Source organism: Mastigoproctus giganteus, chromosome 5 (assembly GCF_048544385.1).
Source record: "Mastigoproctus giganteus isolate SK-2022 chromosome 5, ASM4854438v1, whole genome shotgun sequence".
NCBI lineage: Eukaryota > Metazoa > Arthropoda > Arachnida > Uropygi > Thelyphonidae > Mastigoproctus > Mastigoproctus giganteus.
Genome location: NC_143579.1, coordinates 50,318,634 through 50,462,812, shown reverse-complemented (window position 1 = coordinate 50,462,812; position 144,179 = coordinate 50,318,634). Strand labels below are relative to the sequence as shown.

The 144,179-nt window shown below is 37.6% G+C and overlaps 2 protein-coding genes across 2 annotated transcripts; both read left to right on the top strand.

Moving 5' to 3' along the window:
- The first annotated feature begins 24,458 nt into the window (after positions 1-24,458).
- On the top strand, positions 24,459-43,397 carry LOC150085383 (echinoderm microtubule-associated protein-like CG42247). Its single transcript, XM_090374549.1, has 4 exons — positions 24,459-25,313; positions 38,349-38,517; positions 41,075-41,164; positions 43,255-43,397. The coding sequence occupies exons 1-4, from the start codon at positions 24,459-24,461 to the stop codon at positions 43,272-43,274; spliced, it is 1,134 nt and encodes a 377-aa protein (XP_090230675.1). The 3' UTR covers positions 43,275-43,397.
- Positions 43,398-62,707: 19,310 nt separating this feature from the next.
- On the top strand, positions 62,708-132,681 carry LOC150085382 (uncharacterized). Its single transcript, XM_090374547.1, has 5 exons — positions 62,708-62,810; positions 67,132-67,190; positions 125,272-125,371; positions 132,155-132,213; positions 132,532-132,681. The coding sequence occupies exons 1-5, from the start codon at positions 62,798-62,800 to the stop codon at positions 132,679-132,681; spliced, it is 381 nt and encodes a 126-aa protein (XP_090230673.1). The 5' UTR covers positions 62,708-62,797.
- The last annotated feature ends 11,498 nt before the right edge of the window (positions 132,682-144,179 follow it).

Genomic DNA, 144,179 nt, shown 5'->3' with positions numbered 1-144,179 from the left:
GCATGGATTGAAGGTTGAGAAAATGAAAGAAGATACTTATTGACATTAGACTTGAATTTCTATAGGTTGTAATTTTCAGGAAATAGTATGAAGGGAGGTTGTTCCAAAAAACGGAAGTTGAAGGAATAAATGAAGAAGAAAAGTTGGTTCTGTGAGTTTGAAGTTGGACAGTAAAGGAATGCTGACTAGTTGTAGCACGTGTTCGGACTGGTTTGGAAGAGAATGTGAATAACAGAAGCCAATTCAGAAGAACATTACCCATGGAAGTATCTATAGTAAAGGTATGCAGCAGAAACAGAGCGTCTATGAAAGAGAGAGACTGTTAGAAATGAGTCATTAATTAGCCTAACTGCCTTCTTTTGAATGGAATATAGAAACCTGAGAGAGAGTTTTGGGGGAACACCACCCCAGATGTGGGAGTAATAGTCCATAGTAGGGTAGATTTCCGATTTGTACAGAGTGAACAGCTGTTTGGAAGAAAAGTATCGTCGAGAGCGAAAGAGAACCCCCAGTTTTTTAGATGCAGAGGAAGCAATATTTGTGATGTGCTTATGCGCAGGAAAATTAGAAGTCAGAGTAATCCCCAATAGAGATATCTAATCTTGTCTAGAAATCAGTGTCATTGAAGATAAGCATAGGAGCAGAAGAATCCTTTTTGCGAGATATAAGACAGGACTGGATTTTAGAAGGATTGAAAATAATTAAGTTATCTTTGCCCCACTGGAGAATTACTTGAAGATCAGCATTTAAGGAACTGGTAGTTGATTTGAATTAAGGTTGTTTTATTGTTTTGTCATACTTGTCCTGCTGCTTTGTTGTTATTTATGTAGCGCATTAGGATCTAAAGCATGTTGCTTTTACGCATATTTGCATATTGTACTTGTTAAAAATCCCTAATAATTCACGAGGGAACTCTACAGAGAATGGCTAACTATAGTTCCGACTAAAGAAATCTTTACAATTTTTTTAGTCTCCGACAGTTTTATTTATTTATATATAGACTTCCCACACACAGGGCACACAGACCCTAAATAATGGTGAAAACGCCGAAAGTAACAGAATCAGTACAAAACAGTAATAACCCTTTAACATATCAGTACTTGCAATTTGAGAGTTTCCAGTATAATAATCAGTAAGGACGGAGGGTCTAACACGATTCAAGCGAAATCAATACAAAACTAGAATTAAAATATATACAAAATTTAGGTTAATAAAACAGAGCAAGGAGCAAATTTTATACATAGATGGATTTCAAATGTAAAATCAATGTTGCAATTATTCAATACCTGAAGGAAAGAAACAGAGGACTACCAAGTAAGTGTTCCGTACGAAGAACAGGCAGTGAGAAATTTGTTTTATAACGAGAATTCAAACGGAGTACAGTGAAAAGTATTTGTTCAAGAAGAGATGGAGAATCAATATCAGAGTTTATGAATTGTAAAGACCCATGGAGTTGTCGTCTAGGGTGAAGAGGAACGATTCTGAAGCGACCCAAAGTGCTCCATAATTTCGAGGGTGAAAGGCAAGGCGATTTCGTTAGCATAAGAATTTAATGATTTTAATTTGAATTCTCTTTTAAGTCTGTGAGAAAAATATTCCTGTTGTGAGGACCAAATAATATTACAATAATCAAAAATAGGAAGTATAAGCTGCTTGTAGAGAAGATTTATAACTCTGTCACTCTTGAAACTAGAAGAAGAACGCTTGATTAATCCAAGAATTTTAGAAGTCTGAGATATTAAGTGATCAACGTGGGAAAAGGGATGAAAGTCAGATGGAAACAGGACACCCAAGGCCTTTAACATGTCAGTACTTGCAATTAGAGAGTTTCCAGTATAATAATCAGTAAGTAAGGAGGGTCTAACTGTACGATTCGAGCGAAAGCGACTTGATTTACATTTTAACGGGTTTAGAAACAAGTTAATGTTATTGAGCCAGTGTGAGAAGGAATCAAGACAGAATTGGAGTTCATCGCTGTGAGTTGGAGAACAAATAACTTTCTAAAGTTTAATATCATCTGCATAGACATACAAAAGAGTTTCCACTCAACATTAACGGACTGAAATAAGTTTGACTGATAATTAATATAAACAATAAAGAAAAACGGACTCAATGGTTGATCCTTCAAGGAACACCTTGCGAAACAGTAAACGGAGTTGATGAAATACCATCAATTTTTACGGATAGTTTACGATTTATAAGCAGTGAATCAAGCACTAGTAAAAGGGATCGTAAATCATAAGATAGAAGCTTGAACATCAGAAGATCGATGTGGACAGAGAATCGAATGCATGTGAAATATCAAAGAAAATCGAATCAATTTGATTTCCTCTATCCAAATTGGCTTGTAGGAAATGAGAGAACAAGGCAATATTTGAAACAGTTGATTTCCTGCGAATAAAAGCATACTGATGATTATTGATAAAAGGGTGAAAGTAGGAACTAAGATATTCATAAAGTAGGAGTTCAAAAATTTTCGCAATTGTATTCGGTATAGTAATAGGTCGGTAGTTACAGTATTAGGCCTAGCTTTATCACCCTGTTTTTTATAAATCGGGATGATATAGGCCTCTTTGAACGCTGAAGGGTAACAGCCATGAAGAAGACAGTAATTGAAGAGATTTGTAAGAAGTGGAGCTAAAGATGAACTACTTTTCTTGAAGAAAAGAGCAGGGAGGGTATCAGGAGCAGTGAAATCATTAAGCCGAGAAATGGCTGACTGGACGTCATCAGTATTGAGAACTAATCTATTAGTATCATATTCAAAGTATTATTAGAATGTCATTAGTATTATATTCAAACGGATAATAGGGAATAGAACGTTGCTGTTGGTGAGAATCAAGTTTCGAAAAATGGGTAGCAAAAAGATTAGCAATGTCAAGAGGACAGTCTATAGAGATATTTGAAGCGTTAATTAACATAGGAATTCTAGAATATCTCGATATTCTAGAATTTCTAACAAGGAAAAGTAGCCAGAGGTAGTTTTGAGTTTTAAATACCTTTTGTGGAGGTAATTTTTGCGACGAATTAAATACACAAGCTTGTTCGACATCCAGTAACGGGAAACGTTTTTAACGTTTCCCGTTACTGCAAATAAGTGACTAGAAGGGAAACTACTATACCACTGCGGAAAACTTGTATGCCTTTAAAGATATTCCTTCTAGTTCGACCATCAGCCTCTGAAATATTCTTGATAGCAATGACTACTCATTGTTTCATCATCAGGGTTTCGGTAACGAACATATATTAAATTACATTCTGGTGGGCTCCTATTTAGATGTATTCATAAATGTTAGCCCGAGAGTTCTATTTTCCCTGGAATCATAACCTTCCTTTACTAAACCGCAGCTGTCAATATTGTAACAGAGGAACATCGGGCCTGAGTTGTGAAATCGTTAGGAACATATTGCCAGTTGAAAGAATGAAGAGAATTTTTCAGGGTGTAGCTAGGTGAATTTTGTGTCCCAGGGAACGTGAAAACCTCTCGCTCTAACTAGCTTCTTTCCCCATATCTAGTGAAAAGCAAGATAAAACTTCCCCGAAAACTATTATAGTACCCGGGCTAAAGGCCAGTACCTCCACAACATATATCGAACGTGGGATACAGAGAACCAGAGAGAATGATATCTAGGGTTACATCTGGAGTTCCATCAAATCTACAATGAAAGAATGTAGGGGGGTCAGGCCCTCTTCGCCAACCGCGTTACCCAAAAGATTTTACGACCGGGATAACGGACGGAAATCGTAGGAGGATGGCAAGGAGGGAAACCGGCGTGAGAATGTAAGTGGGCGCCCATTTAATTTATTAATGTATCTAACACCACGGCGTCCAAATAAGTTAACCAGACACAGAGACAGAGGGGCCTTTTTGGAAGCATAAGTCATCCCTGGTCCGTCTTGAGCAGGAAACTCGTGACTTCCACTGGCCAATGAGAGAATTTTACTCTTCAAGACAAAGGAGAGCACAGTGTATAAAATGGGCCCATATGAGACCAAAGGGTTGTCTCCGTCGCCACCGCCGAAGGCTCTACTGAGTTCTGGTCAACCTCGTTCCTGTGCTCCTCGAAGATTCCTCACTAGCATCAACGGAGTCGCCCGCAGTCCACCGGCGACACCAAAGTCGCCTCCGCTTCTCATCCGAGCTCCCTCAGTAGCCGCCTGCATCACCCTTCGCCTAAGAAAGATAGAATTGCGAGGACCAGAGAGGACCGCTGCCAGCGCCTCCACAGAAGGAAGCCTTGCAACAAGCCTGGGTAAATTGGTAAGCGAAACATGTCCTAGTATTATTAAAAGGAAGGGACAGGATTTGTGTGGAGAGTTATTAAAAGGAAGGGACAGGATTTGTGTGGAGAGTTAAAATATACATTCCTATTGAAATCGCGAGACCGTTGATTCTTATTTCATAACTAAAATTACGTCTTTCTGTTTGCCAATGGTTGCGCGTAGAATTGAGGCATGTTATATTCATTGTATGATTATGGTGTGAAAGCTAATTGTATACATGACCTTTTGTTTAGGCGCCTCCGTAGCCAGGTGGGAAGGAGCAGCAGTGCGTAGCACACGCTTCTTGATTAGCCCGGGGTTCGAGCCTGTCACCACCAAATACGGAGGATGCGGAAAGGTCAGGGAATGACCACCGCATATCCCGGAGCAATATGGCCTTAGTTGCTAATGCTCCTAAAAACAAACAAACAAACACCTTTTGTTTGTAATAAATATTGTTAAGTGTTAATTGAAGTATCGCATTCTCACTGCCAACACCTTAAGCCACGCCAGGGTAAACAAACTAAGAAAATGTAATTTGCGGGATGGAAGGATGCTAAGCGAGCTTTCCATTAAAAAAACCCCAGATTTCTAAGGGCTCGAGTTATTGCCCTAGCTGATCGCCAGAGGATAGCCGACATAGGCAGACCCTCTCCAAAGAGAAGAAGAGAGATAAGAGAGATTGTGGGGTCCTACATAAATACAAATAAGTTGCTTGCATTTTGTTTGAAAAAAAAAAAATTAACTTCTAACACCCTCAGAACGAGAAATATATTTATTTAAATGCTGTTGAAATCAGCAAAAACTCAAATGTCAAAAATATAAGTCCCGACCCTATTTTGTCCGACAAAACTTCAATTTCATTATTAGCTTAACAATATTCAATACATAATTTCTTCCGCTCACTGGGGTTCTTTTTCAGCACGCGACAAATAGAATCAAATTTTCATCGGACTCTTACAACCTCTGCTGGTTCTATAGAAAAGCTTAAATTTGTTTCTTTCAAAAGTAATGATAAGAAAGATAAGGTGTCAAAACCCGATGATGCAAGTATCTTTAAGGGAAACTGTTAAGTGCAAAGGATGAAAGGACTGCACATCACCTGCTGTTTTTCACTTAACGTTTCGCAACTTTTGATATTAACATTTCAAAAGTAAAATTTGCTTTCCCCTTCTCCCCACCAAAAAAAAGAAGTTTCCTATTAGTTACTGACTTACACCTTTCCCAAAATGCATGTCACTGAATTTGTTCGCAACAAAATATTAACCTGAAAAACATTCAAGAAAGTTATTTACTTATGCTACAAAATAGAAAATAGCTACTATTTTTGTGTAAAATATTAAATTTAAACTACAGGTTTATTGTTCACTCTTCTGTTCTTCAGGACGATTTATCGAATGAATAGATGGTGGTTAATAACAACCATTTACCGTATAAACTCTTTGACTGATGGCGGATGATGTTGCCGTGTGTGGGCGGAACGAGGAAGTTGCTAGTGTGGCACATTTTAGATGAGAATACAATTTTCTGACAGCACGAATCAGCGTTATTTGGTTAATTAGTTTCAGTGACAGTTTCCTCATATGCCACATCACAATTCATTAGGATTTGTAAATGAAGCTTAGGTTTCATTGTTCATAAACAGCCATTTTGCGCATGTACTCTGAAAACATTCCAATGAAAACTTCATTAAGCTCATTTGGATTGTACGGTGAATTGGAATAATCATCTGGTAAATACGAAATTCTCTTATCATTTGCGTTTGATTATAAAAGTAAATGTCGCTTTTAGTTAAAGTGGTCAATAATTTATAACTAGTCCTTTGGTAATGAGTTTTAGAATTAACTGGAAAAAATTTCTTATCACATATTTCTATGATCAAAGAATAATAAATAATCAGATCACTAGTATGGTTGCGGAATTAATTTATAGGGATCAGTTCATCTAATATGGCTTTAGTTTTGTCGGAGGAACTAGAGTATTTCAGTACAACAGAAGGGTATACCACATGGTAACATTCATTTAAAAACTTAATTCTGCTACCATAGTAGCTGTCCAACCGATCCCCATCCAGTTTTCTTAAACCTACCTTTGTTTGTTAATCCATTATCCACGATTCATCGGATAGATGTTTATCAGACTGTTATTCATTCTTTACTCAACAAATGTCGTTTTGTCATCCATTTTCTACCAATGAAGATTCTCCGTCCATTGTCCAGATTTTCGGTAATGCATTTAGCGAACTCATAATGGTATTTACCTGATTAATTGCAATACATTTAATGCATTCCCGACCTGGCCTTTAATGGGCAAGGTCGAGAATGTATAGATTGATTTTTATTCATATTATATTACTCATCCACTATACTGTATATTAACAACAACCTCGAATGGCACTTTACATATGAATTCCACACCAAAAAAAAGAGGTTATGCAACAATAAATTGCACCAGCTAACTCAGGGATCATCACCCACGACTGCGTAGTTGTTTCGCCACTAAAGCTTTGCAGTCTATATAACGTGCAAATCAGCCCATGCATCTCCACTTGTACAGATATAATACAATTGAATGCCAAGTTTTCCGAAACATTTTGGACCGAGGGTATTTCGGATTGTCAATTGTTCGGATATCGATTCTAAACATAAAAAGGGAAATAATTTTAATTTATTACTTACACATTATATACTGTATATGCATATACAGTATATAATGCTTGAAAGACGTCAGTCGTTTTTTCTTCTGTAAGTCCGATTTAATCACACACATGAATTGGTTCCCATTCAATTCTTCTTGCGATGCGGCCGATCCAGTAGAGCCCTGAAGGGCGTTAAATAATAATAATTATTATTTTTTTTTTTACCGACTATATAACACTGTCAGTTTTCCTAACATATCTTACACTTTATTTTCAGTTTTTTGCCTGTTTTGGATTAGTATTTAATAGTATATAGTGTGTTTGTGTCTAACGGCACCAGGATTTCCCCCCATCTCCTCGTTGTTTTCATTGTAGGTGTAACAGTTCACTGTAAAGGCCAGAGATTTTAAAGTGTATGGATTTTGTAAGCGTAGTGTTGTGTATCGTTGTTCTTCTGGCCATTTAGCCGCTGGACTCCTGCTGGAACCCAACGTTGTCCACACTATGCCTCGTGGAGGCAGACCAGGTACCAAGTAATTTTAAGTTTTCACTCTGGCAGGTCATGTCACCTAATTTCCTGAGATTTCGGTGGCAAGGACCTAAAAAAAAGAAAAAAAAAAAAAAATATATATATATATATATATATATATATATTTTATTAATACTATTAGTATTTAATAGTGAAACTGCTTCTTCGTTTTTATGAGAAGTGTGCATTGCTGTTAAAATGTCCAAAGACTATATTTTAGAGTTCATCGAAAACCTTCGCTTATGAAAATTTAAAGGGAAATACAGAAATAAAAATTTAAAGAGGGCATTATCAGAAAAACTAAGATCAGTATATTTGTGAAAAACTTCAGGAGACAGGGTAGATTATCTGTGCCACTTCTATGTAAATAGATAGATCAATATCAGTTTGTTGGTCAACTAGCTACACGCACACACAAAGGGCGGGAAAATGAGTAACGAACTATAAGCGTAACATCTTTATTATTTAAGATATTGTAACGATGTTTCGCATGCATAAAGCACAATCCTTGAACTTTGTGAAAATGTCATTCCGTTTAAGAACCACCACATTCGCTACATTTTCTCCAGCGTTTTAGGTAATAAATTTAGGTAGTAAATTTACTACCTTTCCAGGTAGTAAATTTGGTAAAAATCAGGTTTACACCAATGTTTAATGTCAGAAATAAGTTCCATATCACTCTCAAACACCTTTCCACGCAGGTATGCTTTCAAAAAAAAAAAAAAAAAAAAAAATCAAATTATTATATTAAGGTTACCCTGAAATGATTACATAAACCCGTATTTGTGTCAACTGTAAAAGGGCCAGAAATGTGTTGGTGTAGGTTTGTGTGTGTTCTGTTGTTCTGTTCTGGCCGTTTGGCTACCCAAAAGCATCAGTCACCTGGAGAGAGAATTCTGGGTACTTGTCCACACCATGGGAAGATCGGCCAGTCCCAGTAAAGCACGTACTGTCTCAAAAGAGACTCTGACCCACCTGGTGTTACCAGCAGGTGAGCCAGGATACTCTGGAGGCCTATTCCAGAGGGACAAACAAACACAGAGGAGAGAGAGAGAAAAACCACCCGTGGTGCAGGTTATGAAATAATAATAATAATAATAATAATAATAATAATAAATTTTAAAAAATATATGATATAATAAAAATTTCCTGTTCTAGAGTGGCTGGCTGTAAACAGAACGCGAGGAAAAAAATTTTACGAGAGAGAGAGAGAGAAAATATTGGCATAGGTACACTAGAGAGAGAAAAGGAAAAAAAAAAAAAAATAAATAAATTAGCATAGATACACTTTAGAGGAAGGAAAAAAAAGAAAAATAAAGGAAGAAGAAGAAAAAAAAAAAAAAACTTCTATCTAATCCACTTCAGGCCCAATGCCAGGAGGGTTGACCACTCTATATGATCTCCTCCTTCGAGCAGAGACTTCCATAGCGTAGTTGTGAAGAGCAGATAAACGTTCAGGGGTTAGGGGTAACTGGTCTAATTGATTTTCAGGTATTGAGATGATGTTCACTAAATCTTGCCTTAGATCTTTGTACAGACTACAGTAAAAAAAAAAGAGAGGTGCCTCCAGTTTTCCTTGACTCCGCAGTAGCACAGGTCAGTCGCGCAGAGGTCTAGTTGGTGCAGATTTTCATTAACAGAGCCGTGTCCTGTAACCAGGAAGGAAGTCTCCAGGGTGCGGGAAAGCCAGGATCGGACAGACAGAGGATGTAAAGTGACGTCAGGAAGGAATCTTCTGGTAACTCGCTGAGATACGTCCCATCCTGGGACGTATCTCAGCGAGTCTGGCAGATGTTCACTAACTCATTGTAGCAGCTGGCTTTTTCGATTTTTGAGTCGGCGTCAAGATCAAGCTCGATGTCAAGGAACTTAGTTGGGATGTTATTTTTAATTCTAAATACTAGTCCTCTGTAGGCGGCATATAGATCCAGAGGAACAGTTCCAGCTATGACCTGGATGGCCGCTCTAGACACTGTTCTGCAAACTCTAAGGGTTGCCAGTAGCATTATATGTTGAATGGAACTCAATCTATCTCTCATCTTGACCAAGCCCATCTGGTGAAATCAGTCGCCGGCCGCATATGTGATAATCGGCAGGAAGACTGCTTTTTAGTAGAGATGTAGCGTCCTCTTGGAAAGACCCCAGTCATTCCTAGAGATATGAATAATCAAGCAAGTATGACTTCAGTCTACCAAACAAAATATGTGATAGGGGAGGTCAGGACCGTAGCGTGGGTCCCGCCGATTTACCTCAGGTCTTTTGGTTTTTCAGAGTTCGATTAAGCTTTTCCAGGAACAAGTAGTACCGTATCTTTCTTTGTTGGTGGTTGTTCCACTTTCCAAGAAATAGATAAAAATTATGTAATTTTGATTCCAGAAGAAGGTGGCCATAAGTTTTGTCAATGGTTTTGTCGGTTGTGCCCATTTCATGGATTGTCGTTTGGCTTGTGGGTCATAATGGAAGCGTCTACCACCATCTGAAACTTATTTTCGAAATGAACTAGTTTCCGCAAGGCGTTCATGTATTCTCTGAAAGGTATTCTTATTTGGCACATGACAATTAGGGAAATTTTCTGCATTCAGCTATCTTGCCTGGGCTATTGCATCTGGCAAATCCACACACGAGATGCATGTCTGCCATCTCTCAATATGAATAAGCCACCATTATCACAGCAAGTACACAGTATCAAAATGTTAATAACAAGCTCCAAATGTAGTGTCCCCTGTCAGGAGAACTAACTGAAATCACTCAAGGAACACTATGGGATCTTGTTTACTTAACTATCAGCAAGACCCTCTATAAAAAATCGAGCATTGCGTGTAAACATTTGAATGGAGTGAACTATGCTAAATCAGTTTGCGTAAAGAACTTCTGGAACACAAAAATGGCTGTAACTCGGAAACAAGACGAAATCAGACCAATGTTTACATGAACTTTTTTTTATTGATTTTTAGGTCCTATATCCATCCCGGAAGTGGGTCCCACATAATATGATACATCCTGTATATGCACATATACAATTTTTAGTAAATAATACAGGGATTACCTTGGTCTCTTTATAGGAAGGCTTCTTATCCAATTCTCCTAGTCCATCACATAAATTAATTAAAATACAATAAATTTAATAAACTACATTTTAATGTGCTCCATAACGATAGCTACGACCGATTTAACAACCCTGAATCACCGTCGAGGCCCCAACCTAACATCAAAACTATTAACCGTGACGACGCAACCATCAGTATAAGAAAACATTATGTCAAATTTACTCATAGTAGAACAACTAAATAAGAAATACCTGAATACAGATTTCTTCCTCCTTAAGTTACACGGAAACTTTTCGATATTTCGTGTTCACAGGACGAAATGAAACTAAAAAAAATGCGTCAGTATTTAAAAGAAATTTTTTCTTTTAAATGCCTGAATATTGTATTCAGGCCCTATACCTGAATACAATATTTCACGGGGGAAAGCAGCAGTATTCCGTATAAACAAGGTAACATACATGCCATATTGTTGTTATTTTGAGGAGCATTAGCAACCAAGGCCATATGCTCGGGGATATGCGGTGGTCATTCCCTGACCTTTCCGCATTCGGTGGTGACGGGCTCGAACCCCGGTCTAATCAAGAAGCGTGTGCTACGCACTGCTGCTCCTTCCCACCTGGCTACGGAGGCGCCATGCATGCCGTAATTATTTACTAAGTTTATAGTTGTATATGAGGAAAAAATCTATCCAGAGATTTTATTCAGTTCTGCAAGGGATATAAAACACATTAGACACTGAGCATACTTAGATCTGATGTTTTTAGTTGGAATTCTGAGGCCAGTTTTATCCCATGTGGATAGAAAAAGAATAATTGAAAAGTACATTTTAGCAAAAGTTTTAAGGGATTCAGTTACTAAGAGACTGGAGATAGGAATATAGTCTAGGTTTTTGGACATCTGTGATCTCGATGTTAGCACATTTAAGAAGCCGATCAAATTACGGAACCATATAGCATAACAGGATGAAAATGAGTTTTAATATATTTTACTATCGTAAAAGAGTCATAGATATGCACCTTAAATTCTACGCACATTTAAAGATTTAGTCTTGGAATTTTGTTTGTTTTAAATGGAAGTTTAGAATCAAAGTTCCAAGATACTTGGGACTTGCTTTTTGAAAAACATAATTTCCTATAACAGGAATAAATTGACATGGGATAGGTCGCTTCGTGATTGAAATATGAGCAGATTTTTGTAGGTTCAGGGCAATGCCAAAAAAGAGAGCGAAATTCAAGGTCATTTGTAGAAAACCATTAATATAGTTATTGTTTTCACTGTTTATTCAGCAGAATGAGATATGGCCCATACTTTCAAGTGTCTGCATTAGTTGTTATGGAAAGTTTACACTCGAAAAGTGGATGAATCGAACAGAAAATTAGTATGTTGTTGTTATTTGGTTTTTAGGAGCATTAGCAACTAAGGCCATATTGCTCCGGGGATATGCGGTGGTCATTCCCTGACCTTTCCTCATCCTCCGTATGTGGTGGAGGTCACGGGCTCGAACCCCGGTCTAATCAAGAAGCGTATGCTACGCACTGCTGCTCCTGCCCACCTGGCTACGGAAGCGCCTAGGAAATTAGTAGATATTTATAATAACATAAATTACCACCTTCATGGTTATCAGTAGAAATGTGACTAAAATCTTTCCCCAAAATGTATAAACATTATAACATGTGCCATACTTATTTACTAAGTTTATATAGATTAAATATTTAGATTGAATTAATTTTTTATTGAAAACGAAATTTAAGGAAGTTAACAAATGACCAGTGATGGAATGGTGTTCTTCGAGAAAGAGAATTAGAGTTAATAGCTTGGGTCTGTAGAAAATTGATACGGATGAGTTTTTTTTGTGATAGTAGGGAACCGCTTTTTACCATAATGAAGCTGGTTTGAATTAGCTGACAAGATTTGTGACGTTAAACTAAGTAGAGGAATTTTTTGTAGTATTTCAGAATGGAAGAGGAGGTAGAGATGGTCTCCATCTTTAAGTTGATCCGGATTCTGCATTGTTTTTAACAGGAAGGATAGAATATAAGGCCTTGATGGATTGAGCAAGCTCAATGCCGATGGGATTCTTCCTCTTGCTTAGATTACGCATCTGAGAGGGCATAAATTCAGACTGAGGAAAGACAGTTGTAGAATAGATGTGCGGAAATTTGTCTTTAGCCAGCGGTGGTTGATTGCTGGAACAAACTTCCATCTGTCGTTGTGGAAGTTTACAGCTTAAATAAATTCAAGGCAGAAATAGACTTAACTTTTGGAGTCAATGTATGGGTGAAATGGTAAGGGTTTTTTTTTTTTAGGCTGATACTGTATAAGCTGTAATAATGATTTTTGTCATTAGCTATAATAATGATAAATGATTGGAAGTTAAGAGAAGAACAAATTTTGGATAGCATTCAGGAAATATAGTCACATATTGAGGAGCAATATCCCAATTTGTCTGAAACATAAAATAATGAACCAATATATACTCCCCACCGTGACTTATGGAAGTGAAACTTGGGCACTCACCAAAAGAATGGAAGAGAAGCTGAGAACTACACAGCGAAGAATGGAACGAATTATATTGGGAATCAAACTGTTAGATAAAAAAAGAAGCACATGGATTAGGCAGCAAACTCAAGTAAAGGACATTCTTATTAAAACTAAAGAACTAAAATGGTCTTGTGCAGGACACATAGCTCGAAGACATGATGACATATGGACTAAGAAAATAACAGAATGGTACCCAAGAGGAGCTAGAAGAAAACCTGGAAGACACCATCGGAGATGGACAGACGAAATTCATGAGTTTGTGGGTAGTAAATGGATGGCCATTGCACAAAACGGAATGAACTGGAAAGTTGTTGGAGAGGCCTTCATCCTGCAGTGGATTGAAAATGGCTGATGATGATGACTGTATTCCTTGCATCGTATGCCTCCACTAATGCTATTCTCTCCGGTTGTCAGGAAAGTAATTTTGACACAGACATTTGCAGAAGATTTTATAAAGACGTTCGTAGATAAAAGGGCGGGCAAATTTAACGATAAAAATATTAATCGTGTCTGTACCTGAAATGTTACTCGAAGAAGGGCTATCAATTGCGTCCCTAACTGTTTCAGGCTGATAACGACCAGTGAGAGGTCATTATATACATAATCTTCTATAGCGGGAGGAGAGATGTTTTGTTGCCAAACCGTGGTACTACTTTCACACTCTCCTCACACCTACAGAAGAAATAAAACCAATCCTCAAGATTTTCAGGAAATGAAGATTTAAGTTTATTTGTAAGGCAGAATCTTTTTATATTTAAGAACACTTCCGCTCAAGTAATCTACAATATATATTTTTTTTAATTTTATAAAATTATCTGTGGCTTTACATAATTTTCTGTAGTTTGTTGAATTAGAAGTCTTTTGTACTAAACCATAAAACAAATCATCTGGTTGCATTAAACAAATCATCTGTTTAGGCGCAATATGGCCAAAGTAGCTCTCGCGCCAAAAAAAAAAAAAAAAAAACCAACAACAACGTTTCTGTTTAATTTAAAGGTGTCATTCAATTCTTCATTCCAGCATTATTTAGAGATAGGTGAAATTTATAATACTTTAGAGAAGATGTTTTTTTTTTGAAAAAAGATGCGCTTCCTTTGGCATTCGCCAAATGTAAACGCTACCTGATATGTAAAAAAGTGTGAATGATGATTCATCTGCAAATATGACATGTTTCCATTCATCGAGTATATCCAGTTTTTGTGCTCTTATACCGTTGCATTCTCTTTCTAGCATTGCCATCAGTAACGAGTGGCTTGGCAATAGCGGCTCTACCATAAATTTCAGCTTTATAAAAGTTCTCTCCGAACTGTTTTGCTAGAATCTGGATTGCTGAGACTGATTAAGTTCTGCAATTATTTTTGAGGCAGTAGTTTCATGTTTTCGGCCCACAATCCTTTTCAGTGCCCGACAGTCTCTTTCAGTCAGCTTCAATTTCCTGCCGAAATTCAACCTATCAGATTTTGTTTCTCCCTGCTTGGTGAATGAAGACATCACTTTCGATACATTTTCGCTGGTTGCATTAAACAAATCATCAGTTTTAATCACCGATGTTCCTGCTATAAACGTGCACCAAAAATTCGACCTCTTGGAATTCAGACAGGTCTGTCATTGTATCTTTTTATATCATTTCTAAATAAACGCCAGTTTTTATCGTACTTTCATGCAGGTAGTAGCTTTACATTACTAGCTGCAAGAAACAAAAAAAATATTAATCACTGTATGTTTCCAATATATTTTGTCCATCCCCTGTAGTTTATCCATAATATTTTCCCCTAGTATCATACTGATACTACTAGGAAAAATCAATGACTTGTTTGGATTCAACACAAAATACATGTACGAAACGATGAAATATAAAATGGAAATGTTTTTGTTGAGTAATGTAACAAGTTTTAAAGCCACCACTGATGGAAGATCATGTTTTCGACTGAAATCTTAGGCAAAATGTGGATTTACAGTACATGGTAGAATGTAGATTTTTTCCAATACGATATTTCCAAGCTCGTATATGCATCAAAAAAGGCCACTTTTTCCTTTGGCGTTTCTGAACATTATCTCGTATCAGTTTACATAACGTTAGGAACACTTGCAGTAAATTTTTTATGAAGCGAAAAATTTCCTAGTGACCTATGTATATAAAATATATATTTTTCATAATGTAATTTAATAATGTGGTTAATATAATAATGTGGTTTAATTATTCTCAATTTCTCTGAAGTCCATGCCAGGCAACTGTCCGTGTCCATCCCTGCCACTCATCACGTGATCTGGAAATATGTGCACCTTCTTATATAGATCGCATTGTGTGAATTCAGTATGATGAAACTGAATAGCTCATTCACTCTCATCATACGTTTTATCCTTTTTAAAAATAAATTGAGGAAAACCGATATGAAAGTATTATTACCATTATATATTCTTCAAATTCTCGCACTTTTGTAAAAACCCTTTTAGAAAACTAATTTATACAGTACATACGTTTTATGATTCAAAGTTCATTATCAGAATTTGCCTACATTTTATCATTTTTATCATACTTTCCACGTTTTCCATTTTGTTGTCCTTTCATAGAATGCTATTTGGACAATATTTGGTCGAAAATAATAGTTTGTTATTATAGGCTGGTACTTGCTGATGATGAAGTAGAACAAGTGCTGATTTAATTTCGTCCTGAAATTTTTTATCATTTATCTAGTGATGATAGCTAAAGTCTTCCTTGGAAGTTTAATGCTGTTGGAGCAAATTTTTATGGTATTATTTCTACTAGCAGCGCTACTACATTTTTCTAGTCTTGATCAAATCTTAAAGTAGAATGGAGTCACGAGAGAGAGAGAGAGAGAGAGAGAGAGAGAGAGAGAGAGAGAGAGAGAGAGAGAGAGAGAGAGAGAGATGGTTGGGTACTGGCTGTTGCATATCTGCCACGTGGCAGAGAACTTATAATATTATAATATAATAAGAAATTAAAAACAGGTGGACTCTACTTTCACTGGATGAGAAAAAAGGTAATTAGTCCATTGTTTTCTTTGTTACCTACAGTTGCAGTTGTGGGTAACCCAGTTGGTATCAATCGTCCTTCTCACACCGGGTGGAAAATACCTGAGTTAGGATCCCGTCAATGACGGGAGGAATTGTTATAGGGCTTTCTCACAACATAACTGAGTTAGTCGGTCTGAGGCGTGGGTAGCATGGGCTATGTTTCAATATAGCCCATCATTATTAGCCAGCAAATTGTTTCTATAATTTCATTATGTTTGAATTTAGAGAATTTTGACTGTTATCATGTTTTTTTTTTCCAGCATGTGATTCTACAGAACTATTTATTCATTGCCAAAATAATTTTCGTTATTACTTAATTCATTTTCACCGTGTTTTCCAAAATAAAACAAGAAGGTTTAAAAGTTGGGCGACTTCATTTCTGTTTATACTCTCTAACATTAAATACGCAAGAGAGGTATTAACTAACTTCATCGTTCGGTAACCACATACTGTGCTCAGATAACAATGAGCAGGGTATTTTTTGACATCGTGCGTTTTTTCACATGAAGTGTGCACAACTTCGAACCAGCGCGCAACTACATTGCCATTGGCTGGCTTGCTGATATGATATAACAGGCGACTTAAACACGGGCAAAGTAGGCGGGCACTTGTAAGCTCGCACTTTTGGACTGGCACCTCGCCATCAGAAATATCAAGCAGGGAGATATTTTTTAGCCAGTGGCATCACAACAGCTAAAGTTGCCAGTACTATCTTGGAAAGGTTTAAAATGACACTGCACTCGATGCATTATTGCCTCATTTGCAGATGTGCAATTAAGCGTCGGAGCAACTGGTCACCCACTGCATAAACAAATTAAAGAACATACTGATTTAGAAGATATTTATTCTAAAAGAGCTTTTAGTGTAACAAATCATTTACTGTACTTACGAATAAGTATTTCCAATTTCTATATTTCTTACATTAATTTAAAAATGTACTTCACCTGTTGGCCCCATGGAGTTAGCATCTTGTTGGCATTTTTTAATTTGATCGAACTTCCGAGATCTCTAAGAACGTCCTCAAAAGGCTGAGGTGTTTTAAGGTTTAACAAGACTCGACTTTTCAATCCTTGCTCACCCCTGTTGATCACTGTAATGATTCTGCTTTCTCTAGAGACGGGTAACGAATTTCGACCTAAAACTTGAGAGGGAAGAAAAGACTGAGAAACTGTTGGCTTTTTTATACGTGGAGAAACTGGTCGCAACAGCTTTAAATCCTCTTCTCTTAAAGGGGCGGCTTGGGGGCGTTTCGCTGTGAAAGCAGTCCTCATGCGTTCTGCTTGGCCATATCCCATCACTTGAAATTGTTTGGTACTTGACACCACGTATGACTTACCATCTTCGAAGCTCTCGAGACCCTTGACCAGTTCTCCGTCCATCGTAAAAATAAACCTAACTCCTTGTGGAAGTTTCGTCCTTTGAGTTAAAAAGTCACACAAATTGTCTAAAGCATGAAAATCCTTACCAGGTTTTATAGAAACTTTTGTTCCAGAATAAAAGAGGTCTCCGTTCTTATAAAAAGTCACCATCTTTGCTTTCTGACCAATAGTCTGACTCTTTGATCTTGGAATCCTCGGCAGGTGACTTAGTTGAGAGCTACGGAAATCCAAATCATCAAGAGATTTATAAGAATGCGAAGTCTTCCCCGTCCTCTTCATTCGGAACTAATTGCTAAATCGGAAATTCTGTACACGTAGAAGAATGAACTGAGACGAACCATCCCTTCAGCGCATCATTTCCAATATCGGTATTATCCACTGAGTCTTATTAACTCGCTACACTACATTGGTCATGGCTTAGCCCCTATATCCGTCGCTCGGACGACACGTTTTCCTGTTTGTTATCTACAATAAAAAAAAAAAGAAAAGAAAAATATATCGACTCATGACGTGACCACTGGTTGTACCAGTTGCATGTTTGCTAGAAACTGCACTCCTGTTGTGGTTTCTATAACAACGGGCCATTGCACTAGTGCAGTTATTTTATTATAAACAGTATGGCTTTATTTTCTATTTCCTCTGAAAACTATCTATATTCTGTGAAGTACAAAGCGAAAAATAGTGTCGCATCAAATAAATAAGCAGTATGCTTAATGTTATCTGTTTATTGACGGGTAGTATCCTGTTTCACGATGTTCTTGTTAATTATTAACAACCGCAAAATATCTGACAGTATGTTAATAATGATATTCCGATTATATTCAAGCCATTTCTTATCGATAAAGGCATTTGTGTGAGCTGGCGCACAATGTCTAGTTTCATTTTTAATACTGTAGTTCAAATACTTTTTAATATTTACGAAATTATAATGAACTTTGCTCTTCGTTCTTTTTAATCAAGATATGCCGCTTCAAGAGAAACTAGATAAATTATTCAGCTTGTCTGAAAAATAGCAGTTAAAGTACAAGGGAAATGTGAGCTTCAACAAGAAATGTATAGATAATTTACTTGGGAAGCTATAATGAACTTAAGGTTCTTGATATTGAGAACAAGACATGAAGTTCTCTGAGCAGTATAGACAGGCTGCCAGTACCACACATGTTGTTTTATCTATGATGTACAGAAAAATTTTGCTAGCGGAGTCAGAGGGGTTATTGTTCCAGTTAAGCCGCATCTTTAGTATTGTAGTCTTGAAATCCCTTTCATAAAGGAGATGGATCTACTGAAAAAGGTGCAGAGAAGAGTATCAGTAATAATTATTGATAAGAAGCATTCTTTTATCCGAAGGGCCATTAACCGTTGGAGCAAATTACTACTTAAATTTATAGAACTATTGAATTTGTATAAAATTAAGGAAGGGTTGGACTGATACATGGATAAAATCAGGTGACTTTTAAGGTTGATATTAAATAAGGCTAGCTTCAACTTCCCTTTGTTTATACGAATACTGATACCAAATTATTGATGAGTACAAGACTATCTTTATAATATCATATACAAGTAAGAGGGATACCTCATAATAATACATGAAACTTCATTTTTTTCCGATTTGGCTAAGTGGATGAACATTACTTTTGGTGAAATCGGATGAAATAAAACGTAGGATATATATATAAAGTCGAATTTAATTATATACAGAATGTTATTTTATATATAAATAAATTTTTATGAAATGGTTGTATTCGAATAAAAATGGAATACAAAGAGTTAATATCAAATAGAACCTAATTAATGCGATTTTTTGAACAATGAATTTTAATGTCTTAAACGTTAATAACTATAAATTTAATGTGAGGGCGTTCCCTATTGAATCCTGTTGTTGTTTTTTGGAGAAATCGGAAATTTTCTAGTACAGTGCTATATTACCGCTTCGTTTTTCATGTTTTCATTTACATTTTAATATTTCTATTTGGATAATTTTATTTCTTATACAAAGTGATTATAAAACCATTCTGAAAGAAATTCGGAATTGCGTAATATTCTCACTAGGAACTATCCTCGTTCTGCATAAATAAAATACATTTATGTATTTTATTTAAGAAGGCAGTCCTAACAGTATCGGGTCCGATTTAGTGAGGTTTTATTGCAAATATGTCCACTTTTGTACCATGATGCACACAAAGCGAAACATAAACATGAGAAAATTCCGTTCCTTTCACGGAAAGATGTAAATGTATCTTAAGTAATCATCAACTGTGGGATTAACCATCTTATTTTTTTTTTTTTTTTTTAAGATAAGACAGATACATTCAGAGAACTATCACAGATAGACGCTACTACAATGCGAAGCAAATTTTGTTTAGGATACGACGATTTTATTTCTCTTGCCTCTTCTTGAGCTATTCTTGATTTTTCAGGCCTCACGACATAGAAATCGGCCCACTAGCGCACAGCGAAAAAAAACTTTATAAATATTTGGTTCCTTCTCTGTGTATCGAACTGGAAATTGTTCGAACAAACGATAATGCAGTTATTTCTAGAAGCTCACAATACTTCAAAAGTGATTCCTTTGTGCGTTGTAAATGGAGGAAGAGCGAGAAAATTGAACATAAACTCAGCGTTTTGTTAGACGAGATTGGCTGACAGAAGAAGAGGATTAATGCCCTTGAATAAAGTAAATCAGGGAGATTCATGTGGCGCTCAGGTGCCAAACTCAGTACATACTGTAGCTTTCTCTTGTTCATTTAGCTACAAGAGCGGAATAACATGGACAATAGGCTCTAGTCCCAGAAGAAGTGGGCGACTCATTGTCGGAGAAATGGAATATATTCTGAAATATCGTCAGGTAACATCGGACCAGGGTAAGTCTGTCAGGGGATTCAAAGTTAATGATATCGCAGAACAGGTATCTTTTGAGGGATAAAACAGTGATATTGTTATACATGTAGGTATTAACGGTTAGATGGCTTAGCTCGAAACTATGAGGCGATATTTAAAAAATCACTACTTAGCACTTAATGCAAGAGTGTTTGGAATTTTACCCAAGCATGGTAGGAGGGTGTTTATATCCTGAGCTTTATCAGTCAACTGTAACTTGGAGAGATTGTACTGGACTCATGGAATAAATTTTTTCTCATCATAACCTTCACTTGTTATCAAAGAGTTTGCTTTTCTGAAGACGAGATACACCTTGAATAGAAAAAGAGATGCATGAATGTTTGCTGATGACATAGGCAGATTTGTGTATTTCAGAAAACTGTTAACTAGGAGAACCACACATTATTGCGGTTAAGGGCAGAATTAGACTAGATTCTTGGAATACTTCGAACGTATATTGGAACGTATTCCTATTTAAATTTAAAAAAGTAGTATAGAGCCTGCTGTGGGTGCTTATTCGTATAGCATACTAATGCAGCGAGAATTGGTTGTAAGACTATGGGAATGTGAGAAAGCGACAGGGATTATTTAACATTTGTGCAAAGAATGCAAACTAGCCAATATATACGATTCCCGAAAATAGTACTACTGTAAGCAACGCTGGATATGCGGACACATAACTAGTAATATTAGAACCATGTTATCATTCTAATATACTGGATGTAGTATTTGAATATGGTAAATACAATTGCACAAGAATAATAGGAGAGGGGTTATGCTTTTAATTATCGGCATATAGATTTAAGACGCGCCTATCCAGCTACTACTAGATGCGTCTGAAAATTTTCCTTTTAATGGGCGATTTATTGTTGGAATTTGAAATAAACTCCAACCTGGATTGGACAAAATACTTGATAAGAATGAATGCATGAAATTATAGAAGGTGAGATTGTTTTTTTTTTTTTTTTTTTTTTTTTCCACACACCATAACCCGAGTTTGCCAGTTTCGGGAGAGGATTGAAGGTTTATTCACTTGTAAACTTGAGTTTTTCATCCAGAAAAACATACAAGCCAATTATAGAAGAATTTACGAAATTTTCGGACAACATGTTGACTCCTCATGGCCTTAGTTGCCTCTGCCCAAATTCTGAGAGCAGCCCAACACGAAAACCATTACTGTTTATTAGTGAGCAAAACGAATATTTCAGATGAATTAAAATTGTTTTACTGAAGAGGATGTCAACTGTGTTGCCTATCATTCTCGTTCGCTTACAAGCTTTCTTTCTAGAGAGACTTTCTGCTCCGCCTTTGAAGGATGAGCTGTCGCTAAAAAGAAATCCCACTTGACGCCTACACTGGCTCGTGATGTCAACTCTTAAGATTACTACCGCTTACCAAAGACTAGAAGACGTTTTCGATTTTTTCATTAAAAACAAAACTTTCCTGGACACTGATCAATAACGAAGATATTTAAAGTTTCGAACATAATTTCTTTACTGAAGGTTCTTACATTCTTCCGGAATTCTGAGCAGTAGTTGATGGCAAACCAAAAGGTTGACTGAAGTGTTTTCAGCATAATGACAAAGAATTTTATAAATTGGTAGTATGGCTTTAAGGTGCAATCAGAATACTTGGAAATTAGTTTAAGGTGCAATCAGAATACTTGGAAGTGAGTTTAAGGTTCAATCAGAATACTTGTAAATGAGGTACTTTGTTTTAAGGATCATAAATAGTACTCTAATGATAAAGCAGTAATATAAAAATACTCTTAATGAAAACCGAAGCCTTTTACAAAACAGGATTATGTCTTATGTAAAATTAAAGAATGATAAATAAAACGACGAAAATATATTAAAGTCTCCTCCACAGTACATTAAAACGAACAAAACAGAGTGCTGTTCCAATTTTTTTAATGTAAATATACAAAATACCTAAGGCTTAAAGAAAAACATGAACCGAATGGTTCGTAAATAAACATCTACAATTGACATACCAAGGGATTAAGCCTACCTATAAAACCTAAACAAATGAGACCAACTCCTAAGAAATAAATCCATTCAGAAAATAACAAACCTCCCAGTTGATGATGTAGGGTCCAAGTGCATTAATGATAAATCAAGGAGTCTGGTTCCATACAAGGGTAGGTTGTATGAAACCAGCTAAGCCTCATGCCAAACCTGGAAAATATCAGTAAACAAGCTACAAGTAGATGTATGTCAATTGAAGTTGCTGCGATAATTCATAAAATAATAATAATAAAAAAAGCCTAATATAACCTACAAGGAGAAGTTAACACCTGTCCACCCAACAACCTGCATCTAGGACTGGGGGTGGGGGGAAGAAAGGGATTTCATAACAAGCCTTGCATACATTCAATTTCATTCAAACAGCTTATCAAGCAAAGGCACACTGTAAATAATATTTCCTTATAATGAATTTATTTTTCGTACTTAAGCGACATTTTATGACACTAGACACCATTGTAGCCATCCCCTTTTCTTTTCCCCAGTACAGCGTCAACTAGACACCTTATCTTCGCAACGAACAACAAATATTGCAACATTACCTATCTAAGCATTCTCCAAGAAGGAGTTCAGGTATTCCATTTTAGATCATCTTCTTCAGCTTTCCTTCAAACCGATCCAAAGATAGCATATGGTGGTGGTTTAATGGTATTTTTGTTGTCTTCAAAATCCATCATCGATATCCAAAATATTTATCGATAATCTAAGACATTATAGCAAAAGCACCATGTGCATTTGCGAGACCTTCTGAAAATGTTATCAACTACAGCGCTTCATAGATGTGAGTGGAATCTGCTTTAGCTAAGTTTGCTTTGCATATAATTTTCGTTGAATTAGTTCTTTCGAAGCTAGCAGATAGCTACAAATCCGTAGAATGCTTTAGCTACAAATGTTATAAAATGATATTATCATTTATTTTACAATCCTTTTATCGTAACAGTTTTGTGATGAAGATTTTTTTTTTTTTTTTTTTTTTTTGTTCATTTGCTTTTAATAGCATAATGTACTTGAGAGATCGCATAATAAGTGAATATGATGAAGACTGTAATGTTCAACGAAATACAGTCCAAAAACTTGCTTTGACTTGTGTTGCCTGCACAAATGTTCCCACTGAATATTAAATTTCGTTTGAGCTTGTCCTCAAATTCTACATATAGTGATCCTCTAGAACTTGCAGATTTTAATTACCTATGTACAAAAGGATCTATAGTAATCTGGACTGAGCCAGCCAAGTTAAAAATACAACAAATATTCAAAAGATGTTTGTTTTGTTTTGCATGCTTAAAGAAAAGTGAAACGAGAAGAACAAAGATATTTTAAATAGCCGAAAACAACCTTCGACCACAAATAACCATAAAAGGTTAAAAAAAGATTGCGTGTAGTTACTATTGAGATAGCAACATGCAATGTTTCTTATACCCCTATATTCTGAAGTACAGTTTTCTCTTAAACAAGTCCTGGAAACAAGGTCTTGTTTAAGAGAGTATGTGTATCTTCCAAACATGCACGTGACGTTTATGTGGATGTGAAGGAGTTTGAGAGAGTATTAATATGATTGATTAATATCATGGTATTCTTGCTTATGTGTGTGGCTCATGTAGACGTGCATCTATACACCTCCTGAGTACATTTTAAATGTTACTTCATTCCTCTCTCTCGATCTTTCTCTCTCTCTCACTCACACACATCGCCACTAGTTTAAACCTGATCAAGTAGTTGCCTGTCACTATAACCATTTGCCTGCCTTTGGTCGATGAGACAGGAACATTTTGTTACTGTATCCATGGAGATGTAAACAGAGCGAAAATAGTCGATCGTAAGCATAAAGGAATAAAAAATACCGATTAGTGAGCTATCGCTATAAGGGATATTATTGCTGTGTGAACAGGGTGCTATAAGGAAGCATGATTAGTGTTTGCGGAAGGTAAAAGAAATGAGATGTGTCGCGGGTACTCCTACAAGTCAATGTTTACCGTTTCACAGCTACGCTCATAGTGACAAGCAGTTAACGCCGGTAAAGTGGGAACTGAATATTTCAAGCAGTGAGTTCACTTTAGATGTATTAATCTGCCAGCTTAGAAACAAAGTTGTTGCTAGGTTTCTGTATTAATTCTTCATAAATCCATGGTGTCCAGCCCTCTCTTAAGTGATAGACTTAGCATAACGAGTGATCGTAGTCGGAGACGATGTCAAAGCGAAGACAGTCGCTATATGAGCTTCCGATCCAAATCCCAAGATATGCAGAGGAGCGTTCATTCTAACTCCCTTGAAGCCTTGAATGACAAGAAGGCGTACGATACTCGAATTGGGTATAATTTCATGAAGAAGCGGCTGAAACCTCTCGAAATACCACCTCAGAAGGCTCGGGTTATGACCTTTTTCCGGAATGGCGATCCGTTTTATAACGGCACTCGTGTATCCGTACAACCTGGAAAAGACTTCAAGACACTGTCTAGATTATGTGATCTTCTCAGCGATCGTACAAAAATTCCACAGGGAGTTCGTTTCATTTTTACCTTAGAAGGCCAACAGATCAATCATTTGGAAGAACTTCAGGATGGCCATTCATACGTAGCTTCAGGAACTAAGCAATTCCAACCTGCGATGTACGGAAATGCTAATAGGATGCGCTCAGCTCATACTTCTAAGCGACCCAATCCTTCAACCTTAAGGGAAGATGACATGAAGTTATACAGACCTCTTTCCGCTCTCTCTCCAGTGATACCTTTACGAAAGAACAAATCTTCCTTTCGTGATAAGAATGTCCTAAAAAAGCCTAGTGGGAGTCGTGGAGAATCCCTTCCAGGATCACGCGACAGTTGTGTTATAACCGTTGTAAATAATGGTGATCATTCGGTCCAAAGTCGTGTTCTCCTAAACCTCCGCACATCTCAGTCCTTCGAAGAAGTCTTGAGTGATCTTGGACAAGCAGTAAAAGTGAAGAAAGCTCAGAACATGTTCACCCCGTGGGGCGAAAAGGTAACACTTTTTTCCAGTTTGTTCGTTTATTGTATTTGTTAGTGTCAGTGATAATATTGTATAATATTGCAAACAAGCGCATGCCAAAATCCTTTGACCATCAAGGATTTTGGCATGCGCTTATTCTTACTCATTTTCACTCTACACTTTATTACAATAACGCATTAATGCCCAGATTTTGATAGTACATCGTTATAGCTAAGTATTACTTTAGCAAAACAACCTACTGTACTCATCAAACATAACTGCAGTTTAGCATATTTTTTCATTAATTTATTTTTGTTAATATGTTCGCTGCAAGAAATATTTCCCTTTCTTTTGACCTTTTACTGGATAATTATTCAAAAAAAGTTATATAGGTTGAATTCAGAATTTGCTGTCAAATTCTGCAACACGACAGAAGGAATGCACAAAATGCTGTTATCTCAAAACTTGCATTTCATACTGTATTGGATATACCTCAACTGTCAGACCTGTTAATCACTTCAGGAACACCATTAGCCGAGTGGTCAGGAGCGGGGGTGCAATAGCACACGCTCCTTGAGTAGGCCGGGGTTTAAGCCCCTGACTGCTGAATACGGTCGATCTGCCAACCCGCACAGGACCAGCGTGGCAGATTAAGGTCCCTTTCCCTCAGCATGAATTGTTGAGGAGGCTTCCATCCTGTAGTGGGTTGGTAATGGCTGCACTTTTTTTTTTTTTTTACAGTATTAACATATGAAAACGAATGCCACTTAATAAAGCTTTTTCGGCAATTGTTGTCACCTTTTCAGTGAAGAGCTAGGCTTTGGTTTCATTATGAGGTTTTATATTTCGGTATTCAATTTATTAGCTTAACTTTTTGAGGTTTTTTGCCTCCCATTCCTTTCTTATATTAATATAGATATCCAGTTTACCCTAAGTCGAAACGGTTGTGCCCAGTTTGGATAAAAAGACGTTGTCTATGATTGTCTTCACTTTGTTTTTCTATTCACCCCTAGCTCTTTACTGATGAGGTGATACTGAAAAACTAAATAAAAATAGATTATAATAGACTGATGACGGGTGATAAAATGCTAATAGTAGCATTTTTTCTGATTGGCAGAACATAGAGGGTAGCTCTGGACACTCGAAATTTAGTTATTTTAAATCTTTTCTTTTGGTAATACAGAAATTCCAATGATAATAAATATCACGTGGTTTACCATCAGCACATTCTTCACGAGACCATCAAATACAAATGCAGCATTGGATCCTGTTTTCTGCAAAAAAATTTCCAGAAATCCTGCACGCTGTCTCATTTTCTGTAACTGCTACGAATTCAGAGAAAGGAATGGGGCCTGCTTCTGCTTCTTTACATTAAATGAAGATTTTTTTTTCTGCTTTATTAAATAAAAAGATCCACAGTTTTTCTTGTAAGAAGTAAAAATGAGGATTATAAAGCTTTTCTTTTTCTAGCCATGCACTTTCTATCGTTAGCTTCGGACAGTAGTGATCAATTCTTTAATATTTCTTCAGTACAATTTTTTCTAGGCCTATCAACATTTTTTTTTTTAAGTTTGTGATTATAGGTCTCTTAAGTAAAATAGAATATAAAACGTCATATTATGTATTTTTCATGGATTCTTCACTCCAGAAATAACCCCTATTGGTTGACCTCTTGAATTTAGGCATAACTGATCTTTCTATTTAATATGATAAATAAAACGTTTAATTAATAATACGTCAAAGTTTTCCCTCCTGTCCGAGGCCATCCCACGTTGAGCTGTACGACACATTCTAATACCGTTAACATAAAGTTTTAAATAAAATTATTTACGCTTATATTATGAAACATTCGCAATGGTAAAAACACGCTTCGTAAAATGTCATGCACTCTGTAATTTCACTTACTAGAGTTGATCTGCTGCTGCTGTACATCGGTACAATCTGCTGCTGCTGCTGCTGTACATCGGTACGTCAAATCTGGTAAGCGAAATTGCAGCGTTCCCCTCGATCCCTCCAACAGGGAAAACCACTGACTTGGGGCAGGAAACGCCATCTGTGGAGCCAAAGTCATGATTAATTCTTGAAACTGATTCTCGACATTTTCCCTTCCTTAGTGAATATGGAAGACTCTACCATCCCTCGAAAATCGCTGAAAGGGCTTGGCGGTTGTTTGATGCCTGGAGAGGTATCGTGATCATGGTGACAATATCTTTCAGGAACTTTAACTGCTCAGAGGTATGTGAGTCTTTTCAGAGGTTCCATTGGCTCTGAATTTATTTTCACGAACATAATACTCTTTCACATTGCGCTAGCAGGTCGAGAATTCCTTAGAGAAAAAGGAAAATTCCTTCTTCGGATGGAGAGTCAGCAAGATCTTTGGATCTGAATACGGCTGAGCACATCTGGAATATTTCAGGAAGACGATTTGTCGATGTCCGTCCCAGAGTTGTCTGTACTAATAACGAAACTATAAATTCTTCCTCCCTTTCTGCTCTTCGACAGTTATACCAAACGAACCGTTTCTTCTCCCTTACCCTTGCGGCCCCCAGACCTGGAGGTATGGTAGTTTCTCCACAGCTCAATCTGCTGCTGCTGTAGAAGAGCCGGATTTATTAGCACAAGATCTTATCACCAGCGTTGTAAAAAGCATGAGAGTTCACTGTGAGGGCCGTTTGGCTGTTGTGAATGATTATATTCTATTAAGCACCTGCATTTTTCAGGACTGTTCTATGCATTTTGACTGCTATAAGATGTGACAGAAAATAAGAATTGGAGGGGAAAGGCGTGCCCGGTGAGACCATCCCTTCTGGGATCCGTGGTGGCTCATAACATCCATAGGCATGCATTCATGATGATGATTCATGAAAATAAAGACATTATTCAGTAAGAATTGAGTCCTACGTTGAAGCTCTTCCACAAAAGATCTAACTTTAACACGTACTGTACATATTTCCTTATGTCTAATTTTATGGTTCTGACGTAAATTTTGGACATCAGTGTATTTTTTGCAGGATACTTACTTCGGAAAGTACTTCATAAACCAGTTGCAAGGAATATTTTACAGTTACAAAGAATAGCAAAGGCAAACGACAGGGTTTAGTAATTTTCGGAACTGCAACCCGACCGGGGTTTTCACATACGACTGTATTTCGAGTATATAGCGATTGATACAATAACCAAATAGCAGCATCCGGCCAACGACAATCCTTTGATTGGAAACATTTCAATGCGAGAGGCCAGTGGTTTGTGCAGGGTGCGAGAAAGGTTATATTCGGTCAAATAACCCATTACAACAGTGATAACCAAAGAAGCATTTCAGAATTCTACCTTGTCGCGGATAGGGCATCGCAGCCTTTGTCCTAATCGGGTTACACTCCTGTCGGTAAAAAAACAAGAAAATACTGTTATAGTAAGCGCACTAACATCGAATTGTGGAGGATAGGAAAAACGTTGCGATCCAATTTGCAACAACTGTGGGAAGCGCTTGAGTCAACATGGACCAGTATCCACGTGTAACGCTTTCGACGATTTCGAGTCCATGCCACGACGAAGGGCTGCTCACTGTTATGTTGGCGAACCTAATAAAGTGCTCACTCAGTGTATACACACCTTTGACATAAAAAATATTGTTCTTTGGTATTAGCACAAAGAGAGAGGCGTCAATCTATTATGTCTGTGAACTCTTTGTATTCTGTGGTCGTTCACTCTGTTTTGCTAGTTGGAAAACCCGAGTTTCCAGGATATAATGCCTTGAGCACAGCTTTTGCCAAGACTGAGTAATTCGATACAGTGTAAAAAAAGTCGCAGAAAAAAAAATCCCTACCCCCACCACGTCTTTAGGAGATTCAACTACCTGCGAAGCATGAAAAATACAAGGATGTTACATGAACTCTAAAAGTAATATGTTATATTGCGACTAGATGGCATTAGTAGTCTATATCGTCTTGATAAATTAGATGCTCATTTTTAGTGTTGTTTTTCTCGATAGTTAGCGTTCCCTTCTTAATTAAAATGATGGAAATTTGTTTTACGCGAAATTATTGGTTCATAAGTATTACTAGAAAACAAATAATATGCAGGAGAAATGGTATGGACTTTCACACAATCCCTGTAACGTGTCTGAAAGTGCTTATCCTGCAAAGCGAAGACCATAGATACCGAGACTATCGCATGTCACGAATTTAGTTGATAGGGATCGTTGGCTTGAATTTTACGAGTCATTTTTACGCATGTGTATTTAAACTGAATATTAAATCAAAGAAAAGGAACACATGTGGTATTATCGCAAATTGATTAAATTAAGATGAAATACTTTTTTTTTTAGTCACAAGAACGTATTCCTATAACAACAAGTGTTTTGTTTGCAAGAAATTACTGTAATCTGTATAAAAGTAAAAACATAATTAACCACTGGAAATTTAAAATTATTTTAAAAATATATATAATAATAATAATAGAATAAATTTTTAAAAAACTGGGGATCCGCTTTCTTTTCTTTTCTGTTTTTTTTTTGTTAATTTTTAAATTCCAAACTTTAACCATACTTTACTTATTTATTATTTTTTTATTATTATCTTTTTGTCTGTGTTTAAATAACAGCAAACAAAAATACTTTCTGTAGTTTCATCTGTGCAAAAAAATGTATAATCTCCATTTAATCATTTGGAAATTGAATATTTTCCAGATTTCATTCCTTTACCTTAGTGAGACTTCCTTCAAACTGTATGGGACTGTCAGTTGGAACAACAGTGCGTACTGGGCCCAAGAAAATTCATATTTAACAATGAAAAATGCACCGGCACTTCTTACAAAAACATGGAGATTCTTTTAAAAAACCTTCTATATATCTGTAAGAAAGAGAATATTATGCCATCCATTGCATACTAATAAAAAGTGTCATCAAATTGAAGAGCCATCACGTTACCAAAGAACAGTGCGGAGTATACATCTCAATTCCGTGACCTCACTACTAGGCTTTTACCTGTGGGAATAAAATAAAGCAAAACTTTCCAAAATGAGCATCGTGACACCTTGGTGTGTCGTATCTCAAAGTGTATCGTCAGATTGATTTTGACTTAATTTCAGCATTGTTTCACTCTGATTTCCTTTCACTGTAGATATCTAACTGATTGATTATAATTACATTTACTGAATAATACATCAAATTATACATTTGTTGTTTCACTTGCTTCATTCAAGGCGATCGGTGAGATCTGGACACGTCCCAGAGCATCTTTATTTACATGTTTCTAGCTCTAAATAAAGGAAGTTACGTAACGTTGAATTTACCATAATCTTAAAGATAAAGAACAAAAAGTATAGGGTGTCGGATTATTTTTGGCACGTTCGCGGTGTGTTGGCATCAAAAATGTTTGGAAAATACAGTAAAGAATTCTATGTATGCTAGGAAAACTGGTAGGGCTGAGGCGTGGGACTTAACTGTCTTTCTCTCCCCCCCCCCCTCAATAGGAAGATGGCAACAACTGTCCCGATTTGTTGCTGTATTTCTGTTTTTGAAAAGGCAACTAAGACAGAGGCAGTATATTGTGTTTCTAAATTTGCGCACGCAACGGTAGGTTTGTCTGTTTTACTTTAAAAAAAATAAATAAATAAAAATCACCGAACTTCTAGCAGAAAACCATGCACCCCGCCGGATACTTCAAAATCCCTTGTGCATTATCAATAATGCATTTTTGCTGAAGTTAAATATTTGCAACATTCAATTTAAATTTCACCAGTGGACTAAGTTTGCATATTTTGATGTTAAGGAAGTAAAGTGAAGTAAAGTGTAAAGTGTGTTTGGGGTCAAAGGTCACTAGGGATTTCCCTCATCTCCGCATAGTTTTCATTGTCATGTGATACAATACGCTGTAAAGCCCAGAGATTTAAAAGTACGTGGATCTTGTGGTGTATAACATCATGTACCGTTGTTCTTCTGGCCTATTAGCCGCTGGGACCCTGATGGGGCCCAACGTTGCCCACACTAAACCTCGTGGAGGTTGACCAGGTACATCCGCTGTTGGTTTAGATAGAGTAGGGGGAGACTGAACACTGGGGAAAGACAGAAATATGGGGGCAATAGAGAAGGCACCCCAAGGAGGTCAGTGGATTGTACAGTGTGTTTAGTGTCAAACGGCACCAGGGATTTCCCCCATCTCCGCGTGCATTGACAGTATTCTGTGAAACAGAACACTGTCAATGCTAGAGGTTTAAAAGTGTATGGATTTTTTATAGTGTCGTGTATCGTTGTTCCTCTGGTCATTTAGCCGCTGGGCCCCTAATGGGACCCAACGTTGCCCCACTCTGCCCCAGGTACACCAGTATCATAGTTATTTATTCTGGCAGGTCCTGCCACCTAATTTCCTGAGATTTCAGTGGCTAGGATCTAAAAAAAAAAAAATAAAAACGCTATAGACAGGGGTCAGCCAAAACAAAAGGATTACTAGTTGGGCGATTTGATATTATTAAATTTTTGGGTGTAGGGCTCAAGCAGTTTGGAGTTGATTCGGACACTGGTTGTAAGTTAGAGAAGGGGAGGGAAACTGAAGGCTGGGGGGAAAAAGATAGAGATACGGAGTCCATAGAGAAGATGACCCCAAATCAGTGGAGCGGGCCCATGCCCCACCAGGAAAAGAAAAAGGAAGCGACGAGGAGGGGACGAGACGGAAAAAGCCGCCCATCCCCCCCGGGGAGAGGGAAAGAAAGAGACCAGAAAAGGCGCTCGGCCCAGATCGCCAAAATGGCGTGTAGGCAGCAAGCTGCAGAAGGTCTTGTAGAGGTTGATCAAATCCAGAGAAGTCACAGATAAGGTGTCTCAGTTTAGGTTGAAAGTGGTCACGCATGGGAGCGGGGACCCATCCAGGGTTGCATCCAAACCAGTTAAGTCCACAGTAATTAGTATGGTCGTGTCGTTTCTCAATCGGTGGAAAGTCGGTCACGTTGTACAGAGGTGGTCATTCATCAAACAGTTCAGACTGCTGTCCGGTCCGGGGTAAGGTTCAGATGTTATCATTGGAGTCCTGTTGCACTAGGATCGAGACTGTTCCACAAAGGTAGTAGGTCAAACGATCAGTTCTCTTGGTTTATGCAGGTGGTATATTCGTTCCATAGTTCTGATGTCTATGATTCTTAAGGGAGTGGAAGGGTTCTCTGCTTTGCGAAGACATCCTTTGCAAATTGAGTAAATGCACAATAGTGGTTATCATTCTGTATAATCTGATGTTCTTGGTTTCTCGGCAAGAAGTGTATTTTCATAATTAATATGCGTTGCAGATCCTCATGTAAGGGACAGTCGTGAGTAAGGTGGTCCCAAGTTTCATCCTGTCCACAGGAACATCGCGGAATCTCAGAGATGCCGAAATCGCAGAGCTTTCTTCTGAAGGAGCCATGTCCAGTGAGGAGAAACGTCGTATGGAGGCAGATGAAAACCAGGCTGGAGAGCGTGGGTAGACTTGTTAAATTTCAAGGAAGAATTTCCATGTCACTGTCCCTTTTGTCGATGCCGACCATCTGTCTTGCCATGTTTGTTGGAGGTATGTGGTAAGCCATTGTGTCTCAGAGTTACTGGTGTTCGCAGGGTCGCTTGTGAAGCCAATGCAGGTAGCAACCCTTCCTTTTGATAAACAGTAGAGCAGCCCACAGCGCACAATTTCCAGATCCAGGGTAAGACAGCCCACAAGGACCTGGAGTGCATGGGTGTTGACCGTATGGCATGCTCTTGAGATTGTTAGTGAGATGGAATGCTGGATGGTATCCAATTTACGCTTGTTCACTGCTGTTGTTGTTGTTGTTGCTTTCTTATACCAAACACCAGCGGCATAGAATAAAGCCGGGATGAAGATGGTCTTGTAGAAGAGGACTAGTGTCCTTTTCTTCAGGCCCCAATCTCCCCCTGGTAACCCTGGCTATTGATGCAGAGTAATTCCTGATCTTTGTTCTAAGGTAGCAGAGGGGTGAGGTGAAGGGGAGATTTTTATCCAGGATAAGTCCTAGGTATTTGAATTCGGTTGCTAGTTTGACTGTGGTTCCCTCAATTTTAATTTGCAGAAGTCTTCTCAGATCCAGGAAGCCCTTTAGGTGGATGGAGCTTGTTTTTGTAGGCGAAATTTTGATGCAGTTCTTCCCAGCCAAATCCAGGAGGGTGGATATGGCTTAGTTACCCATAAGTTCCATTTGCGCCCAGTTGTCAGATTCTATAATTATAATCAGATCATCTACATAAGCTTGCGTTTTGACGCCATCGAGATCGAGGTTGAGGAAATCATCCAGGACCAGGATCCACAGAAGAGGTTCCAGGATTGAACCTTGTGGGCATCCCCTAAGGACCGGCCGAGAAACGTACCAGTACGGTACGCTGACTTTGATTATCCTGTGGGTTAGGTAGGTCTACCCCTTGAGTCTTGTACAATCTCTCCAGGGCCGAATTGATTGGCAAGGCTCTCATCACATACTCCTCCTATCGTGTCTGGGCAGAATTGCAGACATGCAAATTCAACTCTAACTCACGACGATGAGTATGGTTATTATTGGGTTGTTGTAGTGGTGGTGGCAGTGGTTGCTGTTCTGTGTGAATACCTATGGTTGGTTATTAGGATTTTTATGGCGCATCAGCAACTGAGGCCATAGTGCGCCATGAATCCCTATGTAGTGAATAGTTCTGCTGTGTACTACGGAGTGTCTGCGTGGGTAGCACAGTGGTATCGTCACCGTCCTCACCACACCGGGTGGAAAAGGCCCGGGTTCGAATCCCGTCGATGACGCGAGGAACTTTAATGGCTTTTTTTCACTCCGTGGCTGAGTTAGTCGGTCTCAGGCGTAGATGGCAAGGTTCCCCCCCCCAGAAACTGGGTTTTTTTTCGTGAGAGAACACATGCAATTTACAAACAAAATAAATATATGTGTAGATGTAATTATTTCCAGGAGACCCTACAGTGACGTAGCTACCATGTAGGCAGGCAAGGCAATTGCCTGCAGGCCCGGGTTCTTTAGGAGCCCGACGTCTTTGGCTGTCTCCTGTTTTTGCACTTTTCATTAATTAAGTAGGGGCCCGAACATGTTCTTTGCCTCCGGGCCCGAAAAATGGTAGCTACGCTACTGGGACCCTAATATCATAATTTGTTTTGTTACTTTTGCACTACAGTGGCTGTTTTAGTAGTATGTGGGGAAGGGAAAGAAGTCTGAGTATTCATAGTAAGAAAGTGTTGAAAAGAGTAAAGTGAAATTGAACCTCTCTTGACCAGTTACTACCTAAGCAGTAACGTTATGGAGAAAAGTCAAGGGAAAGCTTAAACTAACTGTACTCGGGCATATTCCTGTGATAGAGGATCCATAACCCAAGTAACAGGCTATTCAGATAGCGCCCCTGATTTCTACTTCTGCTGTGATAATTATCCCAGAACTGTCTACAAAATAAGACGGCACCGGTCGAGATATACGGAAGACTCCCTCTAGCAGGACTTAATCGCGCTCAGTAAAAGTGAAGGAACCACACCATGAAAAAAGGAACTTGAGTCCTCAGAACTGTTGATTTCAGTTTAGGCATTGTAAGAAAGCTAAGACAGAACAGAAAATTAACGCTTGATTAACGCAAGGTAATTGAAAGCTACCACATATGTATTTTCATGAATTTAGGATAAAGATTAAATCTAGGTGTTGTGCAAGATTATGCTATTACGAGTAATGCATCCGACGAGAGAGAAAGCGAAAATTTAAATGTGGATTAGAAGTGTGGTTTAAGATATTTCGTAGAAAGAGATCCATTGGCAAAAAATAGTGATACTAAAGTGTTTTAAAGGGTGGTTAAAGTTCATGTTACACAATTGATCGATTTGGCTGTTGAGTAATGAGGAAGATTAATGTTGATTAAGCAAGGTTATAATGTAATGATAGTGAAAGGAACGTTACAGTTAAGTAATGGAGGAAGTTAACTGAAGTGAATACCATTCTGTATGATGTGGTCACAAAGGAACTGGATGCAAAGGATAATTTTGATATCATATATTTGAATCATAGAAAGGCTTTTGATACTGCTGCACATGGAAGACTGCTGTACAAATTGGAGCAGTGTGGCATTGGAGGCAAATTGCTGCTATGGATAAAGGGATGGTTGGGTGGGAGAATACAGAGAGTGGTAATCAATGGATGCTGCTCTTCGTGGACTAATTGTATTAGTGGAATCCCTCAGGATTCGGTGTTGGGTCCATTGTTGTTTTCTGTATTTATTAATGATATTGATGATGGTATATCAAGCTTAATGTCGAAGTTTGCAGACGATACGAATGTCGGCAGGGTTGTTAATGACGCTACTGACAGTACGCTGCTGTAACAGGATCTAGAAAAGTTGAGTAGATGGGCTGAGAGGTGGCAACTGAAGTTTAACATTGACAAACGTAAAGTACTGCATATGGAAAGCAGTAACCCCAGAGTAAAGTATCAACTAAGTGATACTACACTGACAGTGATAGAGAACGAAAAGGATCTGGGGGTAATTGTGCAGGCAGATATGAAGTTTTCTGAGCAGTGCAGACGGTCTGTAAGAGTAGCTCCTGGTGTCTTGTCAATGATATACAAGAATTTTTCTAGCAGGGATAAGGAGGTGATTATCTCCTTGTATAAGGCAATGGTCTGGCCCACACCTTGAGTACTGTATACAGGGTCTGGAGGCCTCATTTTAAGAAGAATGTAAAGCTGCTGGAACGAGTACAGAGAAGGGCAACAAGATTAGTGAATGGAACAAAGTGTTGCTCTCTCGAAGAAAGGCTTAAGTTTTGTAAATTACAGTGCCTGGAGACTAGGCACCTGCAAGGTGGTCTGAGTGACATGTATAAAGCCTTGAATGGTTTGAGCATACTTAATGCTGATGGAATTTTTCCTCTTGCTCAGAATAATTGCTTAAGAGAGCATAAATTCAAATTGAGGAAAGACAGTAGTAGGATAGATGTGCGGAACTCGCCTTTAGCCAGCGGGTGGTTGATTGCTGGAACAAACTTCCATCTGTCGTTGTAGAAGTTGATAGCTTAAATAGATTCAAGGCAAAACTAGTCAAACATTTGTGCATGGGTGAAATGAGAAGGTTTTTTTTTTTTTTTGTTGTTTTTTTTTTATGGCTGATGCTATATAAGCTTGCTTTCTTTCTTCCATCATGTGCCTCTACTAATGCTAATGCTGTTTGCCTACAATTTTACACATCCCCGTCTTATTAATCATAATTAGACCCAATCACGTATTTGAATTCTCACTTCGCTCTTCCCATATGTTAGTATTTTAAATCATGTTAATTTTCTAATATTATCTCAATTTTGTGGTTTTCCCATCCCCAAAACATTCTCAACGTTTACAGAATGACTACCTGTAGATCGCGCCTTTTGAAAACGGACAACCTAAATCGTAACGCCTGGTTTTGGCTTCTTAAAAGTGTCAGTATATTGCGGATTAAACTGTTCCGCTAATTACTTTCTCTTGTGAGCTTTCCTAATTTCGCCCTTTCTTTCTGCATATAATTACTTATTAAGTACCCCTTTCTTAAGAGCTCAAAGTAGCGCCCCTACTTTGTCGATTGTTTGTTTAATTCTGAACATTAGGTTTACCTTTGGTCGTTTCTACTTATTGAAGTGCCTAACTGACAGGCCTACTCCACTAATGGAAACATTTTGCAAGATTGTTTGTCTTCCTAAATATGGTGATCTCGTTTGTTCCTTAAGTGTATGCTTCCTACTCACTCTTACTAATAAGTAGTAATAAATAATAATAAGTAGTAATAAATCCTTACATTCCATCAGCATCAAGATTACAAAAGGTCTCCGACTTTTATTTGTTTTCTCACCTGTCCATACCGGTGTTTCTCTAATCCTTTAAGTGCATTTCTCAACCTGCTTTCCTAACAGAAATACATTTTTGTCTTACAAGTTGATTTAATAATTTTATTCCCATAATGGTGAGTTTCCCTCCAAATTTCTCCAATCGGTAACGGAAAGATTGAAATCTCCCATAATAAGACACTCTCACTTACTCACCTTTATAATTAAATCATGAAATACAATTTTGATAATTAAATTATTATAGAAGCCTCTAGCTTTAATAGTAATTTATTTCTATAATAGCAGTTTAGTGATATTTTAAGTAAATTATAAATTAAGTTATATTGAGATTTTCTTACTTCATTTGGCTCCTATGATGAATCGGTATTTATAACCAGGGCCATGTTGGTCTTATCCTAAAAGTATAGAGAGTAAATTTGATTTTTAATCTGTGTTTTACAGTAATTTCAATGGAAGCAAACGTTCGTCACATAAGATTTCTTTCCTCTGCTGACGAACTCGGAAACGTGTTCTTGCAGTTTTCGCCGTGTGGAAAAGTTCTGAGTTAGATCTTCCATCTGACGGAAGGTAAATTCAGAACGGAAAGTCGACACTGAGAAATCCTCTCCCCTCAGGATGAGCGGAACTTTCATGGATTTAGTTGGTCTCGGTCAGGTTTCATGGTTGCCCCTTTTAGAAACTTGGGTTTGTGACTCCGAAAAATGACATCCATTAAACAGATTATAGAATACAGGGTGTACTGACGCCTCATGGCCTTCATTGCCTCTACATATATTCTAAACAGCCTAATCCTTACATCAGTATATGTCAGATTCTAATCTTTTATTTACATGAAATATTCTATCTGATTTTTAAAAAAACAAAGTTGTGAATAGCTGACGAAATAGAACTTTTACTGTTGTTATTATGGTCTTGTTAAACCCATTAAATTGGTAGCTTTAAGAGCCGGCGTTAGGTCGCACTTTCATTTGGCCTTATATAATGAAATTTATATTCCCCGTGAATTTGTTTTCACTAAAACGAAATAGATTAAGCAAGGATTTTGTAGAACTTCGCAACCTTCGCAGGATTTTAGGAACCCTCTGAGTACCTAAATAGAATATATAAATTAATTTCAAGTTTTTTAAAGCTTTTATATAAACACACAAGTTCTAATTCTGTACGTTTTGATATACAAAGTAGAACTTGCCTGTCTTTCTGTCTGTTCTACCAAGGTGTATGTATATTTGAATACAAATACCATTTGTTTCAGGTGCGGAGTTTCTCACAGCTGAAGAATGAATTTCAAGACGTCGAACTTTTCTATCTGGATGAGAATAACGCTAATTTGTTATCAAACGACACTACCCCACCAGTGAAGTTCTTGAAGAAACCAAGAAACTATAAATACCAACGATCTAACAGCCTCTCAAAAATAAACGGTAAGCATGGTTCGTCAAAGTATCATTGTGCTTCTTAGCGTATAAATTATTTTAATACTTTATAAAATAATATAAATTATTTTACATTTAAAGGAGCTCCAGAATATACTATTTAATACTCTTACAGGACCTCTTTAAGGTTTTTGCAAGCTAGGGAGGGCCAAAATCGGAACTCCTCTGAGTTAGAGCTATAGTGAAAAGTGTGCAAGTAAGACAATCTGTATCCCGATCAGTGGGATGCCTTAATAGTCATTTTTATTAGTAATTTAATCATCACTATTTGAACGATAACCCGCTAGTCAACACTGAACCGAATATTTTTGATTACTGTACAAAATACGAATTTCCTTGAAAAAAATACGCAAAATGTTTAATATGAAGGAGTTGGTGGTTGTTGTTGAGCTTTAGGCGCATCAATATGTCCGTAAATTGCGTGTGTTCTTGGTCGACTTGCTGTTGCTTGACGAAAACCCGAGTTTCCGGATGAAAAACCATGTGACCCTCGCCTGAGACCGACTAACTCAGCCACTTTGTGAAAAAGAACCCATAAAAATTCATTTCATTATTGACGGAGTTCGAACTCGGGTCTTTTCCACCTGGCGTTGAGAGGACGGTCATTATACCAATTGTACTACCCACTAGAGCAGGGGTGGGCAACTTTTTTCGTCAGCGGGCCGAATGAAATTTTCGTATCATGATGCGAGCCGAATGAAATTTTCGCATCATGATGCGGGCCGGAATAGATTGAACGATTTAATAAAAAAAATCAGAACCTAAAAAATGTTATATTACTTGAATTACCAAATTATTAATGTATTTTTAAAAAAAGTAAATACAATATTTAAATTTGTCAGAGCTCTATCTGTTTTGACAAAATTTTCAAAGTATTTTGTTGCTTACGCAAACCACATTTTAAATTTTCTGCTTCAATTTTCATTTGTTCCGGTGAAAATAGCTTATATTTTACGAAATGTTTTTTTGAAAAATGCCTTTTTAGATTATATTCTTTAAAAACGGAAATAGTTTCGTTACAAACCAAACAAACAGCTTTATCGTCTATATTTGCAATTAAATATCTGAATGTCCAATTATCATTGAAAATGCGGCATTCGGCATCAATTTTTCTTTTTTTTTTTAATTGGCTCATTTTATGGGCTATAAATTATATTAAATTAAAAATTGTAATAATTAGAAAAGGCATAAAACATAAAATATCTCGCACCAATATTATTTTTTTCAATAAGAAGTCAAACCCAAAGGAACTTCGTCGATCGATGCTACAATAATAATTATGAAATAACTCTTTGACGCTGCGTAGAATCACTTGGTTATGTTGTACTGGCCGCGATTCCCGATTGAACCGAATTAAGCCGAACGTTTACGGCGGTGTAGTCAGGTATGGATTTTCTATATTTATGCATTTACCTAGGGGGCCGGATTCAACATCGTCGCGGGCCGTATGTGGCCCGCAGGCCGGCTGTTGCCCACCCCTGCACTAGAGCAACATACGGGTAGACGGATGCATGCTATATTGAGCTCTTTCATCGGTTTCTGAATTGACAACCTGGGGCTGCCATAATTGCTTTTTTCTCTACATATTTTCTCCCACTCTGTTCTCTAATTTTGATATATATTGCATCATCCCATGACGGATACTGCTATGTGATATTTCATTTTATTATACAATATAATGTTGAAAATCATATTTAAAATTTAGTTGATTCTATGTTGCGTTAAAATACTTAATATGTGCAGGTTGAGGGAAAAGTCCTTGTGCACTTTTATTTCCATTGTACTGAAAGTAGGAAAGTACGCACGCCTTAGGCGGGGTATGTGACTACTGGCACATAGTCCCAACTCCTCTCCTGTTCTCCAGTATCCTTCAACCAGTCGTGCTAAACAGTGAGCTGCTTGGAATCGTGAAAGTGTTGTGAAATTTGCGTTATCAATTAACGTTCACTATTACTACTTCGAACAAGCTCACAGGGACTTTTCGCTATAGGTTAGATTAGATACTGTATTTATCGTGTAGTATGTTTTAGTACACTGTACACAGTGGCGTAACTATTCCAATGCGGTACATTGGGGCCCACGATCGAAAGGGGGCCGACTTCCCTCATGTCCGAAATAGAAAAAAAAATTAATTGATTAAAAATGTAAGTTTTTTGTTATGTTTATGATTAAATTTACTATGTCTAAGAACAATAATTTTTTTTCACATGAAGCATGTTTATGGTTAGCAAGCTGCACAGCACAGGCGAAACTGCATTGAATAGAGGTGAAATGGTATTAGCATAGGTGCTGCTTCCAGGGAAATTTTTAGTGAGTTTTTATTTTTACCAAAACAAATATTTTCAGTGAGTGGCCCACACTACACTTTGCCTTGGGGTCCACTTTTTATAGTTACGACACTGACTGTACATAAGATAATCAATATAATTATAAAATGAAACTGGAGACATTTAAAATTTCGTAATTTACTTACTGTAAACTAATAAATATTCAGTTATAGTCTTCGTTTTTCGATAAAATTTTATCTTACTGTTTGCATTTTTAGTCAACAAATGGACCACTGATGAAAAACATTCCGAAGGTGTGCCAGTGAACGAATTAGCGAAATCTGAGCACAACGATAACGACTTTTTCGGTACGTATACGTGTGTATTCGCCGAGTTTTGTCTTCGTTGCCTTCTGATAGTAAAGTAGTAAAGAGAAGTTGGGACACAGATAAAATATTTTTACATGGTAGCCTTCCGTTTCTTAACTATAGCGTATATATTGGATCGTTGTGTGTGTGTGTGTGTGTGTGTGTGTGTGTGTGTGTGTGTGTGTGTGTGTGTGTGTGTGTGTGTGTGTGTGTGTCCTTTTCTCCACACTGCATGCACCTAGCATACTATCGGATCATAAACTATCTGGTGAATTTTAGACATTTTCCAGGAAAAAAAACTGCTCCTTATGGTCTTCAAAATACGGAATTTCATGTAGTTGACGCCAGAACACTCAATACAGGGAGTCCCAAAAGTCACTATCTATTAGGCTAAATAAGGCGAATCACGAAAATTGAAGTCTTAAAAACAGCAGAATGAAAACGTGAATTGTTGAACCTAGTGAAGAGAAGGAAAACTGCCTACCAAATTTCAAAAAAAAATGTTTTAAAGGCAATATTATATGTATATTTGGGTCTGGAAAGAAAAAAAAATAATAATTAATAAATTATGAAAAGTTGAAGAACAATGTAAATACCCATATTTTGTTGGAAAAATATGTGTACAATCATGTCATCTGAAAATTTTTATGAAATTCATCTTATTTAGCCAAATATATAGTGACTTTTGGGACACGCTGTATAACTTGTACAAATATTGCACTGCTTTTTGTTCTGCCCAATAACGTCCCATATTGCTTCTTTATCGTATATTTACTTTCTGTATATTTTGATAAAGTACTGCTTTATTGCACAACAAAAAAAAAAAAAAAAAAAAAAGCATTCTACGGTGCTGCCCTTATAGTGTATCTTAAGTATGTATTGCTATTCACAACACAATAAAGATAAGACTAATAAAACTAATTATAAGCGAGAAAAAAAAAAGTAACAGAATTAGCTGCTCTGTTTTAGAAATAAATAATTTTTCCTCGAAAAAAAATTATTTCATCCAAATATTTTATTTTTAGATTTCTGAATTTTTAACATCAATTTTGTCGTAATTACCAAAGGTATACGCAGTGTTTACGCCAATGATATATAGAACGAGTAGTTATTTGTTTCTCAGCAGTGCAGTCATTTTACTCCCTCGAGAAACGCTAAAAATGAAAATGCGTGCTGTTCTCATAGAAACAGTGCTCGTTTTCATATCTATAAAAGACTGACAAGGACTCCAAAGTTTTGTAGCGAGTCTCTAGGTAGATTTGTTGCTGAGAGACTTATTTTTGTTTGTATGCTTTGCATGTAGTACATGCAAAAAAAAAAAAAAAAAAAAAAACATCGCATGCCTGTTTCGTGATTGAAATGCTCTTGTCTTGCGTTCGTGCGATCTGTATAATTCCTAGACAATTTATTTATACTAACACGCATATTTAATTAAAAATAGAATACCTGAGCCTTAGGACTATTATATAAGACTTTTGTGTTATTTTGTATTGTTCATTAGTAAACAAACATTTGAATCCGTTTGTTTACTAGTGAACTTCGCTTTATCAATAGTGATATTTGGTATCATTCGGAACACTGTTAAAAAATGACTGAAACAACAAATACAATAGTTTTATTTCTGTTAGATAATGCGAGTTGCACTTCTGTCTGCATTTGGCCATTTAATATTTGAATATATTGATTTCTTTAATTATTTTTAGTGAACGAAGAAATTACTTTTCTTCGTTTGTAGGCCAAGGAACATTAATTAAAAAAGGTTAAATAATATGCATACCTAGATTTTTGCTGTTTGCGCGATAAGTACTAGAGAATGCTGAAATTTTAAAAGTGGGAAATCAAAGAAAATAATTCTCTTGATATCTATTGCGGGTTTCGGCTTTGTGGATAGAGTAGAAATTATGGAATTGATTTGTTGTAATTTTAATCGGATCAGTTTGATCCACTGGGACCAGTTACTGGTTTGGAGGTCATTTTCACTTTTCAGAATTTGTAAATCCGTTAATTTGTTTGCTATACTATAGATGAGAATTGAGAGTTACTTAAAATTTAATATTGCTCCAATTAATTTTATGTTGTTTTCTTCCCAGGAAATTATCATAGTGAATAACTGAAAATATGCACATCCTGGATTTGGAATAACGCTGAGTAGATGTGTCAAGTGAGATGTTTTGCAATTCTCGTATCAGATCATGAAGTAAATACGTCGCAGAAACAACAGATGTTGAAAAGAATTAGCCTGCATAAACAAATCCGAGATGGAGTCCTCAACAAATCCTACTATTTATTCTTAGACAAATTCAGAAGACTTCATTAATCAACGGTTATTTTATTATTTTGCTTTTTTATATATTTATACTCCGCCATATATCTTCGATCCACTTTATTTCAGAGTATTTAATTAATTCAACAAGTGCCGTTGCTTTTAATTTACTTATTACCATTTTATGTTTTTAACACAAAATGTTATTACGTGATGTATATAGTGGTAATTTAATCACTCTTTACATGTGCACACTGAATATTTTCTATGCGCTAATAATGTAAAGTAAGAGAAAATACACAAGTCAGCTAGAGAATATGGGGATTTTTCCCTATATTGGCGATACTTTGGTAACTTTGGTAATGAAAAAATGAGTATTTCGATTTATTAGTTGTTTGTATAACACACAATACACAAATTGTTGTTTTTGATGTCATGAGCTCCAGATGGCTGAGATTGTATTTCTGAGTAATCCTACAACTTTGTGGATTACAACGATAGCAACGTTCAAAATATCACTCTTACAGTTAATTATGAATTGGCTTTTCCTGTTCCGCATACCATAAATTAACTTAGCGGAAATTCTTTCTTATATATATATAAGTATTTGAATCAATCAACCTTATATATATATATATATATATATATATATATATATATATATATAAGACTGATGCTATATATATATATATATATATAGCATCAGTCGAGATTCTATATTCTAACCCCCAGGCGAAAAATACGATATCCAGATCTGCCACCGACATTATTATTATAAATCCTTGAAAGATGCGTCCAAAGCTCTTTGTCTTGCTAACATATGCGAGTGCTGTCTATTAATGAAATGTATTATTATCAATAAATTACATTTAGTGTTTTTTTTTTTTTTTTTAACGCTTGTCATGACTTTCGTAACCGTCAACTGGTTCAAAATGCATGGATAAAATAAAATCGAAACTTCTAAACAAGATTATATTTTGTTGATTCCTTATTGAGGGAGTCATAAATTCAATAAATCTGGCAACCAGACAATGAGATTACGTTCAGTTTGTTACGATCAATAAATACGAGGAGAATACAATAGAACCTCAAATGAAAAATACTCTGGACAACTCAGATACCTAAAACAACAAGTTGATCTAAACTTTTCGCGCACATAATTGATATATTAATAAAATATTGTAATTACATTTGAATAACAAAATAGATGCACAGAACAATATTTTGTAAATAGGAAGTGTGCCACTTTATACTTCCTGAGAATTAATTATAGAAAATGTATTACAATAAAAACTACTTATTTTGTGAAGAATATTTTTATTCAAAACTTTAATGCATATTTATATAAGGTCGTCGTATATCAGATTACAGTACTTCAGAGTTATACCAGTCTTTTTCAGTGTGACCTGAAAGCCTCTTGTTTCAAAGATTTTTCGCATTTTTAGTATTACCCCACAATGATTTTCTGTGATATTAGCAAATTGCAGTATTTCCTCTCTCTAATCAGTCAGTTCAGTAGTAAACTTAATATATAGTTCTTTCCTACAGGTTTATACGTAAATTAATGAACCTTTTCACTTTAATGATTTTTAGAGAATTGCTTGGATTTTTTCTTATAATCCATGGATTGAGTATATTGCTGTGAGGAATTATAAAGTAACCAATTTACTTATATTTTCCGAATTGATTTCCTGATTATAATAAAACTAACCTAATACATAATGAATACGTAAATTAGTTTTCAATATAAACATCAACATTGTTCAGACTTGTTACAGCTTAATGGAAAACCATTTATGACTTAGTAATTGAAGAGTGTGTTTTGCGATGTAAACCAGTCTTTGACGACTGACAGCGCTGGGCTGGTGAGTCAGGATTTCCTATTTGAAATCTCTAGAAAGGTTTTTCGCGGACCACATAGCATCGAAACCTACGTTCTGTTCCTGCATACCGAGACCTTTTACTTTTCGGTGATGTGCAGTTATATGTGAAGTTTACATATAACTGCACATCACCGAAAAGCAGTTATATGTGAAGTTTACTGCTGTATCCAACGTTGGGAAGACAGGTCAACGTGTCATAAGATTACTGCATCTTAATTTCTTGCGACATGAGAAAGCTTCCATCTATTCTTAAAAACAACAGATATTAAATAACTACCTTTTTTATATAATGGAGCATGTGTGTATAAATAGAAATTAGGTGAAAAGAAATACATGAAAAGTACTAATGCCAGAGAATAGTAATTATGTTTATAGATTCACTACTCTTTTCCTGGTACTAGTTGTCACCCCTCTTTTGCTCTATTTAAACGAATCCATTTTATAGTAAATTACAGTGAGAATTTGCATGTGTGCATTCTTTTTCCTTTATTTAGCCATTCGCCAGTTGAAGAGGCCCCATAGGTTAGTCTGTAGTCTCTAGGCTAGTCTGCGTAGACCTCCCCAATGTTAACAACCTCAGAAAAAAATAAGCATAAAGATCGGGCATCCTACTGAGAATGACCGTAAGCATAGGAGAATTTTTCATGGTGTAAGGAAAAACTGCACAGCGACCATCTGATCCCTACTGACAAAACAGGAAACCGCGCGATAACACCCAACGCTTCCATTGTCTACTGTAGAGCAGTTGAATACAAACTATCAGAACTCTTTCACGTCCTTACTTTAGAGTTCCGGTAGCCATCTTCCACCCAGTGAGTCAAGCAGAAAGTTCTTGATAAACGTGATTTCTCTCCACCTGTGGAGCTTCATTTCCGGAAGGCAGTTGACTCAATTGCCCATCATCTTCAGCAGTACGTCGTGGAGGCAGCTCCAGGCTCCATACCAGACACCCCCCCCCCTCTGTTCCGGGCCGGACATCTGGCTTGGAGACAGAGCTTGTTCGCATGTAGGTCAATGCTCAGTCGGTCGCTACGCGTTCGAATCAGCAACCTGCTTAATTCCGAGAGCTGCAGGAGAATAAACTCAGAAAAAACTTTGTAAGCACCGTTTCTTCTTGCTAGTTTGTTAAAAGATAATAAAAATATTCGGATTTCGCCAAGAATTCACCCCTTTCGAGTCTACATTATTTAATCCAAACGAACAGTGGACTGTGGCAATATCAAATATCAGCAGTTTTGATAGAAATTAGCAACTTTGGACTCTGATGACCTACACACGTTTTCATAATGCAAATGCAAAAAAAAAAAAAAAAAAAATTGCAACTGATTTTCCTTGTCCTTAAATTGTTTATCGAAGAACGACAAGCTCCTTCATTGGAATCAGTTCCTTGAAATCGAAATTGATTCCCGTTTCGATTATTCCAAAGTACTGACTGCTGTATGCAGAAAATATTTACAGCTGCAGTCTTCTCTAATTTCAGGTGCCCTTGCAGCTCATTTATACTGTTGTTTTTATAAGTGAAACTGCTTATGAAAAAACTTAACCTTGAACGTGACTACCCGATCATTAAAAAAAAAAACAAAAAAAACAAAAAAAAAAACGGTATAATAGACTGCACAGGCACCTGAAATTAGAGAAGACTGCAGCTTTAAACATTCTCTGCATACAGAAATCAGTATGTAAAAAAATCCGAAGCAGCATATACAGTATGCTTGTTATTACAAAGTGAGTGAATGAGCTTATTTTTACGTTATAACTCGCATCTGAGATTTTCATTAAAAAGATTAAATTGGTTGATCGTTTTCGCTGAAAAGATGAAAATCATCTTTTCAGTGAAAGCACAGTTTCCATGTAGTGAGTAGAGACTCTTTAAAATTAACACTTTCTTGCATTTTCCATGTTTATTGGAAAAGGTACGAAAGCTTAAATTTTAGTCCAATAGAAAGAACAATCCTTTTCCGTTTTAACGTGATGAATGCGTACGGTGCAAATAAAAAGTCGGAGAAGAATGTTAAAAATTAACCGTACTGCAAGAGAGGAATTTTTACAAAATGTAAACGAAAAACCCCTGTAACGAATTCCACATATTTATTTACCCCAGTAGTTGCGGTTAATCTGCAACTACTTGTAGATTAACTGCCTTCCAAAATCGAGAGCGATGTACTGTAAATACACAAACGATTGTAACCTTCTGAAGAAGTAAAAAATTTGGCTAACCGCACTTGCTTCAGAATGGTTAAGTTGATTTTAAGCTTGTCCCTGGGAGAATGCTTGTTATTATTTATTATTATTATCTGTTTATTTCCATAAGGAAACCACCCCGGGACGGCAAAGTGCCAGGAGGGTGCTAAGTACATATCAGGATACGAGATACTACGTGCAGTGGGTTACATATACTGAACACGTAGTCTCGTCCCGAAATATTATATACACATTTTATGTTTAATATATACGGTATTTACACATTAATGATTCTGTACATACATTATACAACTCATATATTTACAATTCACTAATAATTCCATCTATAACTTACATATTAACATAACTGTTACAGAAGGTATATTTTTACAGTCAACAAATTATTATTGTTCTTAAAGCAGAAAGCTTCACTTTTATTCACAATTCTTTGGTACTTTGCAGCCGATTCATATTTCGGTAAGTCTGTACGAATCCTGGAAGATCTCTTTCCGGTATGTTGCATCCTCACACAGTTTTTCGGCATCTATGTGTAATGAGTTAAATATTTTCGCTGCATTTGATGGGAAGAATCTTTGCAGGCTACTAAGATTGTTCAGGACTGAACGCAGTGGATTATTTAGTTCTCTGCAACGTCTAGCAGTGGCACGCGGTTTAACTAGAATATTATCCAGGACTGGAGCATCTACTCTGCCTGTGAGATTTGTGCGAGAGTGTATGTTCCTGTTAATTGTCCGCTGCATCCAGGGTGTGATGTTAAGGTTTGAGTAGAGAATGGCCCTTGAGATAGTAAAAGGGTGGCCAGCAACTCTGTTAAGCCATCCCAAGAACCAGTACTCGATCCCAAGGACGGACTTATAATGTGAATCTGGAGCTGAAGACCAGATTTGCGAGGCATACATTGCAATTGGCAGGACACACATTAAAATGTACTTGGTCGCTAGCTGAGGATCCCTAATTCCTACCAGTTCCTGTCTAGTAGCCCATAAAGCGGCGAATATTTTTGTCTTCATATGGGCGAAGTGTTGAGCAAAGGTGAGTCTGTCATCCCACTTAAGACCCAGGTCCAGGTGAGAGTGCACTTTTTCCACACTAGACCCGTTCACAGAGATCGAGATGTCATTTTTTTTCTGCTTGTAAGTTATGGTCATTTGGGCAGACTTCTGTGCATTAATACGGAGCCCGATGCAATCCAGGTAGCTCTCAAATTCTCGAATTGTGCTATTTGCCATCTGACAAATACCTTCTGCTGATTCATGGTCTTTGGAAGTGATAAAGAATTTTACATCGTCAGCATATGTTATAAAATTGTAGTACCGTGCAAGAAACGGCTCCAGGGCGGCCGCGAAGAGAGTAGCCGAAAGAACTCCCCCTTGTGGCACTCCTTGCGAGATGGTAAAGCAAGTAAAGCAGGCTGGTTATTATAGTTAACAAATTTCCTCTTACATTAAAATAATTCTTTAAAATCGCAATGAGCGCTGGAATTGAGACGTTGTCGTAGGCTGCCGAGATATCCAAATAATATCAATTTGCTTTTTCTCATTTAGTGCTTTCTGCACGCGAAAAAGGGTTTCCAGTAAGTTGGTTATTGTTGGTCTACCCGAAATAACTGAGTGCAAATGTGGGGGTCTATGGCTGAAGCAGTGTTGATTGATGGTGGGAAGCAGTGCTTTTTCGAATACCTTCTGTAGGGTGCAACTAACAGAAATTGGTCTGTAATTCTTAGCCAATTTTGGGTGTTTAATCTTTGGTATTGGGGTTACAATGTAATTTTTCCAGGCTTGCGGGAAAGCTCCTGACCTAATGATTTCCTGATAGATGTGCTAATAATGTGCTAATTGTGCTAATAATGTGCTAATAGATGTGCTAATTGTGCTAATAAAATAAGGAGAGAGACAACAGAGCACAATGCAGGTTCGATGATACAAGAAATTATCGTTCTGAAAGTAACCATCAGCAGGAAAGATAAGAGAATCACATGCCGAAATGCACCTGGTCTGCAACGACGTGTAATTAAGTTCCGTCATCGAGGTGTTAGTCCATTAGTCCACAGGTATGAGAAACATCGTCTCAAAAAATAAAATGGCCCGCTTATAACATTTACTACCAGTTTGCAGCAATGTCTCAACAAAAAATGGTGAAACACTTTGTGTGCGTGTGTGTAGAATGTTAAAATTAACTATGCAGTAAGAAAGTTAAAAAGAATGTTTAACGCAAAACAGCCGAGAACGCGCCCTTATTTTCTGTCTGTAACGGCATTTCTTCAGGTTTTCCTGTTTACTGGACGAAAACCCCAACTTTCCTGGAGAATGAATCATTAAACTCTCTGCTGAGACTGGTGAATAACTCGGCCACTTTATGAATAAAAGCCGATAAAAACGCCTTCCAATCGGAACGGGATTCAAACTTGGGCCCTTTCCGCGTGGTGCGGAAGGTCAGCGATCGTAAACATTGTGCTAGCAGCGAGGACATGACATGACACCCACTACAGTCCACCGCTCTGCCAACTGAGCTATCGACGGATATTGACATGACATGACATGGAGGAAGCATGACTTGCCGACCGGGTTAGCCGGGTGGGTAAAGTACCTGTCTGGCAACCCAAAGGTCGCGGGTTAGAATCCCGCCTTGGATCAGATAGTGCAAAAAACTTTGGGAGGTGCATTATGGCCACAGAAGCCGATGCGCCAACAACTAACAAAAAAAAAAAAAAAAAAAAGAAAAGAAAAAGACGCATGATTTTATACTATATTCTCTCCTATAGTCTGGCATGATGTAGCTGAAGCTGTGATTTTTCATCAAGTGCCATTCATTGGTTCGCTGGAAGCATTCTGCCAAATTCGATTCTATTATGCGCTTTCTGACTGTATGCAGTACACAATTGTAGACATAAGACGCGTAGCGATACATGAACATCACTTCCCTCAAAAGGCGCCTCCGTAGCCAGGTGGGAAGGAGCAGCAATGCGTAGCACACGCTTCTCTATTAGACTCGGGGTTCGAGCCCGTCACCACCAAATACGGAGGATGCGGAAAGGTCAGGGAATGACCACCGCATATTCCCGGAGCAATATGGCCTTAGTTGCTAATGCTCCTAAAAACCAAATAGCAAACAAACTTCCCTCAAAAAATATGTCAAACATTGATGTACGTATGTGCATATGATAAGCTTATCTTGAAAACAGTCACGATAGTGTCACCGAATGCACGGACAACTTGCTTTGAGAGAACTGAAAAAAGGCGATTTAAGAAAAGGCTTGAATTATGTGGGTTACAGGGCTTGACAACCAGGCATCTTAGAGGGTACCTGATTGAGGTTCAGCAGGATCTGAGAGGGGACAGTAAAATGAATGATGAAATTTTCACTGTTATGATGCCAGAACTAGGAATCACAAGAATTTAGGACTCGTAGTTCTGAAAAACTATGGGAGAACATATTTAGTCTGGCGTACAGAAAGTTTTCTTTTAGCGAGCGAATTGTTGAATAGTTGGACAAGTTATCTTCGAATGTAGTTGAGCTGACAACTTGTAAAAATTGAAAGATCACTGGATAGTTAACTATAGACCCTAAACACACTATACATTATACATATATGAGGGGGAAAACACAGTTAATCTGTTTTCTTATCTACGTTTTTATATATTTTAATTTTATAGTAATTTTTGATTTATTATTATTATTATTATTATGTTTATTTTTATTTTATTATTACCATTATTATTATGTTTATTTTTATTTTATTATTACCATCATTATTGTTATTATGTTTATTTTTATTTTATTACTACCATTATTATTATTATTATTATTATTATTATTATTATTATTATTACACGACGTACTGGTACCAAGTTCACAAGGTGGTTGTTATGTCCGGATATTACCGTTGGTGGAGGACTAACGGTAATATCCGGTAATGGGAGGCCCATTGCTTCTAGGCTCGTTTTTAGGGTAGTTGGCACCATGCCGGTGGTTGACATGGTGATCGGGATGGTCGCTACTTGTTACCTATGCCACATCTCTTTGACTTCCTATTATAAGTCTGTGTACTTCTTGGTCTTTTCCTCGTACGTTTTCCGAGGTTGTTGGCGTTGAGCACCGCTATGTCTATCACGTAGGTAACCTTTTCCTTTTTGTCAATGAGAGTTATATACAGTCTGTTGTAATGGGATCGTCTTGTCCGTTATTATGGCACGGTCCCAGTACCGCTTGTGGATTGGGATCTCTAGTACGGCCTGGGATTTATACTTGTAATACGGTACACTTTATTTTGTCAACTGATATTTCCTCGCTAGCTTCTGATGTGTTATCCTGCGGTCTGATCGTGTCCTCCGTCTGGGTGATTACTCTGCACCCTGCGTTGATGTGCTGGATCATTTCTGAGGCCAGGTGGCATCGTTGAAACGTGTTATTTGTCACTCCGAGTTCCTTGGTGATGTATTTTCGATTGTTCCTGGTGTTGATTACCTGGTGTTGGATGGCGAGCATGAATCCGTCAGTTTGGGGGAAGATCGTCCTGCTCGTGAGGCATGCACTGGAAGCCATTTTATCTCTCTGGGTTTGATTGGGTCATGGTAGTATCTGAAAAGGACTATCTTCTTTGCCCATTTTTCTACCTTCGTTTTTTCCGTCTGGGCAGTAGGGGTCTCCTCGCTTAGGTTGAGTGGGATATGCCACTTTTCTATTTTCCTTATGGCCTGGTAGAGTGGCACTGTGTTTTACTGGAAGTAATCCTTCAGGTTCTTAATCGCTTTCTTCTGTTGCTCGATGAGGTCTATCAAGCCCTTTCCTCCTTTCCGAGCAATTGTCAGTCTCTCCGCGGCCGACTTCGGGTGACGGCGACGGCTCTTGTTATCATTGTCCTTGTCTTTCTCATCTTCCAGCTCAGTGTTAGGCCATTCTGTGATCCCAAAGGAGTATGTTAGCACTGGGACTAACATACTAAAAAAAAAAAAAAAAAGCACTGGGACTGCGTCTGCGCGGGTAGCACAATAATATCGTCAGCGTCCTCCCCACACCGGGTGGAAAAGGCCTGGGTTCGAATCCCTTTGATGACGCGAGGAACTTTAATGGGTTTTTTTCACTCCGTGGCTGAGTTAGTCGATCTCAGGCGTAGATGGCAAGGTTTTTTCCCGAAAAACTGAGGTTTTTCGTCCAGAAAACGGACAAATCGACCATAGAACACACGCAATTAATAGACATAACACACAGCACGGCAGATGAATTTAATTATCGGGTGGCCTAAATATAATAGTGTTTTTTTTTTTTTTTTTTTTAAGCACTGGGACTACGTAGTTGTTTATGGCTTTAACTGTGTTCCCTCCGTTAAGCTTTGCTTTGAGCAGGCTTCTGAGTCTCTGATGGTATTTTTCGGTCAGGCAGGCCTTGATCTTGTACTCTAACTGCTGGGCTCCTGCATCATCCTAAAGTATTTGCAGGTCTCTTCCCCCCCCCCCCCGTCATGGCTTCGATCTCTTCACCAGCCTGCAGCTAGTAGTTTATTTATTTAAAAAATATGCTAATCCTTATACTGCGGTAGGCACTTACTGACGCCTCAGCGGTGGGGAACTAAGCACTGTGAATGAATTACCTGGCCAACCATTGATGAGAAATATCCACAGTTGTTTGTTTTAGTAGGGTTTTAGGGGCTGTTGATGTTGTGGGATTTTAGGGGCATCAGCCACAAAGGCAATATCGCTCCGTGTATATTGTCTGTAAATTGCATGTGTTCTGTGGTCGATTTTCTGATTGCTGGAAGAAAAACTCGAGTTTCCGGGAGAAAAACCACGCTATCCTCGCCTGAGACCGACTACCTCAGCCACGTTGTGGAAATGGCTAATTAAAATTCCTCACATCATTGACTGGACTCGAACTCGAGTCTTTTCTACCCGGTGTGGTGAGAACGGCGATTCCATCCACAGTGCTACACACGAGGGCAATATTAACCATGTGTGTGAGATAATGTTTTATAGCTCCTATAAGTTTTTTCCCCTAATTTTTTAAGCTTTTAAAACTTCTACACTACCAAGCATTTTACGTATTGTGAATATTTCTCATCACTAGGTCTTCGAATTGTTCACTTATGCCTATTACTCCACCAATAACATCCCAAAAAGCCTTGAAGCCGGGTTAAAGCTTGGTAAATGTGATGTTAAATGGAGTTCATAAGGTTCGTCGTTAATGGAACTTAGAGTATGGTTCCTTTTTTGCCCAATCCCCTTTAGTTTTGTACTTTTTTTTTTTTTTTTTTTTTTCCGAACTGTTCTGTTTGGGAGCCTCGTAGAATGAAATGAGATGTTTCGTGTATTAACTATATAAGGATTGGAATCGCAATATGGGGAATGGCATACGTTTTAAGTAAATGGCAGTATATGTCTTGATTGGAGCACAGCTTTTTATCTAAAGATGGGTACTACAATACCAAGTGCAAATTCGTGATGAATTCCTTGACAAAATGAGATTGATGCCCTTAGTAGCAAACTTATTTTTAATACCACTGCTTGCAAACTGAAGCTGTGTGAAATGAAATTATGTGTGGGAAATAGAATTTCCTTTCTTTATTTTTCATATTCTAACCAGGAATTAATGCAAATATTGTTTTCCAGGGTCAGAAGAAAAGACTTCTATGCCCACGAAGAATACATAAGAATTTAGAAGATATATGATTATAATATTGTTTTCAACTTTAAATTGCTTCCCCTTCTTACTGTCGTTCTATTATAAAGTGAATTTATAAAGGTAATAAAATCATCCTCCTACCGTACATCACTTCTTTATCGGATTAGTAATACTAGACTATCATCTACAGTTTTTTTTTACTTTGTCCTCGCCTTTTCCCATTTTTATATGGGGTCAGCGTTTTTATTGTTTTGGCATGCAATTTTTACGGCCAGATGGCCTTCCTGACGCCAACCCTCACCCTTTATCCGGGCTGGGAATATGCGGTGGTCATTCGCTGACCTACCGCATCCTCCGTATTTGGTGGGTACGGGCTCGAACCCCGGTCTAATCAAGAAGCGTGTGTTATGCACTACTGCTCCTGCCCACCTGGCTACGGAGGCGCCACTGTCATCTACAGTACAGTATTCAAAATATAATGTATGATAATATACTGTGGATTAGCATATTGGTTGGTTTGAGTTTACACTATAAATTTGGGTACTAGTTTAATCATTCGAAAAATACAGAGACACTTTAAGGTCCTCTCATAAATCAGCAATGAAAGCTTATTCTAGTGTACAGAGTGCTTTATCCAAAAAGTTTCTTAACCACCTCCATTCCCAAAAACAACCCTTATTGCAAGACAGCTCCGTAATCATTGAGGGATATTCCTTAGGAAATGGCAGTAGAAATTCAGTACAGGACCACCAATTTTCTCAGTTCTACAGCTTATTAAAGCCTAGATAGAGAAGGAGCATTACATTCCCTTAGTCATGGCTAGAGTGATACTGCTGATAAAAGGTAAGGTATTAATATTAAACAGGGAAGTCTACCACAATAAATCCACAGATTATTTACAAGACAGGAATGCGTATAAGTTGACCCATCTTAGTTCAGTGATGAATTGGGGGGGGGGGCAGAAACACTATATTAGGGTCACTCGAGAAATAAATTTACTCCGGTATTATTTCTGTAAATTGCGTATGTTGTTTTGTCGGATTGCCTGTTTTGTTGGGCGAAAAACACGAATTCCCGGCCGTCTTCGCCTGAGCCCCCCATAATTCAGCTATGGAATGAAAAAAGCCCATAAAAGTTCGTTGTGTCATCGACAGGATTTGAAATCGGGCTTTTTCTAACGGCTATGGGCAGAACGGTAATTATAATTACGGTATTGTGCTACCTACAAAGACAGGTGGATTTGAAAATACGGTGAATACTTTACTCCATGAAGAGCCAGTTATACTCTCCACCTACTCAGGGGCTCACATCTGGTGAGTATGGGCTTGGCACACCCAGGGTCCTGAGCTGGATATCATCATTCTCTTTCTTGGCGATTCCCTTCTACTTTTCTCTCTCTCTCTCTCTCTCTCTCTTAGGGTAACTTGGGAATTTTTTTTTTTTTTTTTGGCTGGTGCAGCATAAGCCTCAGGCTTCCTTGCACCATATAGCTAATAATAATAATAATAATAATAATAATAATAATAATCAGCGGTTTCTCGAGATGACATAATCCAAAAATTCTCAGATGCTCGAAGAGAAAAAAATATAAATAAATAAAATAATGTTACAGGAGCGGCGCTAAAGACCAAACTTCGCTCGAGGCGCCATTTTAATTCGAGCTAGCACTGACCCAACAGATATAAAGAATGATGTTTATTGGAAATGACATTCCACTAATTGCCAGCTAGGCCAATTTTATGAACTCCCCATGATTACAAATCTGGGATTCAAAGGCACTTTATCACTTCACATATTGGAACCTCTATATGTAAATTAGCCAAGTATATTTCTTGCACTATCAGGTACCCTGCTATATGGTATATACTGTTAAAGCCAGCTCTATCTTTGTACAGCAAACACAAGAACTTGTAATCCAGGATGATGATGCTATATCTCTGTAGATCTGTATTTCCATCCATTATGCGCCATTAGTGTTTAAGAAACTGTTTAGGCAATACCCTGGACACTGACCAAATTGTAATGCCGATTTATGTGGGGAGACAATAATTTGTGAATGATTAATACTACCTTTATAAGGCCATTCTGTTTAAACAACTTCGGACTTACCAAGGAATTACCAATCAGTGTGAGTATTACGAATTTGTTAATGGAACCATTGAGGAAATCGCATTATTGCTTAAATAATTTCGCCTACTGTGTGGAAGAAATACACTGAGTGATCACTGAATTATGACCACCTAATTAATACTTCGTATATCCTTTGGCCCTCGGTACAGCAGCTATCCGACGTGGCATTGATTCAACAAGATGTCGGGAGGTATGGCCAACCAAGCTATGCGTAATGCGGTCACAATGCAGGTATGGATCTGATTGGTGTATCCAGAGGCCTGAAATGCCTTTCCATTGTGTCCCACAAGTGCTCTATATATCTATAGGATTGATATCGGAGAAGTTTGGAGGCCAATCGATGTGCTGGAAGTCAGAGCTGTATTCCTCAAACCATTCCTGCACAAGTGCCTGATGGCTCGGTACATTGTCATCTTGGAAGTCACCATCGCCATTCGGGAAAAAGTGTAACATAGCGGGGTGTACACAGTCAGCACGCAGTTGACGATAGCGGAAACCACTGATACGTTATCCACATGCACCAGGGGGTCCAAGTTCCTGTCATTGTAACATGCCCTACGAGTTGTCGGACCCGGCGCTCACCTCTAACATCAACCTTTCGCTGACCTTTGCAGTTTTGCCGTCGGGTCGTTGTTTGACCATTTTGACACCAGTCCTGGTACGCTTTAACTACGGCAGCTCTCGAACACCCCACCAGTTCAGCCGTTTGGGAAATCGAGGAACCAGCTTGTCGAGCACCCGCAATCTGTCCTTTTATCAAAGTCCAATAAATCCTTCCTTTTCCCCATAACGCTCTGAATTTTACTACCTATTGCACAATTGAAACCTTATCTATGCTACATAAGTCGACTAACTCCTCACCCTCGTACCTCACGTAGTCAACGATTCGCATTCCGCTTTCATAGAGGTGGTCATAATTCAGTGATCCCTCAGTGCATATAGATGATTTCTTCGCCATTACCGTATGATAGGGAGCAGGAACGCTGCGTATAATATTGCACTTTCATTTATAAAATTCACTGCTGAGGTTGAGAGAAACTGGATTCTGTTTTGTCACATTGGTGTAGAGAAAGCCAGTGTATGCTGGTGAGTTTACTAATTTCAGCACCTGTTAACTTGCCCAACCCACAGAGACTGGCCTCTGGACACAGGACAGAAAAAGTGATTAGAGTAAAAACATGGTTTATGTCTTCCATGGCATGTACTTGGTATGGAATTTCAGTGAAGGAATGAATGAAAGAAAACCACTTAACGTCTCCCCTTTTTCAAGAATAGCTGGCATTCAATTCCATCCAGACTGGTGCTCTCTATGGCTAGGATCCTCTGAAAGTATAATAATGAATATAGCTCCAGCGCACGAAACTGCAACCAATAATTATCCAAGGTAAAAAAGGGCCATCCAAGATGCGATAAGAGGAATGATATGTAGGACATGATGTGTGGACTGCGACACATGATGGTTGGAAGAAGGTTCGAGATGGTTAAAAGATTGTCTTTGGTTACCTAGGACGGCAGTTTCATCAAAGCTGCAGTCCATAATGTGAAGTTAGTATGTTTTAAAAAGGAGAATAATGCAAGGAAGATTACTTTTCTGCATTATACATAAAATAAAATAATAAAAAAAAAGACCAGTATCAAAGAGGGAAGCGAATTAAATTCTGAAGTATTGAGTGAATGCTGAAAATGTTCAGGACTAGGTTATTAATTTTGTTATTTTGTATTTTTAGTTAATATTCAAGTCTCCTGATTAACTGAATTGGAAAAGTAAATGTTTCAAAACATCTGCTGATCTCTGTTTTGACGTGGTAATACCAATATTTTACCTGTTATGATTCAGATGGAGAGTTCATTCTGAGATTAATTTTTAAAGACTCGGGGTCTGTAATAAACACTAGTTGGCCGTCTTTCGACTTTAACTTTTGAAAAATGATCTTAGAAAAATTATCCATTTTAAAACTTAGTTGCTTTAGTTTTAAACTACACCTTAGTAACGAAACAAGCGATCTCCATAAACAAAAGTGCCTTAAATGGTAAATTTTTAGAATGATTCAGGAAGTTTGAATTATCTGTCATATGTACAATAAGCAATGTAACACCGAATATGGGCTTGCGTATTGCATATAAGAGAAAGGCCGTTTTGTACCAACAACAAACAAGCAAAAAACTATTAAAACGTGGGAGCGTTCTGGAAGCCATCTGCAGTTGATCTCAGCACATCCGAGAGCGAATCTTTTCCAAACGGAAAAGATTCTCTATCAGATGTGCTTGGAAAAGACTCGCTATCAGATGATATTCAATTACAAAGTATCTCCAAAACGGAACTCGCCGGAGCTCTCTATGTTAAAGGATTTGGTGGGTTTGAAATCCCGCCCTCAAAGGAATCTCCAGCTAATGCATCCCCAGATGGGAATTCTCTCGGAAATATCTCTGTACAAACAGCCATTCCTGCTTACCAGTGATTTTGTTTTTATACTATTCTGGCTGATCACAAATCTATGCATGATATTCTAATACGTATATCATATTAAAAAAAAAAAAAAAAACCCCAAACGTCCTCGTGGGTAGGAGAGTTGGTATAATCACCGTCCTCCCCACATCGGGTGGAAAAGACATATTCTAATCCCTTCAATGACGCAAGGAATTTTTATGGATCTTTTTTCACAACGTAGCTGAGTTAGTCTCTCAGGTGAGGATAATCTGGTTTTTCTCCCGGAAACTTGGGTTTTTCGTCCAACAAACAGCAACTCCACAACGGAACACACGATTTACAGACAATTTATATACAGCGCAATATAGCCTAAGTTGTTGATGCTCCTAAAACTACAATAATCAACTAGAAAAAAAAAAAAAAAAAAAAAAAGTCTGATATCTTTCCAGAAGAAAGATGTCTGACACCACACATAGTCATAACCATCAAAAAAACTTCTAGTCCTTCAGGTAATTCATATGATCCATCAAGCCATAATATTTAGGGTTAATTGAATGCTTGCTTTTCCTTTCAATATTTCTTCTTATTTGGCTATTTTAATGTGTCTTTCTTCAGTCCTTAGAGATGGAAATTTCCTTGGAAACCGAAGGATAGGTATCGGAACATATATCGTCTTTACGAATATATTAGTTGTTCCATTAGTCTAATAAGGCATAGCAATTACCCATACAGTCAGTTTAACATGGACCTACTTGAGATACCACTGTGTCCTCCAATTACTGGTACATCCACAAACGCAATAATTCGGGAAATATCTAACACCAGACATTCCATAAAATTAATTTCGAAATAAAATCTCTTCCATAAAATCAATTTTTGTCTCCACACCTGAAAACCAAACTGGAAGAGAAAAGAACAGTACATTGAGATTAAATTATAGATCAAATCTAGAGGGAAGAAAGTAATTTCTAAGAAGATCCGATGCAGCAACATGACTAACCATCTGGTGAAGGATCACTGCTACATTCTTGGTGCTATTCTCAGAATTCCACCCACAAATCACAAAAGCTTTAAAGACAGCCTGTCTCAAAACTTGTAAGTCTGGCCCAATGTGTAAGTATGATGACGTAAAATGTACGGTATGCAAATGTAAATTCAGATGGTGCGATTAGAGGTTTCTTCGTATCAGATAAATACTGTACGCTTCCCCGGACTTTTTAGTCAATTCAATCATGAGAAAAGACTGGTGATCTTTTCGATTTTCAGAAAGGTGTTATTATTGTTTCACATTTATCAGCAGACACAATTGAGAAAACCAAGAAAATCATTAGAGAGCCGAAAGTAAGCATTATTCAATGTCCTATGAGTGAAAAACGGAAGGAGAATGCAGTTTTTTAAAAAGAAGAAATTCGGCTCCAAGAACGAGACAAATTAAAATCAACTGTGCGTCAGAATAGAATGTCTAGTCTGCAGCAAATGACGGAAAATCCAACAAGCTTGTTGGACAATGGAGAATGGGAATTGCGTGTGCTGGTCGGATAAGTTACAAATTACTAGTACAACACGCTGCCGGACGCCTTCGTGTGTGACGCTGGAAACACTAGTTCGTGGGCCCATCATACATGGTACCCACTGTCCAGGCAGGTGGCGGTGTTGCTTAATATCGGGCGTGCTTTTCTGGCAAGAACTACGATCCCAAGTGCTTACCTAGTTGCTAGGACCAATGTTTCACTGGTGAGTTTACCGTCTGCTCAGGTAGCACAGTGGTATCGTGACCGTCTTAGCCACACCAGGTGCAAAAGGCCCGGATTCGAATCCCGTCGATGAAGCGAGGAACTTTAATGGTCTCTTTTCATTCCGTGGCTGAGTTAGTCGGTCTCAGGCGTACATAGCAAGGTTTTTCCGCCCAGAAAAACAGACGAATCGAACACGAAATTAACAGACATAAGACATACTGCATAGCAGATGAATTTAATTATTCCGGTGGCCTAAAAATAATTGGTGAGGGCTACCGCCTTCGCAGGGAGCACAGTGGTATCGTCACTGTCCTACCCACACCAGGTGCAAAAGGCCCGGTTTCGAATATCGTCGATGACGCGAGGAACTTGAATGGGTTTTTTTCACTCTGTGGCTGAGTCAGTCTGTCTCAGGCGTAGATAGCAAGGTTTCTTTCCAGAAGACCGGAGAACATTTTTTTGATTTTTTTTTTTTTTTTTTTGTGAGGTCTACTGTCTGTGCTGGTGGCACAGTAGTATCGCCACCATCCTTTCCACACCGGGTGGAAAAGGCCCGAGTTCAAATCCTGTCGATGAGGCGAGGAACTTTATGGGCTCTTTTACTCTGTGGCTGAGTAAGTCGGTCTCAGGCGTAGATAACAAGGTTTTTCTCTCCAAAAACTGCGTTTTTCATCCAGTAAAACAGGCAAATCGACCACAGAACACACGCAATTTGCAGCCACAACACATATTGGTGTTTGTAATAACTTACAGGGTGACTCTGGTGCAATTGTTGCATTTTTATTTTATTTATTTATTTATTTATTTTTTTTTCTGGACAGAAACGGGATCTTACAATCCGATAATGCGCCTTGTCATCAGGACTGCACTGTGCATGAGTTGTTCAAAGAACACAGTGAAGTTATCACCTATCTTGATTGGCCTCTAAATTCGCCTGACCGCAATCCATTTGAAATTTTCACGCCTCACTTCTTGTTTCAAAACATTCCATCTGGAATGTTTTGAAACAAGAAGTGAGGCGTATGGACATGCAACTCTAATCTATTCGGATACGGTGAAAAGCTTTGCAGGTAGCATGGCTAGAGATCTCTACAGCTGTCTTCAGACATCTAGGTGAATTTATGGCTTGGAGAACAGCGGGTGTTATCCGTGTGAACGGCGTTAGGTAAGTGGTCATAATTGAGTGATGACGGTGGATGTATGTGCTATGTTGTTTCTTCTTCTTTACTGAGATGTCTGCGCGTGTAGCCAGTGGCGGATTTCCGCACAGGCGCACGATGCTCGCGCCTGGGGCCTCTTAAATAGAGGGGGCCTCAAATTTCAGGTCTAAAAAAAAATGAAATTGTTTCATTTTTAATTTTTACACTCATCATTATTACCGTTACTGAATAAAACTATAATTTAACATGAGAAGTTAATAAACTCTTATGCGAATATCCCTACATATTATATGAAATATCTATGCAAACTAAGTGAATCTGAAGTAGAATACGTATTATCATTAATGCTTAGTTGTGCCATTTTTTTCATTTAAACATTAATTAAAATATATATGAAAGAATTGTCCAACCAAAATGATTAAAACCGCAACACCAAAATCTAGGGCGCGTGCTATAGTAAAAACGTGCGCGTAGAATGCACACTGGTAACGAAAATATTTAGAAGGGGGGGCCTCAAAATTGAATTGCGCCTGAGGCCTCTCAAGTGCTAAATCCGCCACTGCGTGTAGCACAGTGCTGTCGTCACCGACATCCCTACAGCGGCTGAAAAGGGCCGGGTTTGAATCTCGTCAATGACACGGGTAACTTTATTGGGCTTTTTTCACTCCGTGCCTGAGTTATTCGATCTGAGGTGTAGATAGTAAGGTGTTTTTCCCCCCGAAACTGGGGTTTTTTCGTCTAGCAAAACAGGCAGATCTGCCAGAGATCACGCCGATTTACAGACACAAATACGAGTATATGTAAGAAATTACCGAGTTACTCTAATATAATAGTTTTTTTTTTTTTCTCTCATTACTGATGTAAACAACTTTTTCAGTGACCCTTATATTAACTTTCGTGATTTTCCGTATACTAATAACCTTTAATAATATGCATTTACAGACTATAATTAAAATTATTATAAATTTTATAATTAGCTATTATGTTATTCTGAATTGATATGGATTGTGCACATTTAGATGGAATTTAATTAACAAAGATATTTTTATTTTTCTTGTCATATTTTTAATGACAAGTGAAGATTTCTAAGGAAAGGTAGTGCTGAATTCAATGTTTTGAAGCAGACGACAACATATCTGTTTATCAGCAGCGAAAGACGCGGGACTCTCGCCATGGTTTAACTTCGAGTAGAGAAAATTTTCGTTGTTTATTAATTATGGAGAAACCTGGTAAGTTGTTTAGAACTGAATCTTATTTTTAAATATATATTTTTTAAGGATGGATTCAGTTTTCTCACTTTAGATACATGTGGACTTTATTATTATATTATAATTTTGCTTAACGTTTGCTAAAAATTTGTAGATATTTTATGTGAACTAATGAATTCTCCTGATTTATTCTAATTAAAATTTCTGCTTTTTCACCACCGTCTCCTCTTGTTTCTCTTTATAAACATAATGCCTTTTCCCCCCGTCACTCATGGTCCCAATCTGGTTTGGCATGCATTTATTTTTATGTTTATTCACGGTTGCCCCGTGGGATTCATATTTTACTGCACCGCCTATGCATAATTATTTATTATTTAAAAGCAAAACAGCCTTTCTAATTATGAAAAGCTTTAGGTAAAAGGTGCATCACAGATAAGTATATAAATTACTGATAGCTTATTATTATTCGTGCCTATCTATATATTTCTTGCTGTATAATTGAAGATAAATTCAATCCGAAAACTTTTTTTTTTCCAGTGGGTATTATAATCAAGATGCACGTTGAAGGTGATTTTTCGTTTTTAATTATATAATCCTTTAGGGAAATTCATTATTTTCACCAGTAATGTTACTGGTTAAATAATTTTTCCACATAGTTGTTGTTGGAAAGCGGACATTGGCCCAAAAGCAGAAATATTATAAATATCAGTTTACATAATATTTTTAACCTTATTAGTAAGTTACTTAATTCATGGGAATTTAGAATATTGTAAACATCTGGAGTAGTATTAGTAAAATAATGCAGGAAAGCAAAGCATCTTTGCATATTTTGTATTCTTTGACTTTTCCAATTGAAAAGATCCATTTTTTTTAAAGATTTGTTTAATCACTTAAAAACTTGTTTTTTCCCCTCATTCCTTTGATTGACCATTTCAATATGTATTTTTTATGAAGTGATATATTGACATATTTTTATATTGTTAATAATTTATTTCTTCATACTTTAAATTTACAGTACACTGAAAGGAAATTAATATTACAAGGTGGGGAGGGACTAAGAATAGATTTTGGATACCCATTCCTGTGTGCAAAATAATTGTACTATAATCAGTACCATATTTTGCAGTGCCACATTATTATTTTTGTATATAATTTTGGCACCTGTTCTAATAGCTTCTTAGAAATACTGTATTTCTCCATGTATAAGATGCACATTTTTTCAAAAAATTTCGGATCTAAAAACTGGGTGCGTCTTATACAGTGGTTGTAGATTTTTTTTACTTGCATTTCCCGCTTTTTCGCGCTTGTTGTCTTTGCACTCATTGTCTCCCACTTGTTACCAGTATATTAGGTTACGTTTTGCCACATTCTGCCCAGAAATGGCTCAGAAAAGATTTCGTACAGTTCTGAATTCAAGTTAAAAGTGATCACAGTTTGCAAAAGTGAATGGAAATCATGCTGCTGAATGTAAGTTTGGTCCTCCTCCAACTGAGAAAACAATCCGAGACTGGCTATGGGAAGAAGAAACCCTACTGAAAACGCCACGGCAGAAGGAGGCCATGAGAGGCAAGTCAGCGAAATGGCCTGATTTAGAGAGGGAATTGAAGGTATGGATTGAGGAGCAAAGGGCAATTGGAATTCCTGTGAAAAAAAAGATGGTTCAGCACGAGGCAAGAAGAATTGCTGATGAAAAAGAAGTTACTGATTTCAAAGGAGGACATAATTGGTGCTTCAAGTTCATGAAACGGAATAGACTAAGCATGCGTACACGCACCAGACTTGCCCAAAAGATGCCTGAAAGCTATGAGCAGAAGGTCCTTGAATTTCATCGTTTTGTCATTCAATGTCAGAAGACACATCAGTTTTGAGTTGGGAACAGATTGCAAATATGGACAAAGTCCCCCTTCAATTTTATGTCCCAAGTAACAGAACTGTTGATAAGAAAGGGGTGAAAACTGTAACTGTGAAGACAAGTGGACATGAAAAGAGCCATTATACAGTTGTTCTAGCTTGTTGTGCCGACGGAACCAAGCTGCCTCCTATGCTGATTTTCAAATGCAAAACAAAACCAAAAGTTTCAAATGCCAAAAGAAGACATTCCTCGAGGAGTGATTGCTCAAGTTCATGACAAGGGTTGGATGGATCAGGATTGGATGAAGATCTGGTTTGAGAAAATTTGGAGTAGGAGACCAGGTGGGCTCTTACGCAAACCTGTCCTATTGGTGCTTGATCAGTTCAGGGCACACATAACAAAAAATACAAAGAAGATTGTTGCAGAACAAAAAACAAAACTTTCTGTCATACCTGGAGGCTTGACATCCCAGCTCCAACCACTTGATGTCAGCATTAACAAACCCTTCAAAGCTGCCATGAGAGACAAATGGAACCAATGGATGAAGTCTTCTGGGAACAATTTGACACCAGCAGGAAGAGTGAAGAAACCAACTATAGGAGAAGTTTGTACCTGGGTGAAAAGTTCCTGGGATAATATCAAGATTGAGATTGTTGTCAAGTCATTTAAGAAGTGTGGCATTTCAAATGCCATAGATGGAACTGAGGACGAGGCAATATATGAAGACAGTGATTCGTCATCAGACACAGATGAGGACAAGCTAATGGATGGGAGTTTTGACAGTGAGGAGTTGTATGAATTTTGTGATGAATAAAACTTGAGTTCAATAACTTTATGTAATACATTTTTTTTTCAAATTTCAGGCCCCAGAATTAAGGTGCGTCTTATACATGGGGAAATACGGTATATGAATTTTGAAGGTTGTTGTATACAGGTATAAAATTAATTTAATGTTATGAGAGTTAAAAAAAAAAAAAAAAAGAAGTTTACTCACAGTAGAAAAATCCAGATGCATTTCTGTTAAAAACTAATTCTGTAACAAAAAAAAATAAATAAAAATAACGCAAGAACCAATCTTTTCTTTAGCCCCCATTTGAGTTCATAACTTCATAGTACATATGTGATTACTTCAATTTTTATTGAGTAGAGATGTAAGGATCCGTAATTAAGTAACAGTATAGTGCCCATAAGTTTTCTGTATACTAATTTTATTTTTTTATTATGAAATATTTGGGTGGTACTCTTCCATACCATGAGTCTAGATGATTAAGATATTGCCACTGCTTGTTCTCAAGTCAGCCCTGCTCCTAAAATTTGTGGATGGAGTGTTGACTTGGTCCAAGAATTTATTTCAAATTTCTCCCTAAATATTTCTGTCAACATTAGAGATTAAGAACATTGTATTCAGTACTAGAATGAGTTTTATTACTATTCAGTGACAGGGGTGGTATTATTGTCTGGAAAAATAAGTCGTCCTCCATCAGTTGGTTCCTATGGCTGCCCTTTCTCAATTTGAGCAATCTGAGCAGGAGGAAAGATGTCATTAGCATTGAGCTTACTCAACCCTTTCAAAGCCTTAAACACCTCAGTCAGATCTGCAGATGCTGCAATTTTCAGAACTGAGCCTTTCTTAGAAAGAGTACCCTTTTGTTCCCCTCACTTATCTTAATTCTCTTTTGTGCACCCATTCCAACAACTCCATATCCTTCCTTTATATTTAGGTCTTAACTTTGTTCCCAAGAGAAATTGAATTTAGTTTTTATGTAAGCCTAGTACAGCTTATGGTTGTTGTTATTTCTGTTAAAGATATATTGATAAACAGGTAATCAGAGTTTAAATCTCTCTCAGTTAAGGGAATTTTCAATCTTTGGTGAGAAAAATCTTTGAACTGTTAAATTATTTGAAAACTTTGACTGATGAATTAAGTTAAGGTTTCTTATGAAATAGCAGTTAGTTTGGCTCTCTATATAAATTTATTTAAAATTGCTTAATTTGAATTTATGAGAGAGAGAGAGAGAGAGAGACAGATAGAGAGATAGAGATAGAGAGATAATCTTTATTACCCTTCACGGCCATAAAGCGGGGCTTAGTTTCCCAAACTTCCGGGAAAATTGAACATTATTTACAAAAAGGTAATTTTACAAAGAAAACATATCATAATACAAAGGAGAGAACCTCTTACGAGAGTTAAGATTACTTGTATATTACTTTTTTGGTGATTTCATTTGGAATTATTTTAATTAATATGGTTTTAATTCTTTTTATTTTTAGTTTCTAAACTTTAAAAAGAAATTCTGAACAGAATTTAAAACTTAGCCTTTCTTTGGGAATGTTTATCTGATTAACTGTAATTCTTGTTTGTAGCTTAGAATTACTTAAGTTCCAATAAACTGTAAATTTTTGTTTATAAAAATGGAGTTATGTGTCTTTTATTTGTTAGCTCTCACATGATATCCTTTAGTAAAAATTCTTTGGCTTTCATTTATGTAGGATCAGAAGAACTTTCTGACACAGAGCAGAGTGAAAAGGGGTCTACTGAAGAACTTGAAGTAAGCATGTTTAACATTAATATCTTCTACAGTGAAACCTGCTTTAAGCAACCTTAAGTGTTAGATTTTTATTGGTCCCATACTAAATCTCTCTCTCTCTTATAAATACCCTCTAAGTTCCAATCTGCCTAGGGCACCTCCATAGACAGGTGGGAAGGAGCAGCAGTGTGTAGCACACGCTTCTTGATTAGACCGGGGTTTGAGTCCGTCACCACCAAATACGGAGGATGCGGAAAGGTCAGGGAATGACCGCATATTCCCGGAGCAATATGGCCTTAGTTGCTAATGCTCCTAAAAAACCAAATGACAACAACAACCAATCTGCCTAAGATGAACAACAAGCAGTGCAATACTGTAATAGTTTATAATACTAAACTCTAAATTGGTTTCTCTGCAAACTCCTTAATTTGGAAGCATAGATTCATTATAAGCAAGTGACAGTTGAGAATTTTTAAAAAATTTTACTACTTTTATATCAGTCAACTATAATTAGGTTTAAGATTTAATGACAATTGCATTGTTTTTATGTAATTTTAAAAATGAATACTTTAACATGAAAATATTAATCAGCAATACTGTATGTACTAAAAAATAAACTTTCAAAATTGTGAATTTCTTATAAACAACACAGGATTCCAAATTAAGCATTATTTACGGAGAACCAATTTGTAGTGTAGTGCTGTAAACAAGCACTAGCTTGGCTCCATAATCAAGGCCTCAAATGTACACATGTAACATCAGTAAGAGTGATATCTTGTATCATTAGCATTAGTTGAGGCATGTAATGCAAGAAAGCAAGCTTATACATCATTAGCCAAAAAAAAAAACCCTTCCTATTTCAACCATCCATTTGCTCCAAAAGTTTGTCCACTTCTTCCTTGAATTTATGTAAGCTATCAACTTCCACAATGACAGATGGACGTTTGTTCCAGCAATCAACTACCTGCTGGCTAAAGGCAAATTTCCGTGCATCTATTCGACAACTGTCTTTCCTCAATTTCAGTTTATGCCCCCTTAGTTTTGTAATCTGAGCAAGAGGAAGAATCCCATCAGCATTGAACCTGCTCAATCCATTCAAGGCCTTATACACCTCGATCACATCACCTTGCAGTGTCACGTTTCTTCCATGAGCTTCTTTGTACGAGTACATTATTTTGTATATAATGTACTGTGCAGTGCTATTAAAATTGCTGCAACTTAAAGTTTTAATTTTGAGATAAAGAATGGGATAATTGAATTAAAAGTAAACTGATTGTAATTTAAAATATTCTTTACAATGTTTAAAAATATTAAAAGAATTTTCTGCTTTCGGAGGTTATAACAAACTTTTTTTTTTCAGCCAGCAAATTTTACTTAACCGTATCCCTATCTCCTCGGTTTGGTGGACCCGGTTCAAAGGTCAACTAATAAATTCTATAATTTTTACTCTATGGACACAGCTGAAATTCGCTATACGTGAAGCCAGAACTGTTTTCTTCGATTTTCCCATTTCAATTTTCAAAAATTTCTATTGAATTTCGCGCAAATGAGAAAAATGTGACATCAAGTGTGTATTTTTTTAGGCCTTTTTCTGTTATTTTTCTAACCCCACCCGAATTAACCTATGGCTTATGAAACCCGATATCTGATTCGTTTGTTTGTTTTGGAGCGGGAGTTTCTGTTTACAGAGCGAAATTGTTTTCGTGGCGCGAGGTGTGAGAATGAAGCTGGCGGTTACGTCACCTATCCTCGATACAGCTACATCGAGAGAGGGTCAAACGCGTTTTATGTCTCCGCGCGGCTACCAGACGCTAAGAAAATAAACAAAACACGGGCGAGCTACTGTTAGTCGATAAAGCGAAACAGTAGCAACAACTATTTATTTATTGAAGGGCGAACAGATCGTATTTCCTTTCTTCAACGTGTATTACTCTTACGAACAGAAATTCATGTTGGAAACGGGACAAACTAGGGTAAAACTGATAAGCATTAGATAAAAAAAAAAGTTTGCTTTATTGTAATTGATTTCAGTAAACAATATCGGAACAGCAATTTCCTGGGTTTGATCTTCTAACGAAATTTCGAGAAAATATTTCTATTTATAGCTGCGTTATGAACTTCGAAAACTGGTGCATCGAAGGAAAGAAAAAGAACTCATATGCTACGAATAACGGGTTATTTCTTGAAATATGTATTCTTCACAAAAATGCAAGATTTCAAACAACACAAAACCAACAGATTGCGGCTAACGGATGCTCAAAAAGTATTGTTAGAAAATATTTGCTTGTTACGCTTTGTGATGTCATCGCAAAGGGAGAAATTCTGTTTTAGTACAGAAGCTGAATAAATCCACGGTCATCTGCTGTTCAGAGCTGTAATAAAAAGAAAAACCCCGCTGAAAAATAGATTTTCTCCCCATCACTTCTCTTGTTTTGCTATGGTTTATGACGAGCAATTTCACACAATCAAATCCGTGACTGCTAAATGCGGTGCGGTTTCTTGTATTCTCTCTCTCTATTTCGGGATCTCATGACCAAGTGGTCATCCCGGAGTATAAACAGAAATTTGTTCATCAGAATGCTGCCCACCAATGGCACCAATTATCAACTCTTTTACTGCCCTTCTAATTTTCAATATATGCAGAAAATCGACTTGGGCAAAATTCGAAAGTGCTACTTCAATTAGGAGCAAAAACGGTTTCCCCCAACAAAACGAATTACTTTCAGAACAATAAAAGGACAGCTACTGATAAGTTCCTGACTGGAAGGAAGGAACTTCGGCATCTTTGATGAAACATTCATTGCGACTTCAGCATCTGTGATGAAACTAATTAGAAAAGTTGCCAAAATTATTATGTCCTTGAGAATTCATAATATATTTTTTTTAAATTCAAACTATGAAAATATCATGATACAAATAAAAATAATTATTTGAACTTCCTTTGGCTTTACTGGGTTAAAAATATGACAACCGAAATTTACTTTTTTTTTTTTTTTCTTATTTGCATAAAATATCAAAAAATTACAGCTGTTATAAACAAGAGACAAATTGAGTACTACAATAAAAAAGTGAACACAACCAGATCTTGGAAAGCCTTGCTTTTTTCAGTTCAAACTCAGTAAGGCGAAACAGGAAACAACCAAACCTGCAGAACAAGACTTTCACTTGCAATATCGAAATTCAATTGCACAGGACAAGAATACACTGCATACAAACCTTATTCGTGAAAGATTATTTATTGATAAATTGCTTGGATATCATAATAATATAATATATTGTTTACTTAGAAATAATAATTACACAAGATCAGGATTTCATTCATAATAACATTGCCAAGTTAGGGACTGTAACCACTTCAAAGTAGTTACAGCTCTGGACCTTTGACAATCTACCCTAAGGGTTTTTTTTCCAAAAGTGAATGAAAGGAACTGGAAATTTCAGGAAAATGAACCCTGTTTTCCTTCTTTTGGCAAACAGCTACTCTGTCAGCGCAAGAGAAGTGAAATTACATTTGCAACTCAGAATGAAATTCAGGCATCCAAACACATGACACTTTATGGTGAATTTTTCCCGGCGTGTGTGTGATAATGAAAATTCAATTTTTCCCTCGAAATTTTTTGATGGTATCAAATGCATATCAAGGAAATATCGAAGTATTCAATAACAATTACTTACAATTTCCTAACACGTTACTACGAGACGAGTAACGGATTGTGAAAACAATGCGTTATTCGTAGCGTATTTTTTTTTGTTTGCAGACCAGGTAAGATGCATGCGAAGTTCCTTCGACATCAGTTTAAAAGTTTATAACGCAGCTATGAATAGAAAATTTTTTTGAAATTTCGTAAGAAGATCAAATATACATCCATGAAATTGCTGTTCTGATTTAGTCCTCTAAAAACAATTACAATAAAGCGAACTTCTTTTTTTATGAAATGCGCATTGTGGTGATCAGTTTTACGACAGTTTCTTTTTTCCTTCCGTTTCCAGTGTAGCTTCCAATAGATGAATTTCCTTGATTTTTTGTTAGTAGATACAATACATACTGAAGAAAAGAAAGAAGGCATTTTTGTTCTTCAAAACCAATTCGTTGCAATTCTTTCGTACAGCAATTACGAAAAGCAGTAAAGCAACTGTTGTGAGAGAGCCATGCAAATTAGTGGTCGCAAGTAATGATGCTCAACTGTTTGTTTTCCATGAAAATTGTTTACAGTTTTATTTTCTCCTTGGATCACCTTGGTAACGCTAATGACGTAAGCTTGACCAGTCAATTATCTCTCTGCGTGCGTTGATTCGTTTTAGCCAGAGGCGCCGAGCTGACGCGCGAATTTTTGAACTAATGCTGTAACACGTTTTATTTTCAAAGCTTGGATCTTGTTTTGCCGACATCAAAATTTAATAAATTGAAATGTGATCGTACATTTTTGCTGTTTTAGAGTGAATTAATAGTTTTTGCTGAGCGCTAAAGGTAGGAAATCAAAGAATATACTTCTGTTTATGTATATTGAGAGTTTCAATTTTGTAAATTGAGTAGAAATTATGGAAATTATTAGTTTCTCTCGGTGGGGGGGCAATTTTCAAGTGAGATTAAAAATTAGGGTTATGGGGGAGGCGAGTGGAACAGGGTTAACTTACTTAACTAATAGCATAACCCCTCCTCATTTCCTATCCTTCCTGTACAAATTGTACTCCCCAAATTCCAGTTCTGCATTCCTTATATCTGTGTGACACTGCGCCTCTGATATGCCAACAATATCTGACCAAGACCTCAAATTCATCAAATTTATTTACCAAACTCCTGGCATTGGTGTACACTCAAGTATATGTGCCTGTTCCTATTCTTAACTACCCTAACACAGCCCATGTATTTACTTGTTCCACAATGACTTCAGCAGTCTCTGAAATCCCCTGCACATTGTTTTCCAGGCTGCTGTTCATTTCAATAGAAGTAGTGCAAGAATCACTTTCACCTCTGCCAGCAGCTACTGTTAATCTATTAGTCTGCATGCTAGCATGCAGACTAATCCCCCCCCCCCAAGCTACCAGTTTTCTGACCACCTAACACTACCTCGATAGCATCAGCAAATATTCTTGCATCCTTTCTATTTAGGTGTGTCCCATTCCCGTAGAAGCAGTCTCTCATGCTAACGAGCACAGACCAGGCCGAGAAACATTCTACCCCTTGAGCCTTGCACAGCCTTTCCAGGGCTGAATTGATCGACAAGCCTCTCATCATATACTCCCTCTTATTGTGTCTCAGCAGAATTGCAGACTCCTTCAAATTCAACCCTAACTCACGGCTTTTTTTCAGCTTTGACCTGTACCTGTTAAGTAATTCCCCCAGTCTCCTACTCTTAATATCATTAGTGCAAACGTCTACAACAATATCACCTTTTGTGCCCTTAAAAGATGATATCTGCTCTACGTCATCAACCTTTGCCCCTTGCAGACACCCTGGTCCTGTTCCACCTATCCTTTTTGCACAATACATTCCCTGTTTCCCTGACAATGGAGTCACTGACAACATCTTGTTCCTGTGGGACCAGCGCATTCTGCCTTGGGGGTTGCTGCTGTGTTGTGTGATGTTCAAGTGCAAGCTCGGGCGTTGATGTTGGCAGCTGAGAGCTTGATGGGTGCCCCCCAATTTAAATCCTTCGAGGACATCCACCCTGTCCTTCAAGCTCTCGTATAGGCCTATAACAATGCTGAGTTGGCGCCTGATTTCCTAACACTCCTTACATCACACATACACAAAGACATTCCCCTTGGCAATATCATGTCCTCTTCCTGTTCTACAGGCGTCTCCGTAGCCAGGTGGGAAGGAGCAGCAGTGCGTACCACACGCTTCTTGATTAGACCGGGGTTCGAGCCCGTCACCACCAAATATGGAGGATGCGGAAAGGTCAGGGAATGACCACCGCATATTCCAGAGCAATATGGCCTTAGTTGCTAATGCTCCTAAAAACCAAAACAACAACATCCTGTTCTACAAACCTCAAACAAGCAGTACATTTCAAAAGACTGTGACTCAGAGGTTGTTTGTTATTTGGTTTTTAGTTGTATTAGCAACTAAGGCCATATTGCTCCGGGGATATGCGGTGGTCATTTCTTGACATTTCCGCATCCTCCGTATTTGTTGGTCACGGGCTCAAACCTCGGTCTAATCAAGAAGCGTGTGCTATGCAGTGCTGCTCCTGCCCACCTGGCTATGGAGGTGCCCTATGACTCAGAGGACAACTCCCCCCCCTTCTCCTCTGAGCCGCAGCACTCCCATTAGCTTGAGCCTTTTACTTTGCTGCTCTGGTGAGTCATGATTTCTATTCAATTTCAAATAAAATTTTAAATTCAATACAAAAATTTAGCCCTAAACTTATATCCTGATGCAGTTAGAACACTATATAAAGTCATTTCCAGTTATTTGGGACTAGTGCATTTTGGCCCGATTAAGGGGCTACCCAAATTATGCAGAGTTGAAAATACAGAGAATCCCCGCTTTACAATTGGTTCACAATACAATCAAATCACATTACAGTGAACTCACCATAGTACAGTACTGTTCACTATCCGATGTATAGTAAGCGCCGGTCATTGTGATCATGTTTGTGAATTGAATTTTAATTCTATTAAACAACAACTCTAATTAGTAAAAATAGGAGGAATATTATCCACAAGCTATAAAAGTAAAGATATATTAAACACAAATTTACCCTTTATTACCTTACCAATTAAAAATTAAATGATACGTGAAAATCGAAAGAATATATGTTGTAATCGGAATAATTAATACGTACTGTAATATGTACATACTAACTAGTTGACATTTCTGTTCACTGACATTTGTTGGTGGGGGTTAAAATTTAAAACAGTAAAAAGATAAGCAATCAATAACAAAGAACATGGCACACACAAATTGAAAGTAACACGATACGTGCAAGTGAGAACTGAGTAACAAGTTACGAAGCTTTAAAAATAGGAATGAAGCGAAGATTATGAAAATTAATTTTTTTATATGATTGTAGATTTCATGGAAGTGTAAACTCATTTCACCAGAATAACCCACAGAATTCCAGCTGTCTGTATTATTGCAAATTCAGTAAGATCGAGTTTACTATCCCTTTATGATAGATTGCGCTAGCAGAAAAGACCAATAAACAGGTGACTACTAATTGTTTTTTGGTTGTGACCTCCAGAAATCCAACCAAACCACATGGTACGGTTGGAGACAATTGTAGGGTAATTTCCAGTGCTGCGGTCTCCTGCCCCGATTAAACAGCATGTTGTCCGAATTAAGCGAAGTAAACCCTGGCTATTTTCTCGATTGAGTTTTGTTCTTTAAGATTTGTCCCAAATAACCAGCTAAACTAACCTTGGCCCAAATAACCGGAATCCATTGTGTATATATATATATATATATTTCAGTATTGAGTATTATCTCCGAATTACATTATATTCTTCTGCTCTATAGGATTCTTCTGCTCCTGTGCTTATCTTTAGTGACACTCCGATTTCTAGGCAAAATGATATATCTCTTTTGGGGATTACCCTGACTTCTAATCTCTCTCTATTGGCACAAGCCCATTACAAATATTCCTTCCTCTGCATCTAAAACACTTGTTTTTCTCTTTCTCTCTCGGCGTTACTTTTCTTCCAAACAGCTGCTTACTCTGTATAAATCGCAAATCCGCCCTGCCATGGAATATTGTTCCCACATCTGGGGTGGTGCCCCCAAAACCTCTCTCAGGCTTCTTGATTCCATTCAGAAGAGGGCAGTTAGGTTAATTAATGATTCATCTCTAACAGTCTCTCCACTCGCTCTCTCATAGATGTACTGTTTCTGCTGCATGCCTCTTCTACAGATACTTCCATGGGCACTGTTCTTCTGAATTGTCTTCTATGATTCCCGCTCTCTCTTTCAAAACAGTCCGAACACATACCGCCACCAGCCAACATCCATTTACTGTCCAACTTCAAACTCACAGAACCAACTTTTCATCTTCCTCGTTTATTCATTCAACTACCGTTTTCTGGAACAACCTTCCTTCATATGTATTTCCTGAAAATTACAATCTACAGAAGTTCAAGTCCAATGTCAACAAATATCTTCTTTCGTCTTCTCAACCTCCAACCCAAGCACGGTACTAAGTACTATAGGTTCTAATACCTCTCGTGTTTGGGATTTACATTAAAAAAAATAATAATAATAAAAAAAAAAAAATGACTTTCATATCTCCTATCAAGTTATATGTATTAATTTTTAATGTTACGTTTGTAAAATCTAGGTTGTAATATGTATTTAGTGAAAAAAGTATAATTTTATTGACAATGAAATTTAATAATATTAATAAATTTAACTAATTAATTGATAATACTATACTATACTAAGCTAACAGATTTCTAATACAGTGCTACGTGTTTCGTTATTTAGTTTTAGTTAAACCTTATGCTATCTAGTTCGTGATATACATTGTATCGTATAACAATGGCAGCAAGTTACGAACAGTAAATCTACGGACACTTTAAGTATTAATTAACTTTCAGAATTGCTATATAAATTCAAAATAAACTAAGGAGATTGACTAATTCTATAAGCTACTTATAGAAAATAATTTAATATAACAATTAAGTCAATAAAATGGCTAAATATAATAAAAAACTTAGTGTTTGCCAGAGCTACAAAATCTTGTTCGTGGATTGGATCATTAAAAACAATACAAAACTAAGAGATACAAAAACAGTAATGCCACACTAATCCATAATAGTAATCATACACTAATTATTTGACAGCAGTACAATCTGTGATATTTTAGATTGCATTATATTATGTGATAGTTATGTTATAAAATCACATTTATATTGCTATAAATTTATAGTTTATAGGCCTTACAAAACACCTCTGATATTGACTACTGCTACAAAACTACATAGAAAACTCCCAAAAAATGCCTGTATTAATGCTTTATACAATGGCAGTAGAATTTGAACATTCTTATATCAATATAATGGCAGCAGAAGTTAAGTGTAGTTTTTTAAATAACTTCAAAGGCCAAGTAGTGAACAAATTCACCAACTTAATCAGAGAAACAAAAAATAAATGAAAAGTTTAAAAGTCTAATTTTAAATGAAAAGTTAAAAAGCATTAATTTTTAAGCAGTAAAGAAAGTTTCCCTTAGCAGCTCCCAAAAAAAAAAGTCTTCTGCTACTTAACCATCCCTTTATCCATAGCAGTAATTTGCCCATTAGTGCCGTTTTGCTCTAATATTTTCAAGAGGCTTTCATGTGGGACAGTGTAAAAAGGCTTACTGAAATCTAATGTCAAAATATTTTTTGTATCCAGTTCCTTTGTTATCTTGTCATACTAGATAATCATATTGGTCAGATAAGATCCCTCTCCTCGAACAAATCTGTGTTATTATTTCTGTATAACTGTGTTACTCTCAAGATTAGCCTACAATACTTCTTTGACCACTGACTATATTTTTTTCCTAGCAACAGAAGTCAAGCTTACAGGTCTGTAATTACTCACTTTTCCATTTGTGAATAGGAGCAAAATTTGTATACTTCAAAACTTTCGATACCACCCCTAAATTCAAGGACGCTGGGGATTTCAAGGACTGCTGGGAGTCCTCATGGAACAAGTAAATATGTGGGGTGTGTTATGGTAACTAAGAGTAAGAATAGGTGCATATATACTTGCACATACACCAATGCTAGGAGTATAGTAAAAATTTGATTAATCGAATTTGATGTTCTGGTTAGGACATCAAAGGCAGATATTGTTGGGATGGGCACCTCTGTAGCCAGGTGGGCAGGAGCAGCAGTGCGTAGTACACACTTCTTGATTAGACCGGGGTTCGAGCCCATGGCCACCAAATACGGAGTATGCGGAAAGGTCAGGGAATGACCACCACATATCCCCGGAGCAATATGGCCTTAGTTGCTAATGCTCCTAAAAACTAAATAACAAGCAACAAACAATTATTGGGATATCAGAGACGTGGTGTCACGCAGATATAAGAAATGCAGAATTGGAATTTGGGAAGTACAATGTGTACAGAAAAGATAGACAGGATAAAAAGGGAGATGGGGTCATGCTGTTAAATAAGAAATACATAAAATCTAAGGAAGCGCATCCAGTTGACACGGATGGACAGTGTAGTATTGAGTCAGTTTGATGTGACATAAACAATGGGAAAGCAAAAATGAGAGTAGGAGTGTGTTATATTCCTAATAATTCTGATGAGTGCAACGAACAAATGCACACAGAAATACAGTGGGCGAGTAATAGGTGGTAGATAACTTTCATCAACCGGTGAAATACCACCACTTTGCTTATTGGAGGCTTGAAGTGGTGAAATCCATGTTTAGTCTCTAGAGCAAAGTTTCCGGCATCCCCCTCCCCCATACTTCTCCTTCAACCCATGCACGGTACTAAGTACTATAGGTTTTGATACCTTTCGTGTTTGGGGTTTTCATAAAAAAAAAAAAAAAAAAAAAAAAAATCAGATTAACTTATACAGCCACTCCCCGACTTACGTAATACTCAACTTATGGAAATTTGATTTACGTAAGTTTTTGCCAGTCGGTGCAAACTTAAAAAAAATCATGGAAACGTATTTTGCATCCTGTAGGAATAAGTGGAGGTATCATGAAAATATTGTAATGTGAACCCAATAATAAATTGTTTTTTTTTTTTTTTTTTTTTTTTTGGTAATTCGTTCCAAGACCTCAGAAGATGAAATTTTTGTTATATAACTAAGCTATTTATCTCTCTGAAAGATCATTTTTGTAATGGAAATTGCACTACACTTTCATTGTTATCATATGTTCCGTTATAAGAATCAATTTTAAATTCTCTTGTTGATATTTTTCTAAAGAACATTTCTGGGGGTCAGAACCATAAAACATTAAAGACTGGAACTTGTGATTGGTCACTCACACGCTAGTAAGACTTTTGTGGATTTATTGGATGATTGTTTTCTGCAGCAGCATGTTCGAGAGGCAACCAGAGAGGGTAATACTCTTGATCTGGTTATCAGCAGTGATCATTCGTATGTTAAAAATTTGCAGATAAAGGAACTACTAGGTGGCAGTGATCACAATGTACTGATGTGGGATTTACTTAAAGATATAATTATCATCAGGAGTAAAGGAAAGGGTTTTTGCTTCTGTAAAGGTGACTACAGTGGTCTCAGGCAGTTTTTAAATTCTGCACAGTGGGATCAACTGATGATGTTACTAACAGCAAATTCTAAGTGGGAAGCACCTGCGAGGTGATCTGATTGAGGTGTATAAGACTGTGAATAGGTTGAGCATGCTGAATTCTGATGGGATTCTTCCACTTGTTCAGATTACGAACCTAAGGGGACATAAATTCAAATTAAGGAAAGACAGACGTAGAATAGATGTGTGGAAATTTGCCTTTAGCCAGCGGGTGGTTAATTGCTGGAACAAACTTCCATCTGTCGTTGTGGAAGTTGATAGGTTAAATAAATTTAAGGAGGAACTGGACAAACATTTAGAGAGAATTGTTGTGTAAAAAAAAATTTTTTTTTTTTTTTTTTTTTTTTTTGTGGCTGATGCTGCACTTGCTTTCTTGCATCACATGCCACTACTACTACTACTGCAATTTGCACTTTCTGGTTTATTGGGCTTTTCTGTTAGGGGATCTATTATAAATGGGTAGTAAACTCGATCTTATTGAATTTGCGATAATACTGATAACTGGATGTGAGAGTTAAGGTATTATGGTGAAATGACTTCTCCTTCACTGAAATCTTCAATCATATAAAAAACATAAATTTTCAGAATCTTCTCTTCATTCCTATTTACTTATTAAAATGGCGAAGGGAAAGGGGCCAACGGAAAGTGCAAGTGTTGGCAGTGCTAGGAAATGAAACAAATTTGTTTTAGAAATGACGATGATTAATTAAGAAGTACAAAGCAGGACAAAGTTTGTCATCTATTGCACGGAATTAGGTCTTGACATATCGATGGTTCGATTGTTGATGATTCTGCTCAGGTCGCTGACAAACTGAATGAGTGTTTTGCACCTACATTCACGCATGAGAAATGCTGTAGGGAAGCGGAGGCTAGAAGCTTATGAAACTCTAACAGGGAGTTAAATGATTTTGTAATAACTGAGAGTAAAGTGGAGAAGAAATTATTGAAGTTAAACATAAGAAAGGCACCTGGAGTGGATAGATCCCAGTTATATTAAATGAGGCAGCAAAGAAAGTAAGCAGGCCCTTAGCCATGATTATAAAGACATCCTTATTACCTCATGGGAGGTCCCCATGGACTGAAGATGTGAAAATGTATGCCCAGTTCACAAAGGGGATCGAAAGTTGACACAAGTAATTAGAGGCTTGTTAGTTTAACTTCTGTTCCAGGGAAAATAATGGAGTCACTGGTTAAAGAAGCACTGCAGGATCATCTAGACAAGATTGCAGTTATAGTTCAAAAACACAGCATGGGTTTGTTTGTTTGATCAGTATCCAATCAAATTTGTCTTGTCTGACAAATTTGATTGGATACTGATGTGGTCACAATGGAACCGGATGCAAAAAATGAATTTGATATCATATAATTGGATTTTAGGAAAACGTTTGATACTGTTGCACGTGGAAGACTACTGTACAAATTGGAGCAGTACAGTAGTAAGGGCAAGTTGCTGCTATGGATAATTGTATGGTTGAGGGGAGAAGGCAGAGAGTAATAATCAGTGGACAATGGATTTATCAATGATATTGATGAAGGTATATCAAGCTTAATGTCCAAGTTTGCAGATGATACGAAGGGTGATGGAGCTGTTAATGACAGTTAGGAAGGTACACTACTGCAACAGGATCTGGAAAAGTTGAGCAGATGGGCTGAAATGTGGCAACTGAAGTTTAACATTGACAAATGCAAAGTGCTGTATATGGGTAGCAGTAACCCTAGAGTAACATACCATCTGTGCGGTACTACGCTCAGGATAGTGGAGAATGAAAAAGACCTGTCATAATTGTGCAGTCAGATATGAAGTTTTCTGAGCAGTGCAAACAGGCTTCATGAGTAGATCATGGGGTCTTGTCAACGATATATAGGAACCTTGCTAGCAGGGATAAGGAGGTGATTATACCTTGTATAAGGCAGTGGTCAAGCCACACCTTGAATATTGCATACAGGTATGCAGGCTTCATTTTAAGAAAGATGTGGTGCTGCTGGAACAAGTACAGAGAAGGGCAACGAGATTAATGAGTGGAACAAATGGTTACTGTTACCAAGAAAGGCTTAAGTTGTGCAAATTGCAGAGTCTAGAGACTAGGCACCTGCATGTGATATGATTGAGGTGTATAATGCCTTAAATGGTTTGAGAAGCTCGGTGCTGATGAGATTCTTCCTCTTGCTCAGTTTCCGCAGGGATAAGAAGGGCTTAAATTCAAATTGAGGAAAGGAAGTTTTAGAATAGATGTGCAGATATTTGCCTTTTAGCCAGTGGGTGGTCGATTGCTGTAACAAACATCCATCTGTCATGAAGTTGACAGCTTAAATAAATTCAAGGCTGAACTAGGTAAACTTTTGAAGTAAATGGATGGGTGAAACAGGAAGGTTTTTTTTTTTTTTTTTTTGGCTGATGCTAAATAAGCTTGCTTTCTTGCATCTTTTGCCTCTACTAATGCTAATGCCAAATTGCTCATTGTATAAAGCTGTGATTTTCAAAGAGAACTGCAAAAGGTGCTTCTGCAAATCACAAGCCTGCTTCTAGTTCTGCTTCTCTGAGTTTTTCGCTTTGCTGCCTTAGTTTGATGCATGATTTTAGCTTTTTTTTTTTTTTTTTTATGTGAACCCCAAACACGAGAGGTATTAGAACCTATAGTACTTAGTACCGTGCTTGGGTTGGAGGTTGAGAATACGAAAGAAGATATTTGTTAACATTGGACTTGAACTTCTGCATTAGCATTAGTAGAGGCATTTGATGCAAGAAAGCAAGCTTATGCAGCATCAGCCAAAAAAAAAAAAACCACTTTCACTTCCCCCCTCTGTTCGTTCAAAATACCTGTCCAGCTGAGCCTTAAACTTATTTAGGCTATCAACCTCCACCACAAGGGATGGAAGTCTGTTCCACCAACCAACCACCCGCTGGCTAAAGGCAAATTTCTGCACGTCTATCCTACATCTGTCTTTCCTCAATTTGAATTTATGCCCTCTCAGGTGATTTTTCTGAGCTAGAGGAAGAATCCCATCAGCATTGAGCATGCTTAAACCATTCAAGGCTTTATACACCTCTATCAGATCACCTCGCTGGTGCCTAGTCTCCAGACACTGTAATTTGCAAAACTTAAGCCTTTCTTCATAAGAGCACCTCTTTGTTCCATTCACTAATCTTGTTGCCCTTCTCTGTACTCGTTCCAGATTGTAGATTGTAATTTTCGGGAAATACGTATGAAGGAAGGTTGTTCCAGAAAACGGCAGTTGAATGAATAAATGAGGAAGATGAAATGTTGGTTCTGTGGATTTGAAGTTGGACAGTAAATGGATGTTGGCGGCATGTGTTCGGACTGTTTTGAAAGAGAGAGAGTGGGAATTATAGAAGCCAATTCAGAAGAACAGTGCCCATGGAAGTATCTGTAAAAGAGGCAAGCAGCAGAAACAGTGCATCTATGAGAAAGCGAGTGGAGAGACTCTGTTAGAGATGAGTCATTAATTAACCTAACTGTCCTCTTCTGAATGGAATCAAGAAGCCTGAGAGAGGATTTGGGGGCACCACCCCAAATGTGGGAACAATATTCCATGGCAGGGCAGATTTGCGATTTATACAGAGTGAGCAGCTGTTTGGAAGAAAAGTAACGCCGAGACCGAAAGAGAAAACCAAGTTTTTTAGATGCAGAGGAAGCAATATTTGTAATGTGCTTGTGCCAATAGAGAGAGATTAGAAGTCAGGGTAATCCCCAAAAGAGATATATCCTTTTGCCTAGAAATTGGAGTGTCACTAAAGATAAGCATAGGAGCAGAAGAATCCTTTTTGCGAGATATAAGACAAGACTGAGTTTTAGAAGGGTTGAAATCAACTAAGTTGTCTTTGCCCCACTGGAGAATTAAGTGAAGATCGGCATTTAAGGAATTGGTAGCAGATTTTCGAGAAGTTGAAGCTGATTGAGCAGGACAAGATTTCACAAAACGGAAAGTTGAATGCAATGTGCTATCATCGGCAAAACTATGGATAGGATTTCCAGTCAATGGAAGAAGGTCATTGATATACAAGAGGAAAAGAGTGGGGGAAAGAACTGAACCTTGGGGGACACCGGCATTAGTGGAGAAGTTAGAAGACAGAGAGCCATCTACCATCACCCTCAGTGAGCGATCAGAGAGAAAACTGGATAACCAATTACTAAAAACAGTTGGCAAACCATAAGATGGAAGCTTGTTTAGAAGACCTTTATGCCAAACACGATCAAAAGCCTTTGAGATGTCAAGAGCAACTACTTGTGTTTCACCGAACCTTTCCATTGAAGTAGTCCATAAATGGGTAACATAAGCCAGGATATCACCAGTGGATCGACACTGACGGAATCCATACTGGTGATTGTTGATCAGATGAAAGGTTTCTAGGTAGTTTAAGAGTTGGCGGTTAATTGATTTCTCCATTACTTTAGAAAGAGTAGAAGTAATTGCAATGGGACGATAATTGGATGGGAGGGATTTGTCACCCTTTTTAGGAACTGGCTGGATCTGAGCAAATTTCCAAGCAGAAGGAAAAACACCTTTGGAATAAGAAAGTGAAAAAAGGCGGCAAAGAATAGGAGTAAGTTCAGGAGCACAGATTTTGAGAACAAGTGGAGAAATACCATCAGGACCTGGAGCTTTCTTAGCATCAAGATTCATCAAAATCCTTCTGATATCCTTTTGACGGAAGACCACAGGAGGCATTGAATGGACCGTGTTGGGAATGGTGGGAGGTGTTTTACCAAGTTCATTAATACATGAGCTGGAAGAAAAATGGGATGCTAGCAGGTCAGCTTTATCCTTGGCTGAAGTGACAACAGAACCATCTGGTTTGGACAGAGGTAGAAGCAGAGATGGGCAAAAGTTGCGGCCAATAGCTTTGGCAAGAGACCAGAATGCTCGGCTACCATTAGGGCAAGAAGCAAGTTTTCTACTCTTAGCCTGTTCAAACTCTAGTTTGGACTGATTAATAACTGCTTTACAATTGTTGCGAGCTTTGGTGTAGGCAGAAAATGAAACTGAAGAATTAGAAACAAGCCAATTATGATATGCAACATTCTTCTCTTGAACAGCCTTAGCACATTTATTGGAAAACCAACGTTTAGATAAAGGATGAGATTTTAAAGTGGAGTGTGGGATAAAGGATTCCATTCCTGCAAGAATAATTTCACTGACACGATCTGAGCAAACATTGCCATCAGAAGTTTTGAAACAGTAATCTGACCAAGGAAAAGAAGAAAAGAAGTCACGCAGGTCATCCCATTTTGCATTCTTGTCATGCCAAACAACACGAGGTTGGGAATAGCCATGAGATAAAGGTTACATTGGAGAAGAGACAATCACCAAGTTGTGATCTGAAGTGCCTAAAGGACCTCTCACTTCGACTGTGTACTTAGAAGGGTTGTTTGTGAGAAAAAGATCAAGTGTATTGTCTGTATGATTCGGATTGTCCGGTATTCTTGTAGGTAAATGAACAATCTGTGCTAGGTCATTAGTAATTGCAAAAGCCTCAGCATCTCGACCTGCTGGGTCAGTGTGACTAGAAAACGGAAGCCAGCTGGAGTTGTGAACATTAAAATCACCAAGGAAAATTAGCTCACTGTTAGGAAAGTTGGACTGGAGAAAGTCAAGTTGCAACGAGAGGAAGTCAAAGAGCTCCAAGTGATTAGTGGAGTTGGGAGAACGGTAGAGACAACAGATGAATTTGACACAATGAGGTAGAGAGATTTTAAGCCAGAGAAGATCGAAGAGAGGAGATTCCAAATTGCCAAATCTCTGACAGGGAATATCAGAACGGACATATGCACAAGCACCACCTTTGAGGCGAAAGGAATCATACAGCGAATAATTTGGGCATCTGAGATGAGCAGTAGTTGAATCAACCGAGAACTGAGATTCTGTCAAAAAAGTACATGTGGTTTGGCAGACTGCAAGTGGAAATGGACATCGTTGAGATTAGAATTGAGACCACGTATATTTGTGAAATGAATTAGGAAGTCCTTGGGAGGTTTAGATCTTTTCGCAGATAAGCTTGTTCTATTAGTTTGACAATTCATGGTGTATTCAATAGTAAGAAAAAGTGGGTGGGACATGCTGTATGAAGTAATGAAATTTTTCGATATGGCGTACATGTGGTAAGAATATACCTAGATCTTTGACATAACGTGGCCTCGACAATGCTCCCCGCATACACACTACTCGGACTCCCTCCAGTCACTATCTGGCAGAGTAGAGGTAGCAAGATTATACACTAGCTGATCCGGAAGCCTCCTAGAGAGTTACCAATAGGTTCGGTCCGGTGTACTAACTAGCGGCCGGCCTGCGAAAACCGTTTTAGAGCTGTACCCTCGAAATGTAAAGAATATTGGATCTCGCCACGACGTTCATCATAACCTCAAAAGTCATCAATCATACTGCATGATGGAAGAGATAGGGAAGGGTTGACCGGAACTTAGCTCTAGAGACTAAACATGGGTTCCATCACTTCAAGCCTCCAATAAGCAAAGTGGTGGTATTTCACCGGTTGATGAGAGTCATCTACCACCTAGTACTGCCTGGTAACATAGAGGGGCGGCGTTCCTCCATGTGGTGTGGGCGCCACACCTCGACCCCTGCTTACGTTGGTTCAAACATGGGTGGTCACCCACCATGTGCTTGTGCATGGAGGTTATACCCAGGATTACTAACAGTCCCATCATCGTGAAGGTGCAAGCAGAGGATTTGGCTGTCACAGACCGTCCGGACTTCGCCGAAATTGGGTCCACTTGACTTGAGTGTCACCCGAATATCAGTTCCATCAGCGTTTTAGACTCCCAGGTAGCAAGTACAGCTTGTCTGGCATATCTGAGAGAATGTCTGTGACAACCTCAAGCTTGAATTTAAATTAAAAATACCATAGTGAACTAAGATATTTAAGTACAATAATAGCACTAAACCAGGGCATCCAACCTTTTTTGCCTAATACTGCGACCTTTGGCACTGATAAAATGCTTAAGGTTGCATGGGTTGTTGTAGCAAGCAAGTTGCAGGCTGCAAGACTCTGCCACTAATTACGCACTTTCAAAATTGAATTAAATTTTTGTTATCTTTGTTTGCATTTATAAGGTTTTACTTGTTTTTATGTTTAATAATTAAACACTGAAATCCACCAATTATTACATATTACTAATAACATTCCTGTTATATGATTAATCTAATTTAATTTTAATTTATTTATTTAATCTTAACTTGAATAATATTGCTAAGTTCTAAAGAAAATTCATAAAACACAAGAAACAATATAAAAAAATGAATATCATTAAAAATATGTATTTTCAAAAGTCAGTATGAAACTGTACTTTGTGATATGCTAGTTTTAAGTATAGGGAATGTATAACATCTGAAGGCCACCTATATGACCATGGGCCATATAACATGAAGGTGGGCTGCATGTAGGCTGGACACTCTGCACTACACTATTCTCAAGTTATGCAACAGTAGTACAGGGTGGCCATAATTAAAGTATCCCTATTCAGAGCTCTGTGTAGCTCTAAGTAATAAGCGGAATGCTACCAAAATTAGTAAGTAAACTATTCAAGGCCATGGGGAACAGGATTCCATGAAAAAAATAATTAGTTTTAAAATCTTATGATAGGGGATAATATGGTGCTGCACAAGAGGAAAGACATGACAAAGTATCAACAAATAAATAATTAAGACAAACCTTAATGTAATTACAAATTTTTATTTGTGCTCTTTGCAAAAAAAACAGAAAAAAACTGAATTGCACTAAAGTTTTAAATTCAAACTAAAAATATGACACCTAAGAGAGCAGAAATTTGCATAAATCTGAGTTGATTTAATTTTCCCAGCAGCAGAGAATTATAAAGGCACAACATGAACATTGCAAGAGTGTTCTGTAAGTTTACTGTTAACAATGCATCTCACTCTGCCTGATCGTGCTTTAATTGCAAAGTTCTTCTACGTTACTGGATGCAATGCAGCAACCACTCTGCATGAATTTAGACGCTGTAAGAACTTACGTCAAGGTCCTTTATCAGCTGCGGCAGTTAGACAGATGATTAACAAATTCGAGGAAACTGAGTCTTTTGTTGTTAAGCCTGGAAGAGGAAGGAAGCCTGTTTCACCTCAGGTAGCAGAGGAAGTTGCAATGGCTATCGTCAACTGATCCATGGATACAGCTGCTGGAACTAGTAGCAGCTCACGGGGAGTAGTGAGGTAATTGGATGTCCCATATTCCACTTTGCGGAAAATTCTTCGGAAACTAATCCACTATTATCCATACAAGATCAGTCATCAGCAGCAGCTGCAAACAGATTATCCTGAAAAACGAATGGCATTTGCTCTAAAGCTTTTGGCCAGAATGGAAGTGGACGATGCCTGGCCATGGAATATACTTTGGGGAGATGAGGCCAATTTTTATCCCGATGGGACTGTCAACAATCAAAACTGCCGAATATGGGCTTCAGAAGCACCACATGCTATTCAGCAAATCCCATTGCACCTGCCGAAAATCACCTTCTTGTGTGGTGTAACTTCAAATTTCATCCTAGGGCCATATGTTTTCAAGGAATTGCACCCAGCAGGAGCAGCCACCTATTCCGTTACAGCACAAAGATCTCATCACATGCTGAGCAGTTTTCATTATTCCTCAACCGCAGCAAAGAGGATGCCTGGATGAGACAATTTTATGCAAGATGGGGCTCCTCCTCATATCGCACAACCAGTACAGCAGCTTCTCTGGCATCACTTTACTGCAGAAAGAGCCATTAGTCGTTTGTTTCCTATTGCACGGCCACCATGTTCACCTGACCTTACATGGTGTGATTTTTGGCTGTGGGGTCACCTCAAGACCATTGTCTGTCAAGGAAGTGTCCCTAACCTGGCTGTCTTAAAGGAAAACATAATGCAGCATGTGCAGAACATTACTCCAGAAATGTTGCATTTTGCAGTCGAGCACACTGTGCATAGAATGCAATTTCTGGTCCAGAACAATGGTAATCACATCAAAAACCAACTCCACCATCATCGACTATAAGGAGTAAACTGTGAACAAGTTTGGACCTGTGAATCCATTTCCTCTGGCAGCTTAGTTCAGTTCTTTCTGTTTTTTTGCAAAGAGTACAAATAAAAATTTGTAATTTCATTAAGGTTAGTCTTAGTTATTTATTTGTTGGTACTTTGTCATATCTTTCCTCTTGTACAACGGCATATTATACCCTATCCTCAGATTTTGGAACTATTTTTTTCTTTTTCACGGGATCCTTCTTCCCATGCCTTGAATAGTTTACTTACTAATTTTGGTGGCATTCCACTTATTACTTGGAGTTACAGACAGCTCTGAATAGGGATACTTTAATTATGGCCACCCTGTATATACCAGTGATGTGCAAACTGTGGGGCACAACCCCCAGAGGAGTCGCAGCAATTTTTATATAAAATTATTTTTTGTATACATAAGAGCTAAAAAACCTGTTGTCAAAATTACTTTTTTCAATACTGTAGGTGTAGAGACCTTACTACTCGAAGTCTGAGATACGAATGATCCCGACTGCCGCTCTTTATTTTGTTAGGGTGATGTTCTTTATTGTTGCCCGTGTCGTTTGTTATTTATTTGTTATTTGGTTTTTAGAAGCATTAGCAACTAAGGCCATATTGCTCCGGAGATATGCAGTGATCACGGGCTTGAACCCCTGTCTAATCAAGAAGCATGTGACTATGCACTGCTGCTCCTGCCCACCTGGCTACGGAGGCGCCGGTCCCGTGTCGTGAATATGCTTTAATTTCCTTTCTTGCTATGGACACGCACAGAAAGTAGCTGACTAGTGCGACTTCTTAGTATGTAGTAGTAGTAGTAGTAGTAGTGGCATATGATGCAAGAAAGCAAGTGTATGAACTTATGTAGCATCAGCCAAAAAAAAAAAAAAAAATCACACCATTCCCTCCAAATGCCTGTCCAGTTCCTCCTTAAATTTATTTAACCTATCAACTTCCACAACGACAGATTGAAGTTTGTTCCAGCAAATTTCTGCACATCTATTCTACATCTGTCTTTCCTTAATTTGAATTTATGGCCCCTTAGGTTCGTAATCTGAACAAGTGGAAGGATCCCATCAGAATTCAGCGTGTTCAATCCATTCAAGGCCTTATACACTTCAGTCAGATCACCATGCATGTGCCTAGTCTCCAGCTGCTGCAATTTGCAGAACTTAAGCCTCTCCTGGTAAGAGGATCCCTTCATTCCCCTCACCAATCTTGTTGCCCTTCTCTGTACACGCTCAAGCAAATCTACATCCTTCCTAAAATGAGGCCTCCAGACCTGTACACAATAATCAAGTCGTGGCCTGACCATTGCCTTATACAGAGGGACAATCACCTCCTTTTCCCTGCTGGCATAATTCCTATATATCATTGACAAAACCCCATGCTCTGGCAGCCTGTCTGCATTGCCCAGAAAACTTCATATCTGACTGCACAATTACTCCCAGGTCTTTTTCATTTTCTACGTGTAGTACCACACAGTTGGTACGTTTCTCTAGAATTATTTCTACCCATATGCAGTACTTTGCATTTGTCAAGGTTAAACTTCAGTTGCCACTTCTTAGCCCATCTGCTCAAATTATCTAGATCCTGTTGCAGTAGCACACTGCCATTACTGTCATTAACTACCCTGCCATCCTTTCTATCATCTGCAAACTTCGACACCAAGCCCGATATACCTTCATCAATATCATTGATAAATATACAAAACAACAGAGGACCCAACACCGAACCCTGTGGGACTCCACTAATAACATTAGTCCACGAAGAGCAGCACCCATTAATTACCACCCTCTGAACCATCCTTTTATCCCTTGTAGCAACTTAACCTTAATACCATTCTGCTCCAATTTGTACAATAGTCTTCCATGCGCAACAGTGTATTAATACTTCTCAGTACACTTGCTGAACTGTAATCCTTTAGCTCTTAATTCGTGTTCGTACATCACAAATTCTCAAATTGCCTAAAGGCTAGAGGTGCGAATATAATGTGACAGTAAATATTTTATATAACAAGTCTGTTGCACACATGCTTTATTCTGCTTCGTAATTTGGTGCTTTCATGTCAACTTGGATATGCTTTTCATTCTTCTGCTACTTCTCTACTTTTTATATTGCACATTTCATAGAATTATTGTTGTCTTTAAGAAGAAAAAATATATATTTTTTACCGTGGACAATTGGGAAATCAGAATAAAACGGCCTAAGAGTGACAACAATAATGTTGCTACAGATACTTCAGAAGTTAATAAGGTAAGAAATATATCATGTGAAAATTTGGACAATAACATTATTTAAAGTGTAGTGCAACCACCAATTTCTCGAAGAGAGCCTCATATTCCAAATCAAAAGGAATGAAAAAGAATAGAAAATATCAAGAGAAATTTACGAAGTACAGCTTCACTTACAGTGTTGTTGATGATGAACAACATCCTGTGGGTGTAATATGTTATGAAAAACTGCCTAACGAAAGCATGAAACCTATTAAATTACATATCATACACTTACATATGAAACATCTAGAACTAATGGGAAAAACTGAATCCTTTTTCAAACGATGCGACGATGTCATACAAGGTGTGAAATCTTTCAGGACGAAACATACGACAGTTCCTTGTAAAGCTTTAAGAGCATCATTGGAAGTTTCATATTTAATAGGAAAAAATTTGTAATTGCACACTATTGCTGAATCTGTTGTTCTCCCTGCGAAGTTTTGAAAGATGTAGTGTGATCAGTTTTATTAAAAGTAGAAGCTTAAATAGCAGGCCTTTCACTATACTTCGCAATGAAATGGGATCCGCTTATAAAATGCTTCTTTTATATACGAGAGGTGGTTGTCCAGTGGTAAAGTCCTCAAATATGAAGTTTTATTGTTTTTCTTGGATGAAAATCAGAATCTTGCTTAAGTGATTATAAATCAAAAATGGTTTGGAAAACGTAGTTACCCTGTTGATATATTTGAAAAACTTAATGATTTAAATTTAAGTCTTCCAGCAGTGGAGTGTTATACCTTCATGGGGCCCAAGGCAAAATGGCATTTGGGGGACCTATATTGTGACAACAAAACAAACCAATTATATGATGTAAGAACCTAAATGTAAAATTTCATCAAAATCGATAAAACCATTTTTGAAAAAAACATAATTTTCAAATTAATCTTCAAGTAAAGTTCATTGACCTAGGCAAATAGAAAGTTCAGTTTCCAATAAAAATCACTTAAAAATATTAGTAAAACACAGCAATGAGTTTTTGAAACAGTAATTTTGCCCCCCCCCTCTGATCGTGGCCCTAGGCAGATGTCTTTTCTGTCTATAGGATAATGTGCCACTGTCTTCAAGAGCAGGTAACAAATACATTAACACTCAGTGATGAAATAGAAGTTTTCAAAAAGAAGCTTAATCTTTGGAAAACTGAATTTGAGCATAATAATCCTAACAATGCTAATTAAGAATTTTTCCAAATGATCTAATGTAACTCCAGGAAAAAAAAAAAAAAAATTTATTGGATTCGTGATCCATTTGCTTTTGAAATTTCTTTAAACAAATTACATGATGTAAGAACCTAAATGTAAAATTTCATCAAAATCGATAAAACCATTTTTGAAAAAAACATAATTTTCAAATTAATCTTCAAGTAAAGTTCATTGACCTAGGCAAATAGAAAGTTCAGTTTCCAATAAAAATCACTTAAAAATATTAGTAAAACACAGCAATGAGTTTTTGAAACAGTAATTTTGCCCCCCCCCCTCTGATCGTGGCCCTAGGCAGATGTCTTTTCTGTCTATAGGATAATGTGCCACTGTCTTCAAGAGCAGGTAACAAATACATTAACACTCAGTGATGAAATAGAAGTTTTCAAAAAGAAGCTTAATCTTTGGAAAACTGAATTTGAGCATAATAATCCTAACAATGCTAATTAAGAATTTTTCCAAATGATCTAATGTAACTCCAGGAAAAAAAAAAAAAAAATTTATTGGATTCGTGATCCATTTGCTTTTGAAATTTCTTTAAACAAATTACATGATGTAAGAACCTAAATGTAAAATTTCATCAAAATCGGTAAAACCATTTTTGAAAAAAATTGTAATTTTCAAATTAATCTTCAATTAATCACATGAGGAGTTATTCAGGGAGGGGAATTCCAGAGGTGTGTTAAACTCTGGCAGTAAGCTATATAATCTTGTAATAACTGAGAGTAAAGTGGAGGAGAAATTGTTAAAGATAAACATAAGAAAGGCACCTAGAGTGGATGGAATCTATCCACTTATATTAAAGGAGGCAGCAAAGGAAGTAAGCAAACCCTTAGCCATAATTATGAGAGCTTCCAGGGATTCAGAGGAGGTACCCATGGACTGGAGATGTGCAAATGTGACCCCAATCCACAAAGGAGGATCAAAGGGAGACACAGGTAATTATAAACCTATTAGTTTAACTTCTGTTCCAGGGAAATTAATGGAGGCACTGGTTAAAAGAGCATTGCAGGATCATCTAGACAAGACTTCAGTTATAGCTTAGACAGCATGGGTTTGTTAATGCGGAAGTCTTGTCTGACCAATTTGATTGGATACTATGATGTGGTCACAAAGGAACTGGATGCAAAGAATAATTTTGATATCATATATTTGGATATTAGAAAGGCTTTTGATACTGTTGCACATGGAAGACTGCTGCACAAATTGCAGAAGTGTGGCATTGGAGGCAAATTGCTACTATGGATAAAGGGATGATTGGGTGGAAGAAGACAGAGAGTGGTAATCAATGGACACTGCTCGTCCTGGACTAATGTTAGCATTAGCATTAGCATTAGTAGAGGCATATGATGCAAGAAAGCAAGCTTATTCAGCATCAGCCAAAAAAAAAAAAAAAACCCTCTCCCATTTCACCCCTCCGTTCGTTAGAAATACCTGTCCAGTTGAGCTTTAAATTTGTTTAGGCTATCAACTTCAACAACAAGTGATGGAAGTCGGTTCCACCAACCAACCACCCGCTGGCCAAAGGCAAATTTCCGCACATCTATCCGACATCCGTCCTTCCTCAATTTGAATTTATGCCCTCTGAGGTGATTATTCTGAGAAAGATGAAGAATCCCATTGGCATTGAGCATGCTCAAACCATTCAAAGCCTTATACACCTCTATCAGATCACCTCGCCGGTGCCTAGTCTCCAGACTCTGTAATTTGCAAAACTTAAGCCTTTCTTCGTAAGAGCAACCCTTTGTTCCATTTACTAATCTTGTTGCCCTTCTCTGTACCCGTTCCATGAGGCCTCCAGACCTGTATACAGTACTCAAGATGTGGCCTAACCATTGCCTTATACAAGGGAATAATCACCTCCTTATCCCTGCTAGAAAAATTCCTGTATATCATTGACAAGACACCATGAGCTACTCTTGCAGCTCGTCTGCACTGCTCAGAGAACTTCATATCTGCCTGCACAATTACCCCCAGGTCCTTTTCATTCTCCACCACTGTCAGTGTAGTATCGCAGAGTTGATACATTGCTCTGGGGTTACTGTTACCCATATGTAGTACTTTACATTTGTCAATGTTAACTTCATTTGCCACCTCTCAGCCCATCTGTTCAACCTTTCCAGATCCTGTTGCAGCAGCATAGTGTCAGTAGTGTCCTTAACAACCCTGCCAACCTTTGTATCATCTGCAAACTTAGACATTAAACTTGATATCCCATCATCAATATCATTCATAAACACCGAAAACAACAATGGACCCAACACTGAACCTTGAGGAACTCCACTAATAACATTAGTCCACGTTGAGCAGTGTCCATTGATTACCACTCTCTGTCTTCTGCCACTCAACCATCCCCTTATCCATAGCAGCAATTTGCCTCCAATGCCACACTGCTCCAATTTGTGCAGCAGTCTTCCATGTGCAACAGTATCAAAAGCCTTTCTAAGATCCAAATATATAATATCAAAGTTATTCCCTGCATCCAGTTCTTTTGTGACTACATCATAGTATCCAATCAAATTGGTCAGGCAAGACCTGCCCTTAACAAAACCATGCTGCGTCTGAGCTATAACTGAATTCTTGTCTAGATGATCCTGCAGTGCTTCTTTAACCAGTGCCTCCATTAATTTACCTGGAACAGAAGTTAAACTAACAGGTCTATAATTACTTGTGTCAGCCTTTGATCCTCCTTTGTGAATTGGGGTTACATTTGCACATCTCCAGTCTATGGGTACCTCCCCTGAGTCCAAAGAAGCTCTCATAATTATGGCTAAGGGTTTGCATACTTCCTTTGCTGCCTCCTTTAATATAACTGGATAGATCCCATCCACCCCAGGTGCCTTTTTTATGTTTATCCTCAACAATCTCTCCTCCACTTTCCTCTCAGTTATTACAAAATCATCCAGCTCACTGCCAATGTTTACTTTACCTACATCATTCTCCTTCCTGAATAACTCCTCATGCGTGAATGTAGATGCAAAATACTCGTTTAGATTGTTAGCCACCTGAGCAGGATCCTCAACTGCTGAACCATCAGTGAAGTCTGATGGTTATTAGTGAAGTCCCCCAGAGTTCAGTGTTGGGTCCATTGTTGTTTTCTGTATTCATTAATGATATTGATGATGGTATATCAGGCTTAATGGTCCAAGTTTGCAGATGATACGAAGGTCGGCAAGTTTGTTAATGACAGTATGCTGCTGCAACAGGATCTAGAAGAGTTGAGCAGATGGGCTGAGAGATGACAACTGAAGTTTAACATTGACAAATGTGAAGTACTGAATATGAGAAGCAGTAACCCCAGAGTAACGTATCAACTGTATGGTACTACACTCGCAAATATGGATCAAAATTAACAGCTATAAAAACAAAACAATGTTCCAGACTTGATCCAGAAGATGACATGAGATTAGCTTTTCAAATATGGAGAAAATATCGTTTTCCTTTTCGTCATCCTTCTCGTTAATTGTTTTGTTTTGTTTTGCAGTCATTTATTTTATTGTTTTGTAATCTTAATTAAAGAATGAGAATTTGGTTTGTTGTTTTTGATGCATTCGATTAAAATATTAAACAGTTATTTTAATGTGTAAATTAAAATGGAAACAATTTTTTTATTCCTTTCTCAGTAGTCAAATAAAATTTTCTACTACATAATTTATAAAATGCTATTTTTCCTCATTAAAAATCTGGTCATCCTACCTTGGGTTTTAAATTGAGGGGGCACATCAATTTTTTATTTAATAAACAGGGTCACGAGCGAAATAAGTTTGTGTGCTACTGGATATACTATGCTTTAAAATTATGTTAATTTGCTATACAGTTACATTATAAAAACACATTCATATTATTATAAATTTATAGTTTACAGTCTTAATAAAAATACTTGTAATATTAATTATACTCTTATGGAATTACATAAAAAAATATTACGTTTGTTATGTAATTCTTATATCAGTGCAATAACACTCAGTAGTTGTGGCAGAATTCTTTTCCTAGCCAAGTAAGAAACTATTTCACCTACTTTATCAGTTAAACACGACTAATGACTTCTACTAATTTTAGACAAAAGGAAGGGCGAAAAAATGATAATAATTTAAGACATGAAAAGTCTATGTAGCAAGTTTGAAAATCACTCACACAGAGTAGTGAGCCTTGTTTCCACACTTTTATCTATGATGTACAGAAATTTTTCTAGTTTGAACAAAGAATTAATTATTCCATGTTTATAGCATTAGTTAGACCGTATCTTGAGTATTGTTTGTTTTTATACCATGGTTATAGCAGTTGAGTTAGATTGTGGACCTGCTAGAAAATGGTCAGGAAAGAGTAACAAGATGATTTATTGATATAGATATGCATTCCTGTAGAATGAGACTGTAGCTTTGTTGTTTGCACACAGATGTCTCTTCTTGAGACGAGACATCTTGGCACCTCTGTAGCCAGGTGGGCAGGAGCAGCAGTGCAGTGCGTAGCACACGCTTCTTGATTAGACCGGGGTTCAAGCCCATGACCACCAAATACGGAGGATGCGGAAAGGTCAGGGAATGACCACTGCATATCCCTGGAGCAATATGGCCTTAGTTACTAATGCTCCTAAAAACCAAACAACAAACAAACAAGACATCTGAGTGCAGACATGATGATTAACAGTAGACAAGCAGGCAGAGGCGAAAGCGATTCTTGCACTGCTTCTATTGTAATGAGTAGCAGCCTAGAGAGCAAGTTGCTGGGGATTTTAAGAGCTGCTGGGAGTCATCATGGAACAAATAAATACATGGGCTGTGTTAGGGTAACTAAGAGTAGGAACAGGTGCATGTATACTTGCATGCTCACCAATACTAGAAGTAGTAAATAAATTTGATGAATTTGAAGTGCTGATCAAGGCATCAAAGGCAGATATTATTGAGATCTCAGAGACGGGATCCGGAAAAGTTGCCCCCCACATTTCACCCCCCCGCGCATTTCGTCTCCCACATTTCGCCCCCAGTAGATAATGAACAGGCTATAGAAATGTAAATAATACACCTAATTTTTTATTAATTCTAATTTATTTTGTTTTAATAGAATGAATCAATCAAAGGTAAAGGTAATCAAATCAAAGGTAATCAATTATAGAATAAATGCACATTATTATTGTTTAAAACTCAAAGTTGTATGCAATGCCTCTAAGGTAATCAATCACATTACGATTTTGAAAATCTTGGACTATTCTTTTGATTCTAGCAGAAATTGCAGCATACTTCTTGTTCCATCAGAAAACCACTCCTGGCTACGCGCCAATAACTGAAGATTGTTACTAGTGGAAAAAATAAGCATGTGACCCGGGAGCAGCTCGTCCTGAGAATCATACATTAAAAACTGTTTAATAGATTTGATAATTGAGAGCTATTAAGTGCTTGATAATGCCTATATTCTATTATATTATAAATCAACAGGGATTACCTTTATTTTAGATATAGGAAGCTTCTTTTCCAACTCTCCTAGTCCAACTCGCTAATAATTCTTGAGGATGGCGATATCAATTTTGCAAAACAGGTGGGACATCTTCCCCACTGTCAGAACTGTAGTGTTCAGACCGTGCGGTCTCAACAATGAGCGCTCAAGACTTCTGTCTTCAAACACCATACCTCTGGCAGCAAGGAAACCATTACATGGATTGGGGAGGGGGATTATTCTCTACATTTCATAAGTCGGATTAGAACTTTTCGGGCGTCACGTTCACAGGAATAGAGCAACTCACAATTAATCATTGATATCGCCATCCTCAAGAATTATTAGCGAGTTGGACTAGGAGAGTTGGAAAAGAAGCTTCCTATATCTAAAATAAAGGTAATCCCTGTTGATTTATAATATAATTAAAAACTGTTGTACATTGTCATCGATAATAATTTCTTGATAATTTTGTGGAATTACTACGTCCTGGAGATTGCTCGGTAAAGCAGGAGTACCATTGTTGCATCGAACATGACGAATGGTTCGTTTAAGTGAATCCTTTTTAGGAAGTAATGCCGTGACATTGGTATGAGCCTCTGCAATAACTAATGCAACAATTTGCTGTGGCCGTTCGTTCGTGGCTGTTGCATGTTGCAGTATTTGACCAATCAATTGCAATGCTTCCGACCTTGCAGCTTGAGCTGCATGGTTATGTTTAGTTACAACTTTCACAATTGGGCCTTCCAAACCCTCTGTCCAAACACACCCTTTGCAGGTGAAATGTTTTTGAATTGAGCAAGAGTCCACTCTGTATCTTACTTCTCTGTGGAGGCGGCGAAAACAGCAAACGCGCGCTGTCGACTGCGCCACTAAATGTGAGGAGAGCCAGATGCAGGAATTTTATTATTTGAATTTAGACAAATCAGAACAAGATTCACTTGTTACTGAAAAGACTCCTATAAGATTAGTTACTGTTCCCTCCCCCATGTCCGTCACTAACTACGTGACTATTGCCCTCGTGGTCGAGTATGTACAAATGTATTCTTTCTATTGTGAAAGGATTAACAGTTCCAGTTAATCCTTTCACAATGGAAAGAGAACCCTGAAGATATACAAAAGGGGAGAAATTAGTTTAAAAGCTACATCACAATTTGTACATGAATGTCATTTTGAAAATTTGTTCGGAAAAGTTAGAGTTATCGGAAGTTCAGTTTGAGTAGTCGAGAGAGTTTAACATGGAATCTCCACTAAAGGGGCTGGGACTTCAATAAAAATTCGAGTTATCGAGAGTTGACTGTACAGTATTTACATTTCTGTAGCCTACTCATTATCTACTGGGGGCAAAATGTGCCGGGGCGAAACGTGTGAGGCAAAATGCAGTGGGGGCCACTTTTCCGTAAACCATCAGAGACATGGTGTCACACAGATATAAGGAATGCAGAACTGGAATTTGGTGGGGAGTAAATGAGTACAGAAAGGATAGGTAGGGTGGTAGTAAGGGAGGAGGGGTTATGCTTTTAGTTAAGAAACATAAAATCCAAGTAACTGCATCCAGCTCACATGGGTGGACAGTGCAATATTGAGTCGATTTGGTTTGGTCTGCAATAGGATAAACACTAGGAAAGGGAAAATGAGAGTAGGAGTGTGTTATAGGCCTAATGACTGATCAGTACAACGAACAAATGTGCAGAGAAATGGTGTGTGCCAGTAAATCAGAATGTCTTGTAATGGAGGATTTTAACTTTCCAGATATTGACTTGAATTTGTCGGTTGGTCACTCGCTAGCAGGACTTTTTGATTTATTGGAGGATTGTTTTCAACAGCGATATGTTTGAGGGGCAACCAGAGGGGGGTAATACTTTTGATCTGATTATCAGCAATGATGACTCATCCATTAGGGATTTGCAGATAAAAGAACCACTGGGTGATAGTGATCACAGTCTACTGATGTGGGATTTACTTAAAGATGTAACTACCATCAAGGGTAAAGGGAAGGGTTTTTGTTTTTGTAAAGGAGACTACAGCGATATCAGGCAGTTTTTGAATTCTATACAGTAGGATCCGCTGATGATGTTAAAAACAGTGAATTCTAAATGGAAAGCTTTCAACAAATTAATCTTGGAAGCTACTAGGCCTCATACCAACTAAGAAATACTGCTCAAGATTTAGGCCTAAATGGATGTTAGATGAACTAATGAGGCTCGTAGCAGAAAAGAAAAATGCATGGGATGCATATAAATTAGCAGGTGACACAGAAGCCTACGGCAGATATAAGCTAATCTGTAATAAAGTCACAAAGGATGTTAGCAAGTGAAGGCTGATTACAAGAAATCCTTGGCAAAGAATGCAAAGAAAAACAACAGACTTCTTTACTTAACTCTAGAAGGAAGGAGATGAATCAGATGGGTCCACTTGATGTTGGTGCTTCAATTGTTGGTGATCCTGCTCAGATAGCTCACAAACTGAATAAGTATTTCGCATCTACATTCACACATGAGGAATTCTGTAAGGAAGGGAGGACAGAAGTTTACTAAACTTAACAGGGATCTAAATGATTTTGTAATAACGGAGAGCAAAGTGGAGGAGAAATTGTTCAAATTAAACATAAAAAACCACTTGTGGCAGATGGAATCTATCCAGTTATATTGAAGGAGGCAATGAGGGAAGTACAAAAACCCTTAGCCATTATTATGAGAGCACCCTCAGTTTCATGGGAGGTCCCCATGGACTGGAAATATCCAAATGTATCCCCAATTCGCAAAGCGGGTTCAAAGGGTGACACAAATAATTATAGACCTGTTAGTTTAACTTATGTTTCGGGGAAAATAATGCAGTGACTGGTTAAAGAAGTGATGCAGGATCACCTAGACAAGACTGCAGTAATATTTCAGACACAGCGTGGGTTTGTTAAGGGGAAGTCTTGTCTGACTAATTTGATTCGATTCTACAATGTGGTCACAAAGGAACTGGATGCAAAAAATAATTTTAATATCATATACTTGGATTGCAGGAAAGCTTTTGATACTGTTGCACCTGGAAGACTGCTGTACAGATTGGATTGGTGGTATGGCATTAAGGGCAAGTTGCTGCAATGGATAAAGGTTGAGTGGGAGATGGCAGAGATTGGTAATAAATGAAGACTGCTCTACATGGACTAATGTTATTAATGGAGTCCCGCAGGATTTGATGCTGGGCTCATTGTTGTTTTGTGTATTTATTAATGATATCGATGAACGTATATCCGGCTTAATGTCCAAGTCTGCAGATAATACAATGGTTGGCAGGGTTGTTAATGATAATAAAGACAGTATGCTACTGCAATAGGATCTAGAAAAGTTAGGTAGATAGGCTGAGAAGTGGCAGCTGAAGTTTAATATTCCCAAATGGAAAATACTGCATATGGGTAGCAGTAACCCAAGAGAAATGTACCAACCGTGTGGTACTACACTCAGGGATGTGGAGAATGAAAAAGATCTGGGGGTAATTATGCAGTTGGTTATGAAGTTCTCTGAGCAGTGCAGATGTGTTTCCAGACCAGTTCATGGAGTTTTGTCAATGATATACAGGCAATCCCTGGTTTACGTAATTCTCGACTTTACGTAAGTTTTGCCAGCCAGTACAAACCTAAAAAAATCGTGGTAAGGTATTTTGCATCCCGTAGAAATAAATGGAAGTACTGTATTGAGAAATTATCGTAATGTGAACCCAATAACAGATTATTTTTTTTTTGATAATTCATTCCAAGACCTCGGAAGTTGAAATTTTCGCTATATGACTAAGCTATTTATCTCTTCAAAAGGTCATTTTTATAATGGAAATTGCACTACACGTTCATCGTTATCATATGTTCCGTTATTAGAATCAATTTTGAATGCCTTTGTGATATTTTTCTAAAACACATTCTGGAGGTCATCTACCATAAAACAATAAAAACAATTTGCACTTTCCAGTTTATTGGGCTTTTCTGTTAGTGCAATCTATTATAAACGGGTAGTAGACTCAATCTTATTGCATTTGCAATAATACATAACTGAAATACTGTAAGTTTTTACATTATGGTATTATGTGAAAGAGTTCCCCTTCACTGAAATCTTCAATCATATAAAAAACATAAATAAATTTTCAGAATCTTCTCTTCATTCCTATTTACTTATTACAGTGGTGAAGTGAAAGGGACCAATGGAAAGTGCAAGTGATGGCAGTGCTAGGAAACAAAACAAAATTGATTTAGAAATGAAGATGATTAATTAAGAAGTACGAAGCAGAACAAAGTTTGTCGTCTATTGCACGGAATTAGGTCTCGCTGCTTCAACAGTGAATACTATTTTAAGGGACAATGCGCATATAAAAGAACATGTTAAAGGATCAATGCATTTAAGATCATCAGTGATCACAAAACAGCGTTCAGGCTTTATCAAAGATGGAAAAGCTATTAATAATATGAATGGAAAATCAGATTCAGAAACAAGTGCCCCTGATTCCAATGGGCATTCAAGCAAAAACAAGAAGTATTTACGAAGATGTTAAGGATAAGTATGACGAACCTCAAACCAAGTTAGTGGCAAGCAACAGGTGGTTTAATAGGATCAAGCATCGCACTGGTTTCAAAAACATTAAAGTATGCTGTGAAGTCGCCAGTGACAATTCTGCAGCTGCAGAGAAATTTTGTGATGTGTAGGAAAAAACCCATTCTAAATCTGCACAGCCCTCAACTTCTGCAGCAGCATGCCTATCAGTTGGAGAGTTAATTCTGGCAACAATGCTCGAAAGGCAAAACTTGCTGACGTTATTCCTGTCTCCTCTCTCTTTTTGTAATTTTATAATTTTGAAATTTTTGTAATTTTGTACACTTTTGGCATTTTTCCTGTGCAAGAGAAAAAATATTGAATAAATAATTCTATTTATATGTTTGTCGAACATTTCTTTTTTGCTTCAATCAAATTCAGTGCGCTTAGTTGCGAGTGCTGCATAAGCATATATGGAAATTCCAATTAACATAGAGTTCCATAGAACACAATCTTTACGTAAAATGGGGAGTCCCTGTATAGGAATTTTGCTAGCAGAGACAAGGATATGATTGTACCTTTGTATATGCCACACCTTGAGTACTGCTTACAGGTCTGGAGGCCTCATTTTAGAAAGGATATACCGTATTTCCCCATGTATAAGACGCACCTTAATTTTGGGGCCCGAAATTTGAAAAAAAATGTATTACATAAAGTTATTGAACTCAAGTTTTATTTATCATAAAATTCATACAACTCATCACTGTCAAAACTCCCATCCATTAGCTTGTCCTCATCTGTGTCTGATGACGAATCACTGTCTTCATATATTGCCTCGTCCTCAGTTCCATCTATGGCATTTGAAATGCCACACTTCTTAAATGACTTGACAACGATCTCAATCTTGATATTGTCCCAGGATCTTTTTACCCAGGTACAAACTTCTCCTATAGTTGGTTTCTTCACTCTTCCTGCTGGTGTCAAATTGTCCCCAGAAGACTTCATCCATTGGTTCCATTTGTCTCTCATGGCAGCTTTGAAGGGTTTGTTAATGCTGACATCAAGTGGTTGGAGCTGGGATGTCAAGCCTCCAGGTATGACGGCAAGTTTTGTTTTTTGTTCTGCAACAATCTTCTTTGTGTTTTTTGTTATGTGTGCCCTGAACTGATCAAGCACCAATAGGGCAGGTTTGCATAAGAGCCCACCTGGTCTCCTACTCCAAACTTTCTCAAACCAGATCTTCATCCAATCCTGATCCATCCAACCCTTGTCATGAACGTGGACAATCACTCCTCGAGGAATGTCTTCTTTTGGCATTGTTTTGCGTTTGAAAATCAGCATAGGAGGCAGCTTGGTTCCGTCGGCACAACAAGCTAGAACAACTGTATAATGGCTCTTTTCGTGTCCACTTGTCTTCACAGTTACAGTTTTCACCCCTTTCTTATCAACGTTCTGTTACTTGGGAACATCAAATTGAAGAGGGACTTTGTCCATATTTGCAATCTGTCCCAACTCAAACTGATGTGTCTTCCGACATTGAATGACAAAACAATGAAATTTAAGGACCTTCTGCTCATAGCTTTCAGGCATCTTTTGGGAAAGTCTGGTGCATGTACGCATGCTTAGTCTATTGTGTTTCATGAACCTGAAGCACCAATTGTGTTCTCCTTTGAAATCAGTAACTTCTTTTTCATCAGCAATTCTTCTTGCCTCATGCTGAACCATCTTTGCGGACAGAGGAATTCCAATTGCCCTTTGCTTCTCAATCCATATCTTCAATTCCCTCTCTAAATCAAGCCATTTTGCTGACTTGCCTCTAATGGACTTCTTCTGCTGTGGCGTTTTCAGTAGGGGTTTCTTCTTCCCCTAGCCAATCTCGGATTGTTTTCTCAGTTGGAGGAGGACCAAACTTACGTTAAGCAGCACGATTTCCATTCACTTTTGCAAACTGGATCACTTTTAACTTGAATTCAGAACTGTACGAAAATCTTTTCTCAGCCATTTCTGGGCAGAATGGCAAAACGTAACCTAATATACCGGTAACAAGTGCAAAACAATGAGCGCAAAGACAACAAGAACGAAAAAGCGGGAAATGCAAGTAAAAAAAAAAATCTACAACCACTGTATAAGACACACCCAGTTTTTAAACCCCAAATTTTTCAAAAAAAGGTGCATCTTATACATGGGGAAATACGGTAGATTTGCTAGAACTAGTACAGAGAAGGGCAACAAGATTGGTGAGAGGACCAAAGGGGTTCTCTTACCAGGAAAGTCTTAAATTCTGTATTTTGCAGCATCTGGAGACTAGGCACCTGCGAGGTGATCTGGTAGTAGTAGTGGCATGTGATGCAAGAAAGCAAGTGTATGAGCTTATGCAGCATCAGCCAAAAAAAAAAAAAAAAAAAAAATCACACCATTCCCTCCAAATACCTGTCCAGTACCTCCTTAAATTTATTCAACCTATCAACTTCCACAACGATAGATGGAAGTTTGTTCCAGCAATTAACCACCAGCTGGCTAAAGGCAAATTTCCACACATCTATTCTACATCTGTCTTTTCTTAATTTGAATTTATGCCCCCTTAGGTTCATAATCTGAATAAGTGGAAGGATCCCATCAGAATTCAGCGTGCTCAACCCATTCAAGGCCTTATACACCTCAATCAGATCACCGTGCAGGTGCCTAGTCTCCAGCCACTGTAATTTGCAGAACTTAACCCTCTCGTGGTAAGAGGATCCCTTCATTCCCCTCACCAATCTTGTTGCCCTTCTCTTTTTTTTTTTTTTTTTTTTTGAGGTGTATAAGGCCTTGAATGGTTTGATCAGGCTTAGTGGTAATGGGATACTTCCGCTTGCTCAGCTTAACCTGAGGGGGCGTAGATTCAAATTGAGGAAAGACAGTTGTAGTAGAATAGGTGTGTGGAAGTTTGCCTTTAGCCAGTGGATAGGTGATTGCTGGAACAGACTTCCATCTGCTGTTGTGGAAGTTGATAGCTTAAATAAAATGCCTCAACTAATGCATATGCCTCAACTAATGCTAATGCCAATAATGAAATTCTTTTCTAAACCATCAGTAGCATCCTGTTTTCTCACATGACCAGTGGGAAAATATTTATTGCTGGTGACTCAGTGGTTGGGGATTATCAGTTGTTACTTTGTTTTCCTTCTCATTGGTGTCTTTAGTCTTGTATTTGCTGCAGTTCAGACTAATTTATATTTTCATTTTGTATGAACTGTGATCGCCCCTGAAAAGCCCCATGATGTTAATGTTACCCCAGTGTCAGTGACTACATACAGTTTATCATTAGTAGAATACATTTTTTTGTCACGGCGATGTTACATTCAGTTTCATGTTTGAATTACTACATTAAAATAGATCTTTTCTTTATTATTATTATCATTATTATACAGATATTAGCTAATTTTCAACAGTAAATAGGTGGCCACACACAAATGGTTTCCCCCACTGATCTAGACCGTCATTACCGTATTTACAGTAATTTCTTGCTAAATATTCATTTTTTAAATTTTAAAAGTTGAAAATTAAGAGTTCTAAGTTTTTAAAAAAATTTTTCCTTTATAACAGGCCCCACATCATGGTGATTTTATTTTGCAGATTTGGATCTGTGGGAAAACTTGGTCATTTTAGCCGTTTAATGTCACTGGAACCTGGAAAAGAATAGATCTTAGCATTAATATTAGTAGAAGCATATGATGCAAGAAAGCAAGCTTATACAGCTTCAGAAAAAAAAAAAAGCTCCCCATTTCACCCATCCATTTGCTTGCTCCAAAAGTTTGTCCTTGAATTTATTTAAGCTATCAACATCCTCAACAACTGATGGAAACTTCTTCCAACAATCAACCACATGCTAGCTAGAGGCAAATTTCTGCACATCTATTCTACAATTGTCGTTGCTCAATTTGAATTTATGCCCCCTCAGGTGCATAATCTGAGGAAGAGGAAGAATCCTATCAGCAATGAGCTTGCTCAAACCATTCAAGGCCTTATACACCTCAGTCAGATTACTTTGCAGATTCTTAGTCTCCAGATGCTCAATTTGCAGAACTTAAGCCTTTCTTGGTAAGACCCTTTGTTCCTTTCTCTGTACTTGTTCCAGCAGCTGGTATCCATTGAGGTATGCTTCCTAGAACGAGGCCTCCAGACCTGTATGCAGTACTCAAGGTGATAATTCCTGTCTATCATTGATTGTTGTTGCTATTTGGTTTTTAGGAGCATTAGGAACTAAGGCCATATTGCTCCGGGTATATACAGTGGTCATTCCCTGACCTTTCCACATCCTCTGTATTTGGTGGTCATGGGCTCGAACGCCGGTCTAATCAAGAAGCATGTACTACGCACTGCTGCTCCTGCCCACCTGGCTACGGAGTTGCCATCTATCATTGACAAGACCCTGTGACCTGTTCTGGCAGCTTGTCTGCACAGCTCAAAAAACTTCATATCTGACTGCACAAATACCCCCCCCCCAGGTCTTTTTCATTCTCCACTACCCTAAGTGTAGTACCTCACTGTCAGTATTTTATTCTGGTGTTACTGCTACCCATATGCAGTACAGTAAACCCCCGCTATTTGTGGTATCTGTATTCGCGATCGCCGATTTAATATAAAATGAAACCTAAAAAAATGTGAATTTTAAAGCGCCGTGAATATTATCCGCCATAAAAAAAACATGGGCGTGGCTAAAATTATCTTTCCCGGTCAAAACAGCGCTCAATGGGTGGGGGGAGAGGGGTGACAAAATCGCTAACTTGGATGTTTCTCGCTAATCCTTGTTCAGTATGTGTTATGCGCTTGTCATGGAAGGTTTGGTCTTTTGCTTTTAATTTATATGCTTATAAATTGAATAAATTTATCAATTTATAAATTGATATGCTTACAAAAGTGATAAATTTACTGTTTTGCAGTGTAAAACAGACTTTTTCGAGTGTGTTAATGGAAGAAAGTGACTTTATTGTGGACAAGTTCTTTCTAACCCCTACAAAAATAAGGCTACGAATAACAAGAGAAATATGAAAATATCAAAGAAGGCGATGACATTAGCGAATAAAATTGAGTTATTAAACAAAATTTCTAATGGTGAAAGTGTCTTCTCAGTGGCAATATATTGATTTTATAATGAGTCAATGGTACAATCAATCAATCAAGAAATCGGAAGAAAAAATTCGCCGTAGTGTCCGTGAAAACGCGCTAATTGCTTCAAAAATTTGCTCTGTAACTGGTGATGTAAAAAGCTTCAAATCTGTGGATAGAAGACTGAAATCAAAATAAAATTCCATTAAGTTCACTCATCATTCGTGAAAAGGCAAAACTCCTTTATCAACACTTTAGCGAAACTGGTGATAGCACCGGCAGGATAAGTTTTTTTTTGCTAGCAAAGGCGCTGGTTTGAAAGATTTGTTTGAAATTTCTTATAAATATAACATTTAATATTAAATTGTATCTTATTTTCATTTTGATGCCATATGCCTACATTTCACTATGTACTGCCTATGTACATAGTCATATTATGAAGGTACATATAATACATACATAGACAAAATGTTAGACTAGTTTTTCTTATACATTTCATACTTTGGAACGGAACCCCTTTATTACTATGGGAGACATAACTCAGTATTCGCGACATTTCTCAGGAACGTAACCCCTGCGAATAGCGGGGGTTTACTGTACTTTGCATTTGTCAATGTTAAACTTTAGTTGCCACCTCTCAGCCCATATGCCCAACTTTTTTAGATCCTGTTGCAGTAGTATACTACCATTAACAACCAGGGGCAAAGGTTGATGACGTTGTAGAGTGAATATCACCTTTTGTGCCTAATGATATTAAGAGTAGGAGACCAGTGAAATTACTTAACAAGTACAGGTCACTGTTGAAAAAAAAGCTGTGAATTAGGGTCGATTTTGAAAGTGTCTGCAATTCTGCCCAGACACGATAGGAGGGAGTATATGATGAGAGCCTTGTCACTCAATTCAGCCCTGGAAAGATTGTGCAAGGCTCAAGGGGTAGAATTTTTCTCAGCCTGGTCTGTGCTCGTTAACAGGAGAGACTGCTTCTATGGGAATGGGACACACTTAAATAGAAAGGATGTAAGAATATTTGCTGATGCTATCGAGGCAGTGTTAGGTGGGTCGGAAAACTGCTAGCCTGTGGGGATACAAGGACTAATAGAACCAATTTCACTAATAGAACTAATTTCAAGGATACAAGGACTAATAGAACCAATTTCACTAATAGGACTAATAGAACTAATTTCACCTCTGCCAGTGGCTACTAACAGTAGCCACTGGCAGAGGTGAAAGTGATTCTTGCACTGCTTCTATTGGAATGAGCAGCAGCCTGGAAAACAAGATGCACAGTATTTCAGAGACTTCTGGGAGTCATCGCAGTACAAGTAAACACATGAGTTGTGTTAGGGTAGCTAAGAAAAAAAACAGGTCCATGTATACTTGCGTATAGACCAATGCTAAGAGTTTGGTAAATAAATTTGATGAATTTGAGGTATTGCTCAAAACATCAAAGGCAGATATTATTGGGATATCAAAGATGTGATGTCACACAGATATAAGGAATGCAGAACTGGAATTTGGGGAAGGATAGACAGGATAGGAAGGGAGGAGGGGTCATGCTATTACATAAGAAAAAAAAAATACAAGGAAGTGAAGCCAGTTGATATTGCTGGACAATGCAGTGTCGAGTCAGTTTGGTGTGACATAAGCATTGGGAGATCAAAATTGAGAGTAGGAGTGTGTTATAGGTCTAATGACTCTGATGAGTATAATAAGAAACTGTACAGGGAAATAGAGTGGGCCAGTAAATCAGAGTCTTATAATGGGGGATTTTAATTTCCCAGATATTGACTGGAATTTGTGGATTTGTCACTCACACACTAACAAGGCTTTTGTGGATTTATTGGATGATTGTTTTCTAGATCAGCATGTTCGGGAGGCAACTAGAGGGAGTAATACTCTTGATTTGATTATCAGTAGTGATTCTTCATGCAGTAAGAATCTGCAGATAAAGGAACCACTAGGTGGCAGTGATCGCAGTGTGCTGAAGTGGGATTTACTCAAAGAGGTAACTACCATCAGGGGTAAAGGTTTTTGCTTTCGTAAAGGCGACTACGTTGGTCTGAGACAGTATTTAAATTCTCTGCGATGGGACCAACTGATGATGTTACCAACAGCAAATTCAAAATGGGAAGCATTCAAAGAATTTATCTTTGAAGCTACTAGGCTTTACATATCATCTAAGAAATATTGTTTAAGATTTAGGCCTAAATGGATGTCATATGAACTAATGAGACATATGGCAGAGAAGAAAAATGCATTGGATACATATGAATTAATGGGTGACATGGAAGCCGATGTTAGATATAAGCTGGTCTGTAACCAATTCACAAAGGAGATTAGGCAGGCAAAGGCAGATTATGAGAAATCTTTGGCAAAGGATGCAAAGAAAAACAGCAAAGACTTCATTATTTATATAAACTCTAGAAGAAAAGGGATGAATCAGATTGGTCCACTGGATATTGATGATTCAACTGTTGATGATCGTGCTCAGGTGGCTAGCAAACTAAATGAGTATTTTGCATCTACGTTCACACATGAGGAGTTATTCATAGAGGGCATGCCAGAGGTGAATTAAACTCTGGCAGTGAGCTAGATGAATTTGTAATAACTAAGAGGAAAGTGGAGGAGAAATTGTTGAAAATAAATATAAAAAATGCACTTGGGGTTGATGGGATCTATCCAGTTATATTAAAGGAGGCAGCAAAGGAAGTAAGTAAACCCTTAGCCATAATTATGAGAGCTTCCTTGGACTCAGGGGGGGGGGTATCCATAGACTGGAGATGTGCAAATGTGACCCCAATTCACAAAGGAGGATCAAAGGCTGACACAAGTAATTATAGACCTGTGAGTTTAACTTCTGTTTCAGGAAAATTAATGGAGGCACTGGTTAAAGGAGCACTGCAGGATCATCTAGACAAGAACAAGCTTCAGTTATAGCTCGCACACAACATGGGTTTGTTAAGGGGAAGTCTTGTCTGACCAATTTGATTGGATACTATGATGTGGACAAAACATCATAGTATCTTTATGCAGGGAAGAACTTCGATATCATATACAGTCAGTCCTCGTATAACACGTGTTTACACTACACGAATTTGATCATACACGATTTATAAATACGGGAACGATATCTTATATAACACGAACCGAATTCACTTATGCACAATTCGCCTTTGTGTTAACAAGAAATGGTAGTCGAACACAGAATCACCCCAACTGAACACTCCACGATAGGAATGAAGAGAAGATTCTGAAAATGTATTTATGTTTTTTATATCAGTGAAGGGGAAACACATTTCACCATAATAATGTAAAAACCAACACAATTCCAGCTATCTGTATAATCGCAAATGCAATTAGATCGAGTTTACTACCAGTTTATAACAGATTCCACTAGCAGAAACGCAACTGGAAATTGTTTTTATTGTTTTATGGTAGTAACCCATATAAATGTGCTTTAGTAAAATGTGAAGTGTTAATAGTGTATCTCTGCCTTTACGGTGTTGTTTATTTAGTTGCTACAGGCACGCAGCTTTGTTTATGTGTATCAAGCATGCCTCCTTGTTTTGTAATTGTGCTTTATTCCTTAAAAATGAGTAAAATTCTTAAAACGTGTGAAAAGGAAGCATCCTGGTGAAGACACTGCAGATTCAGAGAGAAAAAGAAAAGCAATATCGATAAACAGAGGCGGAGTAGGTCAAAAATTCTTACCCGGGAAAATTTATAGTGGCCTCATACTATGGTTTATAGCCAAAATCACACCGGCCTCCAGCCCACCCGGGTTTCCCCGGTAAGGCTTATGGCCAGTCCGCCTCTGTCGATAGAGAAAAAATATGAAATTGTGAAACGCTTTGAGCGAAATGAAAGACCATGTGATATTGCACATGCTACAGACCTAAATGAGGCAATGCTGAGAATTACAAAGAATGCAGAGAAAATAAAAACTTTCATAGCAGGAACAACTCAAAGTGTAATTAAAATCCATTAGATTAAGACACAAAGAATTGTAAGAGATGGAACAGCTGTCATCTGTTTGGATAGAAAATCAAACAAAAAACAAGTTTGCTTACGATAAAAGCAAAAGCATTAGCAATATTTTATTACGTAATAGTCGTAATAAAATACATATTTTATTACGATTATTTATTGTGTTTGGTAATGTTTTGGTTACAAATGTGTGTTCAATCTTGGTCGGTCGGCAGCTAACCCTACTTTTCCCATAGGGCCTGTTGTTTATATTGCACGATTTTGCATTGCACGAGGGTTTCTAGGAACACAACCATCGTGCTATACGAGGATTGACTGTATTTGGATCTTAGAAAGGCTTTTGATACTGTTGCACATGATGATGACTTGATGCTTTTGATGACTGCTGCACAAATTGGAGCAGTGCGGCATTGGAGGCAAATTGCTGCTATGGATAAAGGGATGGTTGAGTGGGAGAAGACAGAGTGGTAATCAATTCACACTGCTCTTCGTGGACTAATGTTATTAGTGGAGTCCCTCAGGGTTCAGTGTTGGTTCAATTGTTGTTTTCTGTATTTATAAATGATACTGATGATGGGATATCAGGCTTATTGTCCAAGTTTGCAGACAATATGAAGGTTGGCAGAGTTGTTAATGACACTAATGACAGTATGCTGCTGCAACAAGATCTAGAAAAGTTGAGCAGATGGGCTGAGAGGTGACAAATGAAGTTTAACATTGACAAATGTAAAGTACTACATATGGGAAGCAGTAACACCAGAGTAACGTATCAACTCTGTGGTACTGCACTAACAGTTGTAGAGAATGAAAAGGACCTGGGGGTAATTGTGCAGGCAGATATGAAGTTTTCTGAGCAATTCAGACGGTCTGCAAGAGTAGCTCATGGTATCTTGTCAATGATATACAGGAATTTTTCTAGCAAGGAGGTAATTATCTCCTTGTATAAGGCAATGGTCAGGCCACATCGTGAGTACTGTATACAGGTGTGGAGGCCTCATTTTAAGAAGGATGTAGAGCTGTTGGAATGAGTACAGAGAAGCGCAACAAGATTAGTGAATGGAACAAAGGGTTGCTCTTATGAAGAAAAGCTTAAGTTTTGCAAATTACAGTGTCTGGAGACTAGGCACCTGCAAGGTGATCTGATTGAGGTGTATAAAGCCTTGAATGGTTTGAGCATGCTCAATACTGGAGGGATTCTTTCTCTTGCTCAGAATAATCATCTGAGAGGGCATAAATTGAAATTGAGGAAAGACAAATGTAGGATAAATGTCCTGAAGTGTGCCTTTAGCCAGCAGGTAGTTGGTTGGTGGAACAGACTTCCATCATTTGTTGTGGAAGTTGATAGCCTAAATAAATTTAAGGCTGAGCTGGACAGGTATTTGGTTCAAACGGAGGGGTGAAATGGGAGCGTTTTTCTTTTCTTTCTTTTTTTTTTTTTTTTTTTTTTTTGGCTGATGCTGTGTAAGCTTGGTTTCTTGTATCAGATACCTTTACTAATGCTAACCCTGCCACCTTTTGTATCATCTGCAAACTTTAACATTAAGCCCGATATACCTTCATCAGTATCATTGATAAATATACAAAAGAATAGTGGGCCCAACACTGAACTCTGGGGGACTCCACTAATAACATTAGTCCACGAAGAGCAGTGTCCATTGATTACCAGTCTCCGTCTTCTCCTACTCAACCATCCTTTTATCCATAGCAGCATTTATCCCTGAATGCCATACTGCTCCAGTTTGTAGAGTAGTCTTCCATGTGCAAGAGTATCAAAAGCTTTTCTGAAATTCAAATATATGATATCAAAATTATTTTTTGCATCCAGTTCCTTTGTGACTGCATTGTTGGTATCCAATCAAATTGGTCAGTCAAGACTTCCCCTTAACAAAAACGTGCTATGTCTGAACTATAACTGCAGTTATAGTTTTAACTGCAATGGCACAGGTCATATTACGGCCAACTGCCCTAAGAATTGTAAAAAATGCAGAGCTTCCATGCATAAATTGATTCAATACCCAGAGTTCACATTTGCCGAAAGAGTTTCTGTGGTGGGAGGGGGAAGCAGAAAGTGAGTGAGCAGCCAAATGAAAAATTTATGCCTAATGCTGAGAGTACAGGAAATATAGTAGCCCAGAGGGGTGAGACGCAGATAAAATAAATTATGCCAACATTTACAATAGTGTAAGATATGTCATCAGAACACGCGAAACTGACTGAGGACATGGAGGCAACAATACAAAATGTACATAAGCTGGGGGAGAAGGAAGAAATAAGCGGTAACACTAAAAGGGGAAATAGAAGAAATTCAAGAAGAGACTTGAAACAAAACAAATAGTGGGAGGAGACATAACAGGGGAAGAGGTATCAATTTTGTCTGGTGGTAGAAAAGATTTCAAAACACTTTTGGGGTCAGACTCAGATTCAGATGGTATACAAACACGAGAATACAAAGAAATAGAATGGTTAAATTTAGTAGGCAACACAAAAGAATATAGAGAATATTGGCGAAGCTTGGCGGAAATTGTTAAAACTCGAGGTGAACCAGTTTTTCTTTGGAACGAAAACGAGAGGAGTGAAGTAATAAATATACAGTTCGCCTGGGGAGATTTCGTTATTTCCGCTATTAGAAATAAGATGGTTGGAGATCTCACCATGTTACTCACCAATAACAAGTTAAAATTAAATGCTGAACATAGAAATATCTTAGCAGAAGTTTTAGAAAAGTTCTACTCATAATGTGCAGAATAACTTTTATGTCATGTCATTAAATGTACAGTCTGAGAGTGTGGTTAACAAACAAAGGACGATATGGCAAATTATGATGAACATAGGGGGTGAAAATTTTGTTTCTACAAGAAACCCACTTTGCAAGTTTAGCAGACATCCAGCAGATTCTTCCAAACAGATATTGGTCGTTAGGATTTTGGAACTTTGGGACAAATTGATTGGCAGGGGTGAGAATAGTAGTGGTTCCTCCAATTTTAGGGACTATACGACTTTCAGATAGGGATACAGAAGGTCGGGTTTTGGTAGTGAATTGGAGTTATGGAGGGCGTACAATTAGACTGATCAGTGTCAATAGTCCAAATTCCACTTTAGAAAGGAAAACTCTGTTTCAGGGAGTGGGCAACTATTTGAAGGGGGTGCAGTGGGTTGTAATGGTGGGGGACTGTAACTGTTCCTGACCCTCTCATGGACAAAATTCTGGGGGCAGGCAGCATTTTGGTACGGGGGTGTTAGTGAATAATGAAGGTTTGTACTAAATGGAACTTGGTGGTCTGGAGGGGAAAAATCCAGGGAAACAAGCGACCACCAGAATAGCTAATAATGTAGGAACTAGAATAAATCGCACATATGCAACACGACAATTGTAGATAATTTTTTTTTTTGTAGTTGTTGGTGCATCGGCTTCTGTGGCCATAGTGCACCTCCCAAGGTTTTTGCAGTACTTTGATCCAAGCCTGAGGCGGGATTCGAACCTGCGACCTTGGGTTGCCAGGCAGGCACTTTACCCACCTGGCTAGCTCAGTCGGCAATTGTAGATAAGATAACAGTGATACAGCATTTGAGATTTGTGGGAGGTCAACAAGTTTCAGTTTACATGCCAGTAATGTGGAAGGCGACTTATTTACGAACATTAGTCAGGGAAAAGGCTATTCGAAGCTTAACCCGGGACTTTACAACAATTATTATAAAGATAGTACAGCAAGGTGGAAATGAGTGAGAAACATGGGCAAAACTTAAAGAAAGAGTGAAATCATTTTATCATACAAAACTTAAGGAAAGAAACGAACAACGTTGAAATCAAGTGAAAGATCTCTTACAAGAAAAAAATAATTTACCAATGGTGCGGGAATGAAAGGGCAACAGCAGAAGTACAAGCTGTTATTGATGGCATAATATTGGAAGAAGAGAAAGAAAATTCAAGTAAAATACATCTAAAATTTAGGGAGGTTGATAGTCCTTCAGCTGCATTTTCCCAAAGAAGACTAAGGCTAAATAATCTAGCCAAAATGGTTCAGGAAATTAAAGACCATGGCAACACATATTCCTCAACCGAATGCCCACTATCGAGAATTGTTTTGTAAATTATTATGAAATAAAAAGAGCTTGCTTTGCAGAAAAAGAAAGAGATGACTCCATTTGGACGATTGGATAATTCACACCCGAGCAAAAAACATTTACTGGACAGGAAAATAATTATGGGAGATCTAACTGTGGCTCTAAAATTATGTAAATTACAACGCGTACCGGGACCGGATAGTTTGGGGGCTGAATTTTATAAGAAATTTTGGAACTTGTTAGTGCCTGTTATTCTAGCCGTCTTTAACAATTTTTTTAAGGAAGGTGTTGCACCCGAAGCCTTTTTAAATGTCTGTACTACTTTCATTCCGAAACATGGACAGCATTTAACTGAAATTGGTAATTGGAGACCTATAATGTTGGCTAATTGTGAAAACAAACAAAGATTTTGATAACTAAGTTAAAATGCAACATAGCTCAGGTAGTTAGCAGTACAAAGTGCTATGGTATACCAGGAAGGCGGATAGAATATAACCTTTGGCCATTAAAGGATATATTAGAATATCGGAAATGAAAGGGTTATAATTTAGCGTTAGTAGCAATTGACCTAGAAAAGGCTCTTGATAGAATTGACCATGACTACCTTTTCTCCATTATTAAGGCTAAGAACTTAGAACCTCGGTTGTTTAGAGTTCTGAGAAATTTATATACACTTAGTAGCACAAGACTTTTGATAAATGGGGAAATTTCGAAAAACATTAAAATTGATAGGGGAGTAAGGATGTCTGCTTAGTCCTATGTTATTTACGTACTTGAACCACTACTGGGACAGAACTGAAGCCATTCAGGGGATACCGTTGCCGAAACTGGCCTGGCAGTATAAATGTATAGTGTATGCAGATGATGTTACCACTACTCTCAGTACGAGTTATACAGTGGAAGAATTAATGTCATCTTTAGATCTTTTGATAAGGAGTCGGGGTCAAACATAAATGAAGATAAAACTCAGATCAAATTGTTAGGGGAATGGGTACACCGGCCCTTAGCACAGCGAGAAGTAGAATCAGATAAATTGGTTCAAATATTAGGAGTTCCATTTAGAGAGGCTCCAATCCTACCTGTAGGAGGGCTGACTACTAAAATACGGGAAAGTTTAAAAGAATGGGAAGTGGGACAATTTTCTTTTGAGAAGAACTCTATCATTGTTAGAACTGTAATTCTTCCTATAATCTACACACAGTGTTTATAACGGAAATCACAGCAAGGACAATGCTACGATTTTATGTTCCAATATTTCAGTTTTTATGGAAAGGGAAACGACAAGAAATTTTAAATTTTACTTTTACCTTGGGAAGAGGGGGGGTGGGGGAAATAATTATTCCGAAAATTAAATTGAGGTGTAGCTGCATGAGACTGCTGGATGTGGCCAGTGTGGTGCAATTCCACCATTTATTAGCAGTACTGAAAAATATTTTATAGGATTTAATACAGGTGGCAATAATTAAAGGTGACAATTATCTAGGGCCAAAGGCAAAGACAATTCCTATATATTATAAATTTCAAAAAAAAAAAACAAAAAAACCTTAAAGATCCCTTTAAGGGTGGTTTAAAATAACTCTCCTTGACACTGTTTAACTTAGAAAATCTAGAAAAGCCAAATTTAGGAAACCATAACGTGCAGTTGTTTTTTAAAAATCTAAAAATTGGTGGAAACTGCTCATCACATATTGACTTTTCATGGAGGGTTGGTTATGGAAATATACCAGTGAACGATATCACATATAGATTTAGTCAGACAGGTAACAGATTATGCAAATTTTGTACTGAAATTGAAACAGTGCACCATTTATTTTATTACTGTCGATTTGCGCAGGATATTTTGGAAGAGAATTTGTAGGTTTTTGAGGAAAAAGGCAGTTCCCGCTGGAGGAAGTAATTTACTTTCAATTTGCTCATCCCTTGGCAAGAAAAAAATTATAACAATATTTTTAATTACAAAGGCAAAATATCATGTGTGGAAGCTTCAAAAATGGAAAAGATTTGGAATCTTTAGGGGATGTCTCTGGGACTTGAAACAAACTGTCTGTTTCCGTGCAAAGGTTTTTACAGTTGGAAAAATGGCATTTAGGGTCTGACAAGTTTCTTAAAAGATGGGGAGAGCCACTACATCTGTTTATATTAAAGAAGTTAGAAGTGAAAATTCTATTTACCTGTGAAAAGGAAATAATTTAACTATTTTCCTTGAAAAATAATTAACTTATTAAATAGTTACAAAGAAAAGGCATATGCCTTTCCTTTTTACAATTTCCAAATACTGAATATATTTGGCAAATATATTCAGTATTTGGACAACTTTTAACTCTGTCAGGATTTTTATTCACATCTTTACTACCTACTGTAATACCAAGATCCCTACTAAAGGGATGGGGAAGTTACTCTCCTGGTATATCCGAAGTGCCTCCATTATATGCTATTTTTTTGCTTTTTGCTTTCTACTTGCTAAATCTGAATTTTATACTTCAAAATCTATTGCAGCAATTCGAAGGAAGTTGAAGTGCTATTACTATCCTTAACTTGGGAAGAGGTAACATAATAGAATTTTAATTTCTAACCCCATATGAAATTTATAGTTGGCTCTCACTTCTGTATTAGTTGTTTCACTGCTATCTATTGGGCTAGCTGTTATTTTGCCAGTTTGCTGCTAAATTTTAATATTATTTTGTAAAATTTTAATATAATTTTTAACATTTGGATAATTTTAGATCATTTGGACCTAGCTAACTAGCAGATAACAAACAGAAACAGATAGCCTTTGCCAATTATTGATTGGATGTATTGAATGGTGCTAGCCCTCGTAAATGTACTATTCAATGTATCCTAATATCAGTAATTTGCCTCATCATCATTTTATTTTATTTTACTTGCATTTATTTTATTTTATTATTAATTATTTGTTTATTTATGGGGTAAAAAGATAGGGTATAACACATTAAACCAGCTCAGGTTATCTAAGTCTTTTGGCCTCATGGCTCACTGGGTATACTTTTATACTGAATGCATTTGTTCTAAAATCTTATCTTCCTTATTGGCCTAAAGGCTAACTCTGTATGCTTAATACACTCTTATTCTATTAATTTGGCCTTGGGGCTCTATGGGATAGTTTTTATTGTATATTATTGTTAGGCTGACCATGCATCTTATTTTCAACGGCACAGTGCTGTTTTTTCCCTATGTCCCAGCCGTCTTGTTGTTTTAGTAAAAATATCATTTTTGTCCCGTTTTTTTTAAAAAATCTTCAAAAAACACTTAAATATTGGCGCAACATAACTTACAATCGTGATTATATTGTAGGATGGCTGCCATCGTAGGTAGTGTCATTCCTATAACCACAGGTAGGGACCAGTCACGTCAAATGAATGCCGAGAATTCCATGTGCCGGTGGTTACCACCACCGGCACATGGAATTCTCGGCATTCATTTGACTGAAAGAGACCAGAAATTTTTGTCATAGGCCTTTTACCCTGTTGGCCAAGATTTTTGCAGTTCCGGCAAATGCTAAGTTTTTATATATATTTAGTCATTTTATTGACTTAATTGTTATACTAAATTATTTTCTATAAGTAGCTTTATAGTTCTAGTCAAGCTTCTTGGTCTATTTGAATTTAGGTTTTGAAAGTTAATTCCTAGTGTCCGTAGATCTTACTGTTCGTAACTTGGCACCATTGTTATACGATACGGAATAGCGTAACATAAATCCCGAACTGCATACCATAAGGTTTAATGTAAAACTAAATAGCGATATACGTAGCACCGTATTAGAAATCTCTTAGATTAGTAATAGTATTATCAAATTAATCAGTAAAATTTATTAATCTTATTAAATTTCATTGTTAATTAAATTATACTTAAATGGAATCATGATCCAGACTACAGCAGAAAAGCAATGAGCACAAAGTAAACGTAGTATGGTGGCTTGCAGGAGAACCAAAGGGGAAATTCTCCAATGCATCACAGTCTAAAAAAAAAAAAAATGTGTGAAATGTCTGCAGTCCCGTCTAGAACAGGACATCATCTAGTCAAGGAAGATGACTGTGTGTGTGTGTTCTAGGTGCATAGACTGTGAAGAAATTAGGCGCCAACTCAGCATTCTGATGGGCGTCAATGAGAGTTTGAGGTGTAGGGTAGATGCCCTCGAAGAAATTAATATGAGGAACCCATCAAGCTCTCAGCTGCCCAACTCAATGCCAGAGCTCACTCCTGTGCATCAGGCAACACATCGGCAATCTCTAAGTCAGAATGCACTAGCCCCACGTGAAGTAGTTATTGTTGGTGACTCTATTGTCAGGGAGACAGGGAATATATTATGCAAAAAGGAGAGGTAGAACAGGACCAGGGTATGTCTGCCAGGTACAAAAGTTGATGACGTTGTAGAGCAGATATAATCTTTTAAGGGCACAAAAGGTGATATTGTTGTACATGTTGGCATTAATGACCTTAAGAGTAAGAGATCTGCAGATTTACTTAACAAGTACAGGTAAATGCCGAAAAAAAGTCGCGAGTTATGGTTAAATTTGAAAGTTTCTGCAATTCTGCCCGGACATGATACGAGAGAGAATACGATGAGAGCCTTGTCGATCATTTCAGCCCTGGAGAGACTGTACAAGGCTTAAGGGGTAGAATTTTTTTCAGCCTGGTCTGTGCTTGTTGACAGGAGAGATTGCTTCTACAAGGATGGGGTACACTTAAATAGAAAGGGGGGCAAGAATATTTGCTCATGCTATCGAGGCAGTGTTAGGTGGATTGGAAAACTGCTAGCTTGGGTGTGTGTGTGTGTGTGTGTGTGTGTGTGTGTGTGTGTGTGCTCCACCTAAATCATTTAAAACAGAAAATCTGTAAAGTGGACCTGATAAATAAAAAGATAGCTAAGAAATAAGAAGACAAAACATATTTTTGAAAAGAGAAGTAAAGTAAAAAAAAAAAAAAAGGGAGGATACACAGATTAAAAGATTAACAGTAGCTGCATGCAGAGGCAAAAGTGATTCTTGCACTGCTTCTGTTATAATGAGTAGCAGCCTAGAGAGCAAGTTGTGGGGATTTCAAGAGCTGCTGGGAGTTATCATGGAACAAGTAAATACATGGGCTGTGTTAGGGTAACTAAAAGTAACAACAGCTGCATGTATACTTGCATCCACACCAGTGCTAGAAGTATAGTAAATAAAATTGATGAATTTGAAGTGCTGATCAAGGCATCAAAGGCAGATATTGTTGGGATATTAAAGACATGGTGTCACACAGATATAAGCAGCGCAGAATTGGAATTTGATAAGTATAATGTGTACAGAAATTATAGACAGGGTAGGAAGGGAGGAGGGGTTATGCTGTTTAGAAACATAATAACTAAGGAAGGGCATCCAGTTGACATGGGTGGACAGTGCAATGTTGAGTCTGTTTGGTGTGACATAAACACTGGGAAAGGGAAAATGAGAGTAGGAGTGTTTTATAGGCCTAATGACTCTGATGAATACAACGAACAGTTGTGCAGAGAAATAGAGTGGACCAGTAAATCAGAATATCTTGTAATGGGGGATTTTAACTTCCCAGATATTGGCTGGAACTTGTGGGTTGGTCACACGCACACACTAACAAGACTTTTGAGGATTTATTGGAGGATTGTTTTCTACATCAACATGTTTGAGGGGCAACCAGATAGAGTAATACTCTTATTCTGATTATCAGCAGTGATTATTCTTGCATTAAAAATTTATGGATAAAGGAACCACTAGGTGACAGTGATCACAGTGTACTGATGTGAGATTTACTTAAAGATGTAACTACCATCGAGGGTAAAGGAAAGGGTTTTTGTTTTCATAAAAGTGACTACAGTGGTCTCAGACAGTTTTTGAATTCTATACAATAGGACCCATTGATGATGGATGTTACCAATGGTGAATTATAAATGGGAAGCCTTCAGGGACTTAATCTTGGAGGCTACTAGATTTTCATACCAACTAATAAATACTGTTCAAGGTTCAGGCCTAAATGGATATCAGATGAGTTAATGTGGCTCATGGCAGAGAAGTAAAATGCAAGGGATGCATATAAATTGTCAGGCGACACAGAAGCCTGCGGCAGATATTAACTAGTCTGTAATCAAGTCACAAAGTAGGTTAGGCAGGCAAAGGCAGATTATGAGAAATCTTTGTCAAAGGATGCAAAGAATAACAGCAAAGAGTTCTTTTGTTTAATTATATAAACTCTAGAAGGAAGGGGATGAATCAGATTGGTCCACTTAACATAGATGGTTCGACTATTGATAATCCTGCTAAGGTAGCTGATAAACTGAATGAGTATTTTGCGTCTTCATTCACATATGAGGAAATATTGAAGGAGAGGAATGCCAGAAGTTTATCAAACTCGAACAGGGAGCTAAGTGATTTTGTAATAACTGAGAGGAGAAATTGTTGAAATTAAACAAAAAAGGCACCTGGGGCAGATGGAATCTATCCAGTTATATTGAAGGAGCCAGCAAGGGAATTAAGCAAATCCTTGGCCATAATTTTGGGAACATCATTGGAGTTAAGTAAGTCCCCATTTACTGGACAAGTGCAAAGGGGGACACAAATAATTATAGACTTGTTAGTTTAACTTCTGTTTTGGGGAAAATAATGGAGTCCACTGGTTGAAGAGGTGATACAGAATCATCTAGACAAGACTGCAGTAATAGTTCAGGCACAGCATGGGTTTGTTAAAGGGAAGTCTTGTCTGACCAGTTTGATTGGATACTATGATGTGCTCACAAAGGAACTGGATGCAAAAAATAATTTTGATATCATATACACCTAATTCTGTTTTTACACGACAGATACGTTCCTAAAAAATTCGTGTGAAAAAAATTCGTGTAAAAAAAGACATTGTATTTGTGGAAGGAAAGACGATTGGTTCCGGATCTAAAAAATCAGTAAAAATAATTTAAAAAAAAACACATAAAAATATTCGTTTTAAGCTTATTATTTTATTTCAACAAAATACACATGTAATAATATGTAATGAAAATGTATTAAAGTAAATTTGTATGCATATGAAATGAAAAAAATTCTTCATGAACAAAAAAAATCTGTTTTACATATAACAAGATTTTATTCATTTTCACTTTCTGATAATAAACGGCGCATACGTTTGCGTACGACTGGAATATCACTAGAAATGTTGTGGACGTGGTCTTCTTCCTCTATTATGAAATTCTATCTGTGATCTCTTGAGAAAAATCAGCACGAGTCTCCTCTGGTGCTGATGTTTCACCGGTTTTTACGAACGAATTCAGTTATTAATCGTTGTGTTCGTGTTTTGGTTAGGCCGTTATATAATTCTCTGTAAGAGGCTGTCAACAACTTCAGTTCACGTTGAAACTTCCCAGCGCGTTCTTCATTAGGGTCATGTTTGACAAAATGATTACCTAATTTTCTGGCCAGTTCCAGACCTTCTTTTATTAAATCTGCATTTAGAACAAAATCATTTTCTTCATTATCACTACGTTCTGTGGGATAAGGAGTATCAAGGACAACCTCTAATATTTCATCTTCGCTTAGGGCTTTGTCGGTTAACAGTTCATCAATATCTTCAAACGATAGATCATCGAATCCTTCTCCACCAATTTTGTGTGCCATTGTAATTATGTTGGGAAATTCGGTCGTATTAGGGATGATGGGATCTTTGCTTTTTACACATTGTGGCCAAACCGCTTTCCAACACACATTTAAAGTTGCTGGTTTTAATTCAGTTAACGCTAATCCAACTTGATTGATACAATCCATAATTGAGAATTTCTTCCACACATTAATGACTGTTAGTGTTTCATCATTCAGTTTGTCCAAAACGTGTTGGAATGTTCGTTTTACGTAGTATGTTTTAATTGTCGCAATTATACCTTAGTCTAGCGGTTCTATCAAAGATGTAGTATTAGGTGGCAGAAATAAAATTTGTATGTTTGGGTGTTCCAAGACAGGATGGCCGGGTGCATTGTCAAGAAATCAGAAGAACTTTAAATTCGAGACCTTTCAAATTCATATAACATCTGACTTCTGGGGCGAAACACTTGTTGAACCATTCTGTAAAGATAGCAGTTGTCACCCAGGCCTTCTTGTTTGCCATCCAGTGAACAGGCAGTTTATTGATATCTACACCTTTCATTGAACGTGGGTTTAGGGCTCGATTTACCAGCAGTGGTTTCAACATACGATCTCCTGAAGCGTTGGAGGAAAATAACAAGGTCACACGATCCTTAGCTACCTTAAAACCACCAGCAGTTTTCTGCGATTTGGCTACATACGTTCTGTTCGGCATTCGTTTCCAGAAGAAACCAGTTTCATCTGCATTCCACACTTGATCAGGAGTGTATCCTCCGTCTTCAATAATTTTTGCAAGTTTCTGCGGGAATACTTTAGTGGCCGGTTCATCTGCAGATGCAGTTTCACCTTTAATTTTTATATTAGGAAGAGCATTCCTTTTAAGAAACCCTATCATCCAACCTGTACTCGCAAAAAATTCATACTTTCTGTTTAACTTTCTGTTTTTTGTTTGAGATGAAGTGCTTGACTTCTTTTCTTTAATCTGTCTGTAAATTCTTAGTGCTGTTTGCTTGATGGCATTTCCATCTACTGGTACTCTTTTTTGTGACTGATCTTCTATCCATATTACCAGAGCCTTTTCCATTTTTTCCTTGACAATATCTCTTGTATATGATGATGAATTAACACTTACTTTTGTTCCAGAACATACCGACTTCCTAATTGCAGCTTCATTTTTCTTAATAGTTCTTACGGTAGCTTCATGTACACCAAAATGCTTTCCTACACACGTAGCCCCTTGTCCAGTTGCAAGACGATCTAAAATTTGAATTTTAAGTTCCAAAGAACTCGCTTTCCTTTTCATTTTGGTAATAGGCGAATTATTCGACATTATATAAGGGCTACCGAAAAATATCTCAGTTATAGTTAATAAAAAAAGTATGAAAAATTTGTAAACTTACAATTTATTGACTATAGGCAAAATTAATAAATTTATATGTGCACAAATTTCACTAAAGATTCTTTCACTTTGAAATAGAGCTTACTACTAAATGTCTTTCGAAGATACAATGCACGAATACCGTAGATGTGCACCAAATTCAATAAAAACGTTGATGATTCATAGATACCTAGACGTACACATTGGTAAACAAAAGCACGCATTTCAAAACGCACACACTAGCTAATCTATTACACTAATAAATAGCTGATAATCACACTAATCTATTGGTGCGTGTAATATAGAAATGATACTAATATGCCACAAATAAAAAAAAAATTCTTAGAATTTAGGCAAAAAAAATTCATAGAAATCGTGTTAAATCAAAATGACTCGCGTAAAAAGAGATTGAAATATTTATTTTGAATTTGTGTTAAATCAAATTCGTGTAAAAAAAGTTCGTGCAAAAACAGAATTAGGTGTACTTGGATTTCAAGAAAGCTTTTGATATTGTTGTACGTGGAAGACTGCTGAACAAATTGGAGCAATATGGCATTAAGGGCAAATTGCTGCAATGGATAAAGAAAGAGATGGTTGAGTGGGAGACAGCACAGAGTGGTAATAAATTTAACTTCTCTTCATGGATCAATGTTATTAGCGGAGTCCCCCAGGGTCTAGTGCTGGGCGCATTGTTGTTTTGTGTGTTTGTCAATGAAGATATATCTGGCTTAATGTCCAAGTTTGCAGATGATACAAAGGTTAGCAGGGTTGTTAATGACAGTAATAAAGACGGTACACTACTGCAACAGGATATAGAAAGATAGGCAGATGGGCTGAGAAGTGTCTACTGAAATTTAACATTGACAAATGCAAAGTACTGCATATAGGTAGCAGTAACCCCAGAGATATGTACCAAGTGTGTGGTACTACAGTCAATGTAGTGGAGAATGAAAAAGACATGGGGGTAATTGTGTGCAGTCAGATATGAAGTTCTCCGAGCAGTGCAGACGGGCTGCCAGAGCAAATCTTGGAGTTTTGTCAATGATATATAGGAATTTTGCTAGCAGAGGCAAGGAGGTAATTATCCCTTTGTATAAGGCAATGGGCAGGCTATACCTTGAGTATTAGAGGCCTCATTTTAGAAAGGATGTATAGTTGCTAGTACAGAGAAGGGCAACAAGATTGGTGAGAGGAACAGAGGGGTGTGCTTTCAAAGAAAGGCTTAAGTTCTGCAAGTTGCGGCATCTGGAGACCAGACACCTGCGAGGTGATCTGATTGAGATGTATAAGGCCTTGAATGGTTTGAGCAGGCTCAGTGCTGATGGGATACTTCTGTTTGCTCAGATTAAGAACCTGAGGGGGCATAGATTCAAATTCAGGAAAAAGAGTTGTTGAATAGATATGTAGAAGTTTGCCTTTAGCCAGCTAATAGTTGATTGCTGGAACAGACTTCTATCTGTTGTTGTGGACGTTGATAGCTTAAATAAATTTAAGGCTGAACTAGACAAACATGTGGAGTGACTGGATGGGTGAAATGGGAAGGGGTTTTTTTTTTTTTTTTTTTTTGGCTGTTACTATATAAGTTTGCTTTCTTGCATCATATGCCTCAACTAATACTAATATGAGTTCAACAATGTGTTGTGTGTCAGTAGTTGATCAGTAGTCTGCAGTTGGCATTTGTTCTGTGTGCTTGTCAATTGTTGCATACACACTCTCTTGAAAGTTTTTATTTTATAATTTTAAAAGTTTTAAGCTTCAAAATTAAAATGTCAAAAAGGAGAAATTGCTCATTTAACAAAGTTCAAAAAGAATTCAAATTTATTAAACTCGACAATTGTTGTAGTGATAAAAGAAAAGTGGTTTGTGAACATTGTTATGTTCATTTTTCTGTTGCTGATGGAGGTAGGAGTGACATTAACCAACATCTACATGTCCAAAAACATAAGGGTGCTGAGAAAACTTTGTATTCGGTTCAAAGCATCAGCTCATTCATCATTCTGTTTTCATCGTTCCACATCCCGTTTTGGCGTCAAGGAATTATGGTCAGCCTAATTATTGTACTTTAAGCACTGTTCAAATCCTAAATCTGTATCTTACATACTATTGTAATTATATTTAAATTAAATCTGTATCTTACATACTATTGTAATTATATTTAAATTAAATCTGTATCTTACATACTATTGTAATTATATTTAAATATTTATATTTATATAACTACATACTTATAATAACAAGTATGTAGTTATTAGTTATATTTGTAATTACTTATATAGCACATATCATTTTAAAATTAAATGCATTTTAAGTTAAATTTTGGAACAGTACTAATCAGTCCCTTTGTTTATATTAGACAGTTTCACAACTTAAACTTAAACATAGAATATCACTGACAGATGAAGAATATAAAGAGGTTTTTGATGCTGTTTTGCTTTCCCCACAGAATGAATCTGGTATGTTTTGTTTTCTATTTCTCTCTTAATTAAAAATAGAATTATTATGCTTTAAAATATTCTGGAGTCCAGTACAAAATGGGAATAGGTTCTGTGAAAAGAATCAATGTGGTTATGGATCATGGCAATGATGATGAATCAGAAATCTCTAACTATAGAAAGCCATAACCAAGAAAAATTTTTGAGAACCTGCAATATTCCTTCTTATATGTGTCAGATGTATGCTGAAAAAGATTTAGCTTGTATTCCAAAACCACATAGAATTTGTGATTATAGTTTTTCTTGTCCATACTATACCCAAATTGTTAGTTATATTTGCCATGCATGTGAAGGCCAACTTCAGTAACTAAGAGCATTATTACTGCTAGAAAATGTGCACGAGGAGTTCTTTAGAAAAGGGAATACCAGAAGTTCATCAAAATCTAATAGGGAGCTAAATGATTATGTGATAGCTGAGAGGAAAGTAGAAAAGAAATTGTTGAAGCCTAACATAAAACACGCATGCGGGATGGATGGTAGTTAATCAATTATACAGGGTGTCTATAAATGGTGGAACACTTTCAATAATTTATTGCACATGGAGTTAGAGAGATACCATTTACTTATTTATACCATGTGAAAGAGTAAACATGAAAGTTTCCCAGTTGTTACTGCCGAGGTGTGTAGTTCGATCATTCGCCGCCAGTTGGTCACCACCGGCTTCCGGTCGAAAGAAGGCATTTTGTGTGGTACTGTTTAATAAGAACAAGTGTGCAACAGACATTCAAAGGAAATTTCGAAGTGCTTAAGGTAAAGCACCACCAACCAGGAAGGCTATTTACAAGTGGCATATGCAACGTGTAAACATGGGTTGCTTGTGTTTGGGAAAGAGCAGTGGCCGGCCTAGTGTTACTGTTGATAATGTGGAACGAGTGAGAGGGAGCCCCAATAAATCAGTGCGAAGAGCATCATGTGAGCTGCAAATGCCCTCCCCAACAGTATGGAAGGTTCTTAGTAAAAAACTTTCTATTAAGCTGTATAAATTGCAGTTGGTGCATATGTTAAAGGAAGACGACAAAGAGAAGCGTTTCCAATTTTGTTGTGAACTGCAAGGACTGAGAGAAGAACTTGATGACTTCTTTAATCGCATAGTGTTTAGCGATGAGGTCACATTTCATACCAATGGGAAGGTCAACCGACACAGTTGTCGAATCTAGGGCACCCAGAAATCTGAAGAGAGAATTCAATATGAGCGTGATTTGCTGAAGGTGAATGTTTTCTGCACCTTGTCACACCAAAAAATGTACGGACCTTACTTCTTTGCCGAGGGCACTGTAACTGGGATATTCTACCATGATATTCTTCAGTAGTGGTTGATGCCTCAAGTTCAGGAAGATAGTGATAACTATTTACCAGCAATATGGGGCTCCTCACCACTTCCATAATGATGTTCGGGATTGCCTTAACACCAAGCTACACAAGCACTGGATCGGACATGCCGGAGAAAGGGATGAATGTTTCTTAAAATGGCTGCCAAGATTACCTGACTTAACTCCATGTGATTTATTCTTGTGGGGCTACATAAAGGATCATGTTTATGTATCACCTTTGCCATGTGAAGTCCAGGAACTAAAGCAGAGAATTGAAGAAGCTACCACCACGGTCACACAGGATACGCTGGACAGGGTACGCCAATAGTTCGATTACCGTGTGGACATTTGCTGTGTCACACATGGTTCCCACATTGAATCGTTGTGAAGTGAAGTGATGTGATGTAAAAAAAATTTGACATTTTCTCTTTCACAAGGTATGTATGCCACTGATATCTGTCCTAGTCTTTGTGCAATAAATCACTGAAAGTGTTCCCACCATTTATAAACATCCTGTATTAGGGGAGGCAACAAAGAAGGTAAGCAAACTCTTAACCATAATTATGAGAGTATCTCTAAACACTGGCGATGTGCAAATGTATCCCCATTTCACAAACGGAATCATAGCACAATATCTTAGGCAGTGCATCCAGTTGACATGAGTGGTCAGTACATCGTTGAGTCAATTTGATGTGACATAAGAACTGGGGAAACAAAAGTGTAGGAGTATGTTATAGCCCAATTGACTGTGATGAGTACAACATTGTAGAGCAGATATCATCTTTTAAGGGCACAAAAGGTGATATAGTTGTACACAGCATTAATGAAAGAGTAGGAGGTCTGCAGACTTACTTAACAAGTACAGGGCAATGTTGAAAAATTGTCATGAGTTAAGGTTAAATTTGAAAGTCCCTGCAATTCTGCCTTGACACGACAGGATGGAGTATATGATGAGAGCCTTGTCAATCAGTTCAGCCCTGGAGAGGTTGTGCAAGGCTCCTGGGGTAGAATTTTTCCCGGTCTGGTATGTGCTTGTTAATAGGAGAGACTGCTTCTACAGGTATGGGATACACTTAAACAGAAAGGATGCAACAATATTTGTTGGTGCCATTGAGGCAGTGTTAGGTGGGTTGGAAAACTGCTAGCTTGGGGGAGGGATATAGACTAATAGATTAACAATAGCTGTGTAGATTGCAAGAATCACTTTCTCTGGAGAGAAAGTGATTCTTGCAATGCTTCTATTGGAATGAGCAGTAGCCTTGAAAGCAAGGTGCTCGGGATTTCAAGGGTTGCTGTGAGTTGTGTTAGGATAATGGGCTGTGTTAGGATAACTAGGAGTAAGAACAGGTGCATGTATACTTGCATGTACATCAGTGCTAGGAGTATAGTAAATAAATTTGAAGTGCTGATCAAGATATCAAATGCAGACATTGTTGAGATTTCAGAGATGTGGTGTATAGAAAAATGTATAGAAAAAGAACAGATGGGATAGGAGGGAAGTTATGCTCTTAGTTAAGAAGCACATAAAATCTAAGGCAGTGTGACCAGTGCAAAGTTGAGTTAGTTTGGTGTTCACATAAACACTAGGAAAGCAAAAATGAGAGTAGGAGTGTGTTATAGGCCTAATGATACTGATGAGTACAACAAACAAACAATGTACAGAGAAATAAAGAGTGGGCCAGTAAATCAGAATGTCTTATAATGAAGGAATTTTTAACTTTCTAGATATTGACTGGAACTTGTGGGTGGTCACTTCAGACTAGTAAGACTTTTGTGGATTTATTAGATGACTGTTTTCTACAGCAGCATGTTAGAGAAGCAGCAAGAGGTAATAATACTCTTGATCTGATTATCAGTAGTGATTATTCATGCATTAAGAATCTGCAGATAAAGGAACCACTAGGTGGATGTGGTCATTATGTACCGATGTGAGTTTTACTTAAAAGACGTAACTATTGTCAAGGGTAAAGGGAAGGGTATTTGTTAGGTTGATAACAGTGGTCTCACACAGTTTTTAAATTCTTCGTAGTGGGACCAACTGTTGATGTCACGAACAGTAAATTCTAAATGGAAACATTCAGAGAGGTAATCGTAGATGCTACTAGACTTTCCATACCAAGAAATAGTGTTCAAGGCTTATGCCTAAATGGATGTCAAATGAACTGATGAGACTTGAGGCAGAGGAAAAAAAAGTCATGGGATATATATAAATTATCAGGTGATACAGAACCCTATGGTAAATATAAACTAGTTTTTAATCAAGTGACAAAGGAGGTTAGGCAAGCTAAGGAAGATTATGAGAGGTCTCTGGCAAAGAATTCTTTACTTATATTAATGGTAGAAAGAGGATTTGAATCACAATAGTTCACTCAATGTCGATGGTTTAACTGTTGATGATCCTTGTCAGGTTGCTGACAAACTATATAGGTATTTTGTATCTACATTCACACATGAGTTCTTTAGGGAGGGGAATGCTAGAAGTTCATCAAAATCTAACAGTTATTTAAATGATTTTGTGATAACTGAGGGGAATATGGAAGAGAAAGTATTGAAGATTAACATAAAAATAGATTCTAGTGTGAATGGGATCTATGCAATTATATTAAGGGAGGCAGCAAAGGAGGTAAGCAAACCCCTAGCCATAATTATAAGAGTACCTTTGGATTCAGGGGAGGTCTCTGTGGACTGGAGATGTGTGAACATATTCCCAACTCACAGATGGGGATCGAAAGGTGTCATTAGTAATTACAGTCCCATTAGCTTAACTTGTCTTCCAGGGAAAATAATGGAGTTACATTGTAAAAGAAGCAGTGTAGGAACATCTAGACAGGAATGCAATTATTCGGCTGTCACAGCATGAATTTGTTAAGGAACAAACTTGTCTGATTGGATGCTATGATACAGTAACCAAGGAACTGGATGCAAAAAATAATTTTGATATCATATACTTGGATTTCAGGAATACTTTTGATACTTTTGAACATAAAAGACTGTTATATAAATTGGGGCAGCGTGGCATTAATGCCCTGATTGGATTGAGCAGGCTCAATGCTGTTAGCATTTTTGCCTCTTTCTCAGACTCCACACATCAGGGGACATAAATTCAAATTGAGAAAGGATGATTGCTGGATAGATGAGTGGGAGTTTGCCTTCTGCCAGTGGGTGGTTGATTATTGGAACAGACTTTCATCTCTTGTTGTTTGAATAAATTCAAAGAAAAACTAGACAAATTGTTTGGAGCGGGATGGATATGATGTCTGGGAATGGTTTTTTTCCCCTAATGCTTTATAGTTTTGCTCTCTTGCATCATTTGTCACTACTAATACCAATTGTTGCTAATGCATTATAGTAGAAAGAATTTTGAAAAGATCAGTTTGAAATACAGTGAGTTCTTACTTTACGCATATTTAAATTACATGAATTTAAAATAAAGCGTGTTTCCATATTTACGGAAAGTGCCACGAGAGGGAGATTACATACCCAAAGAGCTATTCAACCTCGACAAAACAGGTTTATATTAGAAAAACAATGCTTGATCTCACGTATATTTCCATTGCTGGAAAGTATTCGCCTGGCTTTAAGGTGGCGAAAGATCAACTAACACTTCTGTTTGGTGTTAATATGGAGAGTCATAAACTGAAACCTGTGTGCATTTACAACTATCAACTTGCACCCTTAAAGGTTACGACAGGTTGTACATACCCGTTTACTAGTACTCAAACCCTAAAGGATGGATGACTGTTGTTATTTTCAGAAGTTACCTTGGATGTCAGTTGTGACCAGAATTGGAAGTGTATTGCAAGGCAGAAGGAATTATGTTTAGTATCTTGCTTATTCTTAATAATGCCACGAGCCATCCACCCAGTATTGTTGGCGTCTGTCCCAATATCAAGATTGTTTTTTTCCCAGCAAATACAACCTCAATACTCCAGCCTATGGACCAACATGTAAGGTCTGATCTAATTGACAAGACCGACCATGACCAGATGAATATGCTGCAATATTGGTGAGCCTTCAATATAAAAGATGCTTTAAAATTCATTGATGCTGCATAGTGTATAGTTTCACATAACTGTATTCAAAGTTCGTGGCATAAGTTATGTCGGCACCTCTGTAGCCAGGTAGGAAGGAGCAGCAGTGTGTAGCACACACACACACACACACACATGCTTCTTGATTAGACCGGGGTTCGAGCCCGTCACCACCAAATACGGAGGATGTGGAGAGGTCAGGGAATGACCACTGCATATCCCAGAGCAATATGGCCTTAGTTGCTAATGCTCCTAAAAACCAAATAACATAAGTTATGTCCAGATCTTAGCAACTCCTTTAAAGGCTCTAATACCGATGAAGATTATGGACAAATGCGTGAAACTCGCTAAAAAGATAGAGTTCACTGAAGAGGAGACAACTGATGTTGATGATTTAATTGATTTGCATCATCAGGAATTGTCAAATTAAGATCTGTTTGCACTGGAGCAGCATCGCATTCAACAGGAGGAGGCAGCAGCGAGCGAAAGCCCAGAGATTAAAGAAGAATGGTTCCATTCTTCTTTAATCTCACAATGAAAGGAATATCAAAATCATTAAATCTTATAGATTAAGGCCTAAATCTGTTACTTAAAGATCCTAATCTTGAACAAAGCTCTAAAGTGCAATGTAAAGTTATGCTAGAACTTGGTTGCTACTATGAGCTGTAATGTGAAAAGAGGAAACGTGCAAAGCAACTAACTCTGGATTTGTACGTACCGGTAGAGGTAACTTAGCTAGATGCAAGAGTTGCTCTCATGGGGTGATTATTGTATTTTTATGGTGATTATTTACATTATGCATGAATTTAAATTGCACAAGACGTTCTGGAACGTAACTTTCACATAAATTAAGAAGTCACTGTAGTTTGTGTGCATTTACATTGTGCATAGGTATTGTACAGTATTTAATTGTTGCTGGATTCATTATCTTGCCTATCTCAGTAGAATAATATGAACTGTAGATAATTTTATGTATGTCTCATTCTCTCTGTCTGATTAATCAAAGTTACAATTGGTAGAAGTTCCGTCATTTGTAATCATGTATGTTTTTATTATTATTAATAATAATTTGCCAAAATTTCATTTCATTGTTTCATACCTCTTTTTTTTTTCTTTTTTTCTTTTTTTTAAAGAAAACTCTATCCAAACACAAAATGTATTAAAACTTATAGTACCATGCGTGGGTTGGAAGCCGAAAAGGTGAAAGAAGATACTTGTTGGCATTAGATTTGAATTTCTGTAGTTTGTAATTTTCGGGAGATTCCATATATTTGAAATACAGACACTTAACAAAATAATAAAAATGATCTTTGATTTTATTGTTAGTCAAATATTAACTCATTTATAAATACTCATTATTTATACTCTTGTAAATAATCATGGTGTTGTTTTCACTTATGCAGAATCACCAACAGTTTCTGGCATAGTGCAAAAAAAAGAGTCTGTTGAAGAAATTTTAAAAGTAAGTGCTTTAAATGCTATTTTAAGTACTATTAATGTGCTTTGAATGCATGTTAATACCTTTAACCATGAAAGAAGTGTTTTGAGCTTAGAACTTAATCCAGTGTTATTTCATATTTGTGTAAAATGTTATGTGTGTGTGTGTGTGTATATATATATATTTCCCCCCCCCCTTCTGATTAATGAAAAACAAAAAAGGATGATGGGTTCAACTTTTCTTCTCAGTGAAATTGTTTATATAATAGAAATTTTAATTGAAACAATTATATTATAATTATACATTGAAATATAGTATGAGAAACTATTTTATTTATATTAGAAAGTGTCAGACCCAAAGGGGAAACCTACAAGATCTCTATCAGATGAAGAATATAAAGAGATTTTTGATGCTGTCTTGCTTGCCCAGCAGAGTGAATCAGGTACATTTTGTCTTATTAACAATATGTTATTGTGCTTTAAATTGTTGTGATGGAATCCAGGACTAGTAAGTTATTTTTACTGAATTGTATGAAGACTGATCCATTGCTTTGTGAAAGCCACTATCTCATATATTCTCTATCCTTGTTTGTTGGCACCTCCGTAGTCAGGTGGGCAGGAGCAGCAGTGCATAGCACATGCTTCTTGATTAGACAAGTGTTCGAGCCCGCGACCACCAAATACGGAGGATGCTGAAAGGTTAGAGAATGACCACCGCATATCCCTGGAACAATATGGCCTTAGTTGCTAATGCTCCTAAAAACCAAATAACAACAACCTTGTTTGTTATTCTCATGTGGGATTATTTGATTGTTTACTAATGAAAATAATTTACACCATACATCTTGCTTTTGAAGATGTATGGTGTTGTAAAGCAGGATTTCCCAAAGTAGTGTCTGAGCCCAGTACCAATCCACGAACGACTTATTTGAAATAACTATAATAAAATTTCCTGAAAAAATGAAAATGTAATAAAATACCAAATACAGGAACTCCCTGACTTATGTAAGTGTTGTGTTCCCCGGAACGCTACGTAAGTCGAGTTTTACTAAAGTCGGAATTTCTCCATGCTTGTGCAGCACTTGCTGAATTGATTGAATCAAAAAAGAAATGTTCGATAAACATGTAAATAGAATTATTTATTGTATTTATACTATGTATATATTAAGTGCAATAGCATCATTAATACACAGCCATTTCTGAATAAACAGAATATTTGTAAGGCGGCATCGTTTTAAGTTATATCTCATATTGTGAATACTTTCACAATGAGTTGCCATGATATTGCACTACTTCGAATAAGTAATGCTTCACCTAAGGAGAAGATTAGCGTTACTTATTCTCAGATAGGTACCACCACCCAGATGGCACCATTTCAGGGCTTTTTTGTATTTGTGTGGGATAATAACTCGACTATCCAATTGTCCCTATTAGACTTAGAAAAGCAAAAAGGTAGAGGGAAAGTAACAGTAGGAGTGGAAGAGGAAAAGAAATGGTGTAGAAGAATGAAAGGAACAGTAACTCCTTCAACTCATACCACTCAAAAACTCCTTGAATAGGCAACACTTCCCCAGTGGGGAAGACTGTTGTTACCTATTCTTGGAAACTCCGGACATCATCAGGCTCCCCTGGTGCCGTTTCAGGGCTATTTTGTATATGTGTGGGATAATAACTCAACTATCCACTTGTCTCTATTAGACTTAGAAAGGCAGAAAGGTAGAGGGAAAGTAATACTAGGAGTGGAAGAGGAAAAGAAACGGTGTAGAAGAATGAAAGAGACATAACTCCTTCAACTCACACCACTCAAAAACTCAAACTCCTTGAATAGGCAATGCTTCCCCAGTGGGGAACACTGTTGTTACCTATTGTTGGAAATTCCGAACATCATCAGACTCCCTGGTGCCGTTTCAGGGCTATTTGGCCCTTCTTCGGTGGGTGGGTAGGTACCCAAGTGATGCAACGATGGCAAAACAGTTATGAAGTATAACTCCACAATATGAGAGATGCCTGATGGTGTATGATGAATGTAGACTAAGATGCATTTAGGGCTAAAGCCTCAGGCTGCGAGCAAATTTAGACTATGTATATATTAAGTGCAATAGCATTAGTAGAGGCATTTGATGCAAGAAAGCAAGCTTATGCAGCATCAGCCAAAAATAAATAAATAAATAAAAAATAACCACTTCCACTTCACCCCTCTGTTCGTTCGAAATACCTGTCCAGCTGAGCCTTAAACTTATTTAGGCTATCAACTTCCATGACAAGGGATGGAAGTCTATTCCAGCAACCAACCACCCGCTGGCTAAAGGCAAATTTCCTCACATCTATCCTACATCTGTCTTTCCTCAATTTGAATTTATGCCCTCTCAGGTGATTATTCTGAGCAAGAGGAAGAATCCCATCAGCATTGAGCATGCTCAAACCATTCAAGGCTTTATACACCTCTATCAGATCACCTCGCCGGTGCCTAGTCTCCAGACACTGTAATTTGCAAAACTTAAGCCTTTCTTCGTAAGACCACCCCTTTGTTCCATTCACTAATCTTGTTGCCCCTCTCTGTACTCATTCCAGCATCATTAATACACAGCCATTTCTGAATAAACAGAATATTTGTAAGGCGGCATCGTTTTAAGTTATATCTCATATTGTGAATACCTTCACAACGAGTTGCCATGATATTGCACATCATTGCATCACTTGGGTACCTATCCACCCACCGAAGAAGGGCCAAATAGCCCTGAAACGTTGCCGTCTGGGTGGTGGTACCTATCTGAGAATAAGTAACACTAATCTTCTCCTTAGGTGAAGCATTACTTATTCGAAGTAGTGCAATATCATGGCAACTCGTTGTGAAGGTATTCACAATATGAGATATAACTTAAAACAATGCCACCTTACAAATATTCTGTTTATTCAGAAATGGCTGTGTATTAATGATGCTATTGTACTTTATATATACATAGTCTAAATTTGCTTGCAGCTTGAGGCTTTAGCCCTAAATGCATCTTAGTCTAAATACATCGTACACCATCAGGCATCTCTCATATTGTGGAGTAATACTTCATAACTGTTTTGCCATCATTGCATCACTTGAGTACCTACCCACCCACCAAAGAAGGGGCAAAGAGCCCTGAAACGGCACCAGGGGGAGCCTGATGATGTCTGGAGTTTCCAAGAATAGGTAACAACAGCCTTCTCCACTGGGGAAGCGTTGCCTATTCAAGGAGTTTGAGTTTTTGAGTGGTGTGAGTTGAAGGAGTTACTGTCCCTTTCATTCTTCTACACCGTTTCTTTTCCTCTTCCACTCCTACTGTTACTTTCCCTCTACCTTTTTGCTTTTCTAAGTCTAATAGGGACAATTGGATAGTCGAGTTATTATCCCACACAAATACAAAAAAGCCCTGGAATGGTGCCATCTGGGTGGTGGTACCTATCTGAGAATAAGTAACACTAGTCTTCTCCTTAGGTGAAGTGTTACTTATTCAAAGTAGTACAATATCATGGCAACTCGTTGTGAAAGTATTCACAATATGAGATATAACTTAAAACGATGCTGCCTTACAAATATTCTGTTTATTCAGAAATGGCTGTGTATTAATGATGCTATTGCACTTAATATATACATAGTCTAAATGGATGGCTGGACGGTGGCATTTTTCTTTTCACAGTATATATTTCTTTGTAGTAAGCAAGCATATCATTCACTCTGTTAATTTTTAACAGAGGGGTGAATGATATGCTGTCATTCGCTGTCAGGATCCATCTTCTCAAATCTCGCCATTTCCATATCTTTACTCCTCCACGTCTTTGGCATCAACCTCCAACTGAAGTAGCTCTGCAACTTTTACAATCTTATCTGTAACTTCTTCATATGATTCGTCTTTTTCAAATCCTTCGAAGCCTTTTACGTGCCGTGGGCATATTTTCTTCAAAGCGCCATTTAAACAACTTTTAGTAATTTTTGCCCAGGCCTTATTATTGTTTAAGATGGCATAGTAAATATTGTAAGATTTCCAAGTCTCTTAATGTAAAACTTTTCTCAGTCTACTGCAGACAATGTCTGAGCAAATTTGTGAGTAAATAGTATACTTTTAAATTCGAAATAACATGCTGATCCATAGGTTGGATGAGTGAAGTCGTGTTTTTGCAGTAGAAATATGACTCTCACATTCGAATTGATGTCATCTAGATGCATAGGATGTCCAGGAGCATTATCTAATAGAAGTAAAATCTCGAAAGGAACGTCGTTGTCTTTACAATATTTTTCAACCTCAGGAATGAAGCAGCATTTAAACCAATCCTCAAAGAAAGATATTGTTATCCCTGCTCTCTGGTTCCATCGGAAATGCAAGGGTAGGGTGGCTTTATTGATGCCCTTAAAAGCACAAGGATTTCCAGAATGGTACAAAAGCAGTGGTTTTAATCTGTAATCTCCCACTGCATTAGCCCGAAGCAAGAGCGTGGCCCTATCCTTTGAAGCTTTGAAACCTAGCATTGTCTTTTCCTCTTTGGCAATGTATGTTCGATCTGGCATTTTTTTCCAATGCAAAGCAATCTTGTCAATGTTAAAAATTTGCTGCATTTAGTAGCTGCCTTCATCAATAATTTTTTCCAACACAGCACAAAATTTCTCTGCAGCTGCAGAATCGGCACTGGCGACTTCACCGCATACTTTAACGTTGTGGAAACCATTGTGATGCTTGAACCTATTAAATCACCTGTTGCTTGCCACGAACTTGAGTTGGGGTTCGCTGTACTTATCCTTAATATCTTCATAAATACTTCTTGCTTTTGCTTGAATGGTCATTAGACTCAGGGGCACTTGCTTCTGAATCTGATTTTCCATCCATATTATTAATAACTTTTCCATCTTCAATATAGCACCTGAACGCTGTTTTATGATCACTGTTATCTTAAGTGCGTTGATCCTTTGATTATCCTTTAAAATAGTATTCACTGTTGAAGTAGTGAGAGAGACCTAATTCCTTTGCAATAGATGACAAACTTAGTCCTGCTTCTTAATTAATAATCTTTGTTTCTAAATCAATTTTGTTTTGTTTCTTGGCACTACCACCACTTGCACTTTTCGTTGGTCGCTTTCCCTTCATTATTGTAATATGTAATAGGAATGAAGAGAAGTTTCTGAAAATTAGTTTTTTTATGTGATTGAAGATTTCAGTGAAGGGGAACACATTTCACCATAATACTGTAACGAAAAAACCCACACAATTCCAGTTATCGGGATTATCGCAAATGCAATAAGGTCGAGTTTATTACCAATTTATAATTATATGCACTAACAGAAACGCCCAATAAACCGGAATGTGCAAATTGTTTTTGTTGTTTTATGGTCGTGACATCCAGAAATGTGTTTGAGAAAAATATCACAAAGGCATTCAAAATTGATTCTTATAATAGGAACATATGATATGATTCTTATAATAGGAACATATGATAATGATGAAAGGGTAGTGCAATTTTCATTACTTTTAAAGAGATAAATAGCTTAGTAATATAGGGAAATTTTCAACTTCCAAGGACTAGGAACCAATTACAAAAAAAAAAAACAAAAAAAAAAACGTTTTATTGGGTTCACATTACGATATTTTCACGATACCTCTATTTTTTTCTTATGTGATGCAAAATACGTTTCAACAATTTTTTTATGTTTGCACTGGCTGGCAAAAACCTATGTAAAGTCGAGTATTGCGTAAGTCGGGGAGTTCCTGTACCCAGTTATACTAAAAATAAATTTAATGCTTTTATAATTTACTAAATTTATATCTGTGATGCCTCCAGACGACTATGTGTCTGAGGTGACAGACTGCCTGTGCCACAGAGTAGTAAGATAGGTTAGTACTCTGTAGTTATCTTATTACTCTGTGGCCTGTGCCATCTCTAACTTATGAACCATGCCCCAGTCATCAATGGTCAGTGAGAATCCGATAAGCGGAGTGTACATGCCTATTGTTGTCTTATTCTCTTTTGTTGCTTGTGAAGAGATAAATTTAATACATAGTATTACACATTTTTTAAAAATAAATATTTATATAGACATCCTGTCATTTTTAATATGGATAAGTGGCTGAATAAATATCCACCTAACAAGTCAAGTGATGTGCAGCCTAGTACAAGTAGAGATAATGGAAATAATATTAATAAACCCCCTGGCAATGGGCAGACTGACAGCATGGAAAAGAAATCCAAAATCTCTCAGACAGGGCAGTATTACAAAGATTATTTAAAATTTGGTTTTATCTGCGATAACCAGATGCCATTGTGCGTTATTTGTTTTGAAATATTGTCAAATGAATGCACAAAACCGTCAAAACTGAAATGGCACTTAGATTGTGTGCATCCAGAATACTCAAATAAGCCAAAGGAATTTTTCATTAATAAGAAAAATGAATATATATCACATAAAAAAAGTTTTGTAAACATGGTTTCCGTGAGATGTTGCAAAGCACTTCCTAATTCATTTCACAAATATACGTGGTCTCAATTCTAATCTCAACAATGTCCATTTCCACTTGCAGTCTGCTAAACCCCACATACTTTTTCTAACAGAATTTCAGTTGATTCAACTACTCATCTCAGATACCCAAATTATTCGCTGTATGATTCCTTTTGCCTCAAAGGTGGCACTTGTGCATATGTCCGTTCTGATATTCCCTGTCAGAGACTTGGCAATTTGGAATCTCCTCTCTTTGATCTTCTCTGGCTTAAAATCTCGCTACCTCATTGTGTCAAATTCGTCTGTTGTCTCTACCGTTCTCCCAACTCCACTAATCACTTGGAGCTCTTTGACTTCCTCTCTTTGCAACTTGACTTTCTCCAGTCCAACTTTCCTAACAGTGAGGTAATTTTCCTTGGTGATTTTAATGTTCACAACTCCAGCTGGCTTCTGTTTTCTAGTCACTCCGACTCAGCTGGTCGAGATGCTGAGGCTTTTGCAATTACTAATGACCTTGCACAGATTGTTCATTTACCTACAAGAATACCGGACAGTCCTAATCTTGATCACAATCACCAAGTTGTGATCAAGATCACAACTTGGTGATTGTCTCTTCTCCGATGGAGCCTTTATCTCATGGCTATTCCCAACCTCGTGGTATTTGGCATTACAAGAATGCAAAATGGGATGGCTTGCGAGATTTCTTTTCTTCTTTTCCTTGGTCGGATTACTGTTTCAAAACTTCTGATGTCAACATTTTCTCAGATCGTGTCAGTGAAATTATTCTTGCAGGAATGGAATCCTTTATCCCACACTCCACTTTAAAATCTTGTCCTTTATCTAAACCTTGGTTTTCCAATAAATGTGCTAAGGCTGTTCAAGAGATGAATGCTACATATCGTAATTGGCTTGTTTCTAATTCTTCAGTTTCATTTTCTGCCTACACCAAAGCTCGCAAAAATTTTAAAGCAATTATTAATCAGTCCAAAGTAGAGTTTGAACAGGCTAAGAGTAGAAAACTTGCTTCTTGTCCTAATTGTAGCCGAGCATTCTGGTCTCTTGCCAAAGCTATTGGCCACAACTTTTGCCCATCTCTGCTCCCACCTCTGTTCAAACCAGATGGTTCTGTTGTCACTTCAACCAAGGATACAGCTGACCTGCTAGCATCCCATTTTATTTCAAACTCATGTATTAATGATCTTGATAAAACACCTCCCACCATTGCCAACATGCTCCATTCAATCCCACCTGTGGTCTTCTGTCAAAAGGATGTCAGGATTTTGACGAATCTTGATGCTAAGAAAGTTCCAGGTCCCGATGGTATTTCTCCACTTGTTCTCAAAACCTGTGCTCCTGAACTTACTCCTATTCTTTGCCGCTTTTTTTCATTTTCTTATTCCAAAGGTGTTTTTCTTTCTGCTTGGAAATTTGCTCATATCCAGCCAGTTCCTAAAAAGGGTGACAAATCCCATCCATCCAGTTATCGTCCCATTGCAATTACTTCTACTCTTTCTAAAGTAATGGATAAATCAATTAACCGCCAACTCTTAAACTACCTAGAAACCTTCCATCTAATCAACGATCGCCAGTATGGATTCCATCAGTGTCGATCCACTGGTGATATTCTGGCTTATGTTACCCATTTACGGACTAATTCAATGGAAAGGTTCAGTGAAACACAAGTAGTTGCTCTTGATATCTCAAAGGCTTTCGATTGTGTTTGGCATAAAGGTCTTCTAAACAAGTTTCCATCTTATGGTTTGCCAACTGTTTTTAGTAATTGGTTATCCAGTTTTCTCTCTGATCGCCCACTGAGGGTGATGGCAGATGGCTCTCTGTCTTCTAACTTTAGCATTAGCATTTTAGCATTAGCATTAGTAGAGGCATATGATGTAAGAAAGCAATCTTATGCAGCATCAGCCAAAAAAAAAAAAAACCCTTCCACTTCACCCCTCCGTTCGTTTGAAAAACTGTCCAGCTGAGCCTTAAATTTATTTAGGCTATCAACTTCCGCAACAAGGGATGGAAGTCTGTTCCACCAACCAACTACCCGCTGGCTAAAGGCAAATTTCCGCACATCTATCCTACATCTGTCTTTCCTCAGTTTGAATTTATGCCCTCTCAGGTGATTATTCTGAGCAAGAGGCAGTATCCCATCAGCATTGAGCATGCTCAAACCATTCAAGGCTTTATACACCTCTATCAGATCACCTCGCTGGTGCCTAGTCTCCAGACACTGTAATTTGTAAAACTTAAGCCTTTCTTCGTAAGAGAAACCCTTCATTCTGTTCACTAACCTTGTTGCCCTTCTCTGTACTTGTTCCAGCAGCTGTACATCCTTCTTGAAATGAGGCCTCCAGACCTGTATACAGTACTCAAGGTGCGGCCTGACCATTGCCTTATACAAGGGAATAATCACCTCCCTATCCCTGCTAGAAAAATTCCTGTATATCATTGATAAGCTCTTGCAGCCCATCTTCACTGCTCAGAGAACTTCATATCTGCCTGCACAATTACCCCAGGTTCTTTTCATTCTCTACCACTGTCAGTATAGTACCACAGAGTTGATACGTTGCTCTGGGGTTGCTGTTTCCCATATGTAGTATTTTACATTTGTCAATGTTAAACTTCATTTGCCACCTCCCGGCCCATCTGCTCAACCTTTCCAGATCCTGTTGCAGCAGCATAGCGTCAGTAGCGTCCTTAACAACCCTGCCAACATTTGTATCGTCTGCAAACTTGGACACTAAGCTTGATATACCATCATCAATATTATTTATAAATACAGAAAACAACAATGGTCCCAACACTGAACCCTGGGGGACTCCACTAATAACATTAGTCCACGATGAGCAGTGTTCATTAATTACCACTCTCTGTCTTCTGCCACTCAACCATCCCTTTATCCATAGCAACAATTTGCCACCAATGCCACACTGCTCAAATTTGTGCAGCAGTCTTCCATGTGCAACAGTATCAAAAGCCTTTCTAAGATCCAAATATATAATATCAAAGTTATTCCCTGCATCCAATTCTTTTGTGACTACATCATAGTATCCAATCAAATTATTTAGGCAAGACCTTCCATTAACAAAACCATGTTGTGTCTGAGCTATAACTGAATTCCTGTCCAGATGATCCTCCAGTGCTTCTTTAACCAGTGCTTCCATTAATTTTCCTGGAACAGAAGTTAAACTCACAGGTCTATAATTACTTGTGTCAGCCTTTGATCCTCCTTTGTGAATTGGGGTTACATTTGCACATCTCCAGTCTGTGGGTACCTCCCCTGAGTCCAAGGAAGCTCTCATAATTATGGCTAAGGGTTTGCTTACTTCCTTTGCTGCCTCCTTTAATATAACTGGATAGATCCCATCCACCCCAGGTGCCTTTCTTGTATTTGTCTTCAACAATCCGAGTGGGTAAAGTACCTGCCCGGCAACCCAAAGGTCGCGGGTTCGATTCCCGCCTCGGGCTTGGATCAAAGTACTGCAAAAACCTTGGGAGGTGCAATATGGCCACAGAAGCCAATGCGCCAATAACTACCAAATCAAAAAAAAAAAAAAAAAAAAGTCTTCAACAATTTCTCCTCCACTTTACTTTCAATTATTACAAGATCATCTAGCTCACTGCCATTGTTTACTTCCTCTATGGCATTCCCCTTCCTGAATAACTCCTCATGTGTGAATGTAGATGCAAAATATTGATTTAATTTGTTAGCTACCTGAGCAGGATCATGAACAGTTGAACCATCGATATCAAGTGGACCAATCTGATTCATCCCCTTCCTTCTAGAGTTTACATAAGTAAAGAACTGCTTGCTGTTTTTCTTTGCATCCCTTGCCAAAGATTTCTCGTAATCTGCCTTTGCCTGCCTAACCTCCTTTGTAACTTGGTTACAAATCAACTTATATCTATCATAGGCATCTGTGTTACATGTTAATTTATATGTATCCCATGCATTTTCTTCTCTGCCATATGTCTCATTAGTTCATCTCACATCCATTTAGGCCTGATCCTTGAACAATATTTCTTAGTTGGTATGTAAAGCCTAGTAGCTTCCAAGATAAGTTCTTTGAATGCTTCCCATTTTGAGTTTGCTGTTGGTAACATCATCAGTTGGTCCCACTGTATAGAATTTAAATACTGTCCCAGACCATCGTAGTCGCCTTTACGAAAGCAATACTCTTCCCTTTACCACTGATGGTAGTTACCTCCTTGAGTAAATCCCACTTCAGCACACTGTGATCACTGCCACCTAGTGGTTCCTGTATCTGCAGATTCTTAATGCATGAAGAATCACTACTGATAATCAAATCAAGAGTATTGCTCCCTGTTGTTGCCTCCCGAACATGCTGATTTAGAAAACAATCATCCAATAAATCGACAAAAGCCTTGCTAGTGTGTGAGTGACCAATTCCAGTCAATATCTGGGAAACTTCTCCACTAATGCCGGTGTCCTCCAAGGTTCAGTTTTTTCCCCCACTCTTTTCCTCTTGTATATTAATGACCTTCTTCCATTGACTGGAAATCCTATCGATAGTTTTGCCGATGATAGCATATTGCATTCTACTTTACATTTTGAGAAACCTTGCCCAGGTCAATCAGCTTCAACTTCGCGAAAATCTGCTACCAATTCCTTAAATTCCGATCTTCAGGTAATTCTCCAGTGGGGCAAAGACAACTTAGTTGACAATCCTTCAAAACTCAGTCTTGTCTTATATCTAGCAAAAAGGATTCTTCTTCTCCAGTGCTTATCTTTCTGTGATGTTAAGGAATACCTAATTGCATTTTTACTGGTATGTTAAATGTCCTAATGGTAGTGTCATTATTTCCTGAACCTCTGAATATAATTATTGACAATACATTAATTTATAGCTATAGGTGGGCCATGAAAAAAAAAAATAAATAAAAAATCTGCAAACACTGGTCCTAGCTTGAAAATGTTTTTTTTTTTTTTTTTTTATGTGAACCCCAAACACGAGAGGTATAAGAACCTATAGTACTCAGTACCGTGCTTGGGTTGGAGGTTGAGAAGACGAAAGAAGATATTTGTTGACATTGGACTTGAACTTCTGTAGATTGTAATTTTCAGGAAATACATATGAAGGAAGGTTGTTCCAGAAAACGGCAGTTGAATGAATAAATGAGGAAGACGAAAAGTTGGTTCTGTGGGTTTGAAGTTGGACAGTAAATGGATGTTGGCTGGTGGCGGCACGTGTTCGGACTGTTTTGAAAGAGAGAGCAGGAATTATAGAAGCCAATTCAGAAGAACAGTGCCCATGGAAGTATCTGTAGAAGAGGCATGCAGCAGAAACAGTACGTCTATGAGAAAGCGAGTGGAGAGACTCTGTTAGAGATGTATCATTAATTAACCTAACTGCCCTCTTCTGAATGGAATCAAGAAGCTTGAGAGAAGTTTTGGGGGCACCACCCCAGATGTGGGAACAATATTCCATGGCAGGGCGGATTTGCGATTTATACAGAGTGAGCAGCTGTTTGGAAGAAAAGTAGCGCCGAGAGCGAAAGAGAAAACCAAG

What these genes read in the sequence shown, in the direction of transcription:
- LOC150085383 (XM_090374549.1), top strand. Translation starts at nt 24,459, where the DNA reads ATGGTGTCCAGCCCTCTCTTAAGTGATAGACTTAGCATAACGAGTGAT. An exon ending in TCACCCCGTGGGGCGAAAAG is followed by an intron (nt 25,314 to 38,348) that starts GTAACACTTTTT and finishes CATTTGTTTCAG; the next exon opens with GTGCGGAGTTTCTCACAGCT. An exon ending in CAGCCTCTCAAAAATAAACG is followed by an intron (nt 38,518 to 41,074) that starts GTAAGCATGGTT and finishes TTGCATTTTTAG; the next exon opens with TCAACAAATGGACCACTGAT.
- LOC150085382 (XM_090374547.1), top strand. An exon ending in GGTCTACTGAAGAACTTGAA is followed by an intron (nt 67,191 to 125,271) that starts GTAAGCATGTTT and finishes TGTTTATATTAG; the next exon opens with ACAGTTTCACAACTTAAACT. An exon ending in CTGTTGAAGAAATTTTAAAA is followed by an intron (nt 132,214 to 132,531) that starts GTAAGTGCTTTA and finishes TATTTATATTAG; the next exon opens with AAAGTGTCAGACCCAAAGGG.